Below are 107471 nucleotides of genomic sequence, written 5' to 3'. Positions count from 1 at the left end.
CACAAAAGCTACTAAATAATTTAAAATTAAAGATCCATCACAAATTATGACAACTCAGGAGCAAGGACTGTCCACAAAATCAGTACTATAGAATATAATTATTCTCATTAAATTTAAAAAAAGGATAATTATTTAAGCAACCTTATCTTGTGGAAGGTGTCCCTGGCCATGGTGAGGGATTGGAACTAGATGATCTTTAAGGTCCCTTCCAAACCAAATCTTTCTATGATTAAGCAAAGGTATGATTCAGACTTGCAGACCTTTTTGAACAACTAAGACTAGTTTTCATTTTCCCAAAAGCCAAGAAGTCTTACAGACTCCAAACATAAAATGTCCAACTAGTTGATCAACAGGATTTCATCTCCCTGTCCATGTCTGTCTGGAAAAGGTGTGTGCAGCTTAACATGTTTCCAAGGCCTTACAGGACTGGGTCCCACTTGGCAGTGGCAGAAGAACCCCAAGGAGGGTGCACATTCCCCTTTCCTTGCTATGTACAACAACATAATGGCTCAGTAGCCTAAACATAGCTTGGGATGACTGTTTTGGATACTGCCCAATGTTCAGAATAATGTCAATAACAGTAAGAAGTTGGACTTATCTGTTTGACTTTCTATGACTGTGCCATAGGGCAACAGGGTTCTTCGTGCCACCAGGCCATACTGGCAGCACTGCTAACTGGATGATTACAGGTCTTTAACAGAGATTAAACTGGCTTACAAAACTGACTTGGAGTTGGCATGTGTAGCATAACTAGATTTTTCTTTGAAAACACCTACTTTACTACCTAGCATAATAAAGCTTTCTCTGCATTCTATGAGAACTTATGGCTAGACTTCTGGGGGATTTCATTCTGTCTTCTTACAAGCAGTAGCTAATGTCTCCCTTGCCTTTTCAGATTTTTCAATAATGGCATTAGATGACATGCAATTTCAACCAAAATACTATTTCTTCTGCTTAGATTTCAGCACAAAGATTTACATGTATCAAGAGCAGTGGATATCAAAGGCTGGCTCACTTGTTGGTGTTTAAACTGTAAAAAAAAAATAAATTCATCCCTGGATGAAAATATACTGTGTCATGCTGAAAATGCTAAATCACCCTTCAGACTTTGCTGGGAAACATTATCTATTCAATTAATGGGCCATAAAATGATTTAGATAAAAGACAAGCCTGAAGTGTCTTTAGAAATCCAAGAGAGGAAAGCTAGTGATATCTAATTTCTTAAACTTCAAGGATATAAAAGGTTTAGGAAATGTAAAACATCACTTGCACAGGATTTTGCATAACACTTTAGGAAACCAGAAACTACAAGCTGAAGGGGAAGGAGAAGAGCAACATCCTATATGCAGTAAAGCACACATCAATGCATGAATGCACACTGTCATTTTCCAGGGGCAATGCATTTAACACACTTTCCAGCTGGGATGACTGAGGGAAGAAGTCAAGTTATCTGACCACAGATATTGGTCAATGGCTCTCTTTGATCAGAAGTAGCACTTTCCTGGCTCCCACAAACCACTACACGTCTCATAAATAAACCACAGTACCTCTCATAAATAAATGTTTTTCAATCTGTGAAATAATTTATAAGCTGACATGGCTATTATGCCATGATAAACCAGCAACTGTACACCTGTATTGACACATATGCAAAAATTAAAAAAAAAAAAATAAAAAGAAAAACCAAGGATTTAACTTCCATTGATTTTATCCAATTGGATTTGAAGACTTCATCCTATAATTGCTCAAGTTGCAATAGTATCTCAGCTTTGCAGAGGACTACTTAAATTTTTTTTCTTGCCTTTTTTTTTTGTCCTGTATGTTTTATAGTATAATTCTGCTATCAGTTACCCACTTTGCTTCCCCCTGTGGAGATGCCAACAATATCTTCCCTCTCTCAAGTATAAAGAAGTTATCATTTTATCTTTTGTAGGTCCCTCAAGTCTTCACTGCACAGTCTTAAGGAGCAATCATGATGTACAGAAGAGGGAGCCACGTGAGCTCCCTATTGCCACACATTTCATGGCAGTAAACTGCAGACAAGGCCCTATGAACTCCAGTGAGCTGTGGTCAGGATACTGTTTTTTATGTTGTTTGGTTTGGGTGACTCAAAATCATTGAACTGTTTGAGGCAAACTAATGATTTTCTGCTTCTAAATTTATAGATAGGAAAATGTACGTGTCTCCAGCAAGAAGAAGAGCAATCAACAGTGGTAAGGAGTCATTTGCACTGTACACAAAATGTTAGCTTTGTCTTTCAGAGTCCTGAAAATACACACTGAATCACACAAGTCCAAGTTAATGAGCTGACTAGCTCATTATACATATAAAGGCACAAACCAGCCTTAAAGTAGTAAAAAAGACAGAGTTGAGATATTTTAGGCAGACTTAGCTTTCATGATTTCAGTAAATTTAATAGAGGTTTATTGCACTAGGAAATAAAAGCCACAGTTAAGTAGATTTCAGGTGCTGGATGTCAGGATAAGTCTGGCAAAATGCAAGAAACCAATATAAATGTGTAAATTGTATCAGTCCAAGGCAAAAAGGACAGTGAATATATTTATAAATAACTCTAAGCTTGCTTTCCAGTGGAAGAGTGATGTGGGTTGTCCAATCTTCCACATCCAGTACTGTCCAGCTCCCACGCTGCTGCTGCCCTGAGGCCACGATTGCTGGGTGAGAGCAGGGCCTTTGCCTGGCAGGAGATGCTGCCTTTCCTCTGTGGGAGGGTTTGGGCTCTTTTCTCTCCAGCCACACTGCAGTTATTGGGCAAACTGCATCAACAGAAAGTCTCTGAGGCCTTTCTGTCTCTCAGTCTGTGAGTACAATTGATCAAGAAGTTCAGACATCACTAGAAGTGAGAGGACTGTCAGAAGGGAAGACACTGCAGCTGTATTATACCTCCTGCTCTTAAGAAAAACTGAGGTATAAAATAAATAAGAGAACAACTTGCTAGCTCTGCCTAGGGAGCATGTTTTTCCTCCCACCAACAGACTGAACCTTCTTATACATCTGTGTAAAAAACAGCACAAATTCAGGAAACTGCAGCTCTTGGTACATGGAAAGTAATGAAGCATGTATAAGGTGTGTAGGGTGGTCTGCCAGAATGACCAGCACACTCTTCAACCTCCCACAGCTGTCTCCAGCCCAGGACACAGCAGTGCTGCTGCTGACAGCACCATTTCCAGAAGCTCTCTCCTTCTAGGACTGTTTGCCCCAGATGTGCTGTCATGAGAATGGTGTCAAGTTCCTATGGAGAGATTTCATGCCCTCCTTGTATGTAGGTGGCAATACTAGGCTTTGTTGAGATGACTTTGAATTCTCTGGTAGAGCAGATCTTGCCAAGGATATGCCATATTTTCTATTAGTATGCTCACACTGGCTGAGTCCTTTATGCACCAATAAAGCAATTTTGCTGTTACCTATGAAGGCATTTCTGTGAATACTGGAGGGACAATCCGGCAGCTGGTCACGGTGTCACCTGACTTTGCTTGCAGTTTAAACTCGGTAGCATTGTTCCCTGATAAGTACCATGGTCAAGGAAGTGTTTCCTGATATCATCACTCTCCCAAGCTCTGGACAGCAGTCTTATTGCCTGTGTTGTGACCTCGTGAGAGCACTTGGATTAGCCAAGCTGAGCCTAGTTAGACTCCGTGTGTTTGCCGAGATGCTGGGGCAGCTGGTGACACAATAGGCAGCTCTCCTCCGTGTAAGCTACTATCCCACAATGGCTTCTTTGATCACTCTTTTGGGATGAAAGTGAATAGGTTCTTGGTTTTACATAGTTGAAAAACCAAGGAGCTATTCACAGAAGCATCTAGGTCAAGCTACATGTGCTTGAACTATGTAAAATCCCTTTCAATTTTTAAGAGGGAGCTGGATTTCTGTGGTATGTCAGCTGAGCCTTCTTTTTCGTTGGTGATATTAACAAGAAGAGCTGATGTACTTCATCACTTAGTGTTTATAAAACTCTTGTCAACTCTTTGAAGCACACACAAGGTGCAAATCACTCGAACCACAGCTGTTAATGGTGTACAGAGTTCCTGCAGGAGTAGGTTACTTGGTTTCTTGTTATTCAGAACAACTAAAGGTCACATGAAAAAAATATTAGAAGAATCTAGGCATGGTGTTTTGCTTACAGTTAGTCAGCAAGCAGCATTTCTGTAGGAAATTGTGTGAGATTTGACTTTTTGATATGAAATAATATTAGATGGAAACCAGTAAATTGTTCAGAGGATGATGTCTGTCTGCTCTCTGCTCTCTGTCTGCTCTGCCCTCGGGTAATCCTGATAAAGATCATCTGCGGTGAGTGAGTGCTAGATCGAAACCCTGGCACAGTCTGCCAGGAAACTTACCCTAGATCTGGTAAAAATTGTTTGAATATGAGGTACTTCCAAAGAAACATTTAGTCGTGAAGTGTGTGCTCATCTGCACCATTTGTCTGCTTTCCTGACCACTGGATGCACAAACCTCCCTCCCCTTGGCCCTCATTGCAGTGCCAAAACCTTGAGAACATGATAGAAATTATTTCACTCCCTTACCTAATTCCACTGGATGGAGATTTTCTGAGCTGCCACAGTGTTTGAGAAAAACCTTTAAGAGGATCCCCCCCACAGTGGTTTTATGGCTCAGAGACTGTTCCTCAGGGTCAGTAAGAGAGATATTTGCCCTATAATTTTGAAGCAGGAAGCAGAAGCGTCAGGGAGAAGCACCGCAATAAACACCCCCGATGTCCACAGGTTTAAAGTTCACAGGGAAAGTGCTGAAGCAGGAAGTGACACTGCTGAAAGTGCTTGAACTGGATGCAGGGGGGAACACAGAGGCACCCAGAGTGTGCACAAATCCTTGATAGGAAGACCAGCAGGACAGATTGGAAATGGAGACAGAAAGCCAGAGGCAGAAAACAGAGGTGAGGGATGAAGAGACTGATGAGCTGGCTGTGATCACACCTGTGAGCATTGTCTCTCACACACGTGTAGGTCTGCACTGCCAGTAGAGCAGTGTGAGAACTGATCTCCTCTACAGAGACCACTGCTCTCCCTTTTCTGAACTTTCAAAATAAAGTTTTTTGCTTGTTTTTGCCTTTCTTCAAGTGTATTTGCACACATGCTTTACCATATCCTCTGCTCTCAGAAGATAAAGCACTGAGCTTCACACCCCCTCAGGTGGCTTGGGGTGGGGAAGCTGAAGGGTCTTTTGATGAGTAGGGGTCTAATGGGACCTGCTCCTGAAACTTATAAAGCAGTAAAATACAATAGAGTTGCAAAAAGGAGTATAAAAGCAGTAAAATACAATAGAGTTGCAAAAAGGAGTATAAAAGCTGTATTATATTGGTATAAAAGTTTGTGGAGCACCTGCCCTATGAAGACAGGCTGAAACAGTTGGGGTTGCTCAGCCTGGAGAAGACTCCAGGGAGACCTCATTGCGAATTTTCCACATCCAAAGGGACTTAGATGGGGAAAGATGGGGACGGGCATTTTAGCAGGACCTGTTGGAACAGGACAATGGGTAAACGTTTTAAACTGAAAGAGGGTAGATTTTTACTAGATAGAAGGAAGAAATTCTGTACAATGAGGGTGGTGAAGCACTGGCACTGGAGGCGCTGTGTGTGCTCCACTCCTGGAAACATTCGAGGTCAGCTTGGATAGGGCTCTCAGCACCGGGCTGAGTTGAGAGCAGGGAAGGTGCCGAAGCAGGAGGTGACACTGCTGAAAGTGCTTGAACTGGATGCAGGGGGGAGCACAGAGGCATCCAGAGTGTGCACAAATCTGTGACAGGGAGACCAGCAGGACAGATACGTTGGAAATGGAGGCAGAAAACAGAGGTGGGGGGGATGAAGGGACTGATGAGGGGGGTTGGACTAGTTGGTCTTGGAGGTCCCTTCCAAGCGTAGCCACTCTAGGCTGTGCGCTGTGTGACTCTGTGGCTCGCTCTCCCTCGCTATCCCCCGGATCCAGGATTTTGGCTCCCTGGGAGAGCGCGGCTCCGGGCGCTGTAGCTGACCCGACACTGCCCTCTCCTGGCCAAAGCTGGAAACGGCGCTTTGGGGTCGTGCCTCAGCCGAGCCCGGCCCGGGCAGGAAAGGGCGGGAATGGCCCGGCCGGGAGCAGCTCCCGAGCGCCCCTCACGGCCCCTCAGGCTGGGGACAGCTCTGGCACAGCGCCGGGAGCAGCAGCCACAGCTCCGTGTCCCCCGTGTCGCAGCGCTGCGCGGGTGCAAGGCTGCCGGGGCTTCCCCATCCCTCTCCCCGCGGCTGGAGGCACCCAGCGCTGGCGCCCCTTCAGCCGGGGCACCCATTTCCCTCAGGCTCGCCAATCCAGGGGTTCGGTAACCGAGAGGCCTTTCCTAGGCACGAATGCAAACCCGTGTGGCAAATAAACACAAGTTAATGTTGCTGGATATACGGCAACCGCTGGGAAGTCTAAGAGGAAAAAATCAGCGCAGTGTCACAATAATAATAAATCTTAAAGTTTAAATGGAAGAAGTCTTGTACTTTCATAAGAAGAAAAAAAGGTCAGAATGCTGCATATTTGCTTTTTTTTCAAGAGAGGGGTCTTTATGAATAAAATTAAATCTTGAGACTTGCGTTAAACCTTTGAAAATAGACAGTATCATCTACATTATTAAAATTCCCAGTCTAGTAATTGATTTACACTTGAGTTCAGTTTGTCCCTGTCCATTGCCTGGCCTGTCCTCTATTCCTGGACTGCTGAATGCACTCTCCTTTTTCAAGACTATGATTACATTTAACATGCACAATCTACACAGAGGCTGTCCCTTAAATGCAGTGGAGCCCATTATAGCTTATAATTAAATTGAGTCCCATTTCTTTGTTTATTTATTTTTATATATTTTTATGGGGAAATATTCTGTGGAAAGTATTTTCCATTGCATGCTGTAGAAGATGCCAGTCTGAGTGATTGAAGATGAATTTCTGATTTGTGTCTCACTTTTGGAGTATATAGCATAATTCAAATGTTTGGCTACAAAAGGCCAGTTTTTATCCCCACAGCAGCAGAGGACAGCTTGGAAACAGAACTCAGGTGCAACGAATGTTTGCTTTGGACTGGAGCCATTCTGCAATAAGCTGAGGAAGGAAGTCCTCTCCTAGTGAGGGACTAGGATTTCTTCCAGTACTGCAGTCAGACAGGCAGTGCCAGCGGGATGCTGAAGGAGCTGCTGAGGTCTCTGGCTCTCAGAGAGGGCTGCCCTGCTGTTACCAAGGCCTTTCTCAGCATAAGAGAGGCATGGACATACTGAAGAGAGTCCAGTGAAGGACAGCTAAAGTGATTTAAGGACTGGAGAATCTCTCCTGTAAGAAAGACTGAAATAGCTGGGACCGTCCAGTCTGGGGAAGAGAAAGTTCAGGAGATCTCATCAATGTATTTAAATACCTGAAGGGAAGGAGCAAAGAGAGAGCCAGGCTGTTTTTACTGGTACCCAGGGCTAAGATCAGAGACAATGGGCACACACTGAAACATAGGAGGTTCCCTCTGAACATCAGGGAAACACTTATTTGGTGTGAGGATGAGCAAGCACTGGCCCAGACTGCCCAGAGAGGTTGTGGAATCCCCATCCTTGGAGAAATTCAAAGGCTTCTGGAGATGATCCTGAGCAATTCACTGCAGATGGTTCTGCTTGAGCAGGTGGTTTGAACCAGATTGTCTCCAGAGATCCCTTCTCACCTCAGCTGTTCTCTTATTGTGTGAGCTTTCTCTCAAAGTCAAAAGGCTTCTGTATATGTAATACCTTGATTCTTCAGAAATTTCATTTCATCCTGACACCATGGCACATTTGTTGTAACCACACTGTTTTGGAGATGGATGTGAGCCTGGCAGCTCTGTTTGAACTGGTTATGTGGCAATTTATTGTAAAGGATATATGGTCTCTAAGTAAGGAAGTTAACATACCACATTCTTGGAATGTTCATTTTTAAAAAATAATTCAGCCTTAGCTGGCCTGCTTAGTCTAATGTAAAGTGTTTTACTTGCATTATCTGTTTCGATAAAGTCCCAAAATCTAAGAGCTTCCAAGTAACTGTTGCTGAATGTGGAATCCATCCTTCACAGATGGTCTATTTCTCTGCAGGTGAAACAGGGTCACTGTATATCTCTGTATACTCTTTTTCTCTCTTGGTGAAAGTTAGGGATCTAACCCTCTCTCTTCCCAGAAACAGTTCAAGATTTTTTTCTCTCCAGCTGATCAGCATGGTGTGACTCCAAGGATACCTTTGGTCCATGATTTCAACAGAAACTTGGGTTGACCCACTGGCATGGGTAACAGAGCTATATAGGACAGCAGATCTAGAGAAAAAAAAAGTTCATATTCTTCAAACACCGGAGCAAAATGTAGCTATTATGATTTTTGAATTGTTACTCTAAAATCTCCCTTGATGAGTTATTTCCAGAATATCTCCTAGAGAAGATGCTTTTTTTTTTTTTTTTTTTTTTTGGTAAATCAGAGAAATTAATTGGGAAGGAATTTCTCAAGTAACTATTTCTGTTTGCTGTTGTTTATGACATCCTCCCTGCAAATATCGTGTTCTGAGGGCAGTACTTCCATGAGAGTACAAACAAACATTCCAGCATTCCAGGTAACAGAGAGGAAATCTGCTGTCTAAATGGTTTGCTGAGAGCGCTGTTACTACTGCCTGGAAGGCTGTGAAGATAACACTTAGCAGCTCACACCCACACATTTCAGACTTCTGCACCAGATGCCCAACACTCTAGATCTAATAAATGGAAAAATATTATAATTGTGTCTCATACATTCCTGAATGGTGTTAGTGAAAACACCGTGATTTACACACCTTTCAAGGAAATCAGTAACTGCAGAGGAACAGTCCCAGTTAGAGCAGCTGCTGATTTTGTCAACATGTCTTTTCATGTCTCAGTTTCTTAGTCAAAGCAGGACAGATTGTTCAACAGGTACAACTGCAGCTGGGGTAGGAAAGGCAGATTTAGTGCAATGCAATCAACTTTCCAATCTTTTCAAAGAGGGTCATCATTTTTTCTTATCAGTCAACAGGAAGAGGGGATGAAAGGACACCAGCTCTTTCTAAAATAGAGCAGAAAATTGGCATTGTTCTCCTCTTCTTATTCTGCTCTGTTCAACAGTGTACATTCAAACATGTAGAAGTGTTCATGTTTCTGGAGCCCAGCAAAGTAAAGATTTAAAACAAATGAAGTAATGGCACAATAATATAACATGTTGATAGAAAAGGGCTGTAAAGTAATTAAGACTTGGTTATAGATCAGAATAATGAAAATCACCCACCAATTAAGTACAGGGAGGGGAAGGTTTTACGCTGAATAAAACATTTTTCCAATTTAGCTGTAAACTTTATGAATAAACAACAACTATACTGAATAATTTGACCAGTCATATGTAATATATGCCTGATGAAAACATATATGGGTTCTGGACATATTTATGAGCAGGTAAAAAATGAGAATTTTGAGGCAGATCTATACATTCAGCTCTGAGATCAGATAGAGTATATAAGCAATCAATACACTGTCAAGAGAGATAACTCCTTGGGGCATGTTCAAGATCTCTTTTCTGACTTGCTGTCTCTGGTCATGAACATAAATCTGCTCTGCTGTAAATCTGGATATCAAGTCCTAGGTGTTTCTGTGTCACTGTTGTGCCATGTTGGCATTTGGCTAAGACCAAATACAGGATAATTGCAGAGATGGTTGTGTAGAATGTGGCCTTTTTACTTGGACTGGATTTGCTTGTGCATTCAATCTAAAAAAGGAATTCAGACAAAAAACTAGGATATAAACCAGAGCTGGAGCTGGAAGACTCAGATATTTCCCTTTCCTTTCATTCTGAAAAACCATATTTTAATTCACAAAATCATGTCAGATGATTTACATTTTTGAGACCATTGAGCAAAGGCCTCATAAAAAATATTGCATGTTTACAGAGCAACATTTCAGATTTTTTTTTCTGTTGAGACAAAATTTCATTTAGACCTTGTGAAATTACCTTCCCCCCTGTTCTACAATAGACCAAACAAAGCTTTAGCAATGATATAATCATATGGGTGTGTGTATCCACAGTTCCCTCAAGCTCTCCTAGAAGCTTTTGGCTAGGTATCAAACTCAGATGTTATCAAAAGGTGTTGGCTAGGGAAGTCTGAACATATGAAGGCTGTGCTATTTACTCACATGAGGAACCCATAAGTGAAAAAATCCTATGGACAGTTGAAGATGAGAACTCTCAGTGCTCATATTTTTGACATTGAAAGTTTTCACATGTAAGATCCAAATTCTAAGAAAATCAGTTCACTATGAAAAAGATAACAAAAAATTTTTAACATCAAAAAAAAAATTTAAATTTTGATTTAGGCAAGGGAACCAGTAAATCAGCTGTCCTCAGTGCTCCTTGTGCAAGGTACTGTGTTTCAGTGTGGGACTGTCAAAACAATTGCCCTTACACAAAGCTCAGAGGTCAGACTAGACAGCCAAAACCATAAGGGGGCAGGCTCTGCAGGCAACATGGAATAACACCACAGGTGACTCAGTTTTTGGGCTTACCCCAGGGCTGGCGGGAGAAACCAGAGCAAGGCAGGAGGTACTGAAGTATGACCTGTCCAGCTGGGCACTGCTGCTCTTTGTGCCTGTGTTTTCTTCTATTATACAAGGTTATGAAGGGAAGGTTCTCATCTCAGTTAACTCACCTCTTCCCTTAAAAGTGAGTAGGAGCATCTAGATCACACAATCAGCAGCAGCAGGAAAACATCCCCACAGGATGTGCCATCCTACCTTAAACAGAGTGCCTAGAGTAAGATGAACTGCCTTCCTCAAATGCCTATTTCTTTGTCTGATTGACAAAGAAGCTCACAAAGCCATCTCAGGCTGCAGCCCAGGATTATAAATGGATTGAATTAGGTGAGCTGGATCCTCTTTTAGATTGTCCAAGAAAGTCAGGGAGCGATTGTGGGGCACAGACCCTTCTTGCAGGGATTGCAAAGTTTGCAGAAAATATAGACAAAAGTTTGACCAGTTCCTGTGGCAGGAGAACCAGGTTCCTGACTACAGTCCAGCAAACAGTTAACAGCACTTTAAGTTCCTTCCTCATTAATATTTCCAGAAGAAGCAAGTGTGGTTATAATGCTGTTTTTTAATGGTGATTTAAATGATTCATAGCATTTACAAGGACTTTGTTTTGCCATTGCAATTATTGACCAGTTATGTCTACCACGCTACCACTGCCCTTTAAAACATCACAGAGGTTTTTATTTTTAATGAAAACAAGCTTTAAAAATATCCTTTGAAAACATTTCATTTTCCTTAATGCAACCATCTGAAAATACCCAGACTTCCTAAATGCATTAATTTCTGATTTTCTTCTCTTGGCCTCTCTGGATCAGGCTGACACTTGTGTTGTGCAGGGTGGTCAGGATTCACTACCTGTGCAAGACATGCTGAGAGGCATTGCAGCAATGAAGTATGAAATGCCAGTTGAGAGAGATGTGTTTTTCTGGAAATCCTTCCTACAATGCTGTTGCACATTTGATGCACAGTGAAAGGCTACAGTGAATAAAGTAGTGTTGCCATGTTAGGTGGGTTTTTTTTGCTTTGGTTTTTTTTTTTTTTTCAGTTGAGGTTTTTTTTTTCCTTTGGTCTCCACAAATGCTAACACACAGTCACTTATAGAGTGACTTAAAAGTATATGTATACTTATATGTATATGTATACATATGTATATATATGTATGTGTATGTGTATGTGTATGTGTATGTGTATGTGTATGTGTATGTGTATGTGTATGTGTATACATATGTATGTGTAGGTATATGTATATGTATGTGTATGTGTATATGTATATGTATATGTATATGTATATGTATCATCCTCCTCTCAGCTTCTCAGGACATGATCCAGTCTGAAGGCTGTAATTAAGAGCAGACACTCCCTCTTCACCTCTCCAGAGACTGCAGGAGAGGATCACCGTTGCTTTTTCCATCTGACAAATAATCAAATCTCCTTTCTGTCTGTCAGCTGGGAGACAGACACCAGCCTCTCATCCAGAAGAGATGCACACACTGAGCCACACAAAAACCACAAAAAATTGCAAACGGGGGTCAAGACTCCGCGTGTGTCCCGGGTCAGCAACCGCCTGTTACAGTAGAGATTTAGGACAAAATCTGTGGTGTCCTTGCAGAGATTGCAGGAAGATTTTCTTTGCCTCTGCGTGTTCTCCCCAGCACAGCTTGCATGGGGTGGCCCCAGCCCAGCAGCATGACTTGGTGCTGCTGAGAGGCAGATGGTGGCCAGATGGATGAGCTGTCTGTGTCATCCCAGGCAGCCTGGGCAGCTTGCGTGAGGGCAGGAACCGCTGCTCAGGGAGGTCATGGAGGGATTGATTGCTGCACAATGAGCTCTGACATCCAGGCCTTGCACATTGGAACTGTAGTGTCTGACCTCTAAAACAGTTTAATTAAGATGAACACTCGGTCTGTTTGTATCCAGAGGTTTAGTTACTGTGACACAACACCATGCAACCCTGGCTGTATCACTTCTTACCCTGGTTCAGTGGGTGTGAAACCAGCCCTTGGGTACCCACAGCGCTCTCTCCTCTGGGGGGGGTCACAGAATCCTGGCTTTGGTTTTCTTGCCCTTGCTGGGCTGGGAAAGGCCTCTTACTATGTGTTGGGCGGCTCTTAGAGAGGGCCTCAGCTCCCTCTATGCTTGTGGTATTTTTGGGGTTCCCAGATGAAGGGAGGAAATTATGAATCTGACTCCATTTTATTAGAAGGCTAATTTATTATTTTATATTATTATTATATTATATTAAGGAATACTATACTAAACTATTCTAAAGAATAGAGAAAGGATACAGACAGAGGCTAAAAGATAGTAATGAAAAACTTGTGATTCCTTCCAGAGTCCCGACACAGCCTGACCGTGATTGGTCATTAAGTCAAAACAATTCACATGTTGGATAAACAATCTCCAACCACATTCCAAAGCAGCAAAACACAGGAGAAGCAAATGAGATAATATTCTTTTCCTTTTTCTCTGAGACTTCTCAGCTTCCCAGGAGAAGAATCCTGGGGGAGGGGATTTTTCCAGAAAATATGATGGTGACATATGCTGGTGTGGCAGAGGACCACTGCCCTGGGTGGGCCCTGGCCATACTGGGCAGCACATCCAGGATGTCCCTTATCTGAGGGTGACATAGAGTCTAGTGGCAGTGTGGGACAGTTTTATTTGATAAGTGCACAGGAAGCACATTTTTCCTTTCCACATTCACACCAGTGTCTAGAGAGAGGTGAGTGCCACTGCTTCTGTTCAGGTTATTTTTCCCTGTGACATGGGAGGGCAACAGGACCACTAACTGCAGTGGCATCACACAGCTTGCCTGAACACTTTCTTTTGTTGATAACAGCACCCATCCCTTATAGGTCTGGAGCTGAACGAATGTCACGAACCAAAGCGTGTTTCAAAGTAGAGCACTTGGCAGGAGAATCTGACCCCATTTGCTTTCTCTGCCCTTTGTATTTCAGGCAGAAAGTATAATGCTGTTGTAAGGATGACTGCCATGCTGTGGTGATACATTTCAGTCAGAGTACATAGTTTACTACTACTTATAATAAAAATACTGGGCCATGTTCCTTTTCCTTGTAGCACTACTTGAAGAAAATGATGTCTGCTTCTGTTGGTATGGTGCTCCTCAGTCTGATCCACTCCTCCTAGCCACAATTTCTGAAGTATCAGTGTTTGCAGTAACTGGTCCTGAGCAGAAGTGGAAATCAGAGGACAGACAAATTTGACCAGCTAATAAAGTCTGTTTAACACTGTCACTGCCACTTTTGGTATAGTGAACATTGCAGACTGGCATATTACAATCTAAATCACTTTCCTCAGGAACATGGGGTTTCCCTACAGACCGCCTCAAGGTGGAGTTCATAGTAGCTCTTATGAGATTTATCCCAAACATTTTTATTTTCAGTGAGTCAGACTGGGAAAGAAATCAGAGGCACTTTACTGCTCTGGTGTACTTTCAGCTCTTTCTTTGAATACATGCATCTACATGTGAAATCTTTCATTGTCTTAGAAAACATTGATATGAGGCACAAAGATTAAAACAGTATTTTTTTTTTTAAATACAGACTTCATTTCTCACATTTCCTTTGCTATTCATCTTGGATCAGCTAAGTTAGGACTAGAATTATTCAATTAGGCATTGCTATTCTCAAGAATCTCAGAAACAGCAAACTGACTGGCATTTCATATCATAGCAGGATTTAGCAATCATTAAAAAGTAATTAATAGTGATTTATCTTGTTTACATATTGTATTGAGGAAAACCTATGTAACTGTGCTATCGTTGATGCCACTTTTCAAGTAGATTGTTATCCAGCTGCTCTTCAATGGCAATATACCTCTAAGGTTGTGCTGGGGACAGCTTGGTTCAGTTTGGATGAACTGACTGCTGAAATCACAGCTTTACCCTGAGATGCCTGGTAAAACCTGCCCTCTCTGTGCCCAGCTCCCTGCAGCCATTCTCCTTCCTGAAGCTTTTTCCTCCTGCTTCACACCCAGAAGGCCCTGACCCCGTGTGCACACAAGCTGGTTATTCTCAGGTGTCTGCCCTGGCCTTGCCCTGATCTGTCTCCAGGAGGCCAGGGACATGCACAGGGCAGCTCACCCTGAATTATCTGCTGTGGCTGTTTAATGCAGCAGAGCATGAGTCAGCCCCACACCTACTGAGGATACAAGAATATCCAGCAAAGTCCCTCGCTGCACAAAAGTATTGGCTTACTGGAGGCAGGCTCCTGCAGTCCTGAAATAGCTCTTCTGCTAATATCCTCCCTCAATTCCCCAGAAGCAGCCAGGGTTATGGATGCCCAAGCTGATAGATGTCTGATACACATGTTTTTTAATAACTGAATGATAAAATATTCAGTAATCCCTGGGACTGCAGCGCCTGGTCTCTAGCCATGACCTAGCATAATTTTCTGAGCAGCTGCCTTTCAGGGCCTGAGGGCTTAATTTAGAATCCATTGAGATGAGTAGGAGTTTTCTGTTAGAACTGGTAATTCTGGATCTGGTCCAAAGGTCTGGATCCTTCACCATCTTATTTGTACAGGCCATCCTTAGGGAGTCTGTGCTAGGAGCATTGACTGTGTAAGTGTTGTACGATGCTGCCCCCCCCCCCCCCAAATCTGAATCTGAATCTGTTTCCTCCTCACGTATTATTTGGGAAGGAATTTGGGTGCTATTTGTCATCTGGGAACTAGGATAAAAAAATACAGGTAAAAAGTCTTGCTATGGATCAGATGAGATTTGATACCAAATCTGGTTTGAGCACCTCTAGGCAGCATCATATCACGCAGGACAGACTTATGAATTTGGGCTTGTAGCAGATCTATTAATATGCCACAGTTCAGCCTGCTTTATGCATTATGGTTGGACAACCTGTGTTGTATGGGTGATGAAACACAACAGAGCACCACAACAGGCTGCTTCATGACCTGGGGTAAGCATTAGGACTAACTCTGCTCAGAGGCCTGAGGAACAACTGGTGTAGAAGTGGTAGGTTCCTATATTAGCAGTGAGTTAAAAATACAGAACAGTTGCTTCCTTATAGTGGAGATAAAGGGGATAAAAATGAGCCCAGTTACAGAGAAAACTCCCAATTTCAAATTCCCAGTTGTACATCTTATTTTCAGCTGTGAAATCTTTTCTACTTTGTTCCTCTGTGTTTTTAGAGCAGGTTCAGGGTTATGGAGCCACTGGTTTATTTGTGTCCTTTATTATCATAGCTCAAGTGAATATCTCCTGGAAGGCATCATGCCTGAGGATATCACTCACTGAATCAGTCTTGTAATATACCTGCAGCCAAGCACAAAGAGGATTCACAGCTTCTAAACTCCTTCTGGCTGCTGAAGGAACAGCTTATCTCAAATGCTGTTCCTGGAAATGAGAACAGCTTATAAGACCAGTTCTGTTGATTTTCTAGCAGCATCTCTGTGGCATTGGTGAAATGCATTGCCCAATAAACAATGTATGGCTAACACCCTTAATAGTTACATTAGAGGGCATCTCTTCTTAACTCTTTTTCTTTGTTTCTGGAGATAAGACTGTGGGATTAAACAAGTGCAGCAGGAGCCAGGGGCATGGGGTCAACTTTGAAAATCATGTGTAGCAGAACTGAAGAGAGGTTATAGAGGACAAAACTGGCTGCAGCTGGACTCATCCAGGTGTTTCTGAATGTTATTACTGTGTATTAATGGAGTTTCTCAGTTTACTCAATATTTGGGTACTGATAGTTGAAAGGCCAGATTTATAGCTTAATTGATTGACAGAACTCCTATAATATCAGTCAAGTTTGTACCACCAGAGAGTCAAACTCTAAGGAATATATTTCAGGTGTAATTTCGATCACCACCTACAATCAATACACTAAACTTAATGGAAAGATTGTCACTGCTTTGAGCACAGCGTAAATTCTGCTGTGTCTCTCAGTGACATTGTTACTCCTGAGGGGCAGCAGTCAGACTCAGCCCAAATTCTGCTATTCCTGCCTGGTCCCTGAACCCCTGTTTTGGGGGGAGAACAGCCTCAGGCTGCCCTGTACTGTGACTGCAGCTGTAATAGGTGCTCAGGAGCAAAGCCCTACTACCCTCTCCTGACCTCCTGCCTGTAATGTTCATCAAGCTGTCTCCTCTGGGAGGTTAAATTGGCAGGCAGCTTTGCTGGATATTTTCCAAAGCAGCAATACCATTCTTTGAATCAAACAAACCCATCTTTGAAGCCAACCATCCAAGTTTATCCTTGAGGTAACTTACATCTTGTTCCATACAGTCAGTTGCTTTTTGAATATTTTCCTGCATCAGGACGTTTTATTCCCAGTGACAATGGATTTTTTAATTTCTTTAGTTTTTTGTTCTGAATGAAATGTGAAGTCCCATACAAATATGTTTATATATGCCCTTTATGTAAATTCATGAGTGCCTGTACATGGGTCAGAATATGTTGGTCAGCCTTAGATGGAAGTTTTCTATATTGATGCTGTCAGTACAAGTGTGTAACATACACACAGATAGGACAATCAAGCTCAGCAGTGACTGTGGAGGTGCTCAGCTGTGGTAATCTGCCCAGAACTTTGCATATACCATGCCACACAGTTGCAATAGAAGGGGCTACAATGACTCCTTTCTACCCAGCCTAATTATTTACAAAAATGGTTCAACTTTCATTTTTGTTCAATGGAAAGAGTTTCCACCATCCTGCTTGTCATTTTTCTGAGACTCAAAGTGGAATGCCACTGGGATGTAAAAGCCCAGTGGGTGAAACTCAGGAAAACCTTATATGTTTTTTGGTGTTCTATAACAAAATAAAGAACTCTGGCTAATGAACTAATTTAAACACAATTAAGTATCAAGAATCCATTCCCAGCACTTAAATTAGAAGTTAAGCATTACTGGCTGATCTAGGAGAAAAAATTGCTCCATTTCCATTCCTATTAACACACAACAAACCCTGTGAACAGAATAAAGAAGACACAGAGGAAGCTAGGATGCTCTCCTATCCCCTAAGGACCAGGAGAATGGTGAGATTTATTTTCATGCTTCTTTGAACTCATTGTGTTCCTAAGTTAGGGGGAATACAAAATAAATGACCAAAATCAAGGAAATGCTGGCCAGGGACCTGTTCACTGTTGTGTCTGTGGCTTGTCAAGAGTGAGAGATGAAGCCAATGGATTATAAAAAATTAATAATCCATTTGATCACTTGATCTCTTTATAACTCAGCATTCAGTTTTGCAGCCCAGCCCTTAGCCCAGTACTTTAATAGAGTAATTTTGATTTGGTCTGTTTGTAGAACATCTAGCAATAAAACTGTCCTTTAAAGTTATGTAACAAACATGATAGGAACAACAAATCTACAGCCAAGGTGGCCTCTCCTAAACTTCCTACCACCAAGCCTGGGGCAGAGAGAGGGACAAAGTGAAAACACTCTTTGTCAGGCTTCTAGGATGACTTGGGGACTGGTGAGGTCAGGTACCCACTGCCAGCAGAATGGAGGGGAACCTTCCCTTGGCAGCTCTGCAGCCAGCAGCTGGAAGGCAGATAGAGCTGAGAGCATCCATTATTGTGACAACCTGCTTCAGAGCAGCCATTGAAAGGTCCTGGGTGAAGATAGGAGGGAGGGAATCACCCAGAATATTCTCCTACTACTTATAACCACACAGGCACAGACTAAACAGAGCGGATGGTTTTCAGTTTGCACCACTCCTGTTTCTGCTTTGCCATCAGCTGTGTGCTCTGCAGGAGGAGCACAGCTGTTGTGGCACTAAGCAGGGACAATCTGTGTGGTGTTGTTTGAATGAGGCTGTGTTCCAGGTGGAGGTGTTTTGTTTCTTTGTTTTGATCTGATCTGGCAGCACATTCTCTAGGAAGAAAACACGAATTGTAAGAATTAATTAGCCTCGATTCGAGATGCACAGTGAGTGGTGATGAAGAAAGCAAAAAGATGGTTTTTTTGCCTTTTTTTTTCAGCTGTTCTGATTTGTTTGAGCGTATGTCGACCATCTGACTAAGAAAACAAGTCAGAAGTGGAATCACAATTCTTTTCTAATGCCAAAGTGAGCCAAAGGCATTCTCTGTCATTTTGAACAGGCTGGACACATGCAGAAAGGATGACTAATGCCCATAACACAGGCTTTATCTCATTTGATGATGTCATTTGTATTTTCAACACTTTCCCAAGAGAACTTCACCTATTTATATTTAAAGGGTATTTTTTCCTAAACAGCCATAGCTAAGAAGGCAAAGCATTAAGAAAGAGTAATTTCCTTGTGCTGCTATCTATGACAGTGACCTACTGAAAGTGTCATTGCATGGGGTTAGGGTGTAGCAATATGTTAGGCAGGACTCCAGAGATCCCTTTCAGCCTGCTTTCTGTGATTTTACACACAGAACAATTTCTTCTAGGCTATTTTCAAAGATACAAGATGTCCTGTTCTGGGCTGAGTGAGGGAAAGGAGACACAGCTGTCAGAGACCAGGGGTTGTCTTTTAATTTAATCTTTCTTGCTCTAATTCACTGAAGTATGTTGTTTATGTTTGCATGGATAGGAGAATAACCTCATTTGTGTTCTGACAGTCACTGGAGGGGCTGGCTGCTTCTTAGTAGAGGCACCAGGGTCTCTGTAGCAAACAACTACATTTAAAGATATATCTACTTTACACCAAAAATAATCAACATACATGTAGACAAAGCAGGCACAACAGAGGCAGGCAACCATCCTAACTCTGCTCAGTCATAATACTACACAGTAACCACAAAATCCTGATGATTGCATGGCTGGATGTTCTATAATCAGTTCCCTGATTCTCAGTTTCCCAACTTACATTGCCTGAGCTTTGGATAATTACAGTAGTCCCTTAATGTATTTTACCCTTGAATTATTGACAAGTACTTTCAACCTTAAATCCACTTAAATGTAGAATAGATTTCTGAACTGATCATTATGCTGTCTTGTGTGTCTCTTCTATTACCCTTCAGAGACAATACAGTATTTATATTTATTGAATATTTATGTTTTTATACGAAAGAAGTGTCTGAAAAAAACCCTTGGCTATGGACACATGACAAAGTATCTGAATGAGATGGTTACCTTGTCTCCTACTCAATTCCTTTTTTGCTCATTCTTTTTATCACATTTAAACTTATCTTACCTTTTTCTTCCTTTCAAAATCAAAATTTCTCTTGAGATGGAATTTTGCACATATTTAAAACACACCAGGCATGCAACTGTAACCGATACAAAAATAAACTTGACACCCTTAACTCAGAGAAAGATTTGACAGCAATACAATCATGACATTTTTCTGGCTGACAAGGGCAGGATGACTCCTCCCACAGTCCCAGGATAGTTGATTTTGATAAGAGTTTTGGTCACACTCAATTTTTCATAACTCTACACTAATTTTATTCTGGTTTTGATCTTACCTAGAAGTGCTGGAAATTATTCTTAGTACTTATGTTAGGGATCTATCTGAATCACCTCTTGGAAAATTGTGAATTTAAGATTGTGCTGCTAGATATTTTTATGTAAAAAATGAGAATAATCCCAGTATTTTTGGTGCAATAACCTGTACTGGCCTGTCACTGTAAGAAATCACCAAATGAGCACACTGTGCTTGCTCCAGACACAGCTACTTCCTTAGTCCCAGGGTCACAGAGAGAAATGCTCTCATTCACAAGCTCTCATTCCTGCTCTCATTTACTATCTTGGAAGATGCACCTTGGCTTATCAAGCAGAGTGTTGAAGTTCCACAGTCACCTGTGCTCTTGGGGATGATATTACAGTGCCTAAAACACAGTTTAGATATTCTGAACTTGTTTAAATGCTCTGGAATTGCCTTCAATCAGAAGAGGGAAGCAGAGTCAGAGGTGTGAACGAGTTGAAACTTCAGAAGCTCAACTGAGCTCCGTGGGTGCTTTGCCTGTCCCCACTCATGGATCCCCACCCATTGAGGTCTCCCCATGTGCAAAGAGATCACATGCACACATCTGGCATCTGCACATCTCCTCCACTCACATCTGGCATAAACTGCCCAGGGAATACCTTGCATGTCTCACTGTTTCCTGGTACTGTGTGAATGCTATTCTCAAAGCACTGTTTTAAAACCTTGTCCTGTGTATTTCATGCTTCAGCAGAAGACGTTTACAGAAGGGTGGGAAATGGTCTTCATAAGAATAATGGTGTTCAGTGTTTTGAATCTCAGAAGAACCTGGATTTAGAACTGAGATCATCAAATGGTGAGGGTTCTTCATGCTCAGAAGGGGACAGGGACACTTGTGAGGTGTACTGGTAATTTCTGTGTCAGCTAAGTTGTTTTCTGGGAATCCTTTGACAAAGGCCTAAGGACCACTGTGTCTCATGTTTATGCTCATCTGTAAACTGCTTTCCTCCCTGTAAATGTGAGATTACATAAACCTCTGCCATTGATGACTGATTGCACCTACTTTGGGAATGCTTTTAAGAGGACATCAGGTTTTCCAAAGATACCCATGATGAGTGGTACTTGGAAAGGAAAAGAATATTTTCTTACACCAACCACTGCAGATGATTTCTCTGAGATGTTGACTCCAAATTCACTGTTCTGTTTCCTCCCTTCCCTCCCTCCCAAAATTCCCCAAATCATTTGAATTGGTGTGCTGGCAACAGATCCATTTAAAATACCACTTCATCTATTTCTTTCTTCTCCCTTTCCAAGCACTGTTAGTATCTAGATTCAGGCCTAGATTCCTTAAATGGAGAAAACTCTGCACACTCAGCAACAGGCAAAAATGCATTTATAAATGGGTTAATCTCTTTGCCAGCTGAGTTTATTTTCAGGAAGTCTGAGCCCTTTTCCCTCTCCTGGATTTCAGTATGTACAGGCCCATGTAAAGCTAGTGATATAAATCAGGTCAGCTCTGAGATTAGAGGTGTGGAGGCGAGGCAGAGAGAACATAATCAGTGCCTGCACACTGCTACAATGCTAATGACACAGTTACAAGGAGTAACTTTAATCCCAAATGTCCTATGTGTTCTGCAAAAACGTGTCAAGCTAACCTGCCAGGGTTTGAGATAAATCCACCGAATTGAACTGTGGCCTTTTCTTTTTTCTTTTTTTTTTTTTTTAAGTGGCAGATGTGAGTTAATAAAAAAGCAACAAACCAAATAAACTAAGAAAACCTAATTCAAATGCAGAGATTTAAAAATAGAAACTAAACCAGTTTCAGATTTCTGGCTAGATGGCAGATCATCTGGCAAGAAAAAACAATACAAATATAATGGCCAGAAGAGATTTTAGGAAACAGAAGGAGTTTCATTAAAACAGTGAATAATGAAAGATAGAGGAAACACATAATATTCCTGCAGTATGATCATTATCACCCAGGTTCTGGCCTTAATTGTCTGCAACTATTGTAATTCAGCATATGCAAAACTGTGAGCTGGCTAGTTGTGCAGTTCCATGCTGTAATTATTACAAGCATAAATAATTAATATTGGGGGATAATATTCCTGGTACAAAGGTCTTTTTTTTATTAATTCTTTCCCAAGGTGATTTGTTATGTAAGTGCACGAATCCCACATTGGTACTTCTAATTAAATCAGAGATTTCTTCCGAGGTGAGCATGTTAGATAACAGAGGCAGAAAGCTGCATGGCCAAGCATGCAGGTTGTTGGAGTTATTTTTAACCTCTTCATCATACTTGGTCCATCTTTCTTCAAACAGATCAGCTACTAATAGCAACTGCTTTTGGGACTTGTTAACGTTTCTGCAGGATTAGTTTGGATCAGACTGTCAGCCAATTTAGCCCAATTTTATAACACTGATGACGGATTTGTCTTGAAAATGCCAGAGCCTCAGCTGGAGGAGCAGGATTTAATGAAACAGAGTAGACCACACATCAGAAATAACAAGGTGCCTTTAGGTATTTGAAGCTTAGTGGACAGTACTAGTGTTCAAGTCCTTCCAGCTTTGTCTTTCACCAGGTGCTTTTGAGCTTTTGCACTTCAATTGAGAAAGTATTTTGGGGTTGTATTAACAGTGTTTTGCTGATTTAACTTAATTATGTAGTGTGAAATTGTATGCATGGGTTGTTCTTATGTTTATGGAGTTCATGGCTTAAGATAATAATAAGATCTGAGAAACAACCAGATATTTCATTGTAACAGGTAAATTAAAGAAACAGTCTTTTAATGAGAGGTTGGGCAAAAGCTCTCTGTGGAGCATAGTGACAAGGTGAGCAGATCAGAATCCTCCTGTTATTTCAGTAGAATTATCAGCAAAGCTTCTGGATAATTTACTCATTGAAAATGCATTTGGCAGTTCAGTTCAAGGTAGAAAAAACATTTGTGGAGACCAAATGAAGCAAAGCTTGGCTTTGGTTTAAAAAGCAAGTTTAAAAATGAAACATGATTTTGGTTTGGGAAGATGGACAGTTTTGTTAAGATGCTTTACAGTGGAACAGAAAATAAAATAAAATAAAATAAAATAAAATAAAATAAAATAAAATAAAATAAAATAAAATAAAATAAAATAAAATAAAATAAAGTATTGCTACTTGAAATTTACCAGTGTCATGTGTATCTATCATGTGTCCTCCCATGTGTCCCATTCCCCCCTCCTCTATCAATTTTAAGCCAATTACACAGATCCTGAAAAAGTAAATCAGGTCCAAGAGCTCAGACAGGTCTAGAGAAGCTACTCAAGACACAGATCTTTCCAGCTCTGATAAGAAGCCACACTTAAGTTAGATTATAAGACTAGTTTATTTTTTAAAATTAGGTTAAATCACTAGTATTTTCTTCTTTACCATATATTTTATACCAGAAAATGCTTGTTCCATGAGAATATGACCATTTATTTTTGCAATCTTTCAGTTCAGCCCTGGGAGTGAAGAGATCTGAGTTTTATCTAAATTCACAGCAGTGAAATTCTGGGTAAACTAAGAACAAATTAACATTTTTATTACAAAGTTCCCATTGACTATAGAAGCATCCCACAGTCAAATGTTTTTTATATCCATAATATATATTGCTGTAAAAGCTGATTTCATAGCCTCCAAAACCCACAAAAAACTTCTTGCTAAGAGATGTTTCCCATCTCTTTTGCCAATCAATTATGGTCTGCAAGCTTCCTAAAACTGAATTCCATTTCAAATACTCCTTACTCAAAAACACTCTTCTGAATTGCATGTGTACTGCAGAACTGAGGCCATGCAACTAAAGGCAAACCCCTGTGATGCTCAGGCAAAGACAATTCATCAGCTGCTCTATGTCAGCAAACTGGCAGCTACCATGAGTGCTTGAACATGATGAGGATGTGTTTTTCTAGTTGTTTTATGGCTGTGCTCAGAAATCCACTTATTTGACTTTAATTTTTTCCCCATTTCCACTAAGGTTATGCACAGTGGGTAGGGGTTGCAAGGCCTTGTGCACAAGCACAAGATTTAGTGCAGAATATGTGTATGCAGATGGAGCTAGAGTCCTGAACCAGCCAGCAGACCTGTTAAGCACATCCTAAATTCCTAGGGTATGCTGCAATGCTTCATTGAATAAAGACAAAGCTTCTTGCATGCTTAATGGTAAATACTTTTCTGGAGAGGGACCAGATATTATTCCAGGTATTGTTTAATTCTGGAAATTGCTGTTCCCTAGATCGTCAGTATTCCCTGATGCACATCTTACTTGATCTCTCTACAAATCCCAACAACTTTGTGTTCTTACTGGCACATCCATGGTGAAACTCAGCAGCAGGTCACAGACATTAAGATTTAGGTGCTTAGATGCAGCTAACTATGTGGGAACAAGCTGTCTAAGCTTTGTTTCACCCAATGGAAACCCAGCTGAGGCCGCTGACAGACTGCCCACTGCTCTGAGCTCCTCAAGTCACCCTCCCACAGCAGCCTGCATGAGGAGCTCCAAACTCTACTGAGTTTGCCTAATGGCCTTTGAGTGTTTTGCCTGATGTCCTGCTGAAGCTTGGGAAGCCATGGGTCTCCTCTGCAATGTGTGCAACATCTGTCACCTTTGTGCAGTGCTCCCAGGTGTCCTGTGACATCTCCAATGGCACTTGGTATCTACATTTGGGAAATGAGTCAGGAAGTTCATCTTCAGTGACTAGAGAAGGAATTCTAAACTTAGGTAATATGTAGATGTTGTCACTGTGGATTAAAACCAGATGATCTTTTAGGTCCCTTCCAACCCAAATCATTCTACGATTCTATGCTTTAGACACTAAAATGCATCAGCTTTTTAAAAAAAGTATTTTCATGTTATTCATGTGAAACCCATTCAAAAATATTTACATTCCTTAATGCTAAAAGCAGAAACAGAATATTGCTTGAGTTTTAACACAGCTGATTAAAAATCTGTGCTTTCTTATCACTCACTGACTTGGCAGCATAGCACCAACTGTATGGTCTTCCAGGGAAGAGTAAGGGCTCTGTATAGCTAAGAGATGCTGAAAATTCTTCTCTGTCTACGGTGCTTAGAAGCTTTCCCTATAAATTCTTGACTGAAACTATTGTATGCACAGATTTTATTTTGCAGGCAAGATAGGCCAAGTGACTGTAGAAAATTTCTCTTTCTCCTAGGGCTGGCAATTCTGATCAAAAGAACCCAACATTTGGCCTTTTGCAAAACTAGCAAAAGCTATGCAGTTCCAATACTGATGTACCATGAATATTCTGAGCTTTAAGAAAGAACTGAAGGAGGTTTTCTGCAGGTGAAGGAAAAAAGAAACCTGGGGAAAAAAACAAGAAAGGAAAAAAAAAAGTTCTCAAAGCACCTTGCCCCAAGTGTAAGCTTGCCTAAGACAGATCAGTCTGTGAAACATTCATGCTGTTCTCATAGTCTTTACTGGTTGTAACATCTTTTGCTTTTATTTGGATTGCTAGGATGTTTCAGCCTTCAGTCATTTCTGTTCCTTTAGAGCCCTGTAGACAGTGTTTTTCACCTGTTAATCTCCCAGGTATTAAAGCTATGAAGGAATTTGAAGTGTCTCAGCGCTGGGAATGCTTTCTAACGCATGCATTTCTCTTGTGTTTTAAGGTATAAAAAAGGATATGACAGATCTTGCATGTGTATAAGTTCACTCTGTATATAAAAAACTAAACAAAACAAAATTGCTTATTAACACATTTGTTGTATCAGAATGCAATACTTTGTTACATCATGATGCCTCAAGCTCTGCTTGACCAATTTAGTTTTGCTATAAAAGCCGGATTCAGGCCAGCTGGTTTGGCTGAACAAGATGAGGAGAGTACAGAACTATGCCATCATGCTGAAGTGAGGCTTACAGGAACAATTCATCCTTCTGTGGTCTGCACCCACTCCCTTGTGGTGCAGAGACCACACACTCTAGGAGCTGGATGTCCTTCTGCACACCTACTTCTGGCATAGCTGGCAGAACAGGTGGGATAGACCTTTTTGGAAGGATGCATGAGGAAGGCAATAGGGATGGATAGAAGAATGGAGGATGCAAGCAAGCAGGACGCTAATTATTCTAATGTTTTACAAATTTCTTTAGGACTTCAAATGAAATAAGAGTAGGAAAACATACAAAGTATGCCAAGTTTTTATTTTCTTTTTTTTCCCTTCCTTCCTCTCAAATAACTAAAACCATAAGGACTATAAAATCCCACATATGAGAAATGTATCAACCAAGAAATAACACGAAAGGATATAGAAATATATGTAAACTCTTTAAATAATACAAAATAGGTAGCTGAAGTCTTAAGTCCTCACACATTTTAGTTTTGTATAAAATTCTGTTGACACTAATCAAAACTGTTCAGAGCTATGTCAGTGTACAGATATTCTAAGCATTTTCACATTTTCACAAACTATTTGTTGCATGTATATAAAGTATATACATGCAACAAATAGTTGTATATATATACACTTTATACACATACAACAAATGTATATAAAGGATACAAAAGTATAACAAAAGATATCTAGAGGTCAACCACTGAATTTTTTCTGTATTGCTGAATATAGTCCATGAACTCAACATGAATGGCCACCTGAGACAACTACAGTTGGGTGAGTTGGATCCCATTTACTGCTTTTAAAAATCTCTTGGCCTGATAAGGGGAAAACAAACAGACTTTTCACAACATGAAACTGCAATTTATCAGAGATAAAATAGCAATTTTCCTCTATGTTCTTACATTTTCTGTGTCTTCTACAGCTATAAAAAGAGTAACTAGCAAATGAGAAAAATACCACAGACTGATGTCATGTGAATTATGAGAGTTTCAGCTGATGACAGTCTACTAAGAGATAGGCTTCAGAAGAAAGAAAGAAATGAAAGAAGAAAGGACAGATTTAAATAATGACCTGGTTCCATATTCTGCTTAAAATTGGACTGTAGAGGTGTCCATTTAATAAGATAAAGGGCTTCCTTGCTACGCAGTGTCTGCTCCAATCCTATCTCTACCAGTGGAGCTACATGACTGTAATGCATCGCCCCATTTTGGTGACAAAACACAGTGTTTGTGCCAGCAATATTGCAAAGAGGACCATTCTGAACCTGGCAACTCAGCAAGAACAGTACTGGAGGACCTAATATGGAAATCTTCTGCCTTTTTGTATCCACTGTTTTAATTTTGCATTTTGAGGTTTTAAAATTCACTAAACTATTCCTTGCCTTATTCATCTGAGTCATTCTTCAATCTCCTTCCAGCATTCTGTTTCTGATTAATACTTACTAAGTAACAGCAATAATAGAAAAATTACTATCTTGTCCTATAAAATTTGGCATTTCTAATAGCTGTTACTATTTCCACAGATGAATGTGACATACAGAATACAATCTGAAGAAATGATACACTTTAAAAATCTATCTCTAAAGAGAGAGATTTTGTGTTTCTTTTGCATTTTGATTGACTGTGACCTACCATGTTTTCTCAATAGTTTATTTTAATAAAGCTGATATTTCCTTATGTGAAGTAAACAATAAAGGAAATCTTTCCACGGTAGAAAAAAAAATAATCTGTGCTGAAGAAATAATTAAGTGCATTATTGTGCAATATGCCAAAAAGAAGGGCAAACTGGATAATCCAAACACATGGTTTTGTTCACAAATGCAGTGTAAAGATCCATAAACCTATCCAGGGTAAATACAGACTGCTTTACATTTGAAAGTCAAATTGACTACCTACAGAAGAGGATGTCTTTTCTCTTATTGGAATGGTTGGGTTTCAAGGTTCTTAACAATGAGGCTCAGTATGAATTTCAGGTGAAACCATGGAAACTGCAAGGAGCCATTTTACTCAAAATAGAAATATCACAAATGACCTTGACATTTGGAAGCTGATGCTGCACATTGTTATCTAGACTGTGAACAATGGGCATATTACCACATCCTCTGTTCCAAAATTGTTATTGGTCTTCCAAGAAGGAGCATCTGAAAGCTGGGGACTCCTCTCACATGGGTGCAAGGGGTCCCCTGTGTTGAGGAAGACTTTTGGTGCAGGTAGCTCAGTGTGCAGCTGCAGGTTGAGCTCTGGGTGATGAAAGCCCAGAACAGAGCCCATGAACTCCTGACCCTTTGTGTAACAAAGGGCTGGTGGACCTGTGGCTCAGCCAGGTGAGGAACACTCAGAGACGCAGCAGGAGTGATGGCCTCCAGACTCCTGAGCACTTAGACTGTGCTGGAATAAAAGCCCAGGGTTTCCCTCTTCCAGGTCCCTCCTTGGAGGCACCCATTTCGAGCTGTTATTTTGTTATTTCACCACAATTATGTTCTTTTAAGGATCTGAAACTCTGCTGTAGGAATCCTGAAGTGGAGATGGTGAGGAACCCTGGTCTGGTTCCATGAGTGTGGGACATGGAGCTGCGAAGGGGCCGTAGTCCCAGCTTAGGTGGTGCCAGTGTGGCTCCTGGACAGTCAGGGAAGTTTCCTCAACACCTCTTTTATTGGCATCTTTTTATGGAGACTAGGTAGAAAAGTTGGAAATATGCAGGAAGACAAGACAAATTGTAAATCAGCTTGAGAGAGCAGCACTCTGAGGAAATCATCTGCACCTGAGGACTGCAGTTTTAATTCTCTCTGAAGGCACAACAGGGAAAACATCTCCCCTGAGTCAGCTGAGTGTAAATAGCTATGTGTAGAGACAGAAGTTTTCTACCTTATATGTCTAAACAATATGAAACATTTCAAAATACTGCTGAATGTACAGATTTAATCTTCTCAAGGATTGCTGGACGATGTGATTTCTTACTCTAACATTCCTGCATAACACTCAAACTACTACCATCTTTAAACAATTGAAAATTGCAAATATTATTTTTGATTTTTGCTATCAAGTCATCCTTCTAGGAGCCATATTTCTCTTCCTGCTTGAATGAAATGCTTGTTGCTGAAATATAATTGCTGATCCAAGGCCAAGGAAAAGAGTGGTCAAACTTTAATGAGTTAAAGGCAGCAATAACCTGGAGAATAGGTGTGTGGCAAAGGAAATTTTACCACTGAATCTTTGGACAGCATGTCACCTCTAGGATGTAGCTAATACCCAAAAAAAAGCCCTTGTTGAATTCACCACTGTTCACATCTAATTCACAGAACACAAACCAACACATCAGTGGGAATTTCTGCTTGCACAGTGCAAGTACAAGAGCTAGCACTGGGTACCATATGAGGAGAGAGCAGCTTGGATTGCCTTCTCCAGTAATTTTACACAGCTCCATTGAATCCACACCCTATAGGCAGGATTTTCTAATAATACGATTTACGATTAATTTTACATAGCCATTTTATATGCAAAATAATTTAATTTCATTCACAACAGGGAATGTTGCAAATTGAAAGTGAACACACTTCAGCATTTCTTGTACAAACACAAGCTCTGTCCCTGTGGGCACCAAAGGGTTTCTGAGGACTGGTAGAGACAAAAACTCAATGTTTGCTCCTGCTGACAGTGGCAGCAACAGTCCCAGAGATGTCCTATATGACATCAAGCCTAGCATGAGAGCCTTGAGGTCACACTCTGCCATGTGTCTTTGAGCACTGCACAACACCCAGATCTTAATGGTCCCTACAGACTTCTCATAATAACATAAAATGTAATATAAAACTTTTTTTTGCAAGTAAGAAAATGACAGATCACCATCTGGGTGAAAGCAAGGCTGTAGTGTCTTGCTTTGGCTGAGAGGACTCATGCTCAGAGGCAAACTTGGGTCAACAGCCTTCATGCACTGCTTGGTCCCTTACTTTCTTGCAAGTTGTATTATTGGCCACAGATATAACAGAGAAAATAGCATGTACTTAGTATCCAGGCCAGGACCACATTGCCAGCTGGAGTGAGTGGAGAAAGGGAGTAGATAAAGCCTCCTCCCCTCACAGTTGCATGGAAACTGTATTTGCAGAAGGGCTGAGGTCTGGCAATGCCTCACTACTCCAGATGGTATTTCCCACTTTCCTGCTAGGATTTAACCTGCTAGCTAAAGCTAAAATTAGAATAGGTCTTCCCTAAAATGTCATGACAATAAATATTTTACAAGTGTCTGTGATCCTAAGCTGAAGAGCTGCACAGGCTGGTGACTTAGGTTAGATAATTAAAGGTAATTATCATTTAAAGAAGCACTGGAACTCTTCCTTACAACAACGAGATAGTTGGATCACATCTGGAGTACACAGTGGAATCTGCAGAATGGCACTGAGGGCAGGAGATTCACTGGGCAAACAGTGGGGCTAGCTTGTTTTTCCCTCTTTGAGAAGGTATCCCCTCAGCCCAATGCATGCCCGCCTGTCCCTTGTGGGGAACACTAAAAAGGCCAGTCCCCGTGGTGTGCAGGAGCCATCAGATCAAGTCACCACATCTCTGCTGTGCTGCCTCTCACTTCAGCTCCAGTGCAACAAGGTTCCCCAGTCCCTGCCCAGGCGATGAACACTGGACTAAAGTCTGTGTTTATGCTCAGTGACAGCTCAGTGGCTGATCTCAGCCCTATGGGTAGAACAAACCCAAAAGTATTTCCCTGAACCACAGGGAATCACTTTCTCCTTTAATTCAGAAGACAATTCGGGTCACACACATCAGAGCTCAGGACAATAGCAGGGTAGTCTTTAACATGGAATAGGTGGCTGCAATAGTTTAAATTTACTGATGGATTTCATAAGTAAGCCTTCATGACTGCCATGCCTAAAGGCTTTCTTAGGTCAGCAGCTTCAGTGACTACTGCTTGTTGCAATGAACCTTCAGAGTGCCCACATCAAAAACATGTTTTTGAGGATAAAAGGTGAATAATGCTTCAGCATATGGTTCCTCTTAAAGCATTTCCTTCAGTTCTTTTTTCAGCCTTATAATAATAAACACACAACTTCAGAATAATTTTGCATGCATTCCTCTAAGATATCTGCTTGTTTTATTTGTATAGGGACCCTAAGGCTGTAAAATATGCCTTACTGGGCAAATTATTCTTCCTAAAACCCAACAAGACCCTGCTCTCATATTTGGCCTGAATTTGTTTTGAACAGTGGTACCTATTTACCAGCTGCTTTTCTGGCTACCTTTTTGTAACTCCTTTTACACTGTATTGCTTCAGACCGGGTAATTGTAAATAGCTTGCTACATTCCTTTTTGGTTTTCTTATTCTAGGTAGAGAATTTGGTTTAAGTGTGGGGGTGCACTAAGGGCCTAAGGGCTTTGAAATGGCTTTACCATTCCAGAGGTAGGTAGGAGAAGTCTTATGGACTTATCTCAGAGTATAATTCTCTTCATTTCAGCAGTTTTCTCCCTTTTCAGGTCTACTGAAACAGGAAGGAGCCAGCTTCTGTACTGGCAATTGAAGAATGTTTTTAATATTCTTGGATTTACTGAACTGATTATATTAAATCAAATTTTAGATGCCAGTGATTCATGAGAGTCTATTCTCATCACTCTTTCTTGTGTTACTCTTATTTCGTGCTACCTTTCTCTATTTTCATCAAGGTTCAATTGCTTTAGTGCTACTCTCTAATTAAACTTGCTCATGACTTTATTTAAGGATATTGATTCTGAATGGCATGTAGTTTATCTGGACAAATGCTCTTTCTCTTTGTGTGAAGGCAGAAGTGCTGATTCTAAGTAGCACATTGCTGATTCCCATTCGAGGTGACTTGCTGGGTGACACCTTGAAGCACCAATTTGGACACTGGCAGGGGCCAGGAAAATGTCTTTGATGTGTCTACCTCTAGACACACAATAGATTTACTAAGAAGCTGGCAATGAAACAGGCTTTTTTCTTGTTTAATGGAGCAATATAGATTTTGTGGTTTTTTTGGTGTTTTGTACTAAACCCCCTACATTTGAAGTTACCGATGTTTGTGGTCAGGCTACACTGTGCCCCACTAAAAGCCTGTCCTGGTGACTGGCCTTGGGGGATAATGACCCAGGAGTTCCCAGATATATTTATGTTCCTGTGTACTAGCTTTTGGGGAGGATATTTTTACTCACTGGCATTCCTCCATGTTTCTTCTATTGTGGCACTGCTATTTTGTGATGTTGCCAGTGTGTTTCCCCTGAGAGAAACTAATGATCAGGTGGGGGAAAAAAACAATGAGCCAATGTTCTATTCTAATATGGAATTTTGAATGTGCATATGAGCAAAGAATTCAAACAGTTATTTCCAAGTATTTTGATTTTGTCACTTAACATTTAAAACTAGTGCATGTAAAAGCATGTAAGTTTAGAGAGAAGAATAATGTTTAGGTTGGTTAATGTCACAATGCATATATTAGCCAAACATAAATGCACTAGCTTATAAATAAATACAGAACTCTTGCCAAAGGGCTGCTGAAATGTGACATTGGAATAAAGCAGCAGATGCTGAGAAATGAGATCTTTGTGAATGAGTGAGAGGGAAGTCTGGTTTAGCCTTTGCTCATGGCTTTGATCCTGGGTTCAAACAATGCTTTCACAGTTTTGGATAAATGTTTATATCATTTTAAAAGCAGGATGTAGTAGAGGGAGTGGGATGTTCAGGGAAAAGGTATGAACACAAAGAGTGACATCACATTGAAAGGCACAGTACAGCTCCCTTCTTCCTCTCCCATTTAAATTGTCTGAGTATCTCATGCCTCCTTAATGCCTGATACTGCTGTGGCAGTAGGAAAAAAAAAGGCTTAAAACCAGAGGTATAGGGCTTAGGAAACAATTACAGGCACCAAATATGTCTTGCATTTATCATCTCTCATCTTGTTGCCGCTAGGCTACCATGGCCCTGTATACATTCCTAACAAAGTATGTGTTCAATGATCTGGTGTGTCTTGCTTGTAAATAACTTGGAAAAAAAGATACCTTTGATGATTAGCTGGTGGATTATCTGCCTTTAGATACATCTTGCTTGGGGCTAGAGTGCAGCACTGTGCTGCAGAATGAGTGGTGGCTCAAAGCTGCCCAGAGCCTGTGGTGCTTGAGTGAGGGGTTCCAGCCTGGCTGGCTCCAGAGAGGAGGAAAGGGCTGGCTCCTCTCCTTCGATGGATGAAGCCCTCTCTGCTTTCCTCAGACCTGACACACTGCCCAGATGAAGGTTCTGTGCTGAACTCTGAAACCTTCCTGCATCACCCCCCGTACCTCTGCCCCACCAGACAAATTCCTAGCCCAATCTGACATGTTGCAAGATTGGGAATTAGAGTCTCTTCCTGCCCCTGCCTCCTATTTTGTTACTTAGCATTTATCAATGTGATCTCAAGTTAATGGTATGTATAAAAAGAAAATATGTTTTATCTTCTTCTCATGTCTTCTATGCTTTATATTTTTTAAATTTTATTTTATTCTTTACACTCCTTATGTATAAAACCTGACACTTATTACACTTCAGTTCATTTTTCAAAAAAAAGGTTTTCTATGTGTGTTTTCATAGGAGGCAGATATAAATAACTGAGCCCACTTTTAAGATGCTTGCCTAGCTTTTTTAGACACATACACTGGGCTTTCGCTTGAGAAGGAAAGTCTAATTTTGAACACAACTGTTAAAATTATCTCATGCAGTTTCACTGTAAATTCCTGAGACTCAGCATCTCCTAAAATAAACCAGTAAGCCCTATGAAACCATGGCTATGACTAATACAGGTGGCATGGGCTTTATCTTGCTGCTGGGCCCTCAAAGGAGAGCCTCTGTTATTGGCATAGTGCTGGATTCAGCCCTGCAACAGCAAGGCATGTCAGAGCCTTCCCTGTGCAGGTGTCCTTATCACCTGCTGCTTCTGACTGCCCCCACCCTGACCTAAGCCACTTCACCACCTCTCCATGCCTGATGATCCCTGGATGGCCAACTGAATTCATTGTTCCCACTGCCCTGGCCCCACTGCTCATCTTGGGGCTGCTGCCTGGATGGGAGCGCATGGCAGAGGCAGACTATAAGGGAGAAGAATGACTTCAGTGAGGGAACATAGTCCTTTCTTCTGTGACATGTACAGTGTTAATACTCATAGCTGCCACCTCTAAATTCAACCATTATTTCTGAGATTTTATCTTTTCTTCCCTTCCCTTTCCCCTATCACTTTGCACCTCCCTGGCATTCATGGTTTCTTGATTTCATTCATGAGACTGCAGCTAGTTCTTCTCTGGAGACCAACAAACGTTAATGTGGATGTCTCCCAACAGTATCTGACTGTGGTTAAGCTCATTTCTTGTACTAAACGAGCTCTTTAGTACAGAATCTGCTGTTACAAGTGCTCTCTCTGACATCTGAAATAAAAATAATGAGCTGTTCTCTCCTGGCAGTGAGCTGCCCTTGGGAGTTCATTAGGACGCTAGCTTGGTGAGGGTCCCCGAGCAGTGACACTTTAGTCCTTTAGCCTCCTAATGCACATGCTGTTTTGCTTATTCTTTTACTAATATTGGGCTGGGAATGAAGAGAAGATGTTGCCCAAAAATGGCAGCAGTGTGAAGGAAAAGGGGAAGAGAGACAAGTGTGTTGATTTATTGTATTTGTGACATTTCATCGAGTAGAAAACCTGGCTGGAAATGTGAAACTGAAGGAAAAGCAAAGCCATCAACTCATGCCACCCTTCAGCTGCATTTTTCCTCTCTTTGTGCCCTGAAATAGACTAGGCTGAGGTACCTCTTGGGCATCACCAGTTCCCTGAACCATCAAGGACATGTAAAGCCTCAAAACTGAGAGCAACTAAAGTGTGACCTTAAAAAGATGGTGCCTGGGTAGCTCTGGTACCCTCTCTTTTGGAACTGATCAGCTCATGAGACCAAGCTGTGGGTTAAGGTCCTGTCCCTCTCAGAACAGCAGCTGAGAGCACTGTGTGAGCACTTGACACCACAGCAGGGCAGCCCACGAGGGAAGGAGGTTGTCAGCTGGGAACTTAGGAACTCTTAGGATGAAGGACATGCCATTCACTAGTACTGACTTTATGTCTTTCATTAACACAGATAAATCAAAATAGGATGTCAGCCCATGTCCTTAATCTAGTAAAATGGGAACTATGTTCTTTTGCAGTTCTAGCTGTTAAAAAGGCTGGTCTGCTACACCAATTGATTGCTTTGCGCTTGAGAGACATTGTGTATTTTAAATTCACTATGGTAAAACTTAAAAAGGAGAAATTTGCATTGTAAGTTTTATAAAATTGTATTTTATTGTGAGTTTGGACACCATTTGTTGCACATTCTGAAGTCAGCCTGTCAAGTGAAGAGAGTAATACTGATTTCCCATTCACCACTTGGTGTTGGATGATCATACCCAACTGCCAACCCATTATTTAAGTATTCAGATCCAAAAGTAAGCAGGGAAGTCAAACATTTTAGAACCTGTAGTCTGGTGGAATAACTTCCCAAAAGAAACATCTTCACAAAGCCCTATGAACGAGTTTCTCTCTTGATAAGCTTGCCACTATGGAAAGAATTGAAATTGTACCTGAAAATGTTTGCAAAGGCTGTGAAACTGGTAATGCTCTGCCATTATATTTTCCCATGGGATTGGAGAACTCTTTTGTGTATTTATTGTTATTCTGCAATCTCACAAAAGTTATTGTTGGCTTTACACAACAGTGGCTAGGAATCCTAGTCATAGAACAAGATCCCAAAGCTGATGTAATAATAATGGGATTGTTTAGGCTGGAAAAGACCTTTAAGATCATTGAGTGCACCTGTTACTCAGCACTGCCAAGTCCACTATGAAACCATATTCCAAAGTGCCACATCTACATGTCTTTTAAATACTACCAAGAATGGTTGTTGACTACACCACTTCCCTGAGCAGTCTTCTTAAATGCCTCACAATCCTTTTGGTGGTGATATTACGAATTTTTTTGTAATATCCAATCTAAACCTCCCTTGATTCAACTTGACACCATTTTCTCTCATCCTATCACTTGTTACTTGGGAGCAGAGACTGATCCCCACCTGGATACAACTTTCATGTAGCTGTAGAGGGCAATAAGGTCTCCCCTCAGCCTCCTTTTCTCCAGGCTGAACAACCCCAGCTCCCTCAGCTGCTTATCATGAGACCTGTGCTCCAGATCCTTCCCCAGCTCTGTTGCCCTTCTCTGGACACTCTCCGGCACCACAATGTCATTCATGCAGTGAAAGGCCCAAAACTGAACACAGCACTGGAGGTGCAGCATCACCACTGCTGAGTACAGGGGGACAATCACTGCCCTGGTCCCGCTGGCCACACTATTGCTGACACAAGCCAGGTGCCACTGGCCTTCTTGGCCCCCTGGACACACACCTGGCTCATGTTGAACTGGCTGTTGACCAGCATTGCCAGGTCCTTTTCTTCCAGGCAGTTTTCCAGGCACTCTTCCCCAAGCCTGTGGTGCTGCATGGGGTTGCTGTGAAGCAAAGACAGAAGCCAGCACTGAGGTACCATATATATGTTCCATTAGACTCACAAACTGCAGTTAGTGGTTCATGTACTAGTTCAAGTGCAAAGGAGTGACTAAAGGGATACTGCCTAGGTGAATTACATGTATGTCCTCAGGGTTAGAAGATGGAGTTGAATTAAGAACTTGTTCTTGTTGAAATGGATTATCCTCTATCCTCATGGACCTCTTTTTTCCCATTTATACTTTTTTTCAAGTTCTTGTGCTCCCATCCTTGGTGAAGTGATTCAGCTCATAAAACCAGCAAAACACTTTTTTTTTTTCCTTGGATTGGTTTTCTGCTGTCTCAGTGAGTTTATTCAGCTTACTGTGCACTGAAGTGAGTGCCAGAGCTGCAGTGACAGAAGCTGTGGCCATGGGAAGCTGACGGTGGAAGAGGCAGGAGAGAGGAGCTGCAGTGATAACAACTAGCTGTGGGATAATAAAATAAAACAAATTGTTCTAAGGACCTTATGTAGCAAGAATGAATCATTAGAATGAGTTTTTAAAGAATAATACAATTAAGGCCTAAACAAGCACTAAACTTGGGATACCTTCTCAACAGGAAAAATGCGGCTGAAAACCAACCAAACTAAAAAAAGATACTGTTTTTGCTGTGTTAAGTTTGAGCAGTTGGAGTGTTAAGTGAGTACAAAGAGTTATCAAAATACCTCTGGATAAAAGCTTCATAAAACTTGAAGATGGTGTCTTTCATGAATATGGTATGGAACGATCTTATTGATCCAGACTATAAATAAGTAAAAAAAAAAAAAGAAAAAAAAAGTGGTGAGTCAGTCTTAAATATTTTAAAGGAGGAGAAACAAATTAATGGTAAATCTGCCATCCTGCCAGAAAAGCACTAACTATTGGGAAATGTGTGAAAAGATATTATGCTTCTTTGATGTATTCCTTTGCATTATTTTATGGAAAAGACAAATACCTCAATAGTTCACACTCTATTACTCCACAACAAATAAGCTGCATGACTATTTAGCCTTACTCTGCTACCAGGGCTTTAAATACAGGGACTTGAGAGCAAAACAAACCAGTGCAATTCAAGACATTACACAAACCTAAAGAAGGGGATTAGGAGAAAACTCTATGAGAACTTAACTCTGAACTACTTTTCCTGGATTTTGCATGTGCTCCCAGTTTTGGAGCTGGTTTGTATTGGAGATAAGTTCCTGGACAAAAAGGTCATCAGATGATCTATTTTCCTTAAGACAAAAATTTTTAAAATAATCCCTTGGTTCTTCTCACTTTTCAGCAGTCGATGTAACTAAGGTCCCTTCTTTTTCTGCCTTTCACACAAGGCGATGCAACACCATCCCAAGCACCCTAAACGCCGCCCGGGGCTGCCAATCGTGGCGCCCCGCGGACTTTCTCAGCCACGAGCGCCGAGTGGCAGCCCTGAGCAGTTCCAGGGTGAGCAAGGGCACTGACCGGGCAGCCCCCAAGGCGTGTCCCGCCGCCGGGCTCACCGTCCCGCGGGAGCTCCGGCCTCTCTGGCACGGGGTGCAGCCGGGTAGCCGCGGGCCGGTAGGGCAGGTCGGAGGGCAGCGAGCGCCCGGCGGCATCGCCCGGCCCGGCGGCTGCGGCGGGCGCGCCTGCGCTCCGGCGCCCGGGAAGGCGGAGGCGGCCGAGGGGGACCCGGCGTTGGGTGACAGGCGGGGCGGGGGCGCAGGGCCCGGGCCGGCCGCCCCCGGCGCCGCACGTTCGGTGAGTAGTCCCGTCGTTTTTCTTCGCAGCGGCCGGGAGGAGAGCCCGGTGCGCCCCGCCGGCTCCGCCGCCCTGCCCCTTGCCAGCCCCTGGGGGTGGGGGAGATCCGCGCCGGGGCGCGGTTGCCCGGGTGCCGTTGCCTCCCCCGCCCACCCCTCCGCGGGGCCGCAGCGAGCAGGAGGCGGCGGGGAGACAAAAGCGGACAAAGGAGGCAAAAGGCGTGTTCCGCTGCCGGGGTAGGGATGTCTGGGCACCGCTCTGCACCCGGCGGTCCCGAGGAGCACCCGAGCGAGCTGGGGCGGCGAGGTCGGCCCCGGGTTGCCGGGTCCCGGGGTGCCCGCCGCTGCCCGGCTCCTGCTTTGTTCCCCTTCCCTCCGCCTGCCGCCGTTCCCCGGGCTGCCGAGTTGTAGCGGAGTATTTATTTCAGCGCATTTATTTTTAGGCTAGAAAATAAAAGGCTTGGCACGGCGACCTTTGGCTGTCGCATCCGGCGCAAATAAAAGGGTCGCGCTCTGGCCGAGGCCGCCCCAGCTCTTATGTAAATCCATGTGCCGTCCCCAAGGACGCGCGGTCCCCGGGGCGCTGCCGTGATCCAGCCCCCACGGGGACGGGGACGGAGGCGCTCCCTGGAGCTCAGCGCAGACCGCGGGGTCGGGCGGGCAGAGGCCGGGGCGGCGGGGAGGGACGGGGCCGCTGTGGCCAGCGCCGCTGACCTCCCGTGTTTGCTCTCCGCCCCGCAGATCGGCAGCAACCCCCCGGAGCTCCGTCACCGGCGTCGGCGGCGAGGAGAGAGGAGGATGCGGGCGGCGGAGCGGGCGGCGCTGCCCCGCGGCGGGCAGGCTGTCCGCGGGGCCCCGGCGGGCGGCTGCTGAGCGCGGCGCCGCGGGCATGCGGCGACGGGGAGCGGGAGCCGCCGGCAGCGCGGGCGCCCCGGCGGGCGGGCGGCCCCTCGAGCGAGACTGAGGGTGGATGGAGCCACAAAGGAGTTTGGCTGACACGTGCGGCGGGGCGGCCGGCGGCCGCGGCTAGGGCCACCCCTCTCCCCTCCCTCCTCCCCTCCTCGCTATGCTGCGCTCTCGCCGGGCCCCTCAGCGGACTCGACGCACGGCAGCGATGGAGCCGGCCGGGCTCCTGTGAGGCCGCCGCCGGACCCAGCATGGCCTCGGCGGGGACCCCGGAGCAGCGGCTCCCCGGGGCGCAGAGGCCGGCGGCGGCGGCGGGGGGCCGGGCGGAGGCGCCGCGGTGCCGCAGTCTGCCCGCGCTCGGCTCCCCCCTGGCGGCCGGGGGGGGCGGCGGCGGCCGGCCGAGCCCCGCCGCGGGACCCGCTCCCGAGGCCGAGCGGGGCGAGGGCGCCGCTGCCGTCGCCGAGGCTGGCCGGCTCCCCGCCAGCGGCAGCGGGAGCTTCCCCTGGAAGACGGAGGGCAGCCAGCCGGCGGCGCCCGGCCGAGGGGTATCCCTGGGCCCCCCGCTGCTGCTGCCGCCGCCTCCGCCGGCGCTGCTGCTGGCGGGCCCCCCGGGCAGAGCGTGCCTGCGGGCAGTGCTGGCGGACTCGCGCTTCTTCCTGGTGTGCATGTGCTTCCTGACCTTCATCCAGTCCCTCATGGTCTCCGGCTACTTGAGCAGCGTCATCACCACCATCGAGCGGAGATACAGCCTCAAGAGCTCGGAGTCGGGGCTGCTGGTCAGCTGCTTCGACATCGGGAGCCTGGTGGTGGTGGTCTTCATCAGCTACTTCGGGGGTCGCGGGCGGAGGCCGCTCTGGCTGGCCGTAGGGGGGCTTTTCATCGCCCTGGGCGCTGCGCTCTTCTCCTTACCTCACTTCATCTCTCCGCCGTACCAGATCCAGGAACTGAACTCCTCCGTCAGTAACGAGGGCTTGTGCGTGGCCGGCAATGGCACTGCCAAAGAGCAGTGGGATTCATCGGCCTGCGTCAAGGACACCGGTGGAAACGACCACTCTCTCTATGTAGCTTTATTCATTTGTGCCCAAATCCTCATTGGCATGGGCTCGACACCCATCTATACCTTGGGACCAACCTACTTAGATGACAATGTCAAGAAAGAAAACGCCTCGCTTTACCTAGGTAAGGCAACTTAAGTACCTGGGTACTTTGCTGAACCCCAGATCTCTCTGAGGGGCCAGTTACAGGTACTTCTGCCTTAGTCCTGCCTAACAACATCTGTGATAAGTTTTCCTTTTCAGATGACCTTTTGAAGTAAAATTGCCATGCTCTCCTGTTTTAAAATGTTTTGTAGCATGGTGAACAGCAGTAACAGGTGAAGCTAATGCAGTGTGCCTAAAAGCAGTTGTACTCACACCCTCTTGCACGGGTGTGAACAACAGAGAAAGTTGTCTTCTCTAAGGCGTTTCAGCACTTGGCAGTAGCCGGTGACGTTTTCAGAAAGCAGTGTTAAAATTTGCCGTGCCCTTTCAAGTTTCTTTTTGCTAACACAGAAGCTTTGCATTTCTAAATTCTGGTTGCTGTACCTTTAGCCTAAAGTCTATAATGTCACTGCTCAATAAGCACTTTGAGGGAGTTTTGGCATACTTTGTTTTACTTTTCCAGCATTCATTTGCCTTGAACTAGCAAGGAATTTTTACTGTCATTGGTACATCATCTGGCATCTCAGAGTTAAAAACTCACTGATAAACCAGCGTGTAAAAGCTTCAGGGTTGAGTTTGGTTAGGGCAGCTCAAGGAGCACAACGAAATGAGTTGTGTCCAATCTGGCGTATGTTTTCAGCAGGTACGGACAAGTCTTGATTAATTGTGCGATTGTGGGAGGAAAGGATATCTCAGATAACTGGGTACTAAACTTTACTGGAGTTTGATCGGGATAGTTTGTGTAATGTGTAAGAAGATTAACTGCTCCCTGACTTTGCATTAGCACCTCAGATGCTTCTATAAGAAATGAACCTCATGTACCCTTCACATTCCTTTCAAGTAAGGAGAGGCACATAGGGAGCTGACAGAGCTGTGAAGGGGTTTTGGATACTCAGCATTACCATTTGCAGTTCAATTTTCTTTGGCTTTATGATAACCATGGAGATAATAATTGCATGTAAAGCACACATTTATGGAAGTTATTCACTTGCGGAGTGTGTGTAACTACTTTACTGAACAGAAGTAGTGATCCAGATCAGTGTTTTTATTCCTTTTGACCTGTTCTTTGGCAATTTGACTGTTCCCTGAACCGTTTTAAAGCCATGCACAGTCTGTGTGCAGTGTCTTGAAAAAGCCTGGGGCACTGCAGGTTTTTGGAAGGAGGGAGAGGTATTCACTGCATTGCTAATCTGCATGATGAAGTATTTGACAAAGTGTTTTTTCCCTCTCTTCTCCTGTCTGAGAAAGGTTAAGTGGTATGGAAATTAAGATTAACCTAGCATTGACTTTATTGGCAGCATGAAAAAACAAAGCATCTCGTTACTGAGGTTACTAAATTGTAGTTTGGAACTTTTGCAAGTAGGTGATCTCACACAGTCCTCAAAAACGAAGAAAGAAAAGGAAATGCTGTAGGTGAGGAATGAAGGGTAAAAGAGGTGAACGATGAGAGAGGCGGAAATCTTTCTTCAACAAAGGGGAAGGCAAGGTCAATGGGGGGAAATCCTCACTGTGCAGGAGAAATGATGCCTACCACTGATGCGCCTCTAGCACAGGAAATAGTAATGAAATGACTCAGGTAACTTTAATTGCAGCGAAGTTAACAAAGGTAAAAGGCACCAGCAGCTGGGTAGACTCCATGTGACCCTGTGGCTGCCAGACACTGAAGGCAGCTTTGATCTATACTGGGAGGACCCTTGTAGAGTCAAAGTTCATTTTTAGTGATTCAGGAGAACAAAGATGAGTACACCCAGCTACAGTGTGTGTGAAAAATTTATGCCTGTGATTTGATTGTGACCACAGGGAGAATTAAAATGAACACAAAGATGTGTTTAAATATTGAATAAAATGTACAATCACCTCCATTCAGTCTTTGAAGCCACTCAGTGCTAGAAGCAATGTTGTCTGCTGTTGGAAATCTTGGTATTATCTTTTTTAAATAGTGTGGAGTTCTGAGGAAACATTTAAGTTGTTAATGTTTAAGTATTTGCCTCACTTCAGATACAGGCCAGTGACTTTTTGAGGGGCAGCAGTAAAATCTGAGTTTTTGGAGGAGAAAGAAAAAGAACACTGTTTGGCACGTTGATGTGAGCAAACATGTTTTTGTTGGAGCTTCTCAATGGTTTGGAATGTTGAATGTCCTTGAGGAGAGGGATTTGTGGGTAGCAGACAGCTCAGCCAGGTGCAGGGATGGGATAGAAGTGGCCTGGGCATGGTTTTGCAGGCCTGCCACCTCATGTCCTGTGTTATGCAATGCCTGCTTCTCCAGCTGGTGTGATTCTATTACTGGGGAAAACTATGCAAGTGGTGCCAAAATGTAAAATGCATGTCTGTGTAGAGGCATGGGCTAACAAAAAGTCTTGGAGTAGGCCATGGCAGTTGAGGTTTTAAAAAGAGATGAAAGCCCAGGGAAACAGGTCCCAGTCACACAGATACATGTGTTTGAGTGAGGACAGCTAATTAATAAAAAAAGTATCTTCTAACACGAAATGGAAGGTCACTTACAGGTTTGTTCATAATCATACTGGTATTGCATTCTATGTTTTTCTTCCAAAGGAAGATATATGTAAGTGTGCACCTGATAAAAGGTTCACTGAGCTTCAGAACTGATGAGCTTTTTGACCCTGCAAATGTGCCCACTAAGAGTAGGTCAGTAAAGCCCCCCCTTGAGTATTACTAATCCTGATTCTGCAAAAACTCACCTTATGTGGCTGTGGAAGCTATCTTATTTATTTTCCAAGTTAATCCAGCTCAGGGCTCGAGTGGCGATAGCATATCCTCTTAAGTGTAGGCATGCAAGCTCAATGTGGACAGCTGTTTTAACATTCCTGGCTGGAAGTCCTCCTCTCAAAAAACATATTTGATGCTTATACATAGTCTCTTGGCTGCCTGCACTTGAGTCCATCTGTCAGAATGGCACGGTGCCAGTTGACAAGGTGCTATGTTGTTTTTAGTAGGACAGAGGTGCCAAGCAGGGATGTGTATTTGGGCTGCCCGCATAGCAGTGTGTGAGCTCCTCTGGGGGATGTTTCTTCCTTGTGAAGCAGTGTCACCTCCGGGTTCTCCCACCCCTTGAACTTGACGATACTTTGATGCCCTGATGCTGACTTTGAGAAATGTGTGACATCAGGCTTGAAAACAAGTCATGATTGTAACAGGTGCCTAGGAAATGTAAGAACCGGTTCCCTTAATCACAGATAATCCAAAAGGGAAGTTGCACGCTGTGTAAAAACTGGGCAGTACTAAGTGGTCTTTATCTTCTCCAAAGTCTCTCCCTTCTGTGCTCAGCTGTACTGTGATGTGTCTGTTGTCAGCTGCCTGATGTGTGCAGGTTCTTCTTTTAAGTATTTATCCAATTAAATTAATTGCAATTCAATTTGAAGTTGAATTGGACTTGTTGAGTCTTGTTTTCCACTCTTGATAGTGTTTCTGCTACTTGTCAAATTCTAGCACTTAAAACAATGTGATTTTTCTAAACACTGTGGGGTTTTTTTGTAGGGATCCAACAGTTTGTCTTGAATGTGAGTTTACCTTGTATTATATCAGGATTTTAAAAAGCAGTTCTTTAAAATTAAGTGTCGCACTTAGAAGTTTTAATAGTGGCTGAAAACTTTTAAATATTTTTCTTCTTTTGCAAGTGGATATTGTTATAAAAAATGAATTTACCCTTAAAATTCACACATAGAGAGGCAGTATCAGGTTTTACAGAGATGTTGCATGAATGAAAATATTCTAGCATTCAGGAATGGCTTTTACCAGTACCCTCCCAAAATGACTAGTGAACAAATTGGTCATTGTGCTAAGGATGTTTTATTTTAGTGTCCAGAATACTGTAGGCTGGTTAGGATATGATATGAGAAAAGTGTCTCAGTTTAATTTCATGCAGACTGTCCCTAGGTTTTGGAACAAACTGTAATTACAAAATGCAAAGATAAAGGTTTTATGGGATAATGGCTGAAAAATTGGAAAAACCCGTGCAAATGGGCTTGGTACAGATAATGGCTGAAAGCCAGGGAAGTAAAGTCATTTCATAACCTGGAAAAAAAATAAATATTTAGACAAGTTTCAAAAATATTTTGGAATCCTGCTTTGTTTTCATGAGGATTGTTTGTGTGGGTTGCTGTTTCTAGCATTAGGTAAACCATTTCACTGTGACTGTATTTTGTCTGGAGAATACCTCCTTACCAGTGTTTTACAGGGAGCTGTTCTGTATACATACCCTTCATGTCTTTGTTACAGGCTTCCCCTAAGTCTTTATATATGGATGTATGATGATTGTATTTATTATACTTCTGGTTAAATCTACCCCTATATCCACATCCCACTTGAAAGGAGAGGGCAGGAGGGGTAGCTTCACATCAGAAACCCACCACCTCTGCCTGCTGGGTCCCAGGGCATAGCCCAGCTGCCAGACAAGCTTGATCTCTGTAACGTGATATTGCTTGGATATTTGCACAGGAAGCACTGGATTTTTGTGCCATTTTGATACATTTTGGTCTGGCTGCTTCTGGGGTTATGGATGCCCCAGGGGGACAGGAACTGGAGCCCACTGGGGGCATCAGGTCCTTTATGTGGGTGCTACAAGGTCATTGGGGTTTTCTGAGACAGTATCAACTTTCTAGCTGAGCAAAAGGGACCATCTAGAAGTAGGGAAACAGCTGACCAGCATTTAATTTTATTCTCACTAGTCAGTTTATGACCACTTTTGATTTACTTTTGGAATATGCTTCCTGCTTCCTGATATCCAAAAAGGTTAGTTTCCTACAGGGTTTTCTCAGCATTGATCCCTATAGTTGGTAAACCCTACAGAAATAGTGCATTTATTTTTACAGCATGCCTGTGAGAAGGAAGATTTTTTTGAATCAAAAATTGAGTCAAAAGGGCATGTTCACCAGTATTTTTTATTGCTTGCTCTATTTTCCTTGTAAAGGGGAAGTGTGCAGAGCTTGTTTCTCAAATACATTTTTACTTTATCTGAGAGAAGGCTACATCTTGTTTTATGCAGAGGCAAGCACTAAGACTTGATCCATCAGCAGTCTGGTTTTGTGCAAGCCTCGTGTGCATCAGGCAAGGGAGGGGATTGTCCCCCTCTGCTCTGCAGTGGGGCAGCCTCACCTTCAACACTGTGTGCAGTGTTGGGTACTATGATATAAAAAAGACATTAAACCATTAGAGAGCATCCAAAGGAGGGCAATGAAAATGGTGAAGGGCCTTGAGAGGAAGCTGTATGAGAAGTGGCTGAGGTCACTTGGACTGTTAAGCCTGGAGAAGAGGAGGCTGAGGGGAGACATCATTGCAGTCTACAACTTCCTTGTGAGGGGAAGAGGAGGAGCAGGCATTGTTCTCTCCTCTATGGTGACCAGTGACAAGACGCAAGGGAATGGCCCAATACTGTGTCGGGGGACGTTTAGGTTGGGTATTAAAAAGAAAGTTCTTCACCCAGAGGGCAGCTGGGCACTGGAACAGGCTCCCCAGGGAAGTAGTCACAGCCCCAGCCTGACAGAGTTCAAGTGTTTGGACAGTGCTATCAGGCACATGGTGACTCTGTGCAGGGATGGTTCTGTGCAGGACTACGAGTTGGACTTGATGACCCTTGTGGATCCTTTCCAACTCAGCCAATTCTGTGATTCCATGAAATGTGTGTGTGAAACATACATTTGTTTTGTTTGCACACTCAGCTGGGCAGCACTTGCAGAAGGCTGAGCTCGCTGTGCTCTTGGCTGGGGGTAGGGAGCATCTTGGGATGCAGGTGAAGTGTCTGCAGCTCTTTCTGTGTGTATGGATTATACTGCTTTCTCCCACAGGTGATTTAACACTCAGAGGGTGCAGTATTGTGCTTCTCTGGCACTCTGTAGCATCCCTTTTTTTTGTCAAAATGCTGATCAGGCAGCTGGCACAGTTCCAAATAATTGCTTACAGTAGCGCTGTGCAGTTTTATTGTTCTTTTCTTTAACTGAGGAAATAGAAAGATTTTAGTTTTCTTCTTCACTTTAGTTTCCTATTCCATAGGTGGACTCATACCTCTTTTTCATGCTGTAATCCTAGATATCATTTTCTTAAGCATTTAGTGAAGCTGGTTTTTTTTTGTCCTTTTAATCAATGTGTACATAACAGTGAGTTAACAGTAAAGAGTGGGGGCAGCCGTAGCTCTGAAGTTTTCTGCCTGCAGGATTTAATGTCGTGAGTGATAGATCTTCACTTGCTCTGCCAGTGTTGTGTCCCTTAGGGATGCTTTCTGTATCTCTCCAGTTGTGTCCTTGCCATGAGCTATGGCATTGTTCACAAGCAGCTGTATTGACAAATACATCACTTCCAGTAACTGGTAAAATGCACTTTGTCCTTCTTAGGAGCAAGAAGAGACTTAGGCACATGCTTCCCTGATTCTCTTTCTCTTTGTATTAAAGGACAAAAACTGGGTTGGATCCAGGGTTCCGAAACTCACTGAATTCCCAGGCCCAGTTGTTTCCCTTGCTTAGCATTTGTCAGAATGGTTAGCATTTTGTTAGTGAGGTTGACAGTGCCCCTTTCACCCTCTTGAGCTTGGGAACAGTGTTTTCTTGGAGAGCAGCTCCCTTCTCTGTCAAGCTCTGCTGCAGGCTGGTTTGTGCAGACAAGTGTCTCCACCTGCTGTGGTCCCGGAGCAGCTGGGAAACCTAGACATGAAAGTGGCCTTTAAGTAACAGCTTGTTTGTAGCTTTTGCCAGGAACTGAAGGCTTGGGATCTAGTGTCTGATTACCTGGGGGCTGGAAACTTTAGCTGTCTGCTGGATACCCTGACTGTTTTCTAAAAGGTCACTGTAACCACTCCTGTTGCAGGTGGATTAGAGATGCATTGTGTTTCATCCATTTTCCCTGAACTCTCATTCAGTGGCCGCCTCACCTGGGAGGACTTAATTGCTGTGAAAGTGCTTATGCAGTCAAAAGAGAGGAGGCTGGATTTCTCTGTACTGTCATTCAGAAACACATGGGTTTCTGTCTTGGTTGTGCAGGAAATACAGGCAATTTTATAAATGAGTCTCAGCCTTCTGTTTCATCCTGAAGGCCAGCAGCTAAAAATTTAGGTTTTTAAAGTAGATGAATGGAATTTATGCATAGGTTTTAAAAGAACAGAAAACTAACTAAATCATATTCAACTTTCATGCTCTTATTTTAATCCTATGAAGTCTGTTTTACCCTGATAGCACTTTAAAAACCCTTGTTTCTTGTGAAGAATGACCTCACTTTTCCTTTTTTGTTGTTTTTACATGCCTTTCCTATTTATTTTGAAAACAGTTGAGAAGCCACCATGCAAAAATGGCACATATTTCAGCTGGTTCCCTCTGGCAGCTTTTGCCATTCTTGACTGAAAGGTCAAAGTAAGCACTAGCTCTGACTTGGCTGCTGATGGATGGGGCAGTGCCACATGAACTCTGAGGGCAGGACAAGCTGGTCACCTGTCTTCCTGTGAATTGTCACCAGAGCTGTCAGAATTTCAGCTCCCAAGTCCAAGGGTGTCTCTGCAACCCCCTCAGCAGCTACATGGATGCTGGGACTTACTAGGGCTGTAATGGGTAAGCTCTGAAATGGCACAGTTGGAAGAGGGAGTAAACTGTTGGCTTTCTGATTGCTGGTGTCCATGCTTTTATTCAAGCACAGTGGTCCTTTTACCTCAGCTCTGTTGGACAATCTGGGCACATGGGCTGGAGCTAGCAAATTTATGACAGAGCACATGCAGGTTGATTTCACCTGAGTCAGCCAAATCTATACTCCAACTCTTTTCAAGTGCCCAGAAAAAAATAGGACATTTCCTGTGATGGGAACAAATACATCACTGCTCAGCAGTGTGGAGATGTATGGGCTCTGTCCTGCTCTGCTGCTGAACAGTTTGGGCATCTGTTGTGCTGTCATAAGGCCAGAAATTTAGACACTGCCAGCATTAACAAGAGAGCTAAGGAACCTGGGACTTTCACTGCTCTTTTCTGCCTCAAGGAATTTGTTCTTACCTGAGAAATCAGGAAGTGCACACACAGAAATTCGAGTGTTATTTTATGCTGCCATTAGACCCGATAATCTAATCAGAAAATATTAACTCTCATGTAAGTAAACAGCTTACTTGGCAGCAAAGACAAATTTACACCAGTGAAAAACATCATGCTTTGGTATGAATTACATTTTGTGGTGAGTTTGAAGGAGATCCAGTCAGAAAAAAAAACAGGTTTATTTTTCCTTGTAATTTGAACAAGCAGGTAGATGAATTGTGTCACATGAAGTGCTTGCGAAGCAGTACTGCATGTCCAGTAATTGTATGCTCCTGTGCTGTTCATCTTTGGTCAGTACTGCATGTCCACTAATTGTATGCTCCTGTGCTGTTCATCTTTGATTATTTTCTCAATTTTTAGTACAAGTTTCTTTTTAGCAGCTTGCTTCCTTTTCATCAGCTTGCCAGGATATTTTTTTAGTGCTTCCACTTCTTTCCTTGCTTATAGTGACGTTTACACTTTGCTTACATTGCCCCATGCACAGTAGGACCTCAATCTGGTGGTTGCCCTCTGCACCTTTTATCTTTGATGTTTACTGCATTAGAATGAAATCCTCAAGAGTGTCTCAGCAGTGATTTTCTTAAAATCCAGCTGCTCTGAAATCAGCTACCAGCTCTTCAGGTTTTTGAATTTAGCAAGCTTTTCTAAATTAGCGGTGCCTTTCCATATTTACCTGTTTCAGTTGACTTCTTCGGAGTGACAAAAATTAAATCCTGGCAGGGTTCCCCTGTGATAATGCCATTTTCTTTCTGTATTAATTAGGCTATCCTCTAGAGTCAGAATATTTCAGCTAATGCATATATTAGCTGAGTATATCTTCTGATACCTTGTGATTTGCTATTTTATACTTAAGTTGTAGTTTACTCCACTGTTTGTCCTGGGTTTCTTCACAGCTGTTGACTTCAGGTGTTATGTAGGCACTGAAAGGTGCTGGTGTGCTTCTGATGTGCTTTCAGTCACACCTTGGTTCCTGCTTCTCCTTTTTTCATTCTCTGATAAGATTAAAATCTGAATACCCGACCTCCCCAGAAGTAATTTCAAGTAATGCATTTTTGTAGATAATCCAAAGTAGACAGGGAAATAGCTGTGAGCTCTGCTGTGGTGGCTGCTAACCTGTGATTACTTAAACAGAATGTGTCAAGCAAGCCTCACGTGCATCTACAAATATCTAAAGGAAATATTCTGGAAGATGTTACCTGACATGGCTGTGTGTTAAGCTTTCCCTGTACTTGAAGAGAAATTACTGTATTCAGCTTAGCTGTTAACTGAGTAGATTTTGCTTTGTATAACAACTGATAACACTACCTTTTCCATCAAAGGTACCAAAGGAACCAGCTCATAGGCTCAGAGGTCAAATCCATGTGAAATTCATAAGCAGAATAACTTGTGTATGCTGGTTAAGTGAGAACTTTCAGCTGAAAAAGCCCCAGAAAAAGTGAAGGAGAAGGGGAGGTTAAGTGTCAGCAGCATGGGATGTTAGCGCCTCTTTCGTGTGTTGCAAGCCAGAACCGACTGGTCAGGAGGCACCTCCCAGGGACAGTAGCTGGAGCCCATAGGAAGGGCTGAAGATGCTTCTGTAAGTGTCTGTGGAGTACAGGAAAGTCCCTAACAAGGCTGGGGAGTTTTGGCAGTGCAGAAAATGCAGAGAAGCTTTGCTTCTGCCATGCTTTTCTTCCTCACAGAACAGCACTTTCCACTTCTGTCCAAAGTGCCTCTCCATGCTATTCATTGGTGCCTGCCATTTCAGTAGTTGGAGTTTAAAAAGTAGTAGCAAAATATTTCATTTTGTATGTTTTTAATCTAAATTTATGTTTCTGCTTGTTAATTCATCCCAGTGAGGGAAAAAAGATTTAATGATGAGTGTAACCTTCTAGGATGCAAATAGCTTCAGTAATAATCCTGTTAATAAATGTAAAAAAATTGTTACATAATAATAGAGTCTGTAATTGTTGTAAATATGATGGGCAGTGTATATCAACTTGATTTTATACAGCTGTCTAGTGACAGAAATAGTGAAGGTGTCCCGAGGGAATTTTTATAGTCACAGGAGAAAATAGCACATGAGCTTTTTGAGTCTGCAGTATAGTAGTGCTGATGCACATCAATGTAGGCATTTATCTGGTAAGTTATATAATTGGCCTAAAATAAGAATTCTAAAAAACTGTTTCTTCTGCTAATAGCATGACCTAGGGAAAGAAGTGGGATTTTGGGGTTATCTGAAACAAATAACTGTTAGTTTGTTACCACACCTGCATTGTGTTACTGGAGGAATGTTAGTCCTGTTACACAATGAGAGTAAAAAGACACTGAACTCAGCACTACATTGTCATAATAAAATGCCATACTGTAAATAATTTTTCAAAAGCATAGCTGAGGACTGAATTGATGCTTGAATGAAGAGCTGCATTCTAAATTATAGTTCCTAAGTAGCTATTGCACTATTTTGATACATAGAAGTTATGTATAGTCATTGACCTCAGTGAGTGAACAGTTTAATGATATTGTGATTATGATGGTAAGGATAGAGCTGGCTGGTATGAATTTCTTGGATTGCAGAAGCAAAGTAGGCAAAAGTATCCATGTGTTTATTCCTATCCATGGCTTCCCCAGAACCTCTGGAAGGAGGAAGATGAGCACTACTGAGAGTGTCCTCTGCATTTAGGAGTACCTCTGTGACTCAGCCTATGGAGAAGTTCTCCTCATAAGCTTTTGCTTCTTGTCTTGGTGTTTGTTAGCAATTGATTTTTGCTTAGATGGGGTCATTTATTGTTCTCACTGAGTTTGTGGTTAATTGCACTAGCTCTGGACACTCAGAAGCAAGGACACAGACAACAATAGGGATGCATGTGGCCTTCAAAAGCAAAATAAAAAGAGTGGTTAAGACTACTGCCCCCATGCATTTGTGATAATTAAAAGAAGATCAGCCTTCTATGAGAAATGAGGTAAAACTGATGGACTAATATTGGCCAGGCCAGCTAATGGGAAAGAACTTGAAAAGAGCTTTTAAGCCTGGTGAGTCAGAAGCCTTGGGTATATATATGCCTTCTCATCTTCTATAAGAGATTCAAATAACCCTAGAAAAATGGAGTAATGTATGAGCTAACATAATTTTAAGAGTTCCTACACTGTCATTAGAGCAGCTATTACTCCTTTCTATAGCTAATAATAAATTTTAAGTATTTGGGTAAGGTGAAAGAGTATCTATATCATCAGATAGGTCTATAATTAACTTCCTTTATTCCCCTCTTCATCATCCCCTGCATCCCCACACTCCAAATTTAAATCCTGCTGAAAGAAGAGCTTACCATGTGTCTGATGCAGTGCCACGCTTTCAAGAAAACTCTATGTTTTTATTAGATTTATATTGTGTGTTTATAAATACCTTGTGTATTACAGAAACTGAGGAGGGGATCTATCATGTGTTGCAGTTTCAGGATATGTGAGAAATTACTTCCCATGGTTTGTTCAAGTTGGCATACTGAAATCTTTACTAAGTTTACTAACTGCTGGGCCAGAGTTGACCATGTTCCTCTAGGAAGAGTAGATGTAACTGATAGAGACAGTGAGAGGACTGATGAGTGGCTGTAGTAGAGGAGTTTGATAGCCATAAGGTTTATATTATCAGGTGGGCATCCTACACCATGAGCCAGCTGCTTTTTGTTTGGCTTGTGCCTGACAGGAAAAAATGGTGCAATATATCAGGAATGTAGTACATTTCCCTTGTCTAGTTTAATAGGATGCTCAGATTAATTATTTTGTGGTCTGAGCATTAGGATTTCTCCAAAATACAACTGCAGGGCTAAGCAACTCTTCTGCTGCTGGATTTGTTGCAGTTTTCATGGTGTTTTTGAAGATATTGAGAGAATTAGTAGCATAGCATTAGAAAAGAAGGGTTGATGTAACCCTTGTGATTGTGTCAGGGAGCTGCTGCGTGCTCTTAGGACTGCTGCCTGCTGCTTTTCTGTTGAATCAGGATAGAGAGTGTGAGGAGCAGCATGGTTATTTTTATATGCAGAGGGCCAAAGAACTATACAAGAATTCTGCTCTTAATTTAGTCTGTGTTGCACTCCTGTTAAAAAGACTTATTTTTTTTCCCCTAATTTTCTTGAGTAACAGAATGGTGTGGAGCTCAGGGAACTGACAGCTGGTGGCTTTCTGATGTAGGAGAATTGACAGGAAGAATATGTGTGGGTGTGATATAAAACCCCTTGGTGATGTGCTGTGTACTCTTGTTATACATTGTGCCAAAATAGACAGTAATCCTCTTATGTAGGATTGTCAAGTAAGTAATAATATAGAGCACAAGTCAGTACCATCAGTTCCGAGATTTTTTTAATAAACATAGTTGTTATTCATATCTCCTACATTCTTTACTACTTCTCAATCTTTATATTAAGTAAGTCCTTCTTCTAAGTCCTGCAAATGTTATGTTTTACAATAGTGATGTCAGCTGCTATCAAGACTTTCCTATTCATCTTTCTAATTGATGCTCTTGCTTTAAAAAGGGCACAGAGATTTTGAGTTTTATAATTCAACTCATTTCCTAATGTGAAAACTTCAGATGAAGAAAAATTTGAAGATCGTTTTGTCTGCATAAAACATTTCCATTGCCTTACAAGGAACCCTGAAAAGATCTGAAGCTATCAGAGTTACTGTAAGTCTGCAGGCTGTTCATCCCATTTAGAAGACAAGGAGTTGGCTGCTCTGCAGCACGGCAGACACGATAAGTTGTGCTGGAGGAGAGAAGCAATTAGCTCGACAGCAAGCACAGTCAGAGCAGGAAGGGAGGTCTGGAGGCGTTTAATTAATACTAATGCTTTTGTGCTTACAAGGACCAGCAGCTCACTGCTGCCTTGCTCTTGTGCTTCTCAAACCTGCTATCTAATGAACATTAGATTTAGTAAAGCTTTCCAGAAAAGTTAATAAATCATGACTAACTGTGACACATTCCCCCTGAAGGTAATGAGGTACACCTGATACTGAGTGGGAGCAGGGTCTGATCTGTAAAGCTTTTTCATTTTTAAACAGATAACAAGGCCTTTTGGGATTTTTGTACTACATTTGTTTTAAGTAATCTGAAATAATGGGAAAGACATGTCATCTATTAAACAGTTTTCAAGTCACCAAACCAATTAGGGAGAAATAAACCTTTTTTTTTTTTCCATTGTGAAAACAGTTTTAGGCAGGTATCATTTTTATTAATCTGAGTTTGATGGCAAAACTACTTTTGATGGAAAAGTATTTAGCCACCAATGTATACTTATTTGCATAGCTTTTCATTTTGAGATGCAATTGGCTATTTAATTCTCAATTTTTATTCATTTTAACTTCCATTCATTCTTAGGTGGAAAATACAAATAAAATTCCATTTGGTCGAAGGTCACTTCTCTGTGTAATTCTTGCTTCTGTTTTATTCTAGTACCTCATTCAAGACATGCCTAGACTCCAGTATGCTGGAGAGGATTGCTTTTTCCATTTGCTCCTTGTGAGAATACCAGCTCTGTGGCTTCAGGCTTACATGTTTTTATGTTTATAAATGTTTCCCTGATGGGTTTCAGCAGTATATGTTAATAAAAGGATGATCTCTATGATGATTTATTTTTTGTGCAGGAGCACCAATATAATCCAGTTTGAGTTGTAATCTACAAACTTTAGTTTTGGTTAGATGTTGACTGTGTTTAAATATCCCTGTGTCACCCCTTCTGTTAACAGTTATCTGTAGAAACAGCTTTATTATTCCATTTTGGGAGCAAACTTCCATATCACATTGCAGTTAATACAGTGTTTTATCACACTAATTGCCTGTTAGTGCAGTTTTTGTGCAATTAAAGTATTCTTATTGCACATTATCGTATCACCCAAGACTTGTGTAACAAGGTAATTAATCTATGCTATCTCCAAGGAATAAATGAAAAGTACTGGATGAAGGTCACAGCTTTTGATAATTATTTATGTTACAAGAAGAAAGCTGAACAGAAATGCTTGGATTTTCCTATTTTGATGGATTTTTAAGTGCACAGCTTTTTGTCTCCTTAGTCTTCTGGGACTCTCCAGCTGAACATTGTTACTGCTGAGGTAATAGCTTACATGGTACATAGAATCATGGAATCATTTTGATTGGAAAAGAAAGACCTTTAAGATCATTGAGTCCAGCCTTAGCTGAGCATTGCAGTGCTAGTTTAGCATTAACTTGAATTGGATCTGGATGCTGTTTTCCCTGAGGGCTGTCCCTCGGCTTTCATCAGCAGCACATTGGTGTGATGTGGAGGGGCAGGATGGAGGGGGATCTCTGACCGCACTGCTCCACTCCCTGTGCTGTGGGTGCCTGCTGCTGCCCTTCCCTGGTGCTGGCTTCCAGGGTTTTGTGACTGGCACCGAGCACACCTCCAGCTGCTCTGGCATGGCTGCCAGGGCAGGTTCGTGCCAAGTCTGCAGCTTGTCTGTGTGTCTGGCTTTCCTGGGATGGAGCAGGACAGTCACGGCAGCCGGGGAGCCGGTGGCTCTCAGAACCACCCAGGGCAGCACATATGGGGGTCAAATCCCACCCAGCATCTGAGCCACAGAAAAGGCAGCTGCCACAAACACCTGGGTTTTTAACAACTGCCTGAAACTTCCATTCCTTTAGTCAGACACTTTCTTGAAAGGTGTCACAGAGGTGTTTAGCTGAATAGCTCATGTATTTTTAGTATTTTGGAAGAGAGGCTTTTTCTTCAATGTCATATTTGGAACCATGACTTCCTCATTGCACATTTTTCAGTGGAATATTTTCTCTAGAGGTTTTTTCCTCTCTATTATTGAGACTGTTTGAAACTCCCACACTGTAGCTAACAGTTACATTATGCATTGATAAGCTTCTTACACACTTGTAAATACAAATTTTCAGGGTTTTGTTGTAATGAATTGTAATAGATTATTCATAAACATGGTGTTTGTGTAGAATAGAAGCCAAATATAAAAGCCATTTGGTCTTACACAGTGTTAAGTATTGAAAATGAATGATAAAGTGATAAATGAAGAAAATATAATAGGGATTGGTCTCCCCTGATAATAGACATGCTCCCTTTCTTTCCTTTGCAGTAGGCGTTTCTCTCCCTGCATTTTGAACAGACAAGCAGACATCTCCCCAGGATCCTGCCAAATGTACCTTGTTCTCCCTTGCCTCAAATATTTCATTTTCTTTTCCTAAAACCAGGAGAATTTGTATTCATGCTAAAGTGTTTGTAATCTGCTTTTGGATACTGCAATGATGAATCTGATCTAAAAAAAAAATAGTGTAGAATAACTTTTGAGATAAAGTGCTCTTCTTTCACTGAATAGCACATAGGGAGATGGATGTTACAATCCAATAAGGTATTTATTCTGATTCCAAATACATTATTCTTACAATGAAAGGTCAAAGAATTTTCATTTAGTGATGAATAGAATAGGAAGACAGAGTAATGCATTCTATTTTTTAGAAATAGAATGAAAGTGGACCTGCAGAAATGTTAGCTGAAGAAGCTCTGTGAAGCCACAAGGCAGGATACCACCACATATCAATGCTAAGGGAGACCAGTGTTGAACCCCACCAGTGGTGAAGGGCTTGTTTTCATGCCTGGCTTTTCCTTCCCCTCAGAAATAAAGCTGATGAGTCTCTGCAAAGATCAGTATCTCCACTGTCACAGGGCTGCCTGTGTGTGTGCTTTTAGCTTGGTTTTATTTTATTTATTATAAATGCAGGAAGGGGAGTAGCTCCAATCTTTTAAGATTAAGACTTGATTGTTTGGCCTTCCTTTACCGCCTTCCTGGCCACAGATACCTGAAGTTGTATTATTTGAGTGATGAAGTCCTTGGCCTGAGGACCTCTGGGAAGCTATGTGGTGGTTCCATGCCAGTGGAGGACTTTGGAAAGGAAATTAGACAAACCAGTCAATAGTAATAGCTAAAATAATTTAGAATTGTTGCAAATGTTTTTTTTTTTTTTCCTAGAAGATCTCTACAGAAATGAAAGCTGCCTATTTTTTCTTTTGAGTGGAATAAAGTGGCAGCAGTAAACGTAGCACATAAAACGTATGACTCAGGTGAGCTTACTGAAAAGCTAAGTGCTAAATAGCTAATTACTGTTCCACTAATCAGTGCTCCTATTTTCCATCTGAGAGTCTTCAGGATATTCCTGAAACTGGGCAATAAGGAGGAGAAGGCTGTTTTCTAATTTTGTTTCTTCCTGTGGCAATCTGAAGACATTTCATTGCTTTCTGTGGGGTTTTTTCCCCTGTATCAAGTCAATGTAAAGGAGAACATGGTGTGATCTAAGCTTTTTACTTTTCTTTTAAAACTATGCAAAGTTTTTTTGGTACATTTTTTAAGTCAGTTCTATAATTGAAACATTACATATTTTCTGTGATTTTATGGAAACAAACAAAACTACTGTGTAAAAATATTTTCTCTATGGACATTTGTAAAGGTACAACAGAAATGAATGGATGCATTCACAAAAAATGGCTAGGAAAGGCAGTGTCCATCAGCTGTGTGCTAAATATCCTGAAGAGAAAACCTTGGGGTAGTACCTCTGGGTTGTTCCTCCACTGGACAAGGAGATGCATGTTGTTAGAGTTACCTACAGTGTTTCACAGGTATGAAAGTGAGAAGTAACATTTGAGTTTGGTTATTCAGCTGCGTTCGCTAGGAACAAGTGTCTGATTCTGCTGCCACATCTCTGCTGGTGTTGTCACTGCACTGTTTTGATCTTTCAGTCGCTGATCTTTTCCCAACAGTTTTAGTGTTTGAAAAGCATAATGCTGTGTTACTATCATTTGTGTGTTCTGAAAGAAACATTTGCCTGAGTGGTTTATTTTATGAGTTACCAGATGGTGATTTAAATGTGCTCGAACCAGCAAGAGCCTTGGTTCTGTAAGCATGTCTCTAGCTCAGAAAATCTCCACAAAGCACTTACAAAGTGATGAGCAAAGTAGCTATGGTGTTTGGGAGCACAAATGGAGCAGCCATGATGTATTTGAGAAGGGTTTACACAGTTTGGGGGTTAGAATTGGCCTCTAGGCAAGGATGTGTTACTCTGGTGTGACATGTGGTGACCTTGGGCTTGCAGCAGGTGAGCTGCTTGGTGGAAAAAGAAATTACCATGAGAGATCTCAAAGCTGAATTTACTGTACCCTCTTTTCAGTGTTTTGAGTCCTGTGTTCTGTGTATGAGCATTACCATGATACGCTTCATAAAGCAGCTTAAGAACTTCACCTACGTAAGAGGTTACAGGAGATGAAGGTCTGTGTTTCTCAAAAGTTCTGCAAAGACCCTTTTTAAACTTGTTTTGTCTGAGCCATTGTGGTCTGAAAATAGTGTCAACATGGATGGCAGAAGTAGACGTGGGATGTTTTTAAAAATTTATGAGAGACTTGCAATGTGGATTAGGGATAGGCATGTGTCAGATACAATTATCTGTGTATGGATATGGATCATATGGATCCAAGTATGTTCTGTTAGCATATATAAATAATTTATACAACAGTTTTAGTTCAAGGCAATGTGATAGAGAAATGTTTGCTCTTGAGGCAGTTTTTTATTGTAGATTGTGGTTTTATTTGCAGAGTTTGTTAGAAACAAGTATGATTTAAACTGATTGAAAATTTAAAAGCCTTCTTGCTAGTGTTGTATTTGATTCTTTTAACTTTCTCATTATGTGCCTCTTGTACAGTGACAGCCAGTCATTGTACAAGAGACAAACGAAGGCTTGCACTGCACCTTCAGATGTATGTGTTTAATAAAAGTTTTCAAGTGCTCTGTTGAAACTCTGTCTGCACTGTCATAACTTAATCTCATGACAGTATAGTTTCTTAAAATGATCACTGCATTGGATAACAATTGCAGTTAGGTATAGCATGCAGTATAGAAATGTAGTACATGCTGTATATTTGCTCTTTGGAGGAGTACTAGGTGTTTCAGTTTTTAGTGATGGACATTTTTATTTTTTGTCTATGAACTGTAGGCTTCCACTTATGTTATGTTATGTTGGCAAATTCGTCAGTATGAATCTGAACATGTAGTTAAGGATCCAACAGTGTGTGAAGACATGTCTCTTCTGTCACATGTTGTAGAAAACTCCCAAAGAGCAGGAAGATGCCAGATCAATTTTCATTAGACTTGGAAAAGCTCTGACAGCAGCAGAGACCACTGGTAACACTTGCAATCATGGTTATTCCAAGCAACTCCAGTATTGTTCCTTGAGGACCTCTCTGTCAATCTCTCTCTCTCTCTCTCTGTCAGAATAATTGAATAACTGAGGTTAAAATTTCCCAAGGAGACTGAGGAAGTCAAGGGACCTGACTTTCAGTGAATTTCAGTGGGATTTAGGGCTTAAATTGAATTTTCTTTGCAAACATTAGATTAGAGTTTCAACAAATTGCCTTTTTTTGTGATAAATTGATTGAAAGCTGTGATAGTTTGCAGATTGTGTGCATAAGTGTAATCTTCCAATTAAATCTTCTTAGTGCAAATAACTGAAAACATGTTCCCTATGAGAATAGATGCAAATGGACAAAGATACTAGAAAGAAAAGGTCCCTGAGTTGCTTGAGTGAGCAAAATCTGCATCAGGTAATAAGTTTGATTTTCATTGGTACACATATGTTATTTCCTGAGCCTGCCTGAGCAGTGTCTGTGTGTCCAGTACCAGCTCCAGGGCTGTTTTTCTGGGGTGTCCCTGCTCTTTGGTGCTCTCAGAGTCACCGTGGCAGAGAGGGATGCCCAGGGGTGGCTCAAGACACCTCGAGGTTCCCTGGCTGTTGCAGCCACTGCTGAGGCCACCACCCATGCTGGGACAATCTCTGCTAAATGCTCAGCTGATGCATCTGTGAAATGGCAAAGTGCAGAGGCCAGCTCTGGCCCTTTCTTGGCAGGGTAAGGCCTTTGGAGATGTCTCAAGGCAGCACAGCCAGGAAAGGAAGGTAAAGAGGCTTCTTGTCTTTTGGCATCCTTCTTTGCAAAGGATGAGGTCTGCAAAATCTTCTGTGTTAGAGATGAAAAGAGAATTGGTGGGATAATTTCATGCTTTATTGGGCCAGAAAGGACTGTTATGTTCATTTACTCTGACATCTGTGTTCAATCAGATTTCATTACAGTGTTATCCGTATCCAAAGCTCTATTTATATAAAACCATATAGCTTAAAACAAAGCACTCACAGTTAGAGAGAATCTGCCATGTCCCTAGGAATATAATAGAGTTAACTATTTTGTTAAAAAAGTTACTGCCATGAGTGTGTCTAAAGTTGGCAGAAAGTCATTTCTACATAGCCTCCAGCCACTACATTTCTTATGTCTGTGAAAGCATCTTTTACTGTTGAAGAATAAAAATATGCTTAATAATCTGTTAATCTAGGTAGTTGAGAAACAAAGCTGTCATGTCTAATTCTATTCACAGAAGAAAGAAAAAGCCAGAATGAACAATCTTTTTTAAAAAAAAAATGCAGACTAAATGAAAGGATATTGGCGTTTTTCTCTAAAATATGTCAGCTGAATAATTAAATTACCTAATTAGTGAAAGTAACTTTAGCTGATTAGAAATTTTTCAGATTTTGTAAGTCAGCCATATATGGTGTTTTGAAATAATCTTGGAAAGATCCCTGTTATATAAATAGTTTTCTGTTGGAAATGCCAACACTGCAAGTTAGTAATACTTCTGTATTTTATTAACATGTCTTATTGGAACTGGGAATGAGCTGCAAATAGAGCTGTAAATCACAATGACAATTTATATCTTAAAAAGAAAAACAAATGTAGCTATGATATTACCATTTGTAATAGGAGACTCTTTTGTTGGAGTGATTTTTTTAAAGCTACACATGGTTTTTAAACTACACCTTTTAATAACACTGATAAAAATGTTCTGATGGTCTTGCTCTGACAAATTATGATACAAGTTAATCTTGATTATAGAGGTATAGTGATTTAGGGTTTTTTATGTAGAGAAAATTATTTGGTTTTGATCATGTTGAAATATTTAGCTTACATTGAATTATTTTTGATCTTTATGTAGGACTACAGATTAGCATTTAAAAAATAATCTGTTTGCTTGAACCAGAGACAAAACCAAACCAAAGCAAACTGACAAAACCAAACCAAAGCAAACCATGTAAAACATATTACTTAAAATGTCAAACTAAAATTTTTTTGCAATTTTTATTTTATTATTGGCGCTGCATGTCAATATCTACCTTTCCTCATGAGGCATAGGTTTGTTTCTTTCAGGACCTGACTAAAATGGTCTAAGGAAATATATTTATAGTATCATATTTATTTATAGAATCAGTGTCTGGTGATTTTCTGTACAGAACAAAAATATAAATTAATTTCCTGCCTTTTGGTTTCTTACAAAACAGTGTTCACCTCTTTTTTCTGTGACACTCTGTGATCTCCATTTCCTTTTCTCTGGTTTTCTTGAATATCTCTAACAATTCATGTCCCTTTATCAGATTTAGGAGGATCTTTTCAGGGATCTGCAGCTGCAGCTTGGTGCTTCTGTATCCTGTTTCATGGGACTGTGTCAGGAGTGTCAGGCTGTTTGAGGACAATTTGCTTTCTCCCTGGTGGGGCACTCATTAGCTCCTTAACTATGAGGGGGGAAGTATTTGCTGGGATACTGCTTGATGACATTTTTCCATAGCTGGGATGAAGAGATTCAGTTTGGTGCTACAGCAAGAAACTCTTTTGTCCCCAAGCAGAACATGGAGCTGCATGAGCTCTCATGTCTTATGATCCCTCTGTGGAAAACAGAGGAGAGATCCTTACCCAGAACCAAAAACTGAAGTTGTATTTCCAGAATCAAATATTTCACCATAATTTCAGCTTTGTGAAAGTGCCCAAACAATGTTGTTCCTATGAAGATAAAGATTGTATTTTGAAGCTTTGGAGATTTTCATAAAACAGTGGTGTTGTCCTTTAGCTAAAATAAATGGTCTCTATTTATAACTGTTACACATGGATGGAAATGTTTTTCAGACTCTTTGACCTGTAATAATATATTCAATATTGTTTCAAATATGACTATACAGCTCTGCATTTCACTTTGCCAATTGCTGTTTAATATATTTTTATTAAAGCTATTGCAGCTTTCAGCCTTTCTGAATGTAGCAAAATAATTTTTAGCAATACAATAGATGTTAAAACTCACAGGGTCATCTGCAAATTGCTGGAATAATGGGCTTTTGCTTACAGGCAGATTTTGCGTCAGATATGAGTAATGAAGTGTAATTACTGTTGTTTCGGCTGAAAGATGAAAATGTAAGTGCAATTTACAAAGAAAATAAGAAGAAATGCTGTGTGGCTTGCCCTTCTTTGCAGTCTATTAGCGAGAGGTAGTGAAGGGAAAAATGATCACCAACATTTTCAATAATTAACCTATGGCTCCTAGGCAGAAACCAATTTTTGAAAGGAAATTAATTCTGAGGGAATATGATTGAAATAATTTACCCCTTTACTTCTTTGTTCTGTTGTCTTGCTGGTGGGACAAAGCGAAAATGAATAAAATAAATATATAAGTGTGCTTACTATCAGCACCTGACCTTCCCTTTTAGTAGATATTTGGTCTCTTTCTGCTCCTTCCTCACATTTTGTTTTCTAGGCACAAAGGAACTGGCTTTGAATAATGATGAAGTATAAAAGAATTCATGTCAAACCTGCCTCTGAAAAACAGGTATTTGTGTTCCATTAGCTGGCTTGTGCACAATAAAAGCCACATCCATAGACATTGGGTATTTAGTGTATATAGATTTTTTTCTAAGGAATTAGTACTTGTTCCTGGTTCTTCTGATGGTTCATGATGGCATACTCTTAACATCTGGTTCTGTGCCTGGTAAATTTCACTGGACTCTTCCCTGCTTTTCCTCTGGGAGGGGATGTATTCTCCCAGCTCAGAGAGATGAGAAGACCTGTTAGCTTGTACTCTTAGACTACCTGAATATGATGTAAAACAAATAACAAACAAATCATAATACAAAAGCTCTGAAATACTCTCCTGGTCTAGGTTCTACTGGTCTTGAAGCTATGGACCTTTTCAGCTGTGATTTTAAGTTTGATCTCTTTTTTTTCCCCATTTTCTTTTTTGGGATCTGCCTGTTGAAGTCCACTTGAAGGCCAAATCTCAACTTTCACAGTTTCATATTTTTCACAGTTTGATATTTGAAGAAAAGGGGATGACATGCAAGTGAAGAATCCTGCCCACTCTAGTGTAGTTAGAAATAATGCTAAAGACATGAAAATATGTTTTAAGAAGCTGAGATCAGCACAGTCTATAAGCACATGCCTGGGGATAATCCCTAGTGAAAATTAAATGTGTATATGTAACCTCAACTGTCAAACCATTAAAAAACCCCCAAAGCCAAGCAATTAAAAGGCAGAGATCAGATATTCCCATTTGACATGACCTCATGGAAAGAATGCCGGTGAGTCAAGAGGCTGCTTTAGTATCTTAAAGGATAGCCAACAGCTTCATTGTCCTTTTAGTAGGAACACCACTGAGTGTTAGTGCAGAAGTGCCAAATCCTGCCTGCTTCAAGAGAGAAGTCACAGTGGTTCAAGAATACTCTTAATGTGAATGTTAAATTCATGACTGTGGATTTAGCTCTCAGTGTTTGAATTAATGGGAAATAATACAGTGAAATTACCTAACCAGTTATTAATTATTATCTACCCAGTTATTAGTTAAAGGCTTTAAAAATAATTTGGAGTAGTAGCTTGCTTACAATTTAGTTAATAATAGTTATATTCAGTAGATAATTTTCTGTATGGAAGTGGGCACTACCTCTATGACATTTCATTGTTTCATTCTTTGGAGTAATCAGAACTTTGGGATGCTGACAGACCAAGAATTCAGAAAGGATCAAGGAGTTATTCACTAGGTGTTAACACAAATGGTCAATGTCTCTGTCTAGCTACCTTACTATTCACAAAAGAAAACATTTTTTAAGGAACATGCTCTTTTGAAAACTCACAGTTTGGGAATTCATGCCTAGTCAACTTCTTAGGATATGTTACCTCGTGTTAATAACGCAACATGCCACCATAAACTTAAAGAACTTGAAGATGTGCAGTGTTTTTGAGAGCTGATTTCCAGAAAGTAACAGCCAAGAGCAGAGCTGTGCCTTCTGTTGCATCTCTTCTGACATTCGGACTCTGTTCAGCACAAGTTGTGTGCGCATCTGTCTGAGACCTAAAATTCAATAAAAGTACTTTCCATATCAAAATTTCCTACGTACGGAAAAAAAAAATTGGGAGTTTTAAGAAAGATTAGTGTTACTCATGCATTTAAGCAGTTGTTGACACTTCTATTTAAAGAAAATCCCAAACATCTATTTAGGTTACCAATGCCTTTGACTTCATGGAGAGAATATCAGGACATCTTCATTTTCAGTTTAGGTTCTGATCATGCAAGTATAGATGCATATATCTTTGGTCATGCAGACAATTCACTTGGGACTATCCATATGCTTGAAGCTAATTATATGTGCTTTTGGAATACCATTATCACCAGAAGATTCTTGTGTTAGAATTGGTTTAAGAATTTATTAAGCAGAAAAAACTTGATTTGCTTAATTATCTGATATAAGAATTTCTTTCTGCATGGTGTCTAAATTCAGTTAACCACACTGATAGGAAATTGCACTCAGAAATTGCAGCCATTTTCACTAATCTTTTTCAACAGATGTGTCTTTTTCATATTTGCTTGCTAACCACAAGTCATTCTTGGTAATATTATCAGCAAATGTTTATTTATAGGTGACTATAAAGAGAGAAAAGGCAGATTTTGATGAAAACTCCCAAGTAATATTTGTGTGCTCCAGGCAAAACAGCTGTCTTTAAGGAATGAGACAGTCTCCAGTTGCCCCTGGAATTTCTACTTCCAGTTCTGAGGTTTTAGGAATAAAGAAATAAAGACTCTCATTTTAAGCGCTGGAGTAATTTTCCTTGGGGCAATCATTTCTTTAGCCAAGTATCTGTAAAGCTGAAATACCATGGTACAAGCGTAAGCTTTTCTTCTTTGGTGTTTTCGGTGTTTTTGCATTTTAGATTGGATGCACACACCTGTGGATGTAACCAAAAGACAAGTACTGAGTCTGTGAAATTTTAGTGTAAGTTGAATTGCTTTGTAGCCACTGTGGCTCTAAAGCATAGCAGTGACTTGGAGCAGCACTGCAATGTATACAAGAAGTACAGATTGGGACAGAGCCTATTTTAGTTTGTTTTCTTTGGGCTTGCTTTCCCAGGTTTTTACAGATATAGTACAATTGGATCCAGTGAAAATTATTATAATGTTTTGGAACATGACCACAAATGGTGAATTCAAAGCATGAAGCAGCATAGCTGTTTAAATCAGGGAATGATACCTCTTTTAATACAAATGATATCTTAGTAATAAAGCTGTAAGAGAAAAGTAAAAATCTGGTGCTTTTCCTCTGTATTGGCAAGTCACTTAAATAAAATTGAAACATATTTTATTTAATTTAACTTCCAGCATTTTTTAATGGAGTGGTAAGCTGGACCATTAATTTTCTGTTCATGGTAGGCATGTAAAATTTTGCTTTGATTATCTTTCTCTATAAATTTGTCTTCCAGATCTGTGGAATCTGCTTGTTAAAATAGTGACAAATATATTCTATACAAAGATCAAGAGAGGCTACTGAAGTAGTTTTGTTGCTCTGTTTATTGTTTTGAGTGGAACACTGGGTCTGAGAGACTATTAAAGTCATGTAACACTAATGCATTTTGAAAGGAAGTGATTTAAAGATGTGAACTGGACATTATTATCTGAACTGCAGTAATGCTCAAAGCATTGTTTTTTCCTGAGCAAATAACCACATTAAAGAAAGAATCCTAAAGCATGTATAGATTTGTTTGATTGTGCGTTTGGGATGAAAAGAAGGAAGTGAACCGGTTTCCTGACTTAAAAGCTTTTGAGAAGTCTGCCTGGCTTCTGCTCACAACTCAGTTTTGTGTCCTCAGGCTAAAAAGAGTAGTTAAACCTTATGTTTTTTGGGATAGCTTCTGTGTAGTGAAATTAGACAGAATGAGGTAAATATGCCTTTATGAAAGGGAGCAATGTTTCTTTGAAAGCTCCTTTATTCTTGATGCCTGCAGTCCCATAACAGTGCTGTGACATGAGAGGAACTGGGGAGAGCTGGGACCTGTTCCTCTTTGAAACCTCTGTCTATCAGCTTTGCTCTGTGTAGAAATCAAAACCTCTCTATACCCTAGAGAAATAACAGCGCTGCTCATTCTCCAGTGACATACAGTGCAGCTGTCCAAGGAAATGTCTGCTGGTAGCACTGGAGAGGATGCTATGGTACCATAGCATGCTGGTGCTTCTCTTGCTTGCAAAATTCCAGGTGGTAACCCTGTGACTGTTTTTTTAACCTATAGCCCTTTAAATTTCTTGGCACATAAATACTCAAGATTATATAAGGATCATGTTGCATTTCTCTTAAAGCTCAGTCCTCAGATTGTAAACAAGTAATCTGTATACACAGGGCTTTCCTCGCAAATTCACACGAATGTTTTCTTTTGGTGTTCTTTTTATTCTTCTTTGTGCTGTTTTTTCATGAGAGTGTTGTTCAGCTGGTTAGAAAACTGAATTGCTCCTTCAATTAAGTAAATTAAACTTCTGGATTTACTAGTCTACTTCACAACTCTAGTGGATTAATTTTGTCTTTTGCATCTCTGTTTTCTAATCAATACCCTCATGCTAATGACAGTTAAGATTTTGGAGTAAAAACTTGAAATGTACAGATATAAAAGGATTATGATTCTATAACCTAAAAAGTATCCTACAAAATCTATTACAATTTTCTGTTGTTGCTCTACTATTCTGACAGTAGCAAACATTCATATGCATAATTGTATGCATATATAAAATATGAATATACCCTGTAGCTTTTGCAGGATTTTGCAAATTCTAAACTTCTATTGAAAACGGAATAAAGGTCAAATTCTGCTTGTCTTACACATGTATGAAATGAACAGTTGTACTATGGTGATATGCTGCCAAGATTTGGACAATGGGGTCTTTCAGAAATGTTCCTCCTCCTCCAGTGATAAACTCTGTGTGGTGACATGTGTGTGCACACAGAGGAGATGACAGGGACTGAGCATTATATGCCTTTGTTTTTACTTTTTTAAGCAAAGTGTGTTTTTAGAACCCAGAAGCCAACCTGTTGTAGCTCACTAATTTTCTGTTTGTTTCTTTTCATCACAATAAGTCACTTGTGACTTTAATGTCTAATGTGACTAGCATGACTAATGTAAAGAGGCAAAGTCAGAGGGTTCACAAATGCATTTGAGGGTGCCACAGGGACATATGCTGTATATTCCCATATACAATGTCTACTGAAGATGTCTTTTGGTGTGATAAGAAGAGGAAAAGGACATTCACAATATTTTTATAACCTCTGTCCCATTGACTGAATTAGGTGGTGTAGGTAGATTACAAAAAAAATCTTTGGCAACAAAGTTTTTTCATGCACTTGATGTGAACCCAGATTTTCAGACCCACAAAGGATTCAGCTCATCTTATTGTAGTCAAAAAGAGAGTGTGCTGCAATAGGCTGTATGTAAAGATTGTGATAGAAAGATATGTGAAGAAGAATCTCTATGAGTAAAGCAACAGACAATGTAATAATTTTGTCAAACAATGTCAGAATGGCAGCATTCATTGCAGCATGTCCCAGGATAACTTTTCTGTGGTAAAGAATGACATTGTGTAATCTTATTTCAGGTGGATAGGTAAATTCCTTATGTAAGTCAGTTACTAATTCTCTGACTCCCCTTTTCTCTGCCATCCAGCATCTTAGCTGTGATGGCAGTTTATGGCTAAGCCTGGCTAGCCACAGCCAGCTGTGGTTTTGAAACTAGACCACCTTGCTAGTATGGTTTAGAGCCCGAGATATGCCTTGCTGAGGACATACTTAGTGAGGCAGTGAAGCTCCTCCAGTACAAAGCTTCAAGGAATTAAAGTTGCCATGGCTAGATATCTGGGGTGAAAATGGTCACTTAACTAACTCTCTCCACACCAGGATATTTTTACTTATCTACAGTTTGTGTCAGAGGTAGAGCTATGATCTGAAAGACCAGGTTTGGGAGGGCTGGGAAAGGCTATCCCTCATCAGTGAAGTGAAAGTACACCCAGAGGAAGAGATGTGCTTGGTAATGGAAACTCTTAACCACAACACCAAGATCTTTGGAGAAGAGGGAGACTTTTAAAGAGTCCACAAGGTCTTTGGTCTTTGAAATTGTCTTGTTTAAAGGCCGTGTAATTTTATTAAACCAACCTGTGCATTCCTCTGGAGACTTAGAATCCTGCATGACAGCAGCAGCAGCATGCTACAACAGGCTTCTGGGGAAAGCTTTTGCCAGGTCCAGTCTAAGCTGGTTGTGTTGAATGTCATGAGTAGTTCTCAGATGGCTCTAAGTCACCCTGAGATCAGCTCTGTTGGTTAGAGCATGGTACTGTTAATGCCAAGGTCATGGATTTGATCCCTGTGCTGGCTGTTCACTTAGGAACATGGGTGGCTTCCAGCTCAGAATGTTCTGTGGTTCTGTGAAGTTGGGTAGGAGTGGGTGACCTGCAGATGTGCTTTCCTAGAGAGACCAATGTTCCCACAGAACTGCGATACAACTTGTCAGCATTGAACATGCATGGCTAATGCAGGAATTCAGAGGGTGCAATCTGCCTTCCAGTGCAACCCAATCAGAAGAGATTCAGACTGATGCTGTAGCCCATATGTCTATATTAACAATGGTTTCCTCCTTTTATCTGTTGAAGATGATTTGTGGTTTGGGGTAGAGTTTTTAACTCATGGAATGTACATCACCTCTGTTTTATCATGGGAAAGGACATATTAATGCTATTTTACAACGTAGCTCTTTGTGACTTAGGAATAGTAAGGCAGCTTGCAAATCTAAGCACCACTCAAGCCTATGGCTATGAGGTTATAAGACAAATGCTGGATTTCTTTAGGTGCAATTTCAAAAAATTATCTGGATACTGTGTTCCCTGCCTCAGCATCAGAGTACTCCAGCATGTCCCTTGATAAAAATGTTTGTTACTTCCATTTGAAAGATCTTGGCTGTTACATCTGTGCAACTCCCTAGATCAAGATCCCAGATCTTGGCCTGAAGAGGGAGGACCAAAAAGAGTTAGCTGAAATCCCTGGCAGAAGGCTGAAAGGAGGATGCTTATGCATCATCTACATGTTTTTGAACCTTTTTCATGCAAAATCTGGAGACCTTCTAGTGTTCTGAGTGGAAAAAAATTCTGAAACTATTCTCCATAGGAATTTTTACTTGTGAAGCAGGTACAGTTTTGATGATACCCTAATTGAATCTGTTTCCAGTTTAGTTTCCTTCCTATATCATCCAGTAATCCTGGTGGCCTACTTGGGAATCAAAAACGTCTTTATTCCTGAATATAGCTGTGAGGGCTGTGACCAGAATTTTAAGGGTCCAGGACCCCTGAGTAGCGTGCCAGGGTGACTTATGGAGTTGGTTTGCTCTTCACTTGCACAGCAAGGTTTGAAAGTTTGGGGCAGATTCTTTCAAGTACCTCATTTTGAAATACTGAAATGTTATGCTTGCCATGCTCTGTTTAGTCTCTTTTATAAGTCTAAATCAGTTTCTTGCACTTGGTGTCCAATTTCTGATAGTGACCATTATTAGATGCTGAAAAAGATGCTGTATCTTAAAATGGCAATTTTACAAACTTACCTGCTGCCATTGACCAGGAGTGTGGAGGCTTTGTGTTTTCTGAAAGACTAAGAAAGTGATATTTTGCCTGTAAGTTATAGTAAAAGCAAAGCATCTTGAAGCCTGAAAAGCATATAGTAATTTTAAAATTGTCAACAGGATTTCTTCCTCTATAGCAGAACAGTGTACAATGTTACTTTTATCTTTATTGTGCAATGTTTCTGCTTACAAGGAAAACCCTCTGAAGTTTCCAGGTGTACAAAATACTCTATTTGGGTAGTGATCTGAAACATAAGCAGTTGCTGCATTTTGCTGCTTTCAGTGGTGGGACTAAAGCTGAATTAATGCAGTATAAGTATTTTTTCTGAATACCAAAGTGAATGGATTAGGTCAGTCTTTTACTCCCTTTGTGCTTCCTCTCTAAAGATTTTAGAGATCTGAGTTTGCTGTAGTTGTCTGAAACAATTTTCCAAGGAAACATTTGTAGGACAGAATTTATTACTGTTTGTAGGAGTGTGGAGATAGTTTTTTGTTTATTGGTTTTTTTTATCCTCCTCATGATGTGAATTTTTGCAAATAACAGTCACTGTGGGATTTATCTAACCACTTGCTACTAAGGAGCAGAGTTTCAATGTCTGATGGAGCATTTTAGGCATACAGAGAATTGTTTACAATCAATCAGTGGGGAACATGGCTGGAATAAATTTAAATAGTGAACAGAGTTCTGAAAACCATTATGTGAAAAGGACTTCAGCAAAATCTATTTATTCAAAATTTCAGTTTCATAAAAACCAAAAATGTGTTTGCAAAAAAAAGACTTGAAAGTGATAAAACTGTAATCAATTTGTGGTCTGGCAGCATTTTTTAGTATAGGCAGTTTTACCTTTTGTGGTGGCTTCTGTGATTTTTTTTCACTGCAATAAGGTTCTATTTTTACTTGCGAGAATGCTGCTTTTCTTCCTTCTCTTATTTCAAAGCATAAGATGGAAATGTGCAAGTTATTTTGGTTTAATCAGGCAGATTTAGTGATCCCTTTTTGCTTATTTTATTCTTGAGATATAATTTACTGTAACAGGTAACATGGAAACTCAAGCTTGAATAACTCAGTTACGCTTCTTCAGCTGCTGCAGTCTGGGATTCAGCATGTCTGATTGAGGATGGGACCAGAAAGAATGGAGTCTGTATATTCCTGTTGTGGACAGGGACTGGTCCAGTAACCATCTGGACCTAGAGAGAGAATTACAGAGAATTAGATAATCCATTCTTTCATGTGCTGCTAGAGGATCTGCAGCAGCTGAGCAGGTGTTGCTGTGCTGGAGCCTGGGTTTTGGTGATACAAGATAGGTGGGCAGAGAGCAGAGACCAACCCTTCCACCCCCCTGCCTTTTTTACTTACAGCCAGACCGTATGGGAAGCAGGGCAGAAGCATCTTAGAAGGAAAGGGTACCACAGGATGTATTAAGGAAGGAAAGAGATATTGTAGGGGAAGGGAATGGAGTGGAATAGAACAGAACATTTCAGTTGGAAGGGAGCTACAATGATCATTTAATCCAACTGCCTGACTACTTCAGGGCTGACCAGAAACTAGAACCTGTTCACTAAGCACATTGTCCAAATGCCTCTTAAATACACTGATAACTCTGGCACCTCCCTAGAAACCTTCATGGGTGTTTGACCTCCCTCTTCATAAGGAAATGATTCCTGAAATCCAATGTAAACCTCCTCTGGTGAAGTTTTGAACCATTGACATGTGTCTTGTCACTGGATACCAGAGAGAAAAGATTCAGTGAGTAAAGATCCCCTCCTCAGGAAGCTGTAGAGCAATGAGGTTGCCCTGAGGCCTCCTTTTCTCCAAACTAGAGAACCCTCAAGTCCTTAGCTGCTCCTCATAGGTCATTCCTTCCAGCCCTCTCACCAGCTTTGTTGCTCTTATCTGGACCCATTCAAGGACCTTCACATCCTTCTTAAATTGTGGTGCCCAGAATTGCACACAGTGCTCCAGGTGAGGCTGCACCAGTGGGATAGTCACCTTTCTTGAGCAGCTGGTGGTTCTGTATTTGGTGCACCCCAGGATGGGGTTTGTCCTGTTGGCTTCCAGGCCATGCTTCTGATTCTTGCTGTGCCTGCTGCCACCCAGCACCTCCAGATCCATTTCTGCAGAGAGGCTCTCCAGCCACTCCTCTCTCAGTTGATACATTTGCTTGATGTTAGTCTGTCTCAGCTGCAGAATCTGGTGTTTTGACTTGTTAAACTTTGTGCCATCAATCACTGTCCAGTGTTCCAGTCTGTGTAGATCCCTCTGCAGAGCCTCTTGTCCCTCCAAAGAGTCATTTGCTGATGATCCCACCTCTCAGTTTGGGATCATCAGCAAATGTGCTAATGGTGGATTTAACTCCTGCCTGCAGGTTGTTGGTAAATGTATTGACTAGAACTGGCCCTAGAATTGATCCCTGGGGAGAACCACTGGTGACCAGTGGCCCCAATTGAGCTCTGCCCTTCAGCCAGTTCTTCACCCAGCACAGCCTGCAGCCACTCATTCCACAGCTGGACAAGTTATCCTGAAGGATGCTGTGAGGGACAGTATCAAAAGTATTCCTAAAGTACAGAAAAACCACATTCATCACCTTTTCTTCATCTGTTGAGTGGGTGACCTTACCATAGAAAGATAACAAGTTAGTTAAATAGGACTTTTCTTTTGTGAGCCTGTATTCTGTCAATCTCTGAAATAGGAATATTTGATTTCTTAAAATGGACCATTCTTTTATAGACAGTATTAAACTGATGGTAACTAAATTAGAATGTTGTACATTCTAATTTAGAATGTACATTCTCTTTGATTACAATTTCTATTCTTTGCTTTTCTGTTTCTCTACCATTAGTTAGACTTTAAAAAAATTTATATGTTAAATAATTTTGATTTGAAGGAAATGTTACCAAATAGGAAGAATTTTATGCAAGTCAGGTATGCTTTCCATCCAGAATGCCAAAATAATGTATACTTGCATAATTTGACTGAAAATGTACAGAAAGCAGTAATCTTCTTACTAATATGTCACTTAGGCAGAAGTTGCTGACTTGGTTGCAAAAAAGATTCCTTCAAGTTTCAGCGTGCAGAACTTCTTGTTCAAAGAAACATCATTTATTTTGTGATTTCATGTGTAAATAAATAATGAAACATTAATTTTGTTCATCTGTGACTCTGACCTTTTATTTCCTCAGCCATCATGTATGTAATGGGAGCACTTGGACCTGCAGCTGGATACTTATTAGGAGGACTCCTTATTGGTTTCTATGTTGATCCTAGGACAACTGTGTACATTGACCAGAGCGATCCCCGATTCATTGGGAACTGGTAAGGATCAAGCATTTTTCAAAACTATTCTCTCAGCTGCCCATAGGGAATTAAGACAGGTTGGAAGATTTTATCCCTTGAGGATTTGTTTAAGGTTGTAGAAGGAGGCTGAGGAAGATGTTTCTGTTGATTACTACACACTAGCCTCTGACAGAGAGGAAAGGTTTGCCACAGGAGGGCACAGGAACAGTGCATGGAAAATCCCCTGTGTTTGGCTGTTCAGGACTGTCCCTGACCACAGTGGGCACTGACTGACAGTGCTCATCACAGGGATGGCAGGGCAGGATATTGGTGTTGCACGAGGCTGTGGATGATCTCTGCTGCTCAGAACCAACTCCTTTGCTACTGGAAGTTGGATTAATCTCTTTGGTTTTCCAGAGGAGGCAACATGAAACACTGAACTCAGCTGCCCAGATGAGAAACACTAGACTTTGCTGATCCTATTCCAGGTGAAGGAGATAGGATGGGGTCAGAACATGCCCGTTCCAGTCTTTCTTTTTTAGGGTGATGGCTTGTGTTTAGGCAGCAGATGCTGTAAGCATCACATTATTCTCTAGTAAGGAGTAGGCTTCAGCAGCACTGAGATGTAGCAGCTGTAATTGTTAGCTGATGTCTTCAGGCAGCCTTTGAGATGTGGCCTCCTTGGAAATGTCTTTGAGGAGGCAGGTCTTGAGGAGGCTTTAACTGCCTTTTTTTTAGGTAAATCATAAATCTGCCTTGAAGTTTTCATGCAATCCCAGAAAAAAACCTGAAGTTCATTATCCCAGGAAGAGACCTCTTCTTTGTAGGTGTAAGGTGCAGTGTCAGTTCTCATGCCCTGGGTTAGTGTTTGTCACTGCGCCATTGCAGTCCGTCTGTATCTGTTTCTGTTTATTCTGCAGCGATCTTTCCTGACAGTTTGATATGAAAAATTCTTTCTTTGGAGGCTTCTTAATCCTTCAAAGATTTAGTCCTGCTGTATTGGTCTTAGTCCAAGAGCATTGCTGCACTGTTTTGTCAATTTTCAGCAAGAGAAAAGCAAAGCTGAGAGCTGAGTGTGGCCTTGGGGTTAACAACTCCGTGCTCTGGTTTATCTACTGACTTATCTCACTGAAAGATCTGCTCTGTGAGTGTGCAGCTATGTCAGAATTCAGACTAGTCTAATATAAAAGATTTGGAATCAAAGTAAAATATTGTACATTCTTTGTGAAATTCTTACACTTCATGTGTTTTTAATGACATGTCAGAACTGGTAATCAGCATCTGATCAGTACTTTTTGGCAGAAATTGCAAACAGGCCCATAAATATATTTGTTAATTGAAATCAGTGGGGCTGTATGAATGTGGGATAAACTTTTGACTTTATCTATAACACAACCACTGATATAACTGAGTTTTAGCTCAAGCAGCTTCAGCAAAAGTAAAATAGCCAAAGCAAGAAAAAGTCAGTAAAAGTCATTCACAAGTTTCTTTTTTCATCTTGTTGATTAAATCCGTAGGGTCTGGCCTTCCTTGATGAGTATCCAGGTCTTTTTATTTCTATTTCATTTTTGACTATGTCACTTCTTTCTCTTAAATTTCTGAGGAGTATTAACTGCTATCAGGTCTCTGATAATTTGTTGCATAATCTGTGGTGGTATCTCATAAAAGTTTAGTGGCATTTGTGTCTCATTCTCTTTTCTCTTTCTGAATCTATGTCTACCCATTAAAAAAACAGCAAGACTCCTATGGTGTGAGGGTTAAACCTTTGTCCCTTGCTACTCATTAGCTGCCTGGTTGTAGAGAATTCTGGAAGTGTAGACTTTCATTTCACTGAAATGTATTTTCTGGGATTGTGACATTTTCTCCTTGGAGGGAAGTGCTGTGTAGTCAAGTCTATTTTTATTTATGCAATCTAACAATTTGAAATGTAAGAGTAGCCCAACACTTACTTTAGCTGACACGCTTTAAAAGTATGGTTCAATTGAGATAACTTAATGGGAGGTCATATATGAGATTTCTCAGTCTTGTTTCCTTTGAATTGAATTAATGTCTTTGATTCCTATCTTTTCTTTATTATAGCTGTAAGGTTCCTAATGTAACTTATCATGGGACCAAATTTAACAATTTCCATTGTTAGAGGAGGCAGTGCTTGCAGACAAAATAGTGAGTGTAGCAACTGTGATATATGGCTAAAATAAAAGCAGTATAGCCTATTTTTTTCCTTCAGCTGCTCCTTTCTAGGAGGTCTAGCAGGACACGTAATTTGGTTTATCTCTCGTGCAACATGGTAAAGTAAAATGGTTATTTTTCAGGGTTATGTCTGATCTGATTATTCCTTGAGTTTCACAGGACTTGGATTTCTGCTCCTGGGCTTTGCACACCTGGGGTTTCTGTAGGTGCTCTGGGCTAAATTACAAGCCAGCTGTCTCTGCCAGCCCATCAAATGTTTGAAACTGTTTTTTATTCAAATGTGGTAACTGTAGGGATATCTGTTGGAAATCATTCATCATGTTGTTGTCTTTGAGAACTGTTAATGTGCTGTACAGGGACCTCATTAGTTGTGGAGTAGCCCTTGGCAGTCTGTCAGGTGCTTTGAATGAAATTTTCTTTTGCTGACACTTTTCTGAGTGTTTTCCTAGTTCAAAATCTGTTTGATACTTGGGTCTTCCTATATAGTCTTTCATCAACATTCCACACAAGAAGTTTAAAGGAATTCCTTCAGCATTGTCTGGTCCTTCCTTAGCTTTAATTGCTTTATTTGAGGTCCTAGGGCTTGTGCGGATGCCTTTGAGGTATTCTTCTGCATATTTTCTTTGACTTCAGAAGACAGAAAATCAAGGGTTTTTAAAATTAATTAAATTAATTAAATAAATTAGGCTCCTGTTCTGACCTCTCAATTTCCCATTGTAGGTGTCCTTATTATTTTTGGTCTTTTGTCTGTTTTCCAATTCTTTGGTATTTCAGGAAGTTGTGAAGTGTAGATGGTGAGATAATTGCATCCAGTGCTGCATTTGTGACATCTCCAGCATTTGGAATGCTGTTATAACAGTCCCTTTGGATTTGAATTTCATCTTGTACTATATTACAGGCCCTGTCTCCTTTGCTGTTTCCTCCTGAGTGGGTGGTTGCAGATTTCTGCATATTATTGCCACAGATTGTTTCTTTGATCAGTGCCTTTGCAGCTTCTGCCTTTGAGATCCTGAAAGGGATGTTGCTACATTTTTATACAGACTACGGATTTATTTCGTCTGACAGTGCTGACTAATCCTCCTAAAAGTCTGCTTTCTAATCCATGTATGTTATCAGCTAAAATGAATGGAGGATTTTCTGTTTACATAATATCAAAATTAGTCAAAACTTTCAGTCACTTATATTTGCTTTGCAAAAGCTTCCTGTAAGCTTCTAATGAAAATAGCGTTACACATGGCTGTTTATTTGTTGTTTGCCTGTGTGTAATCATTTGCCATGCAAAGCATTGCATATGAATTTTTCTTCACTGAAAAATAAAGTTTGTAATATCTTTGCATTACAAATATGAGGCCAAATGCTTTTTGTTTCTTGTGCAAGAAATCCTGTCTACTCAGAATTTAAAGTGTTTTAAAATTTGAACAAATATATAATTAATAGTGTAAAGGTAGTACAAAAATATGTAAAAGTTGTTCTTGTACTGGGTTTGCACAGCAAGGTTTTGGTCGTAGGAGGGTTACAGGGGTGGCTTCTGTGAGAAGCTGCTGGAAACTTCACTTCTGCCAGAGAGAGGCAATGTCAGCTGGCTCCAAAAGGAGGCTGGCCAAGGTTTACACCATCAATGGTGGTGGTAGCACCTTTGGGATAACAGATTTAAGAAGGGGGAGACAAAAAGACATGTGCAACACTGGCAGCAGTCACAAGAGAGTGGAATGAGAATATGTGGTAGAAACAGCTCTGCAGACCCCAATGTCACTGAAGAAGGAGGAGGAGGTGGTGATGCTCTGGGTGCCAGAGCAGAGATTCCCCTGCAGCTAATGGGAGCCCTTCATTACGTGTTCTCTCCCCTATCCTGCTGAGGATGGGGAGTGATGAGAATGGCTTTGGTGGGCACCTGGCATCCAGCCAGGGTCAACTCATTGCTGGATATTATATTGGATATTATAGTAACGGATTGGATATTATAGTATTGGATATTATAGTAACGTGATTGACTTCCCTGGAATTTCCAAATACCAGCGTAGATTTGTGTGGTGGGTTGGCTTTGGCTGGCTGCCAGGTGCCCACCAAGATGTCTCACTCCCCTTCCTCAGCAGAACAGAGGGAAAGCACAATGGAAAGCTCATAGATCGAGATAAGGACTAATTGCTGTCATGGGCCAAGTAGACTTGATGTGGGGAAATTAATTTATCACCAATTAATAACAGGGTAGGATAGAAAGAATTAAAAAGAAACCTACAAGCACTTCAGACCTACTCCTTCCCTCTCCCAAAGCTCAGCTTCGCTCCTGACTCTTCTACATCCTCCACTGGAGTGATGCAGTGGGCTGTGGAAAAGGGATTGTGGTCAGTTTAGTGACACCTTGTCTCTTTTGCTCCTTCTCAGCTTCAGACAGTCTTTTATTAACTGGTCCAGCACAGGTCCTTTCTGTGGGGTGCAGTCCTCCAGGAACAGAATGATCCAGCCTGCAGCTTCTCCTGTGGGTGACACGACCTGCCTGAAAACCTGCTCCTGTGGGAGCTCTACTCCACAGGCCACAATTCCTGCTTGAGCCTGCTCCAGTGTGGATTCCCCACAGTCTGGAAGTGTATACCATGGTCTTGTCCTGCAGGTGAATCTCTGCACTTGGAGCTCCTTCTCCCCTTCTTCTCTCACCTTGGGTCTGCAGGGCTGTTTCACTTCACACAGTTGCTGTGCAGTGTTTTTTTCACTTAAGTAAGTGAACACCAAGGTGCCACAAGCATTCTGATAGGCTCAGCATTGGGTAGTGGTGGATCTGTTTTTAAACTGGCTGGAGCTGTCTCTGTCCAGCATGGGACAGCTCATGGCATCTTCTCACAGAAGCACCCCTGTAGTCCCCACCCTGCTACCAAAACCTTGCCATGTAACCCTGGTACAATGAGATGAGTCTGTAGTGAAAACTGCTCTTGCAGTATGTAAGAAGAAGTTTGTGGGTGGATTCTGAGGCTGTCTTTCTTCATGGAACCATCTATGTGAGGTTATGTTTCCCTTAGTCTTTCACTGTTAGAGGAGAAATGATGTTATCTGACACTCTGCTATCAGTGTTCTGGCTGCTGACTCGAATTAACTCTACAGAACTTTCTCGTGCAGCCCTTTTGCCCATCTGTGGTGCTGGGGTGAAGTCCATGAAGCTTTTTGGCTGCAGGGAGGACAAGTGTTTGCAGCTGAAGGGCTCTGCTCTGTATCCCACACATTGTCCCTTCTGTGGGTATGTCCCAGGTCATTCCCTGAGAGCCAAGGGATCATTTCAGTGTTGATTTATATCCCATGTTTAAAAGACAGAGGGAGAGAAGTGAAATTCTTTGTGAAGGCTATTTCAGGTTGCAGTCACAGAACAGAGTTTTGGGCATAAACCCTGGAATGAATTGTAGCACATCAGTTGTGACATTCAGGCTTTGGGAACTCTTCAGTTGTGAAGGGAGAGAATTGGACAGTCAGGGCAGGGAGAGGTGGGCACTGGAAAACAGAACAGATTTAGCCCTGATGTATTTATCAGGACATTTTATCTCCTCATGACATGGATAGCTTTTTCTGTGTTCTCCAGAGAAATACTACATTGCTCTACTGGGAATTATCTGTGAAAGGCTAAGTCAAAGTGAATATCTAATTCTCAGCACTTGGTACTGAAAAATTACCAAAACTGAAAATTTGTGGTAACTTAAAGCTGACACTATTTAATAAAATTTGGTGGGTGCTGGATAAATACCTTTCAGTAAATAAGCCAACAGAAACATCTTCTGATTAAGGAATTTAGTGCACTCCAATTCTTTACTCTTAGTGTCAGTTTTTCATATTTTGCAAGTGTGTCTTTCTAGGCAGTGCAGCTTCTAACAGTAGCTTTGATTTTTTTGTTTCATGTAATGTGTTTGCTTTTGTTTCCAATCCTGTTTTCCTGGCATTAGGTGGAGTGGATTTCTCCTTTGTGCCATTGCTATGCTCCTTGTGATATTTCCCATGTTTACCTTTCCGAAAAAGCTCCCTCCTCGACATAAAAAAAAGAAAAAGAAGATGAATTCTGATGATGTTTCAAGTGATGATGATGTGATGAAAGAGAAAACAAGTAGCAAAAATGAAACAGACAGTTCAGTTTCCGCCTCTATGGGATTTGGAGAGAATGTTAAAGGTAAAGTTTGTTTTTAATTTATAAATGCTTTAGATTTGGTGTGCAGGGTCATCCAGGATTGTATGGTGTAATTGAAGGCAGTTTTGACATCCTATATTTGCTATTATGTTTTGCTATTGAGATTTTAATAGATGCTCATCTTCTAAAATGACAGGGTGCAGCAATGATTGTAAGACATTATTTTCCTTGAATTGTCAGTGTTTGTGTACCTGTAACAACAGGTAGGCTATTTCCTATAGTTACAGGACTCCTACCACATGTATTTATGGATCTTAGAGTTTGCAGTTGTCACACCTGCTTTATAAGCTGAATTTCTTGGAATAACATGCTCTTCCACAGTGTAAGTGAAACAAGTAGAAGGAATTCTGGTATGTGAGTTCAAATACATTATTGTATTTGGGTGAGTTCATAGAGAAAGATGATTTGTTTCATTTTCCTTTCCTGTCTGTTTTGTACTGCAAATTGTTTTCTGAAGGCTAAGACAAATAAAACCTGTGCTAATTTTGAAACGTGAAGAGATCAAAAGATTGACAAGTAATAGAGATTTTTATTTTATTCAAGGAGTAACCATTACTGTAAAATGTAACAGTAAGTAATAATCATTGATAAGTTGCCTGGGGAAGAAGGGCAGTGTTGCTACAAATTGATTAATGTGAAGCCTATAGAATTCAAATTGATAATACAGACTTAACAATATCATAAAATTGAATAGTGTATGACAGGAGTGAATGTGCCTCAATGCCATTGTGTTGTTAGTGCTATTGTGTCTTCCTTGCATTCTGTGATGCAAATGCTGGTTGTGCCATTTCATGGTAGCCTGATAAATGCAGCTGGAACTGGGAGAAACCATCAAATATCTATTGTACCATCAGTCATAATTTGAACTCAAAACTTTTAAGTGTTTGTTGAAATAGACAGTTTTACTCTTTACTTGGATACAAGTCCAGGCTATAATGATTGGCAGACTTTTTAATGAATCACTTTTATGCTGAGTAGACAAGGCTTAGAAAAACCAGCTGTTTTTAGACTAAACCCAATGTAATTTAAAGTTATGTTTGCACACCTACATACTGATTTGCTCTGTATTACATTTACACTGGTTCTCCCAGGGTACTTAAAGTTACTGTTAATTTCTACAGAAGTAAAGAAAAAGAGGATACCAGAAATTCCTGGTGTGATTTTATTAGCTTACAAATCAGCTTCTTAAGGTCAAAGTGAACCTCAAATATCAGATCTTTCAGACCATGTTCTCCTTTTGTTGGCAAAGTGGTTAAAAATGTGATGGAGAAGCAAAAAACCACACTCCTTCCTCCTTTAAAGACTCTAGTCTCCATATTTGTGAGTCTGTTTTCTCCTCAATCCACACAACCAGTTGTGGTTTCTATTTGCCTTCAAACTTACTGGCCTCTGATCAGTGGAAGTAGTTCAGGGTTAGTCCTGTCAAGATTTTCTCGGTAGCACAGGGAACTGGGGGAGTCTGGTCTTTGCTGGACTCCTTCCTAATGATTGCAGACAGTGTCACAGCAGAGACACTGCTTCACCCTTGGGTGCACCTGGTGAAATACAGTGTACAGATGAACTGCAGCTGGGTGGGTTTGCTGATGCAGGTTCTCTGATACACAGTTTCACCTTCCAGGCCATGTTGTCTCTACAGGTACAGCAAGTACAGAAAAAAACAAGTATTTGCTTGGGAGAATGTTTTCTAGGACTGTTTTTTACACAAATGAAAACTTCTGTATGTCTCATCTTGGCATGTGTTTCTTTGGTGTGTATCTGCCTAGATGTATAACATACATTCTGTAAAATTCTATATGAATGTGTTAATGGAGCTACCAAAATAGAACTTTTACTACACAAAACTTTTAGTTTTCTTTAGAGGAGAAACTTCACCATGTGGAACAGTGAAAAGAAACATGCCAGAAAGATAGCAAGCTAGTTGAGATAAGCAGAAAAAGTATTTTTCTATAAGCTGATAATAGCTTTCCCATTCAGTTTCAGTTACTCTAGCAAAGAAGGACTACAGCAGGAATGCACTATCATTTAATTATTTTTCCAGTTTAAGTGGGCTTTATGGAATAAGATCATGCCTCAAGCTTCTCAGCTGAGGTAATTTTGTTTATAATGGGAAGGAAAAAAGGATCATATGTGTCTAAGTCATTTAGCATGGCTTCTTCTGAGATGCAGTGTACATTTTATACTTTCCATTTAATTTCAGAGCTTCATCTTTTTATAGCACTGTGGGCAGAAACTCCATTTAGGCAGTAGCCAGGAGACTGTTGATTTAGTGGGTCATATCTTCTGTTCTATACTAATAAATATCAATGATGTCATAGTCTGCCATGAGAGAGGTCAGTGCCATCAAATCTCTGAAATCTATGCAGCTTTGGTAAGGAAAGTAACTGTTTTCTTCTTCCAGTATGATCTCATCTTACCTGAGAAGCCTGGCAAAGTGATTTTTCTCCTGCTCTAACTTGTTCTAATTTCATAATTAATTCTCTAGGTGAATGAAAAGGTATAAAAAAGTCATAAGAGTATTTTTTTCTGCATTGACTGCCAGTATAAGCTGAAGAAATAAACCAAAAACTGGCTCCATCTGCAAGTAGCCTCAAACTTCAGTGACCTGAGCTTTATTTTGGCCCATGGTGGAGCTGAAATCAGATAAAAATACAGATACAACTTTGCTTTTTCACTTGTTTCAAGTTGCAAGGGCTTGGAATTCAGTCTTTTCTTACTTACGTTTCAAGTAGAAAATGTGAGCTGAAGAATGCTTCTGAGTCAGGTATCAAAAGTACTAAATAAAAGAGTAAGTAGGTCACAGGAGGAAGAAAACTGGATGTAGTTTATTGGGAAAGATAGAGGTAGCGTAGATTACATGAGCTAGAGAAGTTTTATAATGAATAAACCATGGTTCAATCCCATATGTAGAGATAACACATGAATCTGAGCAGACAAAACTACTGTTTTCATTTAAAATCTATATTCCCTTAGGGTTTTGTACCATGGAAATTGTATCTGCAGTCCCTTTCACTTACCACTATAATGAAACTTACTGTGCAATTGAATAAAGGAGCAGTGTAAAGAAAGCAAATGGATATATTACTTATAAAAAACTGATCTAATTTGAATCAAATAATTAATCTAATGAATTACATATATTCTGTAGCCTTTGGAGTTTTTTGTTTTGTTCCTATGTACAGCCCTTTCTTAAATGTAGAGTATTCCTGTCTGGCTTGTCACATCTACCAGCTATCCTGTGCCTTTCTTGGTGAGTTCCTGTGAGCGGCAGAGACAGGATAATAATGATTGTCAGGGCATCAGCAGAGAAAAAGAAATTCCTGAGGTGCTTGTGGTTGCAGGATAAGCCCACTGAAGTGCTTTGCCAAGGAACTGGATTGGAGTTTCTGTGCTAGCTGAAGATCAGTTGCCAGGCATCAGAAGGGAGGAGGAGACAGTGGGCTGTGTGTGGGGGTACTTGGTGGGCACTGTGAATGTCAGAGGGTTCAGCAGACCATGGGCTGGAGATCCTGCAGTGCCACTGACCTTGAGCAAGGCAGTTCCCTCTTGTCCTTTCTTAGACTGTCCTGAAGAGCTCAAAATAGAAAAGATTGGCATAGCTCCATGCAGTGATGAGCAGTGCTAACTGGAGCCTTGAGGACCTGCTCTAAATCAAATTAAAATAAGTAATAATCATATCAAACTGGCTCTGAAGCCCTCCTCTCTTGATGGGATATTAGGGGCTGTTCAATGATCCAGCCACCACCCAGGTGCTTAGTGCCTGTCCTGAGAGTTGAATGAGGTTGTTTAAATGGTGTGGGAGTAGATAACGAAATGGCAAAATACTGTTCTGGAGATTAGTGATTAGCTCCATGCAGGATATATTTGACGTAGTTGTGTGTCACTTTGCTGGTTTCCATTCTGAGAAACAAACCAGAGATTCTGACTCAAATCTTGGCTCTGCTTTGTACGGCACAAGAGTGGAAGCTGCCCCTGAGGCCCTGGTGTGGAGCCAGCCCTCTCCAGAGCTGCAGGCTTGGGTCGTGTGTCCAGACTGGGAGCACTAGCAGAAGGGAGGTCTTCTGGCTAATATCTGCCTCACCCTTTGTCCTGGTTTAGGGCAAATTTGGGAGAAAACCTCCAAAAGGGGACCCCTCCAGAAAGCAAACCCACATGGTCTCTCCCCCCACCCGGTTCAGGAAGGATTCCTTGGAGAGAAGTGGAAAGAACCTGTTTATTTAACAGGCAAAACACCCCCCAGCACACAAAATGAACAATACTGGATGACACCACTCTTGCACCACTCTGAAAAAGATGACAAATTCAGAAAGTCTCTCTTGGGAGTCATTGCTCTGTTATTGGTCCCTCTGGTGCTAGGAATGGCTGCTGCAGTCCACAAGGTGTAAACTCTTGGTGTTTCCCAGGTCCCAGTCCGGAGCAGGTTCGAGTAGATCCAAAAAAAGGGAAAGGAGAAACAGTCCAGGAAAAATTTGGACTGCTTAGCTAAACTAACTGATGAGCAGAAGCAAAAAGCAAGAGCAAAGCAGGAGCAAAGCAGAAGCAAGAGCGAGAGCAAAGCGAAAAGCCAAGCAAAGGCTGCACTATGTACTGCCCTGTCTGTGTGTCCTGCCAGCCGTGGGGGAGTGGCTGATAAGAAACCAAAACAAAACTTTCACTCTTCAGAGCCAGTCTTGAAGGCACAGAACATCATATCCAGCATAAACAGAACACACGAATGGGGATACGAGTGTCATAATGTCACCCTAGGACACCCTTACAGGAGACTTTCCTGATGGACTGCAGAAGGATAGTGCTGTAGACTGGAATGATTTATTCACCTGATTGTATTCATTGCATTGCCCTGGGCTGGGTATGCAGGAACAGGGATAAAAGAAACTATATTAAATGTTGAAAAAGGAGGTGAAGTCAGAATTATTTGAGTTTTATTGAAATTCTGTTTACAGTGCTTTGCTTAGAGAAATATTTATGAATACTTGTATTACTTGCAGATTTTTCTTGCTTTTCCCCTACCATGAATCAAGTAATGGTCCAGCACATGAGTGGAAAAAAAAATGAATACTGACCAGAGAAAAAATACTGTCAAAGATCATGAAAGGAAGAAAATTGCCAGTAGTCTAGCAAACCAGTCCAGCAAGGCAGGTTTCAATTTACTCTTAGTAATGCACTAGGTTATTGGGGGAAAAAGAAAAAAAAGGATCAGATGTTAAAAGTTGAGATAATTCACAGAAATATAAACATGTTTGCCGCTATGCTAAATGATTATTTTAGTTCTAGGAGTGTAATTGATAGAGGTTTATTAGTTTAGATGACAGAACGAGAGAAATTGCAATTTCTGTAGTGTGTTACTGATGCAAATTTGCAAAAACATGCAATGTCTTTTGAGAAGAATGTCTTTCAAAAAAGTCAAACCTGATAGGTTTAATAATCACCTTGAAATCAAAACCTAGGCCTATGGCTAGGTACACAAAAATAATTTGACATAGAAATGTTTTAAAAGCATGATTGATTATGTAGTCTAAAGGATCCTTAAAGTTTTTAGCATTCTTGCTTTTTACTATGGTTACTGTGGTTGAAAGATAATGAGTTACTTAACAGTACCTTTTTATTATAGGTTTTAAAATTCAGAAGTGTAGTACAGATGTTGTCACACCAGGTTTGATGATGATCATGGGAGGAAATCAGGGAAAGACTAACTCTGAATGTGTGTTTTTATTTCCAAGTTTCTTACTACATAGCAGCTTTCCTTTGTATGCCAGACAATTGCTGTTTATAAACCATGAAGATCAAGTCTTAAGTGCTCCAGGTGGCGTGCATTAGTGTGGCATGCAGAAATAAACTCTTTATTTCATGCCAAAATTTATAGCAATCAGCAAAGCTGTTCTCTGAAGAGCCCTTCAGATGGGTATAAGGGAACGTGTGCTTATTCCAAGACATTAAGTTTTATCTACTTAACAGGAGAAATCCCATTTCAAAATACTAATTAGTTTTGAAATGAATAATGACCTTTAGCCTGAGTGCTCAGATGAGATGTAAGTAGGAGTCAACAGAAGTACAGCTCTACATACAAGCGCCGGAGCAAAATGTTCATTAGCTCTGCAGTTCTTTGCCAAATTAATTCTCTAGTTGACTGAAAATTCTAAAGCAGACATTTTCCTGAAGCTCAGTTTTATCAGGAAGGGCAAACTTTACCACATATTATGATGTCTGGATGAGACTTTAAAATAATTGATTTAGCAAAGATCTTGAGTTCAGCTCTCGGCCAAGAACTACCAATTCATTTCTACAAAGAACACTCAGTTCATCATCCTAATAAAATTATCTTTCTCTCTTTGATGATACCTTACTTTCTACCACATTTTAAACCCAGGTGAGCAGCTGCCACTAAGTAGCTCAGTTTCCAGCTAGACCAATCCTTCTTTCTGTTTCCTGACTCCTTTCTCACAGCAGCATCAGCATGGTCATAACTGCTTGCTCCTGTTGTTTCTATTGCAAACAGCACCACCTTCTTTTTTTTAATTTTTTAAACCTGTAGGTGGTAAAAACCATTAAGATTATGATATATGATTGCTTCTTAATATGATTTATTCATTAGTTATTTCCACCAGACTTTGTATTTAACGTTTAGTATGTTTCCTCATAGATGTAGCAGGAGAGCATTTGACTACATTAAAATTATAAACCAAGTACTCATCATGAATATTATAAACCCAGTACTCATAATGAATTCAGTATAAATTTTGACAACTGGCATAAGCTAATACTGGATGAAGTCAGACAACTTAAGTGCTAATTTGCAGCTTGACAAGTTTTGACATGACAAGTGAAATTCTGTTTGCTTTTATACAGATAACCTACTGGAGTCAGTGCAGAAAGTGAGACAGATTTTTGTCTTGACAACTTTTAACATCAGTAAAATTCTCAGTTGTTCTTGCTCAACATGTATTTCTAATGGGTGCTCTTGTCATTGAATTCTACTGGCTTTCATTCAAGCACTATTCTATTTCTGTACCAAGTGAAAAGCAAATGAAAAAAATCTGAACTGTAGTAGCTTAGACATAACACTTGAAAAAAACTTGATCTGGGGTAAAACAAGCCTCAAGGAAAAGAAGACTTGTTTAAAATCACGGCATTTAATAAAAAAAAATTAGGTGCTGAATAGGGTGATGATAATTTGACATCACTGCAGGACTAAATTTAAAGTATGCAAATGTTTAATTTAACTACAGTGCTGAATTTCATGGGGGTTTGATATTTGATTTGAGAATAATTGCAACATCTATGAATACTTTTTCAATTTAAGTTAATGATGTACTCTCATTTTTAATTGATTGCTTTATCCCTTCTGAGAATATTGAATTGTATGTAATATATGTTGAGATTCCTTGATATCATTGATGCAATTTTTTCATTATGCTTTGTCTGCATCATTGTAAATGCTTTTAAATCATGTAGAAAAATGCTTAACTAAAAATATTTTGGTTCCCCTTTCAAATTGGATTATTATTATTACCCTAGCTTTCCAAGCATGGTCCTTGAAGCAGAGAGTAACAGGGGAGTGAGTATAGGCTCTTTTTTCCTCCTATGGAGTGCAAATCTCAGTACTGTCAGTTCAGTAGTGTGATATATGTTATTTCACAGAAAATCTCAAGATATCAGAATAATTCCAAAATCTCTACATTTTATTGCTGTTTTTCTTTCTGTTGTGGTGTTACTGTCTGTTTTTTCAGATGTTTTTTTGATACACACGTCAGTTGTGTTTGTGCCAAGTGGGACCATGGCCCTGAGCGAGGCAGTGAGATAGGGTCAGTCAGAGCAGGGAGCAAGGGCTGCAGTCCCAAGTATGCACTCTCCCTTCTGTCCAGCAAATGTACCAGCTGCTAGCAAGCCATTATTGCCAGTCTGTCTCAAAGAAAATCAATTGGTTCTGTTTCAGTTTGCTTTTGTTTCTCACTCATTGTTTATAACATTCGTTTGTCATTTTTGTCATTTTATAGAGCTTCCAAGAGCAGCTGTCAGGATCTTAAGCAACATGACATTCCTTTTTGTGAGTTTGTCATACACAGCTGAGAGTGCCATTGTCACAGCTTTTATTACCTTCATTCCCAAGTTCATCGAGTCACAGTTTGGCATCCCAGCTTCCAATGCCAGCATCTACACTGGTAAGGCATTGCCACATAGTGTTACCTTGCAAGCTTGGCTTTGGCTAATGAAATGAGTCAATTAGGAATGAACCAAAATGTGTTCGTTCAAACAGGTGATTGGATCCAGCTTTCTGCATTTGGTTAGATAATCAGACTATTTTCTGATGTTTGTTATATGTATTTAGTAAGATGTGAACCCATTTATATTGTTAAAGGGCTGGATTTAATTTTTTTTTTGCATAGGCCTAGACAGATGCTTTCTCATTTGTTGATGGTCTCCAAGGGGGAAAAAATCAACCAAAACAAGCTAGAAAAACCATAGACATGACTGCAATTTGTGTGCTTTAAAAGGTCTCTTAACACTGTTCTTACTTTCTGTGAATTTTACTTCCTCTTTGATCTTTAAAATACCTTTATCTTTTTTCCCCTTAGTGAAAAGTTGTTTATCTGTCCCATCCTTCAGTTATCTCTCTCCTTCAGGGTGGTATTTTTCTCCTTATTTACTTATTTACATTGAGACAACAATCTAGTCTAGTCAGAACTCCCCAGATTCTCTTCTCCTACCTGTCATTTCAGGAGACCCCTGCTGTACCAGTGTACAGCTATGTCCAACTTTTAACAGAGCTACAGACCACAAAATCTTAAGCTTCACACTCCTCTGTGACTGAAAGAATGAGAACTTGGCTACTTAAGGAGGCCAAAATATTGTCCAGAATTGGGGCCTGTGTCATGAGGATGTTTCCTTCTCTTCTAGCTGTGTCAAAGACATTTGTCTTTGTAATAATCTTTTAAAATTCTCCATAGTGCTTCTCATACAGAATAACTGCTGATTGCTGGGCAGGTTAGTTCTTTTTTCCCCTCATACTTCCAGACACTGTGCCCTAGGAATGATGGAGTGGAGTGAATTGTGGGGACACAGGTGAAGTATGGGGTGAAGCTGCCCAGGGGTATCTGTCAAAAAAAGGACAAAAAGTAGCAGAAGGAAGAAGGAAGGCAAATGGACCTCACATGGAAAGAATTTGTCACTTGCAGTGGCTGGAAGAAATGCAAGGAATTTCTAGAGTGGGGAGGGGAAAAGTCGGAGAAGCATCATGAGGTGTTTTTTTATTTGAGAGTTTCTGGGATGAGATTTTCTTCAGGGCATGAAATCCCCGTGTTCTGCATATAAGGAGGAAACATTGACTCATGGGACTGTGTGCTCTCTGAAGCTTAGAGAAGCTACACACAAAGGAGTTTTACTGTAATGAGTCTTGATGGGATGGCTGCACCATAACTTACTTCATTCCCAAGATAAACCAGAAACATTCTTGCCAGAAAAAATACTCAACAGCCAGTACATTAACAGAGGTAAAACTAGTGTGGCCTTGCCTAAAGTGTGAAGTTATTAACATCTGTTGTTTCCCCTGTTATAAATTTCTTGATAAAGAGTATTAAAATGAACCAGAAGAAGAAGAATTTTAAATATATCAGGCTGAATGTGCAACAAGGACAAGTGAGCACTGCTTCTACAATCCCAACCCTTAAACTTAGCATTGAAGTCAGCAGTTGTTAATTTTGTAAATATTTTTTGTAGAAAGGATGGGAAAGGGAAACTTGGAAATTCTGTATTAGATTGCTACTGGCTAATAAAGTAAAAGACATGACAAGTTCACAAATTTTCTGGTTAGTAAAAGGAGAATTTACATGTTATTTATATTGTACATCTATGCTTAATATGCACATTGCCAGCTGAGTACATGTGCTTCCTGAATCTCTTCATGTAAAGATTTTGCTGGCAATTTTTTGTCTTCTAAGCAGCAATTCTTTAATTAAGTTCCAATTTCTTTCAGTTTTAAAACAACCCTGGCATTTATCATCATCAAAAAACACTATGTGCCAAATTTCATGTCTTGAACTTGTGCAGCTTCTACATTTAATTTCTGCTCTTGGAAGAAAGACTGGTTTTGATTCTTAAGATTCTAAACAGTAAGTGAAGACTTACTGTTTAGAATCTTCCTCCTGAAGTGATATTTTATTCTGTAATGTCATTGGTGATAGCAGGATAATTAAGATGCCAGCTGTTCTTCCCTCTTTTCTTGCTTTCACAATCTCAACATTTTGATAAATATAATGTCCCTTTCACCTTTGGACATATTAGCAGAGAATGAGTATGCTTTGCAATAATTGTAAAGGTATTTGCAAGTGATAGTCTTACTGGCTCCTTTAAGAGACCAGCATCTCTAACAATTTGCATTATAAAGTTTAGCATCTCTGTAGATGCATCTGCCAAGTAGTAGTTCAAATTCCATGTCTATGTGGAATGCATCTTTATTGGCAAAGCCTTTAATTAAAGACCTTCTCACATGTCAGTGAGACAAGGAAAGAACAGTGTAAGACATTTGCTGACTTTACCACCACCTCAGGACCTGACAAGTGGGGACAACCTGGTGATATTGTTGCTGAACCTTATGACTGCAGCAGCAGAGGTTTCATAGGCAGGTCTTTGTGTCTTACACTTACCCTAATTCTATTATCTTAATTTTTTAAGTTGTGTTTGATCACACACACATATCTGTGGGGAGATGAATTAGGAATGCTGAGGTAGGAGTCGTGGAGTCATAGACTCAAGGTTGGAAAAGACCTTCAAGGTCATCAAGTCCAAGCTTTGACCAAACACCACCACATCAATAAACACCACGTGCCACTTCTGGTCATTTCTTGAGCACCTCCAGGGATGGTGACTCCACCACCCCCCCTGAGCAGCCTATGCCAGTGGTTAACCACTCTTTCTAATGTTCAACCTGAACCTCCCCTGGCCCAGTTTGAGGCCATTTCCTCTTGTCCTGATGCAAGTTGCTTGGGAAGGTGCTATTCAGCTTGAGTAAAGTATGCAGAAGGCAGAATTTGCAGCCAGGCATGGGTGTGCACTTCCAGGTGGGCAGGGTTCTGGGGTCCTGCTTGAGGTTAGCACTTGTGCTTTGCTGGAATTAATCAGGAGAATGGGAGGAGGAAGATTTGTGTCCAAATCTGGATTTCTTCCAATTTCAATGGTTAAACTGGACCTATATGTAGCCCTTCTCCCCATTCTAAAATAAATACAAAACAATGTTTCTGCTTGTAAGTACAATAGTTCTCTTATAGTGCTTTGGCAACTGCTAATATGATAAGGAGGCTTTTATAAATTCTTTGCAACACTCCAGAGGTTTGAAAAGTCTGACTCAGTTTGCTAGCAGAGAATCAGACAATGGAGATCTTAGTGCAGCATTTGCAGTCATCTAATTATGGAATGATACCAATATTTATGTTTTATGCCATTTCTGTAGGTCCTGTTTTAATGCTGTTTGAACTTCTTCTTGGCAGGTGTGATTATTGTCCCAAGTGCTGGTGTTGGTATTGTCCTAGGTGGCTACATTATAAAAAAGCTGAAACTTGGTGCAAGAGAGTCTGCAAAGTTGGCTATGATCTGCAGTGGTGTGTCTCTGCTGTGCTTTTCAACACTCTTCATTGTTGGATGTGAAAGCATTAATCTAGGGGGAATAAATATACCTTACACAACTGGGTAAGTATCTTGGATGATTATCTCTGGCAAAACCAGCTTTTTCCAATAAGACTGATCTAGAAATGTAAAAAATGCTGATAGCTGATGTACTGAAGAAGCCATTTCAGTTCAAATGAGAATTTAGTGAATTTTGTGATATAAGCACATTCTGTTAGTGTGTGGGTCTTGTTTTTTACATCTGGTTTATAATGCAGTTTATGTAGTAACTTAGCTTCTTGAGGGGTGAGAAAATGCATTGGAATGGCCTTCAGTGATGCAGAAAAATAAGAATAGTGTCCTCTGTAGATTACTTAGAATTTACTTAGTGTTTCAAAATGTTTTCTGCTCATGAAAAATTGTGAAAAAACTAAGTGCATTGTGAAGATTATTTCTGAATGGGTTTATTAATTATCACCTTAATAGTATTTTAGGTTTGCAGTCCCTTTTTGAGAGGAATCGCTTGGGCATGTGCTATTGACATTAGTGGTGTGCACTGGTTCTGAACCCCTTACTAGTTGTGTGAATGCCCTCCAGTGCTTGCTGGATCATCATCAAGACAGCAACTAAACCATGTTCTCTAAAGCTATAGAGAGAATGAAGAGGACTGCAATGAGGAAGAAGGTTTGGATGTAGGAAGGACTTGGGAGTGAGGAATTTGGGCTGTGGCATTAAGAAATGCATGGAAGGGCAAGAAAAAAAGAAAAAGGATATTTGGAGGCAAGGCAGCGTGGTAAAACTTGAGACATTTTCACTGGAAAGGGATTCTCTGCTAGCCTGATCACGAGCTTTTATTTTCTTTTTACTTTTTACATGAGATTTTCCTCAAAATTGCATTCTTCATGTAGGTTAAACACAGGAACAGAGTAAGTGTTTGGAGAGTGTGAACCTATCTGAAGCAATGTTTTTTCCCTTTGCTTTTACATCTGAGGCATGTGTGCCTTTTAATTATTACCAGGTGCTGGGTGTCAGATCCATTTGTATATTTGCTTTTAATGCTCAGCTCTTGGGCTCCTAATATTTTGAAGAGAATGTAGTGTGGAGCAGGAACAGCAATGATAAAATGGAGAAAAAATACAGTGGGGCAGAGGGATAGCAAGTGAAAAACAAAGAGGTAAAATGGGAAGCAAGGGAGGAAGAAAATAGGCACTGTTTACACAGGGAATGTTTAGCATTGCTTGTTGCTGGGTGTTACTACATTGCTGTCAAACCTTAATGCTAGAGCAAAGAAAACCAGCAGCTGAAAGTCAAGAGCTGATGAAAAGCTGTTACTCCTTTGTTTTCCTAAGACCTAGAGTTAAAGCTTGCTGCTGAGGGGCTGTCAGTAGAAGAAAGTGGCATGGTGATATACCCTCATCTGAGCTTAGTGGGCTGAAGAAGGAGAGAAGAGGGATGGGAAGGGGGTGGAATGCTTTGACTGTCCACCTTCTGCTAATGTTTGTGACAGCCTGTGGGTGTAGATGATGAAAATTAATAGGAATGAAAACATAAATTTCAGATAGGAATTGATCTGTGTGGCAAGTCAGAATGTACCTGCCTGACTAAGGAGAAGCCTGTACCTTTGTGTTCGGAAAAGTCCCATTTAATTTAAATCTGTTTCTAAACTGAAGATAAGGTGTACTGGTGTCATGTAACTCATAGCCTTCATGCTAGATTTGTTAGAGTATCTAATGTTTGTTTAGTAAGTAATAACATTTGCAGTAAATACATGGCATCAATTGAAGTAAGCATCAATTCACAGCTGTTGTGCAAATCTGCAGTACATTACTTCCTTCCACATTCATGTAATTGTTCTTATTGAGAAAAGAGATGAGAAATAGTAATTGCCAAATTCTCACAACTTATTGATATATATAAACTCTTTGAAATCAGTATAAAATCATATTGACTGTAATGTCATCAGAAATTTAGAATTACCAGCATGTTACAAAGCATGATGCAGCTAGATTTTTTTAACATGGAGATGAAGTCCACATTGATTATCAAAATGATAGTAAAAAGGCAGCACTACACATAAATTAATCTTGAATATCTGATATGTAAGCATTCTCTTAATTCTGATGATCAGTCATTTGATAGTTTCAAATCACTTACTTAGTAGGCAACTCTTTAATTCAGCCATCAAAGTGTTGTTGGCCATGGAATTAAAAAAGCATGCTTTCATTTTGAATTTAATAAAACACATACTTCATTTTCTGCTTAGACTATAGTGCAGCCTAGGGATGTCAAAGCCAGTTCAAGGGGCAAGACTGGATAGGGAAAGCAGCAGAGCTGCCTAGTTTGGGATAAATGTATTGCATGATGCTCTACCCTAACATGGCTGTGCCAGGTCTGATATCTGACCTGCCTGCACTGGCACCAACTCAGAGATCTCAGATGCATTGGGCATGTAGACATACCCTGCAGCATAATTTCTGGACAAATATGTTCATTTCTGCTGTTAGTTTTTTAAATATTTAAGCATACAGTTTTTTTCTTTGGTGAACTGAGCCCTCAACCACCAAAAAGGAGAGGGGTGACCTAGGTTTCAGTTAACATAGAAGTTATGTGCATACCAGTACTCAGAAAAGTAGGCAGTGACATTTCATAATTCAGTGTGTTTCGTAACTCAGTATTTTTCTAACTGTACCAGCTGCAAAGAAGTGGATGGGACCCAGAGGCATGCACAGATTAGAATATATTAGAAAGGATTTTCTGCTGTTTTATGTTGGGCACAAGCAGTTTTGCTGTTGCTGATGTGTCATCAGCACTTCTGTTCCCAGGAAGATCAAGGGCACCTCTGTATTATACATCTCAGCATTTTAGAACCTTTTACTCCATGCCCCAGCCTTGTTCTGAGGGTGTGTTTGATGCTTGAATTGCAGTGTAAGGAGCCTTATGTCAAACCACAACGTGGCATCCCTTCTCTAGCTCCATAACAGCATCCAGGTGGGAAGTCCTGAATGAGTGAATGGTCTGGACAAGAGTCCAGATGGCTTTTAAGTATTTCTAAGGAGGGAAGCCCCACAGCCTCCCTGGACAACCTGTGTCACCACCCAGTCACCTTCACAGTGAAAACTGTTTCCTGGTGTTTGTTGGGAACCTCTTGTGTTTCATTGCCTCTGATCCTGGCACTGGGCACCACTGAAAAGAGCCTGGCTCTATCTCCTTTGCATCCTCCCTTCACACATTTACAGGCATTGATGAAATCCCCCTGAGCCTTTTCCAGGCTGAACAGCCTCAGCTCTCTCAGCTTTTCCTCAGAAGAGAGATGCTCCAGTCCTTTCATCATCTTAGTGGACTTTCACTGGTCTCTCTCTGGTACATCCATGTCTATCTTTTACTGAGGAGCCCAGAACTGAGCCCAGCACTGCAGGTGTGGCCTCACCAGTACTGAACAAAAGGGAAATAGCAGAGATCAGCTGATTTGGGTTTTTTTTCAGACCTGTCTCTTGCATGTATTGTCATATAAGGCAACTAAAACAGCTCCATGGTGAGCTACTCATAGTGACAGATTCCTGGATTAGTTCAGTTCCATCTCTCACATTTCTGATATGTAATGAATCAACATAGACTATTTTTGATTGCTTTGTGTTATTTTGGTGCAAGTAAAGTTTAGTTAAAGTGTGCAATTGGCTTAATGAGGTATTTCACATAAAAAATACTTACAGTCTTCCTCTTGTATCAACAGTGTGTGTTTCTGTTATTCTTGTATCTATTTCAGTCCAATCCCTTAACTTGAAAGCAGTGACTAATTGGATCAGAACAATAACAACAAAGAAGGAATCCAGCTAACACAGTGAGAGGGTCCCTTGTTTGACAGCTACACAAAAATTGCATCATTGCTGCAATTCCAGCTGCTTGCCAACAAGGAGACTGCAGATCTCTGCCATCCAGAATGTCCTTCAATACCAAACCAAAAATAGTGCTATCAAATTAAGATAATCCTTTTTATCATATAGTCCAGTATTAAGATTATAGAAACTACGTGGTGAGGTTATCTCCTTCCCTTTGTATTTCCTTGGTCCTGTAGGTTACTACAGCGATATCAATAAAACCATGTGGAAAATCAGTTATTTGTTTAGATGTTACCAAAATATAGTTTGACTTCTTTTTTTTTAAATCTGCATTTCATTTAAATTGTAACCTTGTGGGAAGAAGGTCCCCTTTTTTCACCCAATATATGTTCATTGACTGCCAGTGCAGTGATGTTTCTGTCCAAGCCTGAGAATGTGAAATAACAGGTCACAGCTCAAAAAAATCAGGCAATAAATCTCATTTTATATTTTCCCTTTTCTCACTTTACTCCTATATCACCAACCTTCCCTGGAGTAATAGTTGGAGAGAAAAACAAGGCTTGGAAAAAATACTAGAAACTAGAGTCCTTTGCATTGTTAGACACATCTAATAAAGATCTTCTCTTTATCAGCTTTACTAGTATTGTGTCATGGAGACACAGAACAGTCTCCCTGAGAAATGAACAAATGCAGTTGGGCAGATGGGGTTCTGGATTTTGACCCACCACATTTAGCAAACTTGCAGTTGAATCTTATTAATGGAAGGAGCAACATTTTTGTAATTGAAAGAATAGTTCAGGAAGTGCTGTCATTTGGGGTTTCTGTTTGTGTGGCTGATGTCCTTGGCAGCTCAGGTGCAGCAGTGTTGCAAGTTGGCAGTATCTGCACTGCTGAAACAAGCAGAGCAGCTCTTTCTCAGACATCCCATGTTTCTACAGCAGCTGCTGCATTGAGACTAGGCAGCTTTTCCCACAGATCAGCTCATGAGCAGGACATACTAGCTTCTTTCCCTAAGAACCTGCTCTTAATGGCTGATGCAGGTAAATCTGTGATATGCTATGCTGTAATTCAGGGATAAATGCTTTGTTTTCCTTTGTGGAGTGTAGGCAGCCTTGCAGGGCCAGAAGGCAGGATTAGTAGAGTGCTTTGGTTCAACTTACTTCCAGAAAAATGCATGCCTTCAAGAAAAAGTGATTCCTCCCTGAAAGAAGTGTTCAAGAAATCTGTTGTAGTATGTGCTGTGTGGTTGATCCCATATGATGAAAATGGGGTTACACAGACACATGTTAGTAGAGATTTCATGTCCCCAGCACTGAAACTCCTTCATTTGTTTCCCACCACTGAAAGAGGAGTGAACAATGAGTGAAGAGTGAAGGTAATGAAGATGAAAGCATGAGCCTCTTACAACTCTCTGATAATGAACTTTTGGGAATGCAGTTAATAGATGATTTTGTGTGCAAACCTCTCTGCGAGGTATTTGCTCTAAGCAACAAAAAGAAATGCCACAAATAAGCCTTACAGTGATATGCTGAGGACAAAAGGTGGTGAAAGGTGGAGAGACAGAGCTTGCAGTAACTTCTTATTAATATGAGCATATTTGTTTTGTGTATCTGTAAACTGAAGTCATCTTCAGGACAAACAAAAAAATGCGCCTGAGATTAAATTATCACAGTGGTCTCAGTTCAGTTTCCAGTTTCATGCTTCTCATTTCTTGCATGCCTGATTTCTCTCACCATTTTTTTTTAAAAACTGATTTCCTAACTTCTGTGTCATGGTAATGTTCAGCAGTGCAGCTGAAGCTTACATAGCTGAAGTTAGCTATGCAAGCAGAGCAAGATGGGGAATGGGTTCTCCTGCCTGTGGAACAGCCCTACCCATCTGTTCCAGAGAAGGGTTTTAGTTGGTAGAGGGATAAGAGATCAGAAGAATTTGTGCTGCAGGGTGAGAGAGGTTGGAGATTGGAGCAAGAGCTGTGCCTTTCCTGGCAGTCTGGGCTTTCCCTGGTCCTGTGCACTGTGGCAAAGCCCTGTTCTCAAAAGGAGCATGGTACAAGGGTCTCCCAGGCAGGTTGTGGAGTCTCTTCTTAAGCCAAGTATTTAGGCATCTGGGGCATCCAGCTCAGCAGGCTGACTAAGATTTTGTAAAACTCCAAAAATGCTGCCTCTTCTGTTAGAGTGAAAAGCTTTTGTCACTGTGCTGCTGAAATTTGTATGTTCCTGAGGAATGTTTGGATGATTTGGTGTTTTTTTCCATTGGAGAAAATTTTCTGTTGAGACATTACTGGAAAAATCTGCCCGTTGCTATATGATGTGTTGCTGCATACTGCTTACTGGAATCCAGCAGGATATAATATGACAAATTTCAGCTGATAGCTGAGAAGGTGGCAGAACCACTACCAGTCCTGGATATTTGACTTCCTGCTCAAGCTGCAACTTGTTTCTAAAAGTGTACCTTGTTTGTTTATAGAGCAAGAAACAAAACACTCAGAAAGGCTTTGGTTAGCATCCAGCTAGACCATAAAGTGTAAAGTAGCTCCAAGAGCTAAATTTGTGAACCTGATTTGTGTGATCAGTAGATAAGTCAATAAATATTTGAAAGCTACTTAGTAATATTTAATTGTCTGCGGAAGTGCACAGCTGGGAAGACAAGCATATTCAGCAAAAGCAAATAGTGGTGTATAAATACAAGAAAACCAGTCAGGTGGAATACTCTGAGCACAGTCATGCTACTGAGTGCCACTAATGACAGGAGGTGAGGTGACACACAGCATGGGGTGACAGCCACTGTGTGCAGAATGGCTCCTGAGCCAAGCCTCTGGTCTAGTCAGGGGTAGAAGATGGGAACAGAAGAACATTCCCTGTGGTCCCTGGGGTAGCTGGGATGCAGTAAGTCAGCTGCTAGCTGTTTATCTTCACACTGGCCTTGCCCATGCATCACAGACATGAGGACAAGCCAACATCAGCCCTTGTGAGGGCAGCCATGGCAGTCTGTGGGCATGTGTACAAGATCTTGAGGATGCAGCCACAAACCCAGTCCAGATTCCGTTCAGCTCCTGCCTGGCTGAGGAGGAAATTCCCTGGATATCTACTGATCTGCTTAAGAGCAGAGGCACTTGAGGTAGTTTTAAACAGCACTGGCCATTGTGCAGTTCTGAGAGAAAGACAGAACAAACAAGACAGAACAGTTAATTCTGTAGTGCCCAGTGTGGAGTGGTTGTGCATTCCAGTGTAATTCTCAGACATTAGTATGGCTACTAATTCTCAAGGACTACTGAAGTGAAGTAAGCTGCTGTTTGCATTTTGGCCAGAGCTCTCAAAGACCTAGCATAAAGTAGTGTAGATTTAGGGAACTGTGTAGGTGCAGGTGTGTAAGCTGTCTTCACTCAAGGATGGGAAATAAGCATTTGAAATATGTCCAAATCCATAAAGCATTTAGGCTTTGGCCACATTTTGGGGAATGGTCTAGGAAGCAGAGTGGTGATTCATTTACAGACATTTAGTAAAAGGACAGCAGTCTTCCAGATCTAGAGAACTTCCTGTAAATTTCACAGAATACAAAAGTCATACAAGCATTGTTTTCTGAACAGTTGTTGGTATGTAGGAAAAGATGCCTATCAGTTCTTATTAGTTCACAGAATCCTCATATCTTGTCACTGAATCTTTCATTAGTAATCAACAAGAAATTGCTACAGCTTAGAATAGACATAAAATAGTGGTGTCTTACTTCATAGAGGAAAAAAAACCAGGGGAAAAACACACCTAGCTAAATATGATACAAATTTTAAACTTTGATATTATTTCTTTTATTGTGTTTTTAGTTGATGGCAAGGATGACTTGGGTGTTCTTCTATGTTGTTTTAGTCATATATATAACCCAGAGTTAACACAGCCTTTATCTAATAATCAACTCTCAGTTCCAGAGTTAATGAATAGGATGTTTGCTCCCTCTGTACAGGAGAATATGGGTATCTGTGTGTGCTCTACTAGCATGTTCTTTTTCCTTTCTTCAGTCCCACTCTTGCCATGGCCCACAGGAATCTGACTGGAAGCTGTAATGTTAACTGTGGATGTAAGATTCATGAGTACGAGCCTGTCTGTGGATCAGATGGAATAACATATTTTAATCCTTGCCTAGCTGGCTGCATCAGTGGTGGAAACCACAGCACAGGGGTAAGTGCTTCACCCACCACCCACACACAACCCCTGAGTAGCCCCTTGAGACCTGTGCAGATCGAAGACTTCTCTGTTCCTGGCTCAAGCTTCCCTCCTCTGAGCTTCAGAGAAGTTCTCTGCAGGTGACTTATCCATTTCTGAGCCTTTCCATGATTTGAAAGACTGGCAGTGCTGTTCTTGCATGGTGCCAACCCACTTCCTTTAGTTATACACCAATTTGAGGCACAAGTTCATTTGTACTAAGTGAATCCTTGAGCTGAGTGAGTGCAAATGCCATGGCATAGGAAGGGCTGGTGTTTGCTGTACAGACCCCAAAGACCTTGGTGGCAGTGACCTGCATGCCTGCTGTTCCTGCAGGGCTTGGAGGGGGTACCTTGGGTCAGTGTCATCTAACTCAGCTCTCTGCCAACAGAGGCAGACATGTCAAACTGTCTTTCTTCAAGCTCAGTCTTACCTTTTAGAGCAGTTTGGGGCTTTTTGTGACTCCTTCTCTGAAGCAAAGGAAGAACTTAACTCTTCAGGTAGTTGGAAGTGTTTTAAACTGGGGTTTAAATTTAGTTAGGATTTGTTTGAAGTCTTTGGTGTTTGTGTCAGCCTCATCATTTTGACCAAGTAGCTCTTGCACCTGCACCAGTGCACTGATAGGTCTGTGGTTTGCCTGGCTAGCTAAAGACTGCCCATGTATTCTGCTCTTGTAAAACAGTTCTACCAGTCCCACGGCCTTTTTCTAAACCTCTTCCAGGCTAAATGAAGGTTGTCATCAAACTCAAGTAACAAGAACTTAAAAGATGTTAATAATCCACTTTCTTTCTTGGAAATACATTGCTTGTTACAACCCAGCATTCTAGTTATGCTGAACTGAAGAAGGACATCCTGCTGGTAAAACCAAACCATGGAAATTTGGCAATTTCCAGGACTGGGCACAAGAAGACAGTTAAAAAGTAGAATCTGACTTAAATATCAACAGAGTATTATGGTCATTTTAGTTTCCTTAAAAATGAACTCTTAAATTCTTCTGTTACAGTCTGTCCTTTAAAAAATGGATAATTAAGAAAGACAAGAAGTAATGTAAACATTGACTTTCTTAGGGCTTGATTGTGCTTTCCAGAAAGCTTACTTAAAAAGTATCAGTCTCCCAGTTTGCAGTCGTGAGCCAGCCTGTGAAGCAGGAGGATGTTAGGTCCAGCACTGTGTTTTCTCAGGTCACCTGGATAATGGTCTGAAAAAGCATGTTCATACATAGATGCTACTGAGAACAGATTAGTTTCCCTTAATTTTTTTTTTTCTTATTTAGATTATCTTGCTGGGTTTTAGTAGAAAATTGTTTGGATCAATTGGAAAAGCCTGCAGTGTAAGCCTGTGGTTAAATTTCAGTGTCTATATAATCTAATTTGTGCTTTCCTGGACTGAGACAGGCTTGGTCTTTGTTGCATTTCATCTGTTAGTGAACCAGCACTATTAATTTATTTAGTAGGGAAATACTCTGGGAGTGTGTGGTCTACAGATTATGAAACATGCTGTTGCATCTTATGATTTAAGAAGAGATTCTGTCTGAAGTTTTAACTCAGTAGCTAATGGTGAATAGAATAGAGCTGACATTGCTTGGAAAAGGAACTTTTTTGGATTAAATAATCCTTTTTGTATGGTGCTTTTAAAAACAACAAAAATGTGAGTTAGTGCCACTGTATAACACACAAAATGTTGCTAACATATAATATTTGGATTTAAGTTTATAACATAGAGTGTTTTCAAAATTAACCATTTAAAAGTTCAAACTAAGAGGAAAGGATACTAGTGTACAGTTCATACCTGTTTTTTATATACATACATATTTATGCATGTATCTATTCCTATACTCCTAGTACTTCTGTCATGCTATGTCTGTCTCATTTAATACACAGACTTAGTTTCTCTGGGGATGAATAAAGAGTGTGTGGTAAAGAGGTCTAATTTCTGTAGGATTCCTATTTGGCATTTGCATTTGGAAGCAATAAAGAGTCTAGGGTGAGGTACTATAGAAAGAAATCAGGTACTCATGTGATGTTAGAGTGGAGTGCTGCCTTTGGAAACCAGAATCTGTCATTGGCTTTGTTTCTAAGTGATGTTGGGCAAGTCAGTTAAACAGAACTTCTCCCCGTTGGTCATTATTCTTGTATTCTTCATGTTCTGGATGATGAATGAACATGAGCAACAAACAGAAGTGTCACTTGTAGATGGGCTGCCTAAATCTGTATTTGAAGTTTACATTTAGAATAAATTTAGTTGGGTATAATGGAAAATGTTGTGAACAAAACGATTCCAGTTGTCTCAAATTAGTCACCCATGTTTGTGAAATCTTTGATCCGTTTCAGTTACTTAATTACAAAATAGAGATAACATCAATACCTCATAACTATTTTGAAGATAAAGGACTCTTTTTTGAAAGAGTTAAGCTGTAATAGTCACTATTATAAAAAATCCAAAATGAAATATGAGTCCTTCCATCTTTGTAGTTGAATATTCTTTGTCTGAGGAAAAAAAAATACCTAAAGTCACATTTGAAAATAGGAGGTAAAATATTGGATAAATAGATGCTTTATTAAGATGTTTGGCTAAATCCCGTAAGGAAAAAAAGTATGAGGCTACATGATGGCATGGATGCACATAAAGGTATATATTAAAAATTGCAAACTGCCATGATTTGGATATGTCTTGGTGTCTAAGTGCTTAAATTCACTATCTTAAGACAGTTTTGTAACTTCTGTGCCTGTGTAGTCCAAGGTTTGATGAATGCAAAAATTGAAACATAAAGCTCATTTCTGTAACATTGCATATGTCCTGGCCAGTTTCTTCTGTAGGGCTGGAGTATACTGGTCTGCTGCACACCTCTTTGCCATACATCAGATGAAAACAGAAGTAACATAAATGTGAAAGAAGGCTATTTCTGATCTAGCTCTTCCTCCCCTTGTTCAAATCACAGTCCTGTTTGCCTGTGAAATGCTACTTCTTTATTCAGTCTCTTCATCTTAATTTCGTTCTCTTTGTCCATTCAGGGATCTCTCAGTGAGTCCTCCAGTCTCGCTCTTTTAGTCTCTGCTTTCCCTTTATTATCTGGTTTTACTTCTGACCTGATCTCTGCCCACATCCAGGTGGAAGGTCCTGAGCTTCAAGCATAAAGTGCAGCTTGTTGCTCTTTGGCCAGATCTGGCCTTTCATTAACATGGCAGAAGACACTGCCTGAATATGAAAATCAGCAGCTTGCTGAATTTCAGAATATGGCATTTTCACTGCTGTCTGAAGAGCGTTTCCTCACATTTTTTGTAGTACAATAGAAACAATATTTTTCTCCAGCCTCCCTGTCACAAGTGATTGAATTGTTTTGTCAATATTTCCCAAATATGTTCCAGATTTTTAAAAATAAACTCAGAGAAATAAAGCAATGGAAAAGCAACCTCATCACAGAGAGTCCTGGCCAGCTTTAAAATTACTTGGAGATGTAACTTTGCTTGTGCTTGGGGTAATGATGCTCAAGGCAGAAGATTCTCAGCTGAGAAGTACCACAGGACTGTTGCACAATGTCTATTTGCAATGTCTTTCTTACAGATATTTTTCACATGGAAATGTTCTTTCTTGCTCTCCCAGGTCAGAAATTACACAGAATGTGCCTGTGTGCAGAGCCGCCAGGTGATCACTCCGCCCACAGTGGGCCAGCGCAGTCAGCTCCGGCTGGTGATTGTCAAAACCTACCTGAATGAGAACGGCTACGCTGTGTCTGGGAAGTGTGACCGAACCTGCAACACACTCATCCCATTCCTCATATTCCTCTTCATTGTAACCCTTATAACAGCGTGTGCCCAGCCATCAGCAGTCATAGTGACTCTCAGGTGAGAACTCGGAGATGTTTCGTACGTATTTTTGCCGTGCACGCTTATCACCAGTGCCTGTGAAGCTTCTGTATCCTTAAAAAGTTAATAGAATCCTTGTGTTTCCTTAAAAAGTGTATAGAATCCTTGTGTAGCCTTAAAAAGTGAAGGGGCTGAGAGGGATAGGGTGAAATCTGTATTTAGAATATGTGATATGGTAATCTGCTTTAGGAAACACGAAGTGTGCAGTAAATTCCAGCTGCTATAAAGAGAAAACAAGCAAAGCATCGTGAAGAAAATGATTACTCCTGGAAAATTTTCACCCTTCTTAGAGCAATGGTTTGGATTTTCAAATGCAAATGAAAAACGTTAGTATTTAAAATTATGCTTTTCTCACATTGAGGAATTTTGCCTTCCAGTTTGCCTTTCAAAGAATCCACAGAATGGTTGTAAGGGTCTCTGTTGGGACATTGAAGCCAGGCATTCGGGGCTGGGCACATCAGAATTCCAGCTGCTCAGCCTTACCTCAACTATAGTGTGCACAGCACTGTTGTGATTTAGAGACTTCTGACTTCATTCCTTCTGTCTCTGCATTTCCCACATGTAAAACAATAGTAATAAAAAAAATATTGCCCTTGCGTTGCAATTAGCAAAGACAAATGAAAAACAATATTGCAGTGAACTTCACACTAGTGAGGTACGTAAGGGACATCTCCAACAGGATTTTGTAGTGCTCAGTACAAAAAAAGGGGACCCACACACATGGACAGTGACACCTGCTGTCCCAAACCACATACTTTGTGCTTTGTGCATGTGGCACAAGTTGGTTCTCTAATTTCTCAGTTTCTTGACTTCAAAACTGTTTATCAGCTGCATCACTTTGACTGCAGACTTTTTGTGTGTTTTTCTAGTGTATTTCAATGCCATTAGAAGCTGTCAATCTTAAGGCTTTTAGATTAAGACTTAAAAATATTTCAAAATCAGTAGATAATTTGTAGTTTACTAAAATTGTAGTTGCAGTGTGGAATTTTGTTACTTTGTATTTAGTCTTTGTAAGCTTGACATTTTTCCTTTGAAACCACTGTGTATTACTTGAATTGAAAAGGTATTTAAAGAGACTGTTTGTATGTTTGTACTGATACTTTTTTTAAAGTAACTCCAAAGTGCTTATGCTACACAAAGATTTGTTAAATTCAGAAACTGAGTCCAGCCTTCAACAATTTAGTTATCTATTAATTCTAATTTACCTCAAAAATATTAAGAAAAATAAATTAGGTCTAATGAAATAATAGAAAGTTATCATGACAAGCAATAAACATTTTGTGTGGATTCTCTGAATTTCCTTAATGTGTTTGGATCAAATTCTTCAGGCCTTATACAGGTAAAAAAAGGTCAAAAGGCATGACTGCGATTTTGATTAAACAGGTCCAGGAGGCGCTGGCTGTATTTTTTCCTAGCTGTAGGAGTTAACGATAGTAGAAGCTAAAGACAAGAAATTTAGACAAAGATTTTCTGTAGCTGAGAAAAAAGCCATGAGGTGGAGCCAGAACATAGCAGGATGATGATGGGTTATGACTGTTCCTTCACTGGAGTTTTCTGTTCACCTGCTAGGTCTGTGGAAGATGGGGAGCGGCCCTTTGCACTAGGAATGCAGTTTGTTTTGTTAAGAACTCTTGGTAAGTCCAACAGTAGCTCAGCATTTCCATAAAGGCCCTGTTCAGCTCAAATGCACCATAAAAGTATTAAAATGCCATAAATCTGCAACTAATTGCTTGGCTAACTGTATTAGGAACCTAAAATTAATAACTTCTGAAAAGATTGCATCTGAAAATGTGTTTAATTTACTCTTTCTGGTTATTTACTTTCTAGAACAACATAGTTTCACAAAAAGATAAATTTTTACTGTTTCAAATTGTATTTAAAAATTAATAGTTACCAAGTTTTATTTTATAAGGATATTTTAGCTTTCAACAACAGAATTCTGTTGCTTTCAGCAATAACAATAGTTTTTCTAATTTTTAAAATAAGCATTTGTTACTTAATGTCTTAATGTCTTTCTTCTAATATTATTTAATGCCTTTCTAGTGTTTCAAAGCAAAAATGGATATTAAAAGTCTTTATTTTTCAAAGCATTCTCTTTCAAGCTCTTGAATTTCTAAAATCCTGCCCATAAAGAACACTCCAGGTGTTCAGCTACTATGAAATACATGACTAGAGCAAGCAAGGTCTGTTCTAAGAGAACAAGAGAAGCCCATAAAGCTGCATCTTCCAAGTTTTGTTTGAGGAAGGATGTTTCAATCTCATCTTAAAGATGTTGTATTTCTGAAGAAAGGAGGAGCATTCATTGGACTGGCTGCATTTTTAGCTGCCTTAGAAGTTAAAGTCTGTTTCTTGGGAAGATCTATTCAAAAGGAAATTTATAATCTTAATGGTCTTACCCCTTACATCTATCTTCAAAAACATTTTGTGATCTTCAGTGGTTTTTCACCTTAATCTAAAAACAGCACCTTTCCCAGCTCATGGGCAAAGGATGTTCAGTAGGTAATGCTATGGAGATAATGTATTTCACCTTCTATCTACCTGAGAACAAAATTGGATTTTTTTGGGGGGGACAAATAGCTCAAGAAGAGCTGTCTGGGGACAACAGAATGAAGTAACTGTTGTTAAGGTGCTGCTGCATTGGCTTCTTTCAATTCTCTCCCATTTGTGGTAGGTTCATATGTAGGGTAAATAGTATTGGTGAGAAGATTGGCTGGCCAGTTTTCCATGTTTCACATTTCCTGTGAGAACAGCAGTGTAGAAATCTCAAAAATGTTCAACCTACACTCTTTAGCTGGGGCATATAGTTTCTTTAGAAGTTTTCCACAATATGCTAACACATATTATTTCTCATGCTATTTTTGTTTCAGCTTACATTCCCACTCCAATTTATTTTGGGGCTGTTATTGACACCACGTGCATGCTTTGGCAACAGGATTGCGGCGTACAAGGATCTTGTTGGGAATACGATGTCACCTCATTTCGTTTTGTCTACTTCGGGTTGGCAGCTGCTCTCAAGTTCGTGGGATTCTTTTTTATTTTCCTGGCCTGGTATTCCTTAAAATGTAAAGAAGAACAACTGCTGAGACAGAGTTGGAGGGCTTCACCGGTGAACACTGTGAGTGAGATGGTTGGACAAGCTGGACCCCAACAAAACTATGCACGGACTAGATCCTGCCCTACCTTCAGTTCCCAAGGAGACATGAGTGTGGCACAAGGAATGAACTGCTTAGCACAGACCTACCCCGGCCCTTTTTCAGAAGCAATAAATTCCTCAAGTGAAAATGCATTGGAAGAAGTCACTGTTGAGATATAGACCCCTGGCTTGGTAATGTAATATTTAGTTTTGTTGGTTGACTTAGTTACGGCGCCTTGTAAAACACCTGTGCCTTCTATTTTTAATCTAAATGTAACATGTGATAAAACCAACAAAGCTTGATGCAAACAACCATAATATGTTCCTGAGGGCTGGATACCTCAACCAACCCGAGTTCTTATTTCTCCCCTCCCGACAATGGAGTTTTAAAAATTGTGTTTGTAATTATTTCAGATGTGTCCATTAAATGTCCATGCTCTGATCTAATATCATTGTAAAGTTGAGGTGTTACGAACAGCAGAAGTCAGTGGAAGAGTGACAAAAACTCATATTGTTGATGTCTAGACTCACAAAAATGCTTAAATGTATTGTCAACTTCGTACCTGCAAATTGTATTTTTAAGAGATGAGTAATTACTGTGAGTTCTGCTACAAAGCACAACTGAACTTATTTAAACTATGCAACTTATTTGGATAATTGTATGTGCAGCAAATTAAGTTTAAAGCTTGCTTTTAAACACATTACTGCAACTGAATTTGAAAGGGGCTATTTTCAGGCGTAATCATTAAATTAAAAAATAACATAAGTTTTAAAGTACTGTTAATAACATGTCAAGCCATACAAGAGTTATACATCAGGTAATGTTTGCAAATGTTGAGTTGTAACATCTTTATCCTGTCAAAATGTGCATTAATTTTCACCTGATGGGATGTAGTTATTCTTCACAAAGTATATAGGATACTGTAATGCTTGAAGTAAAAAACTTCAGTATTGGTTTATAGTAACGTTAACATGTAGGAATCATACACACATACCAGAGCAGATATGTGCATATTTCTGCAGTGTTATTTGGGTGGCTGTTACTAGCACCAAATCCTGGAGAAGAAAACAGCTGGGTGTAGCTTGATAGGAAGTTTGGCTGTCCTTCAGAACTGCGTGCCAGTCTAGTTCAGCTTCAGTGGGAAAGTCCCCAGGGAGAGCTGGTGGCCTCGTCTGGTGTCTGGGACGTGGCGGGTCAGTGACAGCAGAGCTCAGGCTGCAGGAGTGAGCAGAGGAGCCCCTCCAGGGGCTGCCAGCAGCCTGCCCACCGTGCTGCCAGCTGGGAGGCTCTCCCTGCACTCCTGGCACCCAGGGCAGCTGGGAAGGGAGGCTGGCTCAGACCCTCTGGTTTCTGCCACACTTCTGCCTCTCCAGCTGCCTGGTGCTGGGTGGGCTGGTGGGACAGGTCCTGGTTGTGTGCTGTGTCCCACACATGTCTGCCTTTCCTTTTCTCAGCTTCACTGAAAGCTCCTGTGAAGGCAGAGGGTGAGTTTGTCTCTCCTTTGGCCCTCTGGGTGAAGAGCTAAGAATAGAAATTATCAGCAAGTGTGGATATACAGGACGGGATGTGGCCTTTGTTTATTCCAAATTACTGCAGTGTGTTCTCTCCCTGGGAGATGCTGAAACTTTCTAATCAAATGTGCTTGGCATTTCATTTCTTGCTCTGGAGGCTTTGCTCCTGAGGTACTAATGATGTCTCAAAGGGCAGAAAATTATGTCAGTTGGACACTGGGAAGTCAAGGCTGTATTGTGCCCTGCAGGGGAAGTCTTAGAAGTGTAGGAAATGAAAAAGCAGTCTTTTAAGAGGACTCAGTGATAGTCTGGTTTGCATTTTGCTGAGTAGAGAACTTGTGTGAAAATAAATAGGAAAGAGCAAAGCTTCTACATATTTTTGAACAGTTATTCCTGGTTTAATTTTTCAATTTAGAACATGTATATTGATCAAACATTATATAGAACCAAGTCCTTGAAAATAGAGGCAGCACTCCCCTTGGCATGCATTGAGTTCTCCTGGGAAGAGTAGATTTCCCTCTCTGCCTTTGCCAACTGCCTTTTGTCATCATCTGGATCTTCTTGACCAGCACATGGGACTACCCATGGGGCTGCTTATTTGAGAATGTGTCAGTCCATTTATGTCGTTTGTAACAATTCTTACTCTTCCTGTCTGAAAACTCAAATTCCTCTACCCCAAACATAGAGGAATATTGTTTTGACTTCTTCCTACTATTCTGTCCATATTCACAGCTTTTTTTGGGTTAAGCCTGAGAATGTCTTTTCCTTTTATACAGCCACTGGATACAACATGTCC

General features: G+C 40.8%; 1 protein-coding gene across 1 annotated transcript; it reads left to right on the top strand.

The window, feature by feature from the left end:
* Positions 1-39201: 39201 nt before the first annotated feature.
* Positions 39202-105926, top strand: SLCO5A1 (solute carrier organic anion transporter family member 5A1). Its single transcript, XM_066547107.1, has 9 exons — positions 39202-40129; positions 72104-72236; positions 78308-78528; positions 86538-86702; positions 90024-90222; positions 97984-98143; positions 101768-102009; positions 103600-103664; positions 104898-105926. Exons 1-9 carry the CDS (start codon positions 39202-39204, stop codon positions 105341-105343), a joined length of 2559 nt encoding a protein of 852 aa, XP_066403204.1. The 3' UTR covers positions 105344-105926.
* The last annotated feature ends 1545 nt before the right edge of the window (positions 105927-107471 follow it).

This window comes from Molothrus aeneus, chromosome 1, assembly GCF_037042795.1.
Source record: "Molothrus aeneus isolate 106 chromosome 1, BPBGC_Maene_1.0, whole genome shotgun sequence".
NCBI classification, from domain to species: Eukaryota; Metazoa; Chordata; class Aves; order Passeriformes; family Icteridae; genus Molothrus; species Molothrus aeneus.
Note: the sequence above shows the minus strand (reverse complement) of the source record. Positions and strands in the feature narration are given on the sequence as shown.

Coding starts and splice junctions, on each gene's coding strand:
- SLCO5A1 (XM_066547107.1), top strand. CDS start 39,202: ATGGCCTCGGCGGGGACCCCGGAGCAGCGGCTCCCCGGGGCGCAGAGG. Junction 78,529..86,537: donor ATTTGGAGAGAATGTTAAAG/GTAAAGTTTGTT, acceptor GTCATTTTATAG/AGCTTCCAAGAGCAGCTGTC. Junction 103,665..104,897: donor TGTTTTGTTAAGAACTCTTG/GTAAGTCCAACA, acceptor TTTTTGTTTCAG/CTTACATTCCCACTCCAATT.